Raw genomic sequence first — 103,961 nt, forward strand, 5'->3', positions numbered from 1 at the left:
CATGTTGTCCAAGTCTCCGAAACTCCAAACCCACTGTCTGTTTCTTGAAGAAGTCTCCTCCACAGTTTGAAGTGAAACTGGGTGCCCCCCTTTTGCATGCAATTACGTTATCACGACTTTTGTACTGTTGGGATCGGAATCTTCCCATCTGAAATCATCTTTACCAGGGTGGCAACCTAACCTGTCTTGTTGGTTTTGTTCTTGCTTACAAACTGGGTCACATTCCTTTTCCTTTCCATTGCCTCTTCTGCCAGCTGAAAGGCCCCCACCCATCTCCACCCAGAGCTTCACCTAGTGACTCATTCCTATCCTCAAGTGTCTACTCAGCTTTTGGACCATCCACCACCAATTAACCTGGCCCAGGTCCCCCTCTGCACCACCGAGATATGTGGTACGCAAGATTGGCACCACTTCATCATTTAGGTTTCGGCTCAAATGTCATTTCAGAGAGGCATCCTCTGATTTGGTAGCCATTATTTACCTAGCTAAGGTCATTCTGTCTTCTTTCTTGCCAAAAAATCTAGACTTGGTGACTCATCATTATTTTGAACCAGTGGTGACAATACAAGTCCTCTTACTGATCACTGAATTAGATGTAGATGGATGGCCATTTGTATTCAATGAGGTTTAGTGGGAAGTCTGCTGGGGGATAAGGGACCTCTAGGAAGGCTTTCTCCTGATAAAATGAGGGAGCTACACTGGGGGAAAAATTTTATCTTGCCCCTTTTCATCAATCCTTTTCTCCCTTCTGGCTTTGGCAGCTGTAAGAGGATGTAACATCTGCAGCTATAGCAGTCATCTTGCAACCGCAAGGAAAATGTCAATATATTGAAGATGGGGAAACAGAAAGATTGAAAAAGTCTTGGTCCTTAACGATACCGCTAACTTACTGAACCCACCCTGGGATTGATAACTTCTGGACTTTTTGATAAATAATTAGTGCTCCTAGGTTTGATGTGATCATAAGATTTTCCATTATATGTAGTCAGAGTAGCTCGACTGATAACTCTAGTACCCTCTCCAAAGTAGCGCCCCAGTCATTTTCTATGATATTCCATGTATTTTCTTCATACATATCACCAGTGCAAATTATCACGCTTATTGAAATATTATTGGTTGGTTTTCTTCCCCCTCTAGAAATTAAACACCATGGAGGCAGGAACCTGTCCAATTTTATCACTGCTGTATTTTCAGCACATAGAACAGTGGCTGGTGTCTTGTAAGAGCTTGATAAATGTGTGTTATACAAGTGATTGGATGAATAAACACCTCTGGTAACAACTCTTCGATACTTAACTATCTCTTATGGAAGACTGTGAGCTCCGTTAGATCAGAGACCTAGATTTTAATTATTTTTATCCCCCACCCCCAAACTAACAGACTGCTTGGCATACATTAGTAGATAATTAATAAATATTTGAAGGATGGAGACATATGCTCTCTGGACCCTTCCTTCAATAACCATGCCTCCATTTAGGACACAGCTCTTGAGAATCTCATATTGGACACCTTGGTGAAGGAATTCTGAACTGTCATCTCAGGATAGTTTAGCTTACAAGAGAATTTTATGAGAGTCTTAACCTGGCGAAAGATCCTTGTGATTGGCCTCCTAGACCGAACTTCTGATGAAGTACTTCCGGTAATCAAGAGCTGATCCCCTCAGAAGACAGTGCTTACAGTCACATTGCAATTATATTATTCCCTGAGTGGACTCAAATAGGTGTCTTTGTGACTGACAACTATTGTCTTGTTTTTGAAACCCTAAACTTCTGCATGCAAGCAGCTGAACCTGGCAGGAATGAAATTAGCATATTTCACTGACTCTAAGATGCTATTGATTGAAAGATGCGGTTATTTTATGGACAGCTCAGAAACAACACAGGTAACTAAACTCTGAATCAGTGCCAGGAAACCATGGAATAATACCAGAGGGTATTTCAATTTCAGAAGTGCATCTTAGAATTGGTAAAATACAAAATGTATTTATCACTTTAAAGTAATGTAGGCAGAATTCCACAGCCCCTCCATAGATTGATCAATTTTTCTATGATTCCTCCTGAAACTTAATGATATATATTTGTTCTCTTCAAACCATGGAGGTAACTTCCCCCCAGTCCTCGCGTCCCAACCTCATCTCACATTTTTACAGAGAAAATAAAACTAAGAGATGAGACTCCATCCGCCTCTCACCTGCAAACCCACAAGCCCACCTTCACACAGCCCCAGCTGCTCTTCCTGCCCTCCTGTCATGTTAGAGGAAGCTCCTGTCTCCCTGTCAACACTTGTCTCTTCCCAGGAGCTCTTTCCTGTCTCTTCAGCTCTCCTCCAGGGCGACATTCTGTTAGATTTCCTATTTCCTGCCTCATCAAGCTCTCCCTCTGTGATGGATCATCCCATTAACCTTCACATATAACAAGTCTCTTCTTTCCTAAAAAAACAGAAACTAGTTTCCTGTTCTCCTACTCACTCCGCCCCACCACTTCCTTCTTAGCCAAGCTTCTCCTGAGAACTTTCCACACTGACTGTGTCTCCTTCCTCACACTCAGGTCTCCTTCAGGCCACTGCAGCCAGCCGTACTCAGGCCATCAGTGCTTGCCCTCCACCTTCGTGAGCCTACATGTTAACTCTCTGCTCTCTTCTTGCTTTCTCTCTCGCTGCCGCTGCTGCTAAGTCACTTCAGTCATGTCTGACTCTGTGCGACCCCATAGACGGCAGCCCACCAGGCTCCCCCGTCCCTGGGATTCTCCAGGCAAGAGCACTGGAGTGGGTTCCATTGCCTTCTCCAATGCATGAAAGTGAAAAGTGAAAGTGAAGTCGCTCAGTCGTGTCCAACTCTCCACGACCCCATGAACTGCAGACTCCTCCGTCCATGGGATTTTCCAGGCAAGAGTACTGGAGTGGGTTGCCATTGCCTTCTCCTGCTTGCTCTCTTGGTAGCTCTCAACTCAGGGGACCACTTCTCCCTTGATAGAAACACCATTCTTTTTTCTTCTTTCTTTTTTAGTTTTAAAATTTTGAAAGTATGTTAACGCATTTACAAGAGACTTGGAAAACACAGAACAAATTTACATATAGTTCTACTATATTTTATGCTTTTTTAACTAAATAACTGAAGATTTTTAGTTGGAGTTTCAATATCAAACTCTCAAAAACCAATAGAATGAATATCAAAAAAGTAGAAGAATATAGTTGACCTGAACAGTATCATGAACCAATTCAACACAATTAATATTTACACAACTTTCACACAACAGTAGGATACAAATTCTCTTCAAGTTCCCAGATGGTAAACTAGGAGACACTGGAAAATATCCAGGGACATAAAACAAGGTGCAAAAATTTCATGATCTAAAGGTATTGAAATCATACAGGGTCTGTTCTCTTATCATTGTAGAATTGGTTAGAAATCAGTATCAAAAGATATTTGAAAATAAGCCATGTGTTTTTAAGTGCAATGAAACACCATTATTTTTGTTTTGTAGCTGATTTTTTATTTTGTTTTATTTGAGTATAGTTGACATAATATTGTGTTAGCTTCTGGAGCACAGAAAAGTGCTCCAATTCTTTGACCATTCTCTCCAAATAAGTCCCTTCATCCTTCCACCTACCAATCCTTAATCTTAAATTGTTGCACCTTTCTTCTTTCTCTTGGTTCATTTATTCCACTGTATAATTATCTGCATGCATGCTTGCTGTGTGCTCAGTTGTAAAAGGTTCTTCGTGACCCCATAGACTGTAGCCTGCCAGGCTCCTCTGTCCGTGGAATTTTCCAGGCATGAATACCGGTCTGGGTAGCCATTTCCTACTCCAGGGCATCTTCCCGACTCGGGGATTGAACTCACATCTCTTGCATCTCCTGGATTGGCAGGTGGATTATTTACCTGTGTCACCTAGGAAGTCGCATAATTATCTACATATTTATTTATTTGGAAGTTGTCTGTCTTTCCCTCCTCCTCCAGGAAAACAAGAGCTGGGCACACACAGTAAGTGTTTGGTTGTGAATACATTTGATAGCCACAGTTACTTCAACCATCCTTGAAAGTACAGGGCTTCACATTCATATCAATCCCTGGTCACCTTCTTCTCCCTTCTGGGGGTGGAAGGAGAGGGAAGAAGGAAGGGGGATAAGAGTTGTCACAGGACTGATACTTGAAGTAAAGCTGAGATTTTTGAATTTTTCAAAATGAAAAGAATTCAAGCATTACTAGATCCAAGATTCTTGGAAAGATAGAAATCCTGACAACTAACCCAATACACGAAAGGTAAATTGGTATGGAAAAGTGGCCTCATTTCTGACACGTTACAATAAAACTTTTGTTTCATAGCTTAGAACAACATTTCACTTTTGACAACTGCTCAAAACACCGCTAGAAAAATCCATTGATCAAGCAACTCTAAGTCCATTACACCTTTTATACATAGTAAAGAGTACACCACCGTGATGGCCTTCATAAGTTTCAAAAGGAAGAAGTCAGGGGAGACTATGGAAAGGGTTGTTAGGTCTTTAAAAACACTGGGGAACTGGTAGGGGCTGGGCAGTTTGTGTCCGATGGCTTGGCTAGGTGTTTAAGACCAAGATCTTTGGCAAGTCTCAAAGAGCAAGAGGTTACTACTGATAATAAGCTCTTTTACATAATCCAGAGCTTATCTTCCAGGAATTAACATTTCCTGGAGAGCAAGGTCTCAATCTATTTTTGCATGTTTTCTGAGTTATTTCACACTGGGACAGGAAAGAATTCTCAGTTCCAGTATTGTTTAACACAGGAAAATACACCGAATTCTCAGACATCGTGAAATCTTACTTGTAAATTTCTAAAACCCACCCTCCCAGTTTTCACTTACAAGCCCTCTTCTTTGCCCACCCCTCATCTTTCCTCAACTCCATTATTTAAGTAGTCAATATTCTCATTTCCGATCTTAATCACTAAATGGGCTTTTAGGCTCAAATTTGATTGGCAGGCGACCTTGTTATCCTGCTCTTCTAGTGTTATTCTCTATCCCAGAGTTAGCCAGCTGGCTAATTCTAAGAGTCTCAGTGCTGTAACAGACTGTGATGTTGAATGTCTCCCAGGGGCAAAGTGTTTCCTTTTCATTGTATGCATCTATTTACCTCACGCCACTTCCTTGCTTTCTTTTTTTGAAGGACTGCTCCTTTCAGCTGTGTTCTGGTCTTTGACAAAAATAACTAATAAACAATCTATAATAAGAATAGAAAAGAATTTTATTTGAACCAAACTGAAGACTATAGTCCAGGAGACAGATTCTAGAAGCACTTAAATTGTGTCTCACTTGAATTGTGTTCCAAAAAAGGTGGGGATGGGGAGAGGAGGTATACATAGACAAAAACCCCTCAAAGTTATATAAATAGTTTGTCAAGAATTAGGATTGGAACCAGCTAGGTGCTTGTTAAGTAAGGGTTGTTGGTGTCCAGAATGGTTGCATAGTTTCAAGAGAAGACCTTGAGATCACGAGGATCGCCTGGTGACTCTATTGGTAGAGAATCCGCCTGCAATGCAGGAGACCCGGTTTGATTCCTGGGTTGGCAAGATCCACTGGGGAAGGGAACAGCTACCCACTCCAGTATTCTGGCCTGGACAATTCCATGGACTGTATAGTCCATGAGGTGGTAAAGAGTCAGACACGACTGAGCGACTTTCACTTTCACTTCACCTTGAGGCCACAAGTTTGCAGCTGACAGCGGCTAGCAGACATTGTTTTTGAGAATAGCTTGTGGTGTCCTTGAGTCTGAGACAGTTCAGAAAATTTAAGTTCTCGGTGATGCAGGAATGTGTCTGAAATCATATGCACAATGGCCATGCAGCTCCATTTTGCCTGAACCAGTGAGTCCATTTTGATTTTTCAATGTATTCTCTTCTTGAGTGGTTAAAGTTGATGTATGATGCATGTCTGACAGGCCGTGTGACAGGCTGTTCTACTTAAAATACAAGTCAAATCATGGCTGAGCCAGAATGACTTCCCCATACCTCAATATGTGAATATTTCTTTCGACACGTGTGGCTTAATATTTACTGGTCACTCCAATTCCATTTCACTTCCAGATGCAGACCCCAGCACCCTTATTCAGTGGGATGCTGTTGTTCTGCTGGGGTCCTGTGGGTTTTTGTCTCAGGTGAAAACCTCTAGACACACCTATTTCCTTGCTTTACAGGAGTTGGTGACCTTGCAGGTGGACACCATTGACTGTGGAAGTCTTCTCCAAGCTTAGACAACAGTAACCCTCTAAAGGGGAGAAGCCACCATCTGTTCATGTACGTAGCACCAAGGACAGGAAGGGATAACACTAAATACACATTAGAACAGCTCTTAAAATTCAAGTTCTTAATTTTTTTGTTAAAAAATGGATCCAAAGATGTGATGACATCTACTCAAGTTCCTTGAGATGGAGAATGCAAGCCCAGATTAGAATCCAAATTTCAACTCCTATCTCTTCGTTTAAGACCAGGGTGACAGGGAAGAGTTGGGGAGGAACTACTCAGTCGTGAATAAGAACATTCAAATGCAACCTCTCCTTTGCCCTTTGCCTTGCCTGTAGATACTTGCTCACAAAACTTAATTTTACAAGAAAAAGAAGACAGTTCTTACTAAATTTTGTGCTATTGAAGCCCTCAGAGGGCGGTTTTTCTCATTCTCTGGGACCTTTGTTTCCATTAAGAATCATAATCACTAGTTTTTACTTGCTCTAAATAAGCCCTGAGCCTTTCGCAGCTGATACCAGCCCATGTGGAAGGCTTTGCTTGTCCCCAAAGTGCACTGTGGGGCTTCCCTGGACCCTCAGTGGTAAGGAATCCACTTGCCAATTCAGGAGACGCAGGTTCGATCCCTGGGTGGGTAAGATCCCCTAGAGGAAGAAATGGAAACCCACTCCAGTATTCTTGCCTGGAAAATCCCATGGACAGAGGAGCCTGGCAGGCTACAGTCTGTAGGATCACAAAGAGTTGGACACTACTGAGCTCACACACACACACACACACACACACAAAGCGTACACACAGAAGGTCCACTGCAGGGAGCCCGCCGTTGTGTGACTGGTTGGTGGGAAGAGCTGTGTGATCTCCAATTCCCTCCTCCTACAATGCATGTCCCACAGCTTCAAGTCCCTCAGGTGGTCATATTCTTTCTGGAGTAGCATGGTTCTCTGCTTTGCTCACCCTGTAGCCATGTCATCGATCACAAGATGGACATTTTAACCCCCTTGTGGAGAGAAAAGTCTTTTTTTGCTTAGAATTCGAGCAGAGTCTGGATTTGTCTTTTCAGGCATGGTTATGGCACCAAGGACTCCCCACTGACCACCTGCTCTAGTGTCAGACCCCACCCCTATGTGAATTGTACAAGACCCTAGCGGAGAAGACAGGTGGCAAAATGAGAGAGATTTATGAAGCCCACTGCATAAGCTCACTATTGTGTGAGCTTGTTATTGACGTAAGTGACATGGAAGGATGTGATCTGGTTGATACAGGTACACACTGCAGGGGAAAAAAGGGAGAAATGGAGCAGTTCCCAGAGAACTGAGGGCAGGAAATGGCAAATCAGCTTTGAGGAAGGGCCGAGGACACTGCAGCCACCTGGGGTCAAAGGAACGACCAACAGACCAGGATGGTTTTGTTGCTGCTGTTGGGATGTGATTATTCTGAGAGCAGTATATGTAAGGATGGTGCACTCAGGGACCTTTTCCTTGCTCTTCTCTGAGTAAATGATCACAGGGAAAGTATTTCTTCTTTATTGAGAATATTTGATTAGTTTCAGGTGTACAACATAGTGATTCAATATTTGTATAGATTATACTCCACCTAAAGTTATAAAATATAGGCTATATGCCCTATGCTGTACCATATATCCTCACAGGTTTAAAATTTTTTTTAAACTTTTTAAATTTATTTATTTTAATTGAAGGATAATTGCTTTACAATATTGTGTTGGTTTCTGCCACGTGTCAACATGAACCAGCCATATGCATACGTACATCCCCTCCTTCCTTATGTTTTTAAATATCTATTTACTTATCTACTTACTGCATCAGGTCTTAGTCATGGCATGTGGGATTTTTTTTGTTGCAGCACCCAGACTCAGTTGCTCTGTGGCGTGTGGGATCTTAATTGAACCCACATCCCCTGCATTGCAAAGCAAATTCTTAACCACTGGACCACCAGGGAAGTCCCAAGAGAAAGGCTTTAAATTGTAGCAATGACTGTTTTTTTCTCTAGATCCCTTTTGAATCAGGGAAGTGACAAGGTTTGAGCGACCTGCCAAGTTCACATGGTTACTGCTTTTTAGAGCCAGTTTTCAAAGTCAGATCGATAGGATTCCAAAGCCTCAACTCTTTACAGTTGTCCGTCATGTGGAACTCAGCAAGGAGGAGAGCAGGCTAGGAGACTGCAGTGGCTGTGTCCCCGTTCCGGGGGAATTCAGTTAGTTGGAGAAGTCTATGATATTTACAGCTTCTAGCTGTATTTGTGATTTTAAGCAAGGCGCCCTTGAGAAGCTGAGCTTTATTTGACTGCCATCTAGTGGTCATTTAATCTCTGTAGGGAAGCTAAGCACTGTAGTTTTTGTTTTCTATGTCTTTGCTGAAAAGCCATGAAAATCATTTAAGTTTACAAAAATGTATATATAGAAACAAAGAATGTTTCCCCAAATCTTAACTTACCTGAGACCATGTTACAAGGAGAAGTCTAAACTAGGAATATGAGATCACTAAAAATGAACTTTGTAAGTTATTTTATCTAACTCTCTTACTGATAGGAAAATTTGATACTCAGAGAAATATAAAAGGTAACAAAGAATTTTCTTCACACGTTATGTAGAGCAAGCATATAATCAAGAGCACAGGCTTCAAAATTAGCTGGCCTAGTTTTAGCTCTATACTTCTATGCCTTGGCCAAGTTGCTTAACCTCTCTGAGCCTGTTTCCTCAGATGTAAAAGTGTAAGAGAAAACAACCTCATATGTGAAAGTGTAACATAAGAGGTGGAAAGAATGCACAGAAGAGCTATACAAAAAAGATCTTAATAACCTGGATAACCATGATGGTGTGATCACTCACCTAGAGCCAGACATCCTGGAGTACAAAGTCAACTGGGCCTTAGGAAGCATCACTACAAACAAGGCTAGTGCAGGTGATGGAATTCCAGCTGAGCTATTTAAAATCCTAAAAAATGATGCTGTTAAAGTGCCACACTCAATATGCCAGCAAATTTGGAAAACTCAGCAGTGGCCACACAACTGGAAAAGGTCACTTTTCATTCCAATCCCAAAGAATGTTCAAACTACTACACGGTTGCACTCATTTCACAAGCTAGCTAAGTAATGCTCAAAACCCCTCAAGCTAGGTTTCAATAGTATGTGAACCGAGAACTTCCAGATGTATAAGCTGGATTAAGAAAAAGCAGAGGAACTAGAGACTGAACCGCCAACATCCGCTGGATCATAGAAAAAGCAAGAGAATTCCAGAAAAACATCTGCTTCATTGACTATGCTAAAGCCTTTGACTATGTGGATCACAACAAACTGTGGTAAATTCTTAAAGAAATGAGAATACCAGGCCACCTTACCTGCCTCGTGAGAAACCTGTATGCAGGTCAAGAAGCAACAGTTAGAACCGGATATGGAACAAGAGATTGGTTTCAAATTGGGAAAGGAGTATTTCAAGGCTGTATATTGTCATCCTGCTTATTTAACTTATATGCAGAGTACATCATGCGAAATGCTGGGCTGGATGAAGAAGCATAAACTGGAATCAAGATTGCCAGAAGTATCAATAACCTCAGATATGCAGATGACACCACCCTAATGGCAGAAAGCAAAGGGGAACTAAAGAGCCTCTTGATGAAGGTGAAAGAGGAGAGTGAAAAAGCTGGCTTAAAACCCAACATTCAAGAAACTAAGACCATGGCATCTGATCCCATCACTTCATAGCAAATAAAGGGGAAAAAGTGGAAGTAGTGACAGACTTTATTTTCTTGGGACTCCAAAATCACTGCAGATAGTGACTGAAGCCATGAAATTAAGAGACGCTGTCTCCTTGGAACAAAAGCTTTGGCAAACCTAGACAGCATATTAAAAAGCAGAGACATTATTTTGCTGACAAAGATTCACAGAGTCGAAGCTATGATTTTTCCATATCACATCCAGCTATGTATGGATGTGAGAGTTGGACTTTGAAGAAGGCTGAGCACTGAATTGCTTTTGAACTGTGGTGTTGAAGACTCCTGAGAGTCCCTTGGACTGCAAGATCAAACCAGTCAATCCTAAAGGAAATCAACCCTGAATATTCATTGGAAGGACTGATGCTGAAGCTGAAGCTCCAATATTTTGGCCACCTGATGCAGAGAGCTGACTCATTGAAAAAGACCCCGATGCTGGGAAAGAGTGTAGTCAGGAGAAAGGGTCGACAGAGAATGAGATGGCTCGATGGAAACACTGGACTCAATGGACAGGAGTATGAGCAAACTCCAGGGGATGCCTGGTGTGTTGCAGTCCATGGGGTTGGAGCGTAAAAAACCCCTCTAGTTCTAACCTTTGAACTGTTGCCTGTGCTTAATCATGTTGGCTTTGCACCTTCTGTGACGGAATATTGCCTATAGCCTGAATATACAGGATAGCCTACTCTCAAGGACCTTTATACTTTTCCATTAAAAATTGCAGAACAGAGAATAACACGTCTTGGAGGTTTATAGGCTGATTGCTCACCTTTGAATCCGCCCGACTAGCACAGAGAAGAGCAGCAGGAGATAACTGTACTTTTATCAGTTATCTAGTTTCTAAAAGTAGTAGTTTCTAAATAGTGGTAGTTTCTAAAACACTCCATCATCAAACGTGTTCTTTTCTGGGAGCCCCTAGGTCTCCTGCCTTCAGTCAGTAGGGCTTACAGCGGTTGGCTTCTTTTCAGTTTCACAGCCACTGCCATTTGGCCACAGAGGATTCACATCTAAGATGATCTGATGGACATGTCTTTATTTTGTTCCAAATCTCAAAGCACTTGGGAGATATTTTTACTATAAAATTGTTGTGGTTGTTTATTTGGGAAGGATGTTTTTACCTTAAGTCTCTTTCAATCTATCAAGTCGATTTTTCATTCTTTTATTGTTTTTGGTCAGTTTCAAGGGAGAGGATAAGAGTGAAATATTATTCTATCATGTCAGACTATATTTGCATCCTGTTAACATTTAGCAATATTTCTAAAAATACACATTAAATATTAACAAGTTATTTCCCTTATTAAAGAACTAAGTTACTCAGTGCACTTAAAATACAATTTTACTTTTCCTAGCAGTATTCACACAATTTTCTGGGAATTGACATATAGCTATTAAAAACCACTTATAAACTGATAGGAAAGAACACCACCCAATAGCTGCAAAATGAAAAACCACACCACCTGTGATAAAAAAATTATTAGCTCTATACAAAAAATACTGATATTTATTTCTAAATTTATTTTCCTTTTATGTAAGCATATTCACAATAAAGTTGTAAGTGGTAAAAATAAAAACAATAATTGTTAGGGTTCAGAAAAAACTTTTCACACTCCACCACCACCTAGTCTCTTAAACCTTGAGTAGCAAATAAAGTCAAATAGACCCATTTGAGTTAAGCTGCTGTCAGCTTTTACTTCCTAAAATGGAGCTAAATTTGAAAACTTTTCCTTCAGACAACCATCTGCACAGGTGTTAGACAAGGTAAATGTCCTTTCAAATACTGAAGCTCTATCATCCAAAATCTTACCATCATTTGCACCTGCAAGGCTTAATTTACCCCATGTTTATAAAGCCCAACAAAAAGCAAAAATTATCAAACTAAAAATTTTAAAATGACCTACTACACTTATTTTCCACATTTCTTCATAGTAGTGTCTTAATCCTTTTCTGACTCAGACCTTTCGGATTTCCACGAAGTCTGGAGTCATATATGTGCTCAGCAAGAGTAAGTGGGCATCAAGTCTTCTGGACAGTAGTGCTGCCTTACCTGTGGTTTTGCTGTGTGCACTTTCAGTGACCTGCAGTCAATTGCAGTCCAAAAACCATGAAAATTTCCAGAAATAATTCATAACTTTTAAAGTGCATGTTGTTCGGAATAGCATGACAAATCCTGCACCATCCTGGTCTGGACATTAGTCACTTAGGAGACACAGGGATGCAGCGCTTACATTAACTCACTCTTTGCTTTATTTAATAATGTCCCCAGAGCATAAGAGTAGTGATGCTGGCAATTCAGAAATGACAAACAGTGCTTCCTTTAAGCAAAACAATGACAGCTCTTGAGAACAAGAAAAAAAAAAATCATCTGCTGATGCTGCTAAGATCTATGGCAAAAAAAAAACAATCTTCTATCCGCACAACTGTGAAGAAAACAAATTCCTGCTAGTTTTGCTGTTCCACTTCAAGCTGCAAAAGTTAGGTCCAGCCATGATGTGTGGTAAAGTTCTTAGTTAAAATGAAAAAGACATTATATTTGTAAAATATCTTGAGAGAAACCATACTCATGTAACTTTCATTATATTCTTGTAACTGTTCCATTATTAGTTGTTAATCTCTTAACTGTGCCTCATTTATAAACTAAATTTTATCACAGGTGCATGTGTATAGGAGAAAACATGAAATAATATAAGGTTCAATATTGCTTGTGGCTCTAGGCTTCCTCTGGGGGTCTTAGAATGTACCTGCTGTGGATAAGGGCACATGACTGTATTTTCTCTTATTTACCAGAACATCCAGTTGCGAGTTCAGAAACCCAAAAAGTTTATGTTCAAGTTTATACTTAAGCAACCAAGCAATGGATGGGTAGTTGAGGCTTGGGAAAACTGTACTCAGTTTTAAAATCCTCCTGTATTCTATTCTCATATCTTTATACTCTACTTTGCTCTTTCAAATCAGCTTTTTCCAGATGACAGAAAAATGTAACTGTGGAGAGCTTCCAAGCTGAGACTACCTCTTTGTTTCAAATGTTTAAAAATCTCAATCTCTGAGTCAATAAGAGACTTCAATTTGGGCAAAGCACTCTCAGATCCATTTTGAATAGGAGACAAATGAAAGGAACATTTCCTCCAAAGAAAGGGACGCTGCATTCAAAAACAAGGGGAGAGGATGTACTGTGCCTTTTTCATCTGCCTAATTCACATCATCTCCATCACTGCAAGATGTTTTTGAGAAGAGTAAATTAACCTCTCCCATTTTAAAAATTCTACCCCATGGCAAAGACTCCATAAGGTACTTCATATAAATCATTTCAAATTCTCCCAGTACTGTGAGGTAGGAATTATCTCACAGTTCCAACTGAAATAAAAGACTCACAAACGTTCAAGAAACATCATACAAGTCTAGAACTTTTAATGCCTTTATATCTCCCTGTTAGCACTGTTGTATTTGGATTGCAAAGAGCTGGACACAACTGAGCAACTAAAACTGTTTTATTTGGAAAACTCAAAGTAATATAAAATAATCTTTGTCATACTCTGCAATAAGCATAAGCTGAAGTTAATGAAAAAATAATCAATAAAGACCAACACAACTGGCAATACTATTCTTTATTTTCTTTTTGAAGGAAAAGCATGCTTTTTACAGCACCTGTAAACAAGTCAGTGAAGTATACTGTTCTGAGTTTCCCCATAAATATATATTATTATTTTTTTTTTGGAATGTTAGAATACCACAACACCAACTGCATTACACAACAGTTACTGAAGGCAAGTTAGGCTATAACAAGGGTAAAATTTTATGGCTAAAAATATTCATAGCAGCAACTTTTAAAAAGATGATTTTATTAAATCAAGTCATTGCACTTGGTCGTTTTATTGCTACAGCAATACAAGGCTATTACATTTTAACACTTCTCATTGCTGATTTGAACTGATTGTCTCATTCTGTTCATACATTTCAAGTTTAAATGCAAGCATAAAATGTTTACCAATACATCTAGAGAGCACTTGGGTTGTTGTTGTTTTTTCTGTGATCACAGTAAGAAGCATAAAAAGAGAATCCTCTGTTACACCAGGCCCATTCTCTCTTCCTATCTTCAGACTTAGATTTTGTAGAGAGGTAACAGCTTTATAGTATGACCGAAGCCTAGTGGTCGCATACATACACACAGTACATCTAATATTAAAACATAATTTTGAAAATTAGTAATATGATGTGTTTCAAAGAATAGCAAACCTGAACAACACATTCACTAACAGTCTGGCAATGACAGACGCCAAGCAGTTCACCTCTGCACTGTCATTTATACTCACTCATTATCAAAAAAAAGTGAAAGATTTGTCCCCAAGTAAAAGCTATTATTATTACATGGCATCTTGTGATGTGAACTTTATAGGAATTAATAAAATTCCTATATCAAGAGCAAATACTGGTGAATTGCTAGATTAAAATAATCATTTTTCCCTTTGAATTTGTTGGGTTTTCTTTACTATTTGGTCAAGGGCAGGAAAACAGATATGGTACTTAATTGTTTTTCAATTCTAACTGAGGCAAACAAATACTTTAAATTTAAATGTCTTTCTGCACTCATGACCATCTTGATCTTACGCACTGGTGAGAAAATAACCAACAAAAACTTTAAGAACAAACAGCCTCAAATCCTCTGGAAACTTTCCCTGCCCTATTATTAGGGTGGGGAGGAGTCCCTTCATAAGACTTTACAGTCATCAAACTGAAGGATGATTTCCAAAATACTCTGTTTTTATTTCTACCTAAGGACCTTCATATTAAAAGAAAATTAGATACAATTATTTAAGAAGGAAATCATTCATTTGACAAGTCATTTAAAAACATTAGAAGAGGAATAAACAATTTTGTTCAGTAGTGACCTCATCAGAAGAGCCTAAGGACTTTAAAAAGTTAAAATGTATTCACTCAATATACAATCAGATTTCCCCCAAAGCACTAAAGTTGTGGATCTAACATCAAGTAATTATGTATTGGAGTTTCTATTATTTTCTATTTCATTTTTCTTTTATCGGAGACAACATGACAAAATTTCATTAACACAAGATTTCAGTATTTTAAGACTAAAACTTAAAGGAAAAATATTGGTTTGGGGGTTTGAACAATATAAAATAGAAGCATGATAGATGATACTTAAAATCTGAAAGTCATTTGCTATAACAAAGCTTAAAGTCTAATCATTTTGCAAAAAAATAAAATCAAATTTTTACTTTTAATATAAGCTCACATATGTTGAGACATTTTATCTGTAGATAACATTTTAAAATGCTCAAGTGTTCATAAGTGACTCTGAAGAATCTGGTCTTCACCCATTTTGTGAAAATGCATTTTGAAAATGGCCAACTATATTTGGTTTTAAATAAGCTTTATGATCTACTAGACACTCTTTTTAAAGTTGGTACCTAAATGATAGCCCAAAACATCTCCAGCAGTTAGCTTAGTCTAGCAGGTAAATTACACAATGCAAAACCTGAGGATATACATAATGCTAGCGTGTCAAAGTATGAAACTGCACACTCAAGTTCTCAAAGTTCTGGAGTTTTGTTTTCTACATTTCGGTTATTAAAAATCAGAGGCAGGGGCATGAAGAATTAAATCACAAGATCATGAAATGAGTTAATATTTGAGCCCGTAAAATAAGCAGAGAAGTACAGCGATAAGGCTGGTGTTTGCATATTTATGTGCTGTTGCTTACAGGCACAACTTAAGGGTTAAACCGACATTTTTAGTTCCTTAGACCTCATACGAGCTTAGACTATAGCTCATATTTTCCCCAATATATTTAACAATCTGATACATTTTAACTCAATTCCTTTTATGAATCCTATAGTGCAAGCAATATAAAATATTCCCAAAGTTGAAGGAGTTATTTTGATTATTTCATTAGTTATTACTATATGCATGGGTGAGTAATCTGGTTTGTAGCTAGGAAACTCCTATTTCATCACCCAGAGTACAAACAGCACTGCAAACAAACAGGCACAACAGTGTAATCCTGGGTTAAGAAGCTAAACATAAAAAATATATATATACAAAGTTTATATCCCTTATGTTTTATGGGAAAAGTAGTGGCTACAGTTACTATAAAGCTAAACTGTCCCTCTCAAATGACATATTTTACAGATTATTTGAAAAGATACCACCATATTTATAGCATAGATCTCTTTAAAAATACTACAATTTTGATAAAAAAAAAAACAACTATTGTGAACTTTCTTTCCTTTTTATACAGATTCAGTAGTATTTTCAAGCAAACTAAACAACAAAGTTTGCAATCCCAGCACATAAGAAATAAGGCCTCTTTTTTTTTTTTCGTATTGGCAAAACAAAATATATAAAAAAATTCACCCTCCCACCTACAACTTTTCTATAGATATAATATACTATATTCATATAGTATATGAGTTCATATACTCATATTCTTTATCACAACATCAGCATTTGTTATTTCCGTTGAAGTTCATAGTGTTGCTTCTGAATCCCTGGAACATCCAGAACACTGGGTGCACGTCACCTCAGGAAGATAGGAATGCTTTTTTCAGCTTCTCTATTTCCACCTAAAATACAAGACATAAATTGAGCAACAGATAAAAATCTTTAGTGAGGTATGTTTATTTTATCCTAAGTTGAGAAGATCTGATCATAATTTCAAGCCTCCAGATTTTGGTTTCCAATCTAAAATCCAATTTCCAATGGTGTGATAAATACTTAAAAGGTTCAACAGAAGAAAATGTCCCGATGCAAGTTCCTTAGTGGTAGGTGACAACAACAACAAAAAAGTATCTACAGCTGCTTTTGTAGAGAACAATGTTAAATAATGTGAGTATTTGAAGATCTCTAAGAAAATCTTTAGCCCTGCAAAGAACAAGAGCATCCTTGAAACCAAATTAAGAAATATACTCGGACCTGTAATCACACAAAGTGGGCAGTACAGAATTCCCCCCCGCCCCAAAAGCAGTACCAGTTTAGTTCTATGTTTTTCACTTACTGCTTAGATAATATTGGTAAATCACTTAACCTCACTTGGTCCCAACTTCCTCTACTGTAAACAAGTATGTTCTAGATTAAGTTGCCTTTGAAGCCCAGGAATATATATAAAATTCAGTCAGTGGGTTATAAGTATTTCCACCATTAGGTAGAAGACATTCTTCACTTAACAGAAATTCATGATTTAAGACACTGAGGAAAAAAGTTAGAAAAATTCACAAAATTTTCACAATAACTCTAGGGTTGTTTTTAATTTTGACATAATAGAAATAATGAAGTTGAGGTGAAAAGAGATTAAATACCACACTTGTGATTCTGTGCAAGAACTTGTACAGGTAAAGCCTAAGGCTTTAAAAGCCACAGTTTTTGTACCCTCTTCCCAATTATATCCCCTTCATAGGTCACAGCCTTGTCGTGGAGAAGGGACTTGTGTAACTCAATGAAGCTATGAGCCATGCCACGCAGGGCCACCCAGGACAGATAGGTCACAGTGGAGATATTTTGATCATCTTTGACCATTCAATGCATGTAGAAACATTTAGGGCTTACCTTCTCCTTATAACATCATCCCTCTCTACCATCATCCCTTTCCTCGATAAGGCATACAAATAACGCATGTTATGGCTAACTTTTGACAAATAGTTCATTACCAAATGTTGAGCATTTTGCAACTGTCAGAAAGCATAATTTCGATAAGCTCACCATCTCCTAAGGGATCCTAACCATTCAAGAACAGTTTGCTTATTCCAGGATATTTCCTGGTATTATTCTTTGACTAAGACGATTATTAGCTAAACATGTTAGCAACATTGGATTGAGACAAAATACCCTCAACCTTCAGCTAGAGTTTCTCTTTTAGCATGTTTATGTTCATCGTTCATCACTAGTTTTTTGTATGACTTCGCAGTATAATTTAATACTATCTGATGTTAATGTTAGGGCCTCCCTGGTAGCTCAGTGGTAAAGAATCTGCCTGCCTATCTATGCAGGAGATGTGGGTTCAATCCTTGGGTCCAGAAGATCCCGTGGAGAAGGAAATGGCAACCCACTCCAGTATTCTTGCCTGGGAAATCCCACCAACAGAGGAGCCTGCCGGGCTACAGTCCATGGGGGTCACAAAAGAATCGGACATAACTTAGCAACTGAACAACAACAAATGTTAATGCTATAGTAGCTCAAAGTATTATTTTTAATTTGGAGGAAAATATAGTTTCTCCTGTAAAACTATGATCCTAAAACTCTATTGCCTTTATTAAGTATACTTTTGCAAATACAAGGGTCAAATTTTTCCCATTAAAAAAAAATTTATAACACAGGTCAGTAAGAAGCTAAGTAACAGCTGATTTTCCTGGAAAACAAAAATTAGATGAAATTCTTCAAAATAAGAAACAAATAATTCATTTGACTTCTCATAATTTTTATGACAAATTAAATCATATATATAAATTTAGCATTATTAGTTCCTCTTTCTAACATTAATACCTTATTTCCATATATTAACATTGCTATGTATAAAAATATAAGGAACAAAAGTCAAGAAACATTCAAAAATTTTTTTTCAATGTCTACCATGCTTTACACTGGAAATTTAACATACATTTAGAAGATAATATGTATCTCCTACCATTTATTAGTGTGACAAAAATTTGTCAGCAATCTAATATGTATACAGCACTGTACTAAAAAGCTATGGGCAAAGATGAAACAAAAAAAGATCCCACCTCCAACAGTACAGAAGTGGGCAAAATAAGTATATAACATAAATAGCGATAGAAAATTATTACTTATTCATCTCCTATAAAACTAAACATGAATTTGAAATAAGAAAAACTGCTTTTAATCAGAAGACTGGTGGCCAACTCAATGAATGTCATTGTTTGAGCAGGGCCTTGAGAATCTATAGAACTTGGGCATGAGAAGATGAGACAAAAGAAAAACCCATACAGTAGGAGCAAAAGTTCAGACCAGGGACCTTCCTGGTAGTCCAGTGGTTAAGACTGCATTTCCACTGCACAGAAGTGAGGGTTCACTCCCTGGTCAGGGAACTAAGATCCCACACACCGCACAGCATGGCCAAAAATAATAACAATAATAATCCAGGCAAATCAACTGTAAAGGACAATTGGGGATAAGAGGGAAGTGAGAAAAGAAAGATAAACCAGGATTGGGACATAAAAGACTTCATATACCAAGTCAATAAGCTTGAACTTCATTCAGCAAGTAACAGAAGTTCTCAAAAACACTGAGTGAGGACAGCCAAGATAAGAATGAGAGAAACAAACTGAACGGAAGATGAGAGCACGAGAAATGGACAGACAGAGCGGGGATGGAGAAAAAGGCTCGGGAGGAAAGCCAGGAGACCTGAAAAGTGAGTGGGATTAGAAAAGACAGGGGTCTCACGTCTGCATGACTAGAAGGGAAACAAACTTTCAACACAAACAGAAAATCAGAATCTGAATAGAACGTATTACGGGTAACGGACATGCTACGTGGAACATTCAGGAAGACGACCAGCTGGAAACACAAGAGAGAAGCTGGGTAAAGAAGAACTTGACTTGAGTGGAAGATGCACCACAGCTGATCGCAGTCTCCTGGGCACAGGTGAGCACCGTGGATACACGGAGAGGAGGGCTGAGGACAGCACTGCAGGAGCACCTCACTTAGGTGAGGCGGGATGAGAAGTCGGACAGAAGAATGCAGGGTCACAGAAACCAGAACACACTTTGAAAAGGAGAAATGTGAAGTGCTGGAGAAACTGAAGAGACATAGGAGTTGTCATTAGAAAGCAAAAATGCAAAAGGTTGAGGACTGAATTAAAAGTGAAGAATCAGTGACTGCAAATGTATGCTTTTCTTGTGCTTTTGCTGGTCTTAGAACAAATGAATCACGAATGAAAAGAGAAAACTACAGATCAAGACGGTAGCAAGACCTAAAGGGGGGCTTTTTATTTTTGAATAAAGAGGAAAATTGAGTATTTTCAGGCAAAGAAAGCAGAGTACCAATAAAGGGTACCTGTCAGATAAAAAGAATAAAAATGGAGTTTTGATAATCTGCCAAATACCTTCAGGTATATATCTCAACAAGTAAAGCTAAACCACGTAAGTGACTTCCTCATTCAAGCTGTGAAACTTAATACCTAAGAGCAAAGGTTCTGGAGTCTGGCTGCTTCTGTTAAAAAATGTTAGCTCCATTGCTGACTTAATCATTCTAAACCCTAGTTTCCTCACTCTGAAAATAGGAACAATGATGCTTACAAGTTATTATGTGTCCAGTGAGACAATGCTCAGGAAGTGCTAAGTCTGACATAGGCACAGTTCTGAACTGAAAGTCACAAGGCTACGTCAGAGAGGAGCTCCAGTGTTTTGAACACGTTCCGTGCTCACTGTTCCACAGTGAGAGCAAAAAGAAACAGGTCAGTAAGAAGGCAGGGTGAAACAGGGAGGAGTGCGCGAGGCTTAACTACAAACTGGGGAGAGCCTCTTAAGAAAAGGAGGGAACAGCTGTCATGCAGGAAAAACACTCAAACACAAAAACACAGATGAAGACAGAAGTCAGTGAGGATGGGAAAAAAGGAAGATAAATAAGTGAAACTGTCAGTCTTCAGCAGAGTGAAGATGATGACATGTTAGCTGTAAAGTAAAATTAATTCAGTGAGAAATCAAAGTCAGCAAATCTAAAGCCATTTCATTGCCACTCCCACTACCCCTGCCCCCAAGCAAAAAAAAGGAAAAACAAGTTTAACTGTGAAGAAAACTACAGGTCAAGAAACAGTGCAAAAGATCTAGAACCAGACACTTTTGAGAGACAAGAACGATGTCTACTTTATTCAGGAGTGTATCCCCTGTGCCTCACGCCGACAAGAGAGAACACTCAAAAACATTTGCTGAATGAATGGATGGAATGCGGCAGGGAGTCAGCAAGAGATTAATTAAATGGTGACCCATGGTAGGGAGTGTCCAACCAAAGCAGGATAGCATAATTTGTGGTGGAACCAATCGCCCAGTTGGGTTGGAAAAAACATGTCTAGTTTATGCTGACTACAATCTCAATGCTGGAAGAGATGAATTACCTCTAGATTACTTCTCATTTCCTTCTCTTCTTCCAAATCTTTTCGTAGTTTATCCAGTTCTTTCCTAAAAACAAAGTTATTTATTGCTGTTAAGTCTTTCGATTAATAAATGTATTTGAGTAAGGCAAACAAATCTGTTGGCTGATATCCCAGAACATAAGAAAAATTTTGCAAAGGAAACAACCATGTTGATTAGAAAAACCTCAAATTCTCTAGATGAAACAATTCAAAGTGACAGTTAAAAACACAGCAAAAGGAGGGAAAACCTGAGAGAACAAGTTTTTAAGCGAATACAGGTAATTTTCCATATTCAGTTATCATCCATTTCCAAGACAGGACACAGCTCAAATAAGGTGGTAAAATGAATGTCAAAATATGTCACGGGGCAAAACAAATTATAGTTTTTAATATAATAAACCTGAACTTTACATATATCTTTCTCTTTTTTAAACTTAAATATTACATTAAAATCCAAAATTCAAACCAATAACAAAAAGCTTCAGCCAGCAATTCCTCTCCTATAACTCATGTTTTCATTTTTCTAGGCTTCTGTCTTTTTATGTAGTCATTTTTCCTTCGATTTCATTTTCCAAGAGGAATTCAAGACTTTTAAAATAGTCTTTGGAAAGACTTCTAAAAGATCTGATATATATGCTTTAAACTATAGGTCATTAGTATTTTTATTCATTCTACAGCTTATTTAAGAGCATCCACAGGCAATCTGTACATGTATTTCTTAGTTCTTAACAGCACACTTGGCATAAAAAATGTAAGATGGTCCAACCCATTTATTTTATAAATACCCAACTCAACCCTAGCAAAAAGTGAGCAAAGTCCTCTGAGAAGAAAACCAAATATACATGCAGACACATCTCAGATCCAAAATAAGATGAATCTTATTTGCTAATACTTTTAAGACTAATTAACCCCTGTGTTTGACATTTCTAGCCTCAAATTATATTTTTCAGGTTTATCTATACTATAACATGTATTACTACTTCACTTCTTTTTATGGCTGTAGTCAGGTATCCCACTGTACGGCTGTACCACATGCTGTTTCCTCATTCATCAACTGATGGACATGTAGGTTGTTTGCACTTTTTCGGCTATTATGAATAACACTACATACGATTTTTGTACAAGTTTTTGTTTGAACACCTGTCTTCAATTCTCTTGGACAGCATTATACCTTGGAGAGGAATTGCTGGATCATATGGGAACATGACAGTTAACTTTCTGAGTAACTGTCAGGCTGTTTTCCAGGGTGGCTGTACCATTTTACATGCCCACTCGCAATGCATGAGGATTCCAATTTCCCACATCCTTGCAAACGCTTGTTATGGCTCACAGTTTTTATTAGGCCATCTGAGTGGGCATGAAATGGTATCTCACTGTGGTTGTGATGTGCGTGTGCCAATGGCCAGTGGTGCTGAACGTCTTGTCGTGTGCCTAGTGGCCACTTCTCTGTAATCAAACTGCTGGAACCCAGTCTAATCGAGCTACTACTTCCTGTTTCCATTGGTTTGCCTTTTTCATGATCAGGCTAGGTTTTCTTATTCAAGCTTTACAATTCCTAATTGGAATAATTAGAATTAGTAACTGAGTTTCTAATTATTCTGTTTTCTAATTCAAGCTTTTTGCCAAAAGGAGAAAGACACTATTAAACTTCTTTGAAAACAAACTTGCTCACACCAGAAACGTAAAGACGTAAAGATCTGATATAATTTGGAAGGACTCTTTACACGTGTGTTAAGTAGTACTGAAAGAACACAGGGCCACTTACCCATGGTCCTTTCTCAGTGCTTCCACAACGGACAGCAATTCAACAATCTGAGCTTTAAGTTCATCCAAGGAATTTTCTGCTTCGACCTTAGCTTTGATTTCTGATGGAGTTAGAAAAGTAGCTGTATTTGGTTTAGAAGTACTTGAAGGTGTTGGAAGGTGCACAAGTGGCTGAAAACATAATAAACAGAAAATTTTTATTTTATCTGTATTTCTATTTAACAAGTTCAAAAGATTTTTTTTTTTACCACAAGGAGATAAATAACTGAAGTAATACTTCCAAGATAAATGATAAACTTGAAAATCCAAAAAAGCAGCCTGATGTTCACAACTGGAAAAAACCACTAAATGACCAAAGAATAAACCTGTAATTACTAAGGGTTTTTCTGAGAAATGTCAAAGGTTTCATTTAAGAAAAAAAATCCATCAGATTTATCTTATGGTTGCTGAGTGAAGCATCTAAAAGCAAGAATATAAAGGCATTATTAAGATACTACTTTGATCCTTCATATTAAACAGTTACTGTTTAGAATATCCAAAGAGCACAAATGAAAAGCAACTACAAAGAATGCAAAAAAAAAAAAAAAATGCAGTAAGCCCAAAGAGGCATTAAAATAAATCCATAGCCTGATACCCTTTTCCTATTTCACTTAGGTAACACCAGGTATGTATTGATAAAATTTCGACAGACTGTTGTCAGCTGAGAGAATCAGATTAAGTGTATCTGATAATCTGAATGACAGTCAGAAGCCTTGCAATGAATGTGAGGAACAGGAATAATCTTCTCAAACATAAGATGTGTGCCAGTTGTTGTAATACTATCTTAAATTAAGTGGCAATGGTCTAGAAAGGGCCCTCAACACCATGTAACAGATGGAAGAATCCAAGTGATTCTACCATTCATTCCCGTGTGTATTCAGTGCTTATTATGGTGTCAAGCTCACTGTGATGTAAGGAGTAAAGAACTGTTGGCTTCTGCCCAACAGGGCATGTTTTAATGGGAAATGAAACAAATGTATAGATCTATGCCTTAAGAATTATGAAACATGTAGCATTTGTGCTACTCATTTAAAATAATGTAACCCTCCTAAAAAGAGATCTACAGAGAATAATGCAACTTCAATTTAACAGTAATCATTTTACTTAGTTTTAGTAGGCATTATTTCTTGGCTTAAGAAATAATCCTTCCTGACAGACACTTTTAAACCCCATAATTCTGATGTTCACAAAGAACGATACAAATTATACAAATCTTATGCCACAATGCACCTCACCTTTGGAGAGTAGCAAGAATCCTTCTTGTGTTCAGATGGTTTTAGGTTGGCACTGTCATCTTCTTTTGGTAACTTCAAGGTTTTTTCTGGGCTGTGAGTCGGCTAAATGATTTTTTTTTTTTAATCAAGAAACAGAAAACACCAAAGAAAGAAAAGGTAGTAGGCATCTGGATAATAAACTAAGCAACTTTTATCACTGTTTTCAGCAGCTACTGTTCCAGGTATCCCGTTGTTAACAGGATGTGACATAATTTCATGCTGAATAACACAGTTGCATAACGTAAGCATGGAAAAACAGCTTGTCTATTAACAACAAAAATTTTCTCTACTTACGTCAACTTAAAGAGGTAATACATTAACACTTAAAGTACTACCAGTATCCCAGGTGATGTACAGAAAGAATAAAAAGAAGTTATAGGGGGTGGGGAATGCTCTCCTTTTTTCCTGAAGTGAACATGTACCATGCAATTCTACTGGCTGCTGCTGGACAAGTAGATCACACAGGTCCCCTGTCTCCTTTCGACACTGCTCTATGGTTATGGTCTTAGGACAACTCCATTTCTGATTCTGTAATCTTCCATTCCACATTCTGTGGAAATGAACAGGTCTCTTTCCCCGTATTTCTTAAAATACAACCCTTGGCCACTTACATATAGCTCTTTCTGATTTTTTAAACTTCAGTGGAACTATAAATGCCCCCTCTTTCTTATCTTAGAAGGACTCTGGATTTGCTAAATGGTCTGCGCTTCACAACAGCAAATGTAACTCACAGAATGTCCGCCATTGAAGCGGCCAGGCAGTCTTCTTCCAGGCATCTTCGGTCTATTTGCAGTGAGATGTAGTAAGTTTTCTGAGGAAGCTATGTCATCAAAATTTACAAGATCTGGAGAATAAAAGTAAATATATCTATTAAGCGATAACGGCACATTTTAAAAGGTAAAAAAGAATGTCTCTGTATTTTCAACAAACTATAAAATCAGAAAAAGTACCACTAAGACTCACAAGTTGACCTGTGCTTTTCATATGCATTTGGAAAACAACACTCACCCTCAAACACTAACATCCTCTTTACCTGATACATTTTATATATCAACAATATAAAGTTCATGTCTTCAACAGAGACTTAGACCTCAACAAAGTTCTTACTGAAAGATATAAATCTGTACCATAAGCTGTGTGTGTGTGAGTTGCTCAGTCGTGTCTGACTCTTTGTGACCCTGTGGACTGTAGCCTGGCAGGCTCCTCAGTCCACGGAATTTTCCAGGCAAGTATACTGGAGTGGATTGCCATTTCCTACTCCAGGGGATCTTCCTGACCCAAGGATTGAATCCAGGTCTCCTGCACTGCCAGCAGATTCTTTACGGTCTGAGCGACCAGGGAAGCCAGTAGTATGAAAAAGCCAGTCTTCCTACGTTCTTACTTAGAAAAAAAAAATCTACTTCAACTCAGAATTAATGACAACATATCAAAAAATTAACTCACAGTCATAAATCTAAGGCAGATTCGGACAGCAAGGGAAAAATGCTACATACATCATCCATGTACTTTCCCATCACCAAAGGCTGGCTGACCTTTCATTCAGTATCTTGAGTTTGACAAATCTAGGTTAATTTGCAATTCTGAAACAATGGTATATAATACCTTCCCTTTTGCTAGATGGTCCAGAAAACCTTGCTGAAGGAGCTGATCTTTAATTTTGAATCCCAGATATCTATAAGTGGTATAAGAACCCTAAGGTTAATTCCAGACACTTCCACTATTATTAAAATCTCCCTCTGGCCCAGATTCCAAACAAAGAACATTAATCGCAGCCAATATGCCATCACTCATTTCGGCAGCAGGCATCTTTTGCCTTGTCTTCCAAGTATGGAATCATTCTTCACACTGCCATTGCCTGGAAGTTTAAAATGCTTCCTGTCAAATATTTAGATGCACAAAGTCAGAGAACTGTTATTTCTTAAAAGAGTTCCAAAGATAGTTATCATTACTGCCCTTAAAACTTAATCAATTTTCATATTCTAAATAATTTAGAGATTTTTTTTTAAAGGGATGGAAGACACAAAGGTAAAACAGGAAGAGGTTACTATACTTGGCAATATGCATTCTATAACAACTCTAAGTATTTCCATCTTCATGTTCTGGGGTTGCTTTATGTGTTCTATCTTGGATCTAGTCACTAGGCTAATGTATCACAACAGGCAATCTAATATGCTTGGTTTGATTTCTGTTTTTAACTGTTCAGTAAGTGTCCATAAATAATTATAATATACACCAAAGCATAATAAGAAACACAGTGGCTTTAATGGAAAATGCATTATATAATGTGAGAGATCTTGAGTTTAAATATATAGCTAAATATCTCATTTGTTAATTACTGCATAAACGAAGGAAACAGTATTTTAAAAGGTATTAAAAATATGCTATAGTTTGAAAGGTTAGAAATTGTTTTTTAAACTGATAAATACACATTGACAACCTACAAAAAAATCTTGAAAAGCACAATCGTAATTTTTGCCTATGGAGATTATTTTCAAATGCATATTTAAGCAACATGCAAAAGAAAAAGAAATAAAAACACAAGATGAAGATAAATGAAATTAAAAAGGTAAATGAAAGTAAGATTTACAAAATTATATATCATGCTCATGTAAAATGCCTTCTATATGGTCCAATTTTGGGCCACAACACCAAGACAAGTAATTTTACTATTCTAATACTCTCTGAGGTCCTCCATTTAAGTCACTGGGTTAGTAAAATGAAATAGTGCACATTTCTGACTCATGATATGTTTGAATGCTTTTAATTTTATCTAAAGAGTGGTATCAGTGAATCTATATTTACACATGGCATAAAAGGCATGACAGTCACTTAACTCCTGCCATCACATGGCCCCTCTGCCTGCCATATACACTTTTACACATTGCCAAAGACACTGAATTTTTTTAAATCAAAATGAAATATAAAATTTGGGAAGAAAATAAACTGACTTTCATGGTTGTCAATTAAAAAAAAAACTTTTATCAAAAGAATATTTTAAACTAACTAATCAAGAAAAAATTTCCAATATGAATTTTGTTTTATTTTAAAATGGAAAACCAAAAGGGTTAGAATAGACAGACAAACATGTACACTTTAGTAAAATCACAAAGAAAACTCAATGTGCACCACCTATTTATACTGAATATATTATTTTGATTTCTTTTATAAATTGTCATCTTACCAAAATGGAGAAAGGTAGGATAATTTCCTGACACGTAAGAAGGGAAACATGGCAAACAGGCTAGGAAACAAAATCTGGAAAGAAAAGTCAAGGATAGGAATGTCTAGAAAAAAGACTAAACCAAAAAAATTATTTTACAAAGCAGGAAAAAGGAACAGTCGTAAATGAATAGAACCATTTCATGTTTAGCAGATATTGTAGTTTATCTAAACTTATATTAAGATGTGTATTAGGTTTTAGATTTATTCTTTTGTGTTTCATAAGGAAAAACTATGATTAGTATTAATTTCAACATACATTAAACTAGAAAGAAGTCTTTTTAAAAATTACTCACAACACCACAACAATTTCTAAAAGGATGCTTTAGTGCTAAAACTAGAGGTCAGAGTAAATAAATCAACATATTAACAACTCATTGATACAGTTGCAACTGAAATTAAACCACCTTGTAGTCAAGTTTTAGTCCTCAGCACATGATAGTAGTTACAATAAGACAGGCAGTTCTAATTCTGGTATAATAGGGGAAAAGCCAAATATTATTTTTAAATCTCTCACCATAAAAATACAACTCAACATAACACTTAAAATCTCCCACATAAACTAATGAAAATTCAACTGTGCCTTACGTGATACTCTCTATAATGATACTATCAAGGAAATTATTATTAGAAAATAAAAATTTGTAATTACTGCCCTTATTTTCCAGGTAAATTCTACATTTTGGGATACGGTGTTTCTTTTGGTTTGAATCCTAGCTTAGATGCAAGTTCACTTTTTAAAGCGTCTACTGCTCAACAGGCAGACATCATATTAGAAAAATCTCACCATAAGTTGAATAAATGTTGAGAAATTAAACAAAATAGATCAATTATTAAATAGAACTGAAGCGAAAGAACACCATTCTACTTAACAATGATGACTTTCAGATCAAATAATGTATGTATTTCTAATATTTCTTTTAATGCAAGAAGAATTTATCACAGAAAGATAATCAAACAGAATAAAATACTACACTCTAAGAACACTTCATCAATTGTCCTTTCTCAGTGAAATAGTTGTTTCCACTAAATTTTCTACTTGGAAGTTTAAAACTATTTATAAACCAATTATACTTTCTGGAAAACTTACTATTTTAGAAATATTAAGATCATGTGAACTTTATAATTAACCTGTGGTAGCAATAAGGTTATCCTAAACTAACTTTTGATGAAGTGTTGGAAAAAGAGAGGAAAAAAAAATTAAAACATGCTTTGACAGCTCTGCAATGTATAGTGCTACCTTTTATCATATGAGAATATTTATGAAGAAATTTTTTAACAAACTGAAACAAATTAAGTATTCTAGGAATGTTTTTCTTATATGAACAAAAGTCAGACTCAATATTTATACACATGAACATATATGTTTATATATGGCTTTATATATAAGGAAATCAAACTGGAGAGTAGGGAAAGGAATTTACATCCTTAACAGACAAGAGTAGATACAGCAGAGATATAAGGGATCATTTGATTGTTAGATAAGTGAGAAAACTGAGAAACATGCCAATTACCTACCAACTAGTAATTTAAAACCCACATCTTTTAACAGCAAATTCTACTATATCATCTCACCTCAAATTATTATTTTACAAAATAATTAAATTCTAAGGAGACTTTCATGTATGTTTCAGACTTTCTGGAACTTATGTTAAAGCGCTAGTTTCATGTCATTTAAAAAATTTAAAACTTCACACTGAGCCATGTATGTAAATTAAATCACATCTCAATGCAAGGCCAAATGTGAGGCTGTATCTGGTAAAGAGCACAGTTCTGTGTTTTTTTAAGGTGCCAACATCTCGAAGAAGAGGTACAACAAGTACCAGGTACACTTTATACTACAAGTACTAAGAACATGATATGTTAATTTAAATTAAAAAAAGGAAAGAAGAAGCCTCTGATCTGAGGCTTGAAACATAAGCTACTTGCTGTCAGCAGCAATGCCTTTTACCTTAGCATACTACTTGTGCCCAAAACACTACTGCAAATACACACCTGCTCAGTAAATATTTGCTACTTAAAATGAACTCAATTTCCAAAGTTTATATTTTTTGAACTTCACAGTGCAATACACCAAAGGCAATGTGATAGTGGAAGATACAAAGATTGCAGCTTGGAAGTTAACTGTTCATTTTTTGACCATTTATAAGCCTTAGCACCTCTAAATTACTTATTCATTTCAACAAAAAAGCTAACTAGAAATCAGAACATTTGAAACCCTGTTCCACAAAGCCTCTAATTTTTTTTTTCACAAAGCCTCTAATTTTTAATGAAGAATAAATAATGGTTATGGATATAAGACAAGAAATGGGACCAAAAAACAAAGGAAAAAAATAGAACTTTTCAACCACCAGTAGTCACACAAGTCAAGGAAATAAAGCTTGGTAGTAATCATATACAAATAAGGTACGGGGGGAAAAGTGAAAAATTTGTTTTAATTTACATAAAATTTTTTTGGTAACTTCTAAGACTGTGAGGAAATGAAATAGAGCAAATGTTAAAGAATGATACAAAGTAACAAAAAATACAGGCAGGGGAAAAAAAAAGCTCTAAATATTACACTTTCAGCTACCAAGTGAAAGTGAAATCACTCAGCTGTGTCCAACTCTTTGTGACCCCATGGCCTGTAACCTGGACCAGGCTTCTCCGTCCACGGGATTCTCCAGGCAAGAATACTGGAGTGGGTTGCCATTTCAGCTACCAAAGAGACTTTTTACTAAAATCCAGAACTTCTGTGATAAAAGACTGCAGAAAATTGCAGAAATTCAAAAGATAATAACAATGGATTTTTGATATCCAGAGTTTGTGTTTAATTTTTTCTTTAGTATTGAAAACATATTTCTAGCTACATTTAAAATCAAACAGAAAATAGTAAGAACTAACAGAATTAGATTTTTTACTACTAACTTCAGTTTTTTAAAAATTAAAGGATTTCTTAAAAAAACACAAAGATGATTTTTGTTTTTATTTAACTACCAATAAATAAGAACAATTTTTTATCAAAAACATACTGAATATATTTGAGTGAATGTCTCTAAAATACAATCAACATCTCACTTTCCAGAAATTATTGATAAATATGACTTCATCCAGATCAGGCAGGATCTAAATACATGATGAAAGATCTATAAAACATTCCAATTAAAAAACTATAGGAGGCTATGCTGAAGTCAGAACTTTTATACTCCCAAACTAAAGAGAAGAAAAATACAATCACCTTAAAAATAAGAAAGGAAGCACATTTTACAATACAGTGATAAAAAAAATTTTAGTGTAACTGGCCTTCAAGTTTAAATGTAAAGAAATGTTAACCTGAAGCTAAAAAATACATTAAGACATTAAAAAAAAAAATTAAAGGAAATACCAGAGAACTTTAAGGGGATTTAAAGAATTCTCTTCTGGTTTATGTGATCTTGAACATTTGCTGTAACTGTAACTTACTTTGCTTAGATGCAAAATAGGGAGAAATGGCATCTGCCTCTTAAAGTCAGTGTTAACATAAGAATATATATGAGAAAATGTGTCTAAAATGTTAAAAAAACTAAAGAACAAATGTAAACTGCTACAAAACAACCATTACCACAAAGTATTGACTGTGTGATGCTTTTAACAGTGAGACCTTTATCGAGACTTCTCTGATGCAAAAAGAAAAAGGAAAATGACCTCTCAGTATTTCATTTTATAACTGAGACATATAAAAGACCAGGAGACAAAGAGGATTAATAGGCTAAAAAATTAGTCCTAAAACTGAAGGAGTAATATTTAGCTAAAGAAGTAAACCTTGCTATATAGAGAGATAGAGAGTCATGAAAAGTCTATTTTTCAGAACTAGAAACAACAGTATTTGCAGATTTCAGTGGGAAAAGAAAAATATTCTTCTTAAATATAATCTAGCATGGCACTGAAAGTCTAGTCCATTCATATCTGCCCGTGAGGTGGTATGGTCATTCCACTATGAAGCGATAGAATGATAAATGGCTGATCTTTTAATACCCAATCTCAGTTCTCTGACCAGTGAGAAAGCTTTTGTGAACCATAAATATTCTGTCTATTTATATTCTTTCAGTTTCATTTTCTATTTTTGCTTAAAAGATTTTAAACAAATTTTAATTAATTTCTACTATATCCATACACAAATCTTATTTTCAGTAGTTTCTGAAAACAGTATTTGCACTTTTTTATTTTTTTATGCCATCTTTCCACATGTTAACTTACCTGTTTCTTTAGAGCTTCTAACTGTAAATGAATCTAGGTCTACTGATTTTGGTCTAAGTGGTAACTGTTCAGAATCTAGCTTTGGTTTTGATACTGGCTCAGCTTCAAATTTTGATGAACTGGTAGAAACATCTCCATTAATCCTGAAATGAGAAGAATCAAACACATGCAAAAATCATTTGTATCTGAAGCATGACCATCTTTTAACATTGTGATTTAATGACACTATAGATGTTATAGTGCAATACTGATTTTTCTTTTTCATCTATAAAATTATTTCCATAAACATAAACCTGTACCCTAAGACCAATCATAATAAAATTAGAAATATAAATAAAACAATTTAACATAAGTGTATCTGCCGAGAGTGAACATTAAGATTAATAACATTTACACAGATTACAGTCTATATGAAAAAGATGAAAAGCAAGGACTTTAAAAATAACTTTGGGATTTAAAACGACAGTAGAACCAAAATTATGTCAAAAGCAAGTAAATCAATAAACTAATTTAAAGTTAGATAAAACCTACTTGGTTACAGGAGGTGGTGGAGGAACCGGTTTTTCAGGTCTTTTGGGGTACAATGCTCCAGATCTCAATAAATTATTGGCTTTGGTAGGTGGAACAGGCTTCTTGGGTGGGACTTGTGGAGCAGCTGGTTTAGAAGGTTTCTGTTCCAGCATTGATTTTTCATCTGATTTTTCTATTATTTAAAAATATTTAGAAAGTTACTAACCATCAGAACTATTTTTAAAGCTAATGTCAGACTAGAAAGGTGTGAAACAAAAAGAATACACTATTCGTTTATGTGTACACTGTTTTATCTGTTTTAAAGTTATAACTTAAAACTATTTATGAAGTGTTAGTCACTCAGTCATGTAGGACTCTTTGCGACCCCATGGACTGTAGCCCTTCTATTCCTTTCCCTTCTCCAGGGGATCTTCCCAATTCAAGGATAGAACCTGGGTAGCCTGCATTGCAGGCAGATTCTTTACTGTCTGAGCCACTTTAAACTTAACTGTCATTTTAAAAAACTCTACCCTGGTAGGAAGGGGGACCACTGATAATCTTCTGATTAACAAATAATGCCTGCTTCTCACTGTCTTCCCACCATCCTTTGCTTTTAGAGTTAGTATTCTACTCCAATAAAATCATGTATAATTTAAGCAGAAAACAACATTACCTAGATTTAAATCCAGTCCACTTTCTAAAACTGAAGTATAGAGAACTAAAAATGAGTAGGAACTCTAGTGCCATTTAATTTATATTTATTTAAAAATAATCATGATGACAAAAAAAATTTTTTTGAAAAACTGAGGCTAGATTGATTAGTTGCAGATAAGAAAATGACAGGCTTTTATTTATATTTCTTATCATTATATTAGGAATTTCATTAGTACCATTTTACTTAATAATTTTATGAGATAGTTAAGAAAATATGCTGGGGAATAAAATTAAGAACAATATCACATCATGCTAATAAAAATTTTGTCACCAAAAAGGCATAGTTATATACATAATGACATATGTATAAGTTCCTGTTCCATATTTTATCAGTGGTCACTTGGAAATGCTTTAGAGAAAAATACAGTACTCTGCAAAAAGCAGGAAGTATATCCTTAATTGATTCTACTTTCCTAACATTTTAGAAAAGTTTAGGACAAAAAAAATATATACCCATATTTATCTCACTGAAGTGACCTGAACTGGAATGTGATGTATTTTCAGAAGTCTAAGTACAAAGTTCAAGGAGCTATCGTCACAGGAGCACATCTGAGTAAGCACTGCTCCAGACAAGAACTAAGCCTGAGCCACATTAAGTTCCTTCTCTTCATTCCTCTTTCCAATCACCACCTCAATGCTCCAATCCAAAGGTGTCTTCTAACACGATAGATCACTTCCGAGTATTTTAAGTTTACACCAATGAAATCATAATATGCTGCTGTGTGAAACTCTATTGTATTCATTTGTTGCTATGCTATCTATTCTTGCCTGAAGAATCCCATGGACAGAGGAGCCTGGCGGGCTACAGTCCATGGGGTTGCAGAGTCAGACACGACTGAACGACTAACACACACATGCTATACTGTATCCTGGCACACGAATGTACTTCAATTTATTTATCCATTCAACTACTGATAGACATTTTGTGCTCTTTCCAATTGAGGGTCAATGCAAACGATGCTATGATAAACTTTGAGTCTTTTGGTGTACATATGGAACACACATTTCCTGTGAATATATAATTAGAAATAAAAGTGCTGGACAACAGGGTCAACTTTAGTTCTCAAGGGTAGACATAACGATTTACATTCCCACCTACAATGTATGAGTGTTCTGATAATCTGGATCCTCACCAATGTTTAGTATTGCTAGTCTTTTTTAAAAAGTTTCACTCATGTTGGTGAGAATCTTACTTTGGTTTAAATAAAATTACATTTCCTTGCTGAGTAGTGAATTTGAGTAACTTTTTCCTACTCTGGTAAGAATGAAGCAGACTACTGAAAGCCACGTCCAGGAACGTCTTCCCCCAAAGCAGGAGAAAAGCACATGCTCCTGAGTGTTGGGATCATTACTATCCTGAGGGACAACACGTGTGATGAGCACAGCACCTCTGAGAAAACAGTGAGAATGACGCTGCGAAGCAGGTCTGAGACAACCCATGCTGGGGCTTGGGCAGGGAGGATGTAAACCCCATTCTGATGATCTGGAAAAGTACCCCATGAAATAATGGGGAGTCACCTAAGAGTCAAAGGTCAGATGGTGATCTGTTTCATGTTTTCTAGTAGCTCCATTTTCATCCTTATCAATAAGGCAGGGTTTTTCAAAGGACATGCTCTGTGAAATGGAAATCAAGAGAGAGATAAAAGTAAGGAACACACACTGGAGGAATATGCTGTATCTCCTGTCAGAAGGCTAAGGCTCCTCCAAGTGGCCCTAGCTATGGTTTGAAAAAGCTCTCTCTGTTGACTCTGGAACAAGAAAGAGACATAAACTTATGTTTATTTTTTTAAAGAAATAATGTAATCTATGTCTATAATAGTCAGACCCTCTGAATTGATACTGGCTCTCCCTGAATGCTAGTTAATAGGCTTTAAAGCACTGACCTTATTATTTCTTGCACCAGATTAAAGTCATGCCAGGTTAAGGAGAACATTTTCAAAATATTAAGAATTGCTTTCTTGGTTGTATTTGTATTTTCACTTATTTAAAAATTTCTTACATTTGTACACCTAAACTTTGAAATCAACACTTCATAGTAAGCTTTAAAATTTTTTTCAATGAAGAGTTTTGGTGGTTTTGATAACATTTAGAGATAAGGGGGGAAAGGTCTTTTTTATTTGTTCACATAATTACCACTTCTGGCATTCTTCATTACTCTGTGTACATCCAAATGCCAACACAGGATCATTTTCCTTCTGCCAAAAAAAAACCTCTTTAAACTGTTCCTGTGTAGTACATACAGATCTACTGGCAAAGCATTCTCTCAGATTTTATCTCCAAGTTTTAGTTTTGCCTCCACTGCCTGAAAAGTACTTTTGCTAGGTAGAGAATTCAAAGTTGCCAGCTATTTTCTTTCAGACTTTATGTTTTTCTCTTTATCACTGCTTTTCACAGAACTTATGATGTGCCTTAAGGTGATTTCCCTTCTGTTTTTTCTGCTTGGAGTTCACTGAGCAACTTGGATTTGTGTGCTTCAAATTTCTTCCAAATCTAAAGATTTTCAACCATTATTTCTTCACATATTTTTTTTCTGCCCCTTCTCTCATTTCCTCAGGGACTCCATTCACATATAAGTAAAACCATTTTCTTTCTGCTGCCTGAAAACTGCTTCTAAACAGTAAGCTGGGTTAGGGTTTGCCTCATTGGTTTCAATGATAGCTTCTCTCAGTGATAACAGCCCTATGTTACCACTTGTCCAATGTCTGAAACCACTGTTAAATGTATTTTACCCAGCTTCCTAGTTGTCTAACTCAGGAGGGCAAATTCAGTCCCAGTCACTTCCTCATGACAAAGATTTTGAAAAAATAAATATAATAAAAATGTGTTACCTTCCATTTTGTTTATAAGATCAACTGACTGATTTCAGGAAATATAGAAAGTCACTACCTTATTTTAACAAAACCCTTACCTACTTGATAAAGGGGACTACAAAACAAATAACATAATGAAAATATTTAGTAACAAACCTTATATTTGTGTGTGTGTGTGTGTGTGATGGTTCTATATATCTTTGTATGATGAACTTTTCATGTAGGACAGATATTATAACCAAGTACCAAAATAAACTGATCCAAGATGTGGAACTAACAACAGCTAGCTATATCACAAGACCAATCAAGAAATATCTTTGCATCTAAATTTAAAAATCTCAAATGCAAAAAAGAAAAGGAGGGAGTTGAAGATATAAAAACTTTCCATGGTGAGCCCAGAGGGTGAGAAAGAGATAAAGCTATGAAGGTGTATGACATCCAGAGTCAAGAGTGTGGTTGCTACATTTAGTGAATAAAGTAGAAGATAATACCAAAAATGTAATTTGGGATCATTCGGACCAGGATGTGGAGCAACAGGAACTCTCACTCACTGTTGGTGGGAATGCAAAATGGTGCAGACACTTTGGAAGACACTTTAACGATTTCTTACAAAACTAAACATAAACCATACGAACAAGTGATTACACCTCGTGGTATTCACCCAAGTGAACTGAAAACTTATGGACACACACAAAGGCTGCTCAAGTGTTACAGCAGCATTATTCTTAACTGCCAAAACCTGAAACCAACTTCAGTAGGTGAATGGATAAACTGTGGTACATCCAGACACTGGAACATTAATCAACACTGAAAAGAAATGAGCTATTAAACCATAAAAGGACATCAATAAACCCTAAATGAACATTACAAAGTGTAATGTGTAAAAGCTATGTAGTGTATGATTCCAACTATATGACACTCTGAAAACCACAAAACTAGGGAGAAAATTAAAAGATGGGCAGCTGTCAGGGGTTGGGGGAAGGAAGGGATGAAAAGCACAGAACACAGAGGAATTTTAAAGAGGTGTGGCTATTCTGTATGATAGCATAATTATACATTTACCCAAACTCATAAAATGTACAATGCCAGAGGTGACCCCCAATGTAAACTACGGACTTTGGATGATGCTGGGTCAGCAGAGGCACACTGATCGTAACAAGTGAACCACTGCTGGGTACACCGATAGAAGGGAAGGCCGTGCATGCCTAGGGCAGGGAGGATACGGAACTCTGTGCTTTCTGCTCCACTCTGCTGTGCTTCTGAAACTTCTAAATAAATTAAAAAAAAAAAAAAAAAACTAAAAAATTAATCTGGTAACAATGTGAAATAGAAGCCAGACTAGGGACTGAAATAAGAGAAATCATTAAGTTAAGAGAATACATTAACACTTGAAGCAAGAGACAAGGACAGGAAGTAGAATCAACACTGGCAGTAGATACAAAAGTATTCTGCAACAGTGACAAGTTTTTTGCAAGTATATATAACCTTCTCTACTAGATACAACCACTGCAGATCTTGTGTACAAGAAGAAGCAGGTATTAACAATAACAAAACATTTTTTTTTCCAACAAAATACATATGCTATCTTGGAATACCTTTCCAAGTTTACATGATAAATATACACAGTGAAAATCAAACAATACATCATAAATCACTTCCACATTTTAGGTAAGACCTCACTCTTACACCTAAGAAAAAAATTTTTAATAGATTTCAACTGGGACACTATAAAAATAAGAGTATAACTGTTTAATGTTTAGTTTTCTTACACATTATTAGAAATAACTGATTAAATGCTACAGCCTTACTGAAGTGATGGTATAACTTCTTCATGAATGTAAATTGGTATCAGTTTGAGTAAAATCTTAATTACCTATTGGTCTGGCCAAACTTCCTCCCAGAAAACCCCAAGAATTTCATAATACATAATGAACACCTGTTAAAAATCAGTGTCAGTGACTCAATGTGGAGATACATTTTTCTCTACACGGATAATGAAAAGAATAATTAGTTTTTCTGATACTGGAAATCACCTCACCTTTTTCCTCAGGCTTTGTGGGAAAATACTTCTTCTCGGTACCTCCCAGGTCAGGCTTTGAAACTAAAGGGGGGAATAAAGTTAATATTTTAAAAAAAAAGATAGTTTTAGAGCACAAAGGTAATTATACTACTAAAAAGCAAAAAGTTGAAAAAGTAACGTACGATGAAAACACGGTTTAACAGAATGAACACTATACTGCAATCACTCTGTATCCAATCCTGAACCTGCCACTATCACCATGAGTAAGTGACAGGACTGTGGTCTCAGTTCCTACTCTATCAAGCGAAGGAGTTCACACGTGCTACAACACCACTGCTCAGCAGAACTTTCTGTAATGATGGAAATACTCTGTTTTTGTATGGTCCAATACTGACCACTGAGACCTGAAACGCTGCTACTGCAACTGTGCAATTAACTTTTAATTTTTATTTAATTTTAATTAATTTTAAAAGCCCAGTATGACTAGGGGCTAAAAACTCTCCAATGCCAGCTTCTACAAAAATTACCTTTAAAGTATCCTTGCTCGGAGATAAGGTTAGCAAACACAAAGCTGAAACTATGGAGGAGGGAAGGACTTGTGTTACTCAAAAAAAAAAAAAAGCACAAATCTTTCAAGGAAAAAAAATTGGACTGCACATTTAAAAATCAGAAGTTATGGGTTAGAACTTAAAGAAATAAAGTCAGATTATAAAACATTAACTCTGGAAAACACTTCTAGGTACTCATCATTTATTCAAGTGTTTAAAAAGGAAAAACAAAACTCTTCCAGTTTGCTTAAGAATTAAACACTCTTTGAAGAGTATATAAATAAATCAGTACTTGGGTGTGACACTGAAAAATGGACTGCATCTGAGAACTTATCAGCTAGGTAAATATTTAAGATTTAAGTTTAGTCAATTTTCTTAACTCAAAATGTCATAAAATATCCAAATTATTTTCAAAATCCCAATTTTATACAGTTTATACTTTTAAAAAATACTGATAGCTATTAATACACATGAACAGTCAATTTTCATATATTTTTTAAAATTATATATAGTGTCATAGCATTTAATTTTTGCTAATGAAAAATAAACGATTTACAGAAGACCCAATTTCATCATTTTAGAACTTAAAAATATAAAAAACAGAAAACTGAATAATCTGTTTCTTACTTACTTGGACCCTTAGCAGGTGGTGGTGGTTTCTTTGGTTTCTATTAAAATAATAATTGTGAAAATAGTAAAACACTTACATATTACATATTTACAGTTAAACTCTGATCATAAATAATCTAAGTTACATAAATACCTCTCCTTACCCCAAACCTGCAAGAAATTATAAAATGATAAGATCCAAACAACTCCACAAAAGATCACAGACAAAAAATTTATCCTGTTAGAACAAATGCCTCCTTGATCAAAATTCAAATATTTCAAAAATTATCATGGACTTAGATAAACTTAAAAAATCTTAAGGATGAGCAAAAACATTCTTTCTTATTTCCCCTATTTTAAGATTCCTATACACCATTTTACCTCTCTTCACCTGGCAGGGAAAGAAAGAGACTTTATTTTAAAAGAAGAGGAATACCTAATAAATATATAGAGCTTTTACTTTTGATTATTCAGGACTCTCAAAAAGAACATAAAGGCAAAGGTCTATTTTTCAATTTATTAAAATTCTCTTGGGTTTACAAGCATTCACTCATTTTTGCCTTAAAAAACCTGAAACGCATTTCTAAGTTTGTGAATTTGGTTTTTCCAAATTAAAAATAACTGATAATCAACACTCCATGAACATCTAATAAGAGCCAAAAAAAGAAAGCGGGTTCATTAACAAGAGTATAAATATGAAGTGTGTAAAAATAAAGCACACCTGAAGCCTGTTGAATTAATAATGAATGAAATTTAGCAAAGGAAGAATCTCAGACAGTGTAAGCCTTCACATATTATTCTTTTGTAATTTACTTTAAATAAAAGACTGCAAAGGTTTAGAGATTTCTGCACTGGCTTAAATTAAATATGGCAGACTGCCTTGCTAGGGTTTGCCAGCTCTCTGTGTAAATCTTTTCCTCTTGTTTAAAAATTCATTAATCCCTCCATAGGTGAAAAAAAGGGATCAAATTGTAGAAAAGCGAAAGATCATTGACTCAATCTCACTTTATTCACTGTGAGAAGTGAGATCGATACATTAAATCCTGTAAGGAGGTTAAATAAAGCCTTCTCACTGTCCCAAAAATGCAGTGATAGAGTAACAGTAACCAACAATACCTTAAAATAAAAATTTTCAACAAAATTAAACATGACTTAAGTGCTAACTTGTCTAAATAGTACAGCCAGTCTTTTTTCTTTTAATCATAATAAAGTAATAAAGTCTAAGTTAATTTTAGTCAAAGGAAAAGAAAAACAGGAACAAAACACAGAAGTGATACATTGTTTTGTTGCACCATAATTCAAGTAACTTTTACCTGATTATATAAATCTGAAATTCCTGGAAAAGTACTCAGTAACTATGTAAAAAACTTGTTTAAGAAATATTGGCAATAGTTTTTTTAACTTATCATCATCAATGAAAAAGAAAAGCTTACAGGAAAGTCCTTATCCAGCTCATTTATCTGAACAGCAAAATTGTCTGGAAATACACCTTCTTTACCATTCAATTCACCCTTCCACCAGCCAGTTTCTCCAGTTTCCTAAACCGCAAAATGAAGAATAAAGATAATAGTGGTTATGTCTAGATAAGAAAAAAGTTAGCAACAACATAAGAAAACACTGAATTCCATTAATTTTATAAGGAAAAAATAAAGACCTTAAGCAGACTTTGAGATCCTACTAAAAAAATATATTTCCCCACAACATGAGGGTTAAAAATAATTTCCAGTACATCAATTATAACAATAATAGACAATAAACATTTGCTTAAAAAAAACCTTTCGGATCACTTACTATATGCCAGGTTCTCAGGTCACAGAAATAAACATGATAAAGTCCCAGGTCTTTCATAGCTTACCTTCTAGTGTGAATGCAAGACTACTGAAAAAATATTTCTATGAATAAATTAAGTTATTCACAGAAAAACTTGAGAAGTATCTTACCTTACTTATTAACTGTATTATCTCCCCCTCTTTAAAAGTCAGTTCGTCTTCATTAGTACCTTCATAGGCAAATAGCGTTCTACAGTATTCCTTAGCTAAAATGAAAAACATAAATAAAGTTTATATATAAATTACACTTCTTTCAACAAATACTTATTAAGCCTCCATTTTGTCTAAAGAAATGAACACTAGAAGCTTTTAGATGATTTCAATAATTTTAGCCAATTTACTTCATGTTGAATTAAATAATAAGTTTCATTAATCATTCATTCAAATAGTTACCATGTGCCTACCTGTTCCAGGCACAGTTCTAACTATACTGGATACGTCAATGAACAAAACATCCAAAACTCTTTGACCTCATGGTGTTCACATATAGGAGGATTTAATACTCTGATGAAGTAGTACAATGTAACAAGTGTCTTCAACAAGTCTAATATATTTGAGCATGCTTCACTCAACATAAACATTTCATTCAAAAACTTACCTTTAAAGAAGGTAAACTTCCAAACTCATTCTATGAGGCCACCATCACCCTAATTCCAAAACCAGACAAAGATGCCACAAAAAAAGAAAACTACAGGCCAATATCACTGATGAACATAGATGCAAAAATCCTTAACAAAATTCTAGCAAACAGAATCCAACAACATATTAAAAAAAATCATACATCATGACCAAGTGGGCTTTATCCCAGGAATGCAAGGATTCTTTAATATCTGCAAATCAATGTAATACACCACATTAACAAATTGAAAGATAAAAATCATATGATTATCTCAATAGATGCAGAGAAAGCCTTTGACAAAATTCAACATCCATTTATGATTAAAACTCTCCAGAAAGCAGGAATAGAAGGAACATACCTCAACATAATAAAAGCTATATATGACAAACCCACAGCAAGCATTACCCTCAAAGGTGAAAAATTGAAAGCATTTCCCCTGAAATCAGGAACAAGACAAGGGTGCCCACTCTCACCACTACTATTCAACATAGTGTTGTAAGTTTTGGCCACAGCAATCAGAGCAGAAAAAGAAGTAAAAGGAATCCAGATAGGAAAAGAAGAAGTTAAACTCTTGCTGTTTGCAGATGACATGATCCTCTACATAGAAAACCCTAAAGACTCTACCAGAAAATTACTAGAGCTAATCAACAAACACAGTAAAGTTGCAGGATACAAAGTTAACACACAGAAATCTCTTGCACTCCTATACACTAACAATGAGAAAACAGAAAGAGAAATGAAGGAAACAATACCATTCACCATTGCAACAAAAAGAATAAAATACTTAGGAGTGTATCTACCTAAAGAAACAAAAGACCTATACATAGAAAACTATAAAACACTGATGAAAGAAATCAAAGAGGACACAAACAGATGGAGAAATATACCGTGTTCATGGATTGGAAGAATCAATAGTGTCAAAATGGCTATACTACCCAAAGCAATCTATAGATTCAATGCAATCCCTATCAAACTACCAATGGTATTTTTCACAGAACTAGAACAAATAATTTCACAATTTGTATGGAAATACAAAAAACCTCGAATAGCCAAAGTAATCTTGAGAAAGAAGAATGGAACTGGAGGAATTAACCTGCCTGACTTCAGACTATACTACAAAGCCACAGTCATCAAGACAGTATGGTACCGGCACAAAGACAGAAATATAGATCAATGGAACAGAATAGAAAAGCCCAGAGATAAATCCACGAATCTATGGTCACCTTATCTTCGACAAAGGAAGCAAGGATATACAATGGAAAAAAGACAACCTCTTTAACAAGTGGTGCTGGGAAAACTGGTCAACCACCTGTAAAAGAATGAAACTAGAACACTTTCTAACACCATACACAAAAATAAACTCAAAATGGATTAAAGATCTAAATGTAAGACCAGAAACTATAAAACTCCTAGAGGAGAACATAGGCAAAACACTCTCCGACATAAATCACAGCAGGATCCTCTATGACCCACATCCCAGAATTTTAGAAACAAAAGCAAAAATAAACAAATGGGACCTAATGAAACTTAAGAGCTTTTGCACAACAAAGGAAACTATAAGCAAGGTGAAAAGACAGCCCTCAGATTGGGAGAAAATAATAGCAAACAAAGCAACAGACAAAGGATTAATCTCAAAAATATACAAGCAACTCTTCCAGCTCAACTCCAGAAAAATAAATGACCCAATCAAAAAATGGGCCAAAGAACTAAACAGACATTTCTCCAAGGAAGACATACAGATGGCTAACAAACACATGAAAAGATGCTCAACATCACTCATTATCAGAGAAATGCAAATCAAAACCACAATGAGGTACCATTACACGCCAGTCAGGATGGCTGCTATCCAAAAGTCTACAAGCAATAAATGCTGGAGAGGGTGTGGAGAAAAGGGAACCCTCTTACACTGTTGGTGGGAATGCAGATTAGTACAGCCACTATGGAAAACAGTGTGGAGATTTCTTAAAAAGCTGGAAATAGAACTGCCATATGACCCAGCAATCCCACTTCTGGGCATACACACCGAGGAAACCAGATCTGAAAGAGACACGTGCGCCCCAATGTTCATCGCAGCACTGTTTATAATAGCCAGGACATGGAAGCAACCCAGATGCCCATCAGCAGATGAATGGATGAGGAAGCTGTGGTACATATACACCATGGAATATTACTCAGCCATTAAAAAGAATTCATTTGAATCAGTTCTAATGAGATGGATGAAACTGGAGCCCATTATACAGAGCGAAGTAAGCCAGAAAGATAAAGACCATTACAGTTTACTAACACATATATATGGAATTTAGAAAGATGGTAATGATAACCCTATATGCAAAACAGAAAAAGAGACTCAGATGTATAGAACAGACTTGTGGACTCTGGGAGAAGGCGAGGGTGGGATGTTTCAAGAGAACAGCATCGAAACATGTATATTATCTAGAGTGAAAGAGATCACCAGCCCAGGTTGGGTGCATGAGACAAGTGCTCGGGCCTGGTGCACTGGGAAGACCCAGAGGGATCGGGTGGAGAGGGAGGTGGGAGGGGGACTGGGATGGGGAATACATGTAAATCCATGGCTAATTCATTTCAATGTATGACAAAAACCACTGCAATGATGTAAAGTAATTAGCCTCCAACTAATAAAAATAAATGGAAAAAAAAAAACAACAAAACTTACCTTTAATTTTACCTTCAGTGTCTGTTTTTGTTATCTCCACACTCTGAGTTTTGGATCCCAGTGACTGTGTGATTAAAGGCTAGAACAGAAAGGATAATATCACCTATTTTAAGTTATAACAAAGATAATAATCTTAAACATCATTTCCATAAACAGTTATCGAGCTTTCCCTAACAGTACTTATAGCCAGATTAGTAATACGACTGAAAACTTTGCCATGAAACAGATAAATATCTGAAAAGCTATTTAAATGACAGCCCAGAACTTCCAGTTTTAAAACTCTCTGTCTTAAGGATAACAAACATACTCTGACACCCAAAATGCTGTGATTTATTTTAGAACCTCCAAAACAAATAATAACAGCATTTGAAAATGTACCATGTACCAATCTCTGAACTAATAAGCACTTTACATGCCTTGTAATTTAATCCTCAGAACAATCAGAATAAAGTAGGTACTATCGGTCACACTTTTTATAAGTTAGAAAGCAGTTAAATAACTTGACCACAGTAAAAATAATTTAGCAGTGCAGCCCAGATTTGAATCTTGAAAGTTCGACCCCAGAAGGTGGGCTCTTAAAGGACAGAACTGAACTTCCTTACAATGAGACAAAGAAAAGAAAGTCTTTATACTTACTTCAATGCTGCTATCAGAATGAAAACATTTAGGTAATGTTACAATTGTAACTTTAACTTGTAACTAGTTACCTTGTAACTATATAGTCTAGTGGACAATTTTCCATTGTAATCAACTACAGTAAGCCTTTCATCATGTCTTAGTGTTTCCTTAAGTTCTCTCCTCAGAAGTAACACTACATTTGACCTTAAATTTCATTAGTTAAAAACCTGAGCATACTGCTAACTGGTAATATCATTGTGTATTCTATTTATCTTTTAAAATACTCACTTTAATTTCTCCCTTTTCTCCATTATCTCTTCCAATCTGGGGTTGCCTACAAACACAGCAAATGTGCTCTCTACTTTATCAATTCCTAGGTCAGTGATCAAAGCAAGTTTTGGAAGGCCATCCTATATGGTAATCCTGAGAGTGCTCTCACTTACAACAACTCTTTAGTGAACATTAACAATGGCAAAAGAGGGGCTTCCTTGGTGACTCGGTGTTGAAGGATCCACCTGCCAATGCAGGGGATACGGGTTCAATCCCTGGTCCGGGAAGATCCCACATGCCATGGAGCAACTAAGCCTGTGTGCCGGAACTACTGAGCCCATGTGTTACAACTTGTGAAGCCTGCACTCCTCGAGCCTGTGCTCCACAACAAGAGAAGCCACCGCAATGAGAAGCCTGTGCACCACAGCTAGAGAGCAGCCTCTGTTCACTGCAAGCAGAGAAAAGCCCACACATCAGAGAAGACCTAGCACAGCCAGAAATTTTAAAAAAAAAAAGTTATTTAAAAAAAATGGCAAAGGAATGCTTACCAGTGTAATCAACAATCAGATAAAGTTATTCAACATAACCATATGCTTTAGAGTTAGAAAGGGACCTCAGATCATATAGCCTAATATCCCTCATAATGCAGACACTGCTTCTAGACACTCCTAGCTGTTACAGGACTATATAGCACCATCCCAACAAGAATTCTAATCTGTACCTTTATAACCAAGAATGGTGCTCGCTTCGGCAGCACATATACTAAAATTGGAACGATACAGAGAAGATTAGCATGGCCCCTGTGCAAGGATGACACGCAAATTCGTGAAGCGTTCCATATTAAAAAAAAAAAAAAAAAAAAACAACAAGAATGAATTAGGTCCATAATCCTAATGTCAGACAGTCACACAGCCAGGAAAAGGCAGAAGAGAAAGTGCAAGCTCTCTTTCCCGAACCTAACTTATTATTATATAAGAAAATATGTAACAGGCTGGGAAAGGAAGAAAAAATGTTGAAACTAACCATTTTAGGAGAAAATTTCAGAATATATTTCACCAACCAAAACAGTCTTAATAGTGAAATGCAACTAAAAAACACAAGTAAATACTAAAACACTTTCAAATATTATGAGTTAAATAAGACATAACAAAGGAGAACCAGAAGGGAAACAATACTTTAAAAGTCAAGGGATGAGCCTCCTGAAGTAAGCACTCAAACTAATCTCCAAGGTGTTAACACCAGAAACAACAGACCTGAAATAAACATCCTAAAGACTGTAGCTATTTCCCCCCCAAAGTAAAAACTTAATGATTTATTTTAAAATCTCTTATTAAATGGTACATTCTCTTTATTTCACAATGCCAGTGAAATGCCAGTAAGAAATAAAGTTCTCCATACATCGAGGGCTAGTGATTAGTAGATTTCATCACTACTAACAATCCAGAGAAAAATTAAGCAAGGCCTAATTTAACTAATATCTCACTGTGAATTCACTTTAAAATGGCCCATTTTAGGGCTACTTCAAACTGGAAGGCAAAACATATAATTTTAGCTTTAAAAGGAAAACAAAAATGTATTTTGCCTTTTATATTTTTATACTATAATAACGAAAAACTTTAAAATTTCCACTAAGAAAAGTTTGTGTTAAATTTACCCCCCAATCCAATTTTATAAGAATCAAATGTAAACATTAAAGGAAGTCACTTAAGCTTAGAAAAAGTTTCTCACACTTTTCATTCATAACCTATCACTAGCAATCTCAAAAAAGAAAAGGTAGCAGAGTTGTAAACTAATTGTTACATTTTTAAAAATGCTTAGAGAGAATGAAGGGGGCTAATCTAAGGAAAGCTCATCACTACTACCTTCTCTGGTTTTTTCTCCTCTGTTTCACTACTGGATGTTCTTGTTCTCAGTTTCACAGAGCCTTCTTTAAAAATATCTCCAAATCCAATTCCTCGAATTTTCTTTGGCTGGGTAACTGATCCAGGTGCAGTTTCAGTCCCATTCCCCAGAGAGAGGGGTAAAGGTGAGGTAGGCCCAGTCAAAACAGTATCTGAAAGGATAATTGGTTTTTAAAGAATGACTCCTAAAATCACAAAAACCTTGACATTCCACTTCCATAGTATTTATATCCTATACCTCCTAATAAAAAAAGGTAGAATAAAAATAAAATTGCTGAGTAGTAAAATATCCTAAGCAATTTATACTGATTTTTTTTAATATTTAAAAATAATTTTAGATATTTCTAATTAGTAAAAGGCCAATCAGAAATGCAGGAAATCATAGTATACCAGCTTCTTAAGAAGAGTATGTCAAAATTTACCGCTCCTTTACAAAGATGACACAAGACAAGAGACAGTAAATGTACACAACATGCTCAGTGACATTCAATGTACTGAATGAACAGATATATACATGCTGACTTAATTAAATAATAATATTCATACTTAGAACTTCCCTTTACGCACTTCAACTTTTAAATTTCAGATTTGGGAATGCACTGGATCCATGGGAAATGTCATCAAACCCACATATCACTGCTCATATTTCTCACAGGGGTGAAAGTAAATGAAAAGACAGTTTTACAGGCAAAACACAAGGACACTCTAAACAACAAAGACTAAGAATATTTGACAAAAAAAAAGGGCAGTCACTTTATTATAAAAACTGAAATATAACACTTCTCTAGAGAAGCAAAGCTTTTCCTGAAATTGACTACTAAAAAGATATTAATCTTGAGATTTTTATATAGAAACCACTAAGTAACAGATTATAAATTTACCATATTCCTATTAAAAAATATAAAAAGGGGCTTTCTTATAGCTTTTATTCCACACTTCTTCAATGAAAACAGAGGGCATGAAAATAAATTACTCATAAAGGCTCAGGTAATACTGTCTACCTACTGTCTAGAGTCAGAATTATCTTCTCGGCAATAATAGCCAGAGTTTAAGTGGTCAAACCATGAACACATCCCATATACTTCATTCTATCTATTAAAAGAAGAAGGAGTGTAAGAAGAAACTATGTAAAATAAACGCAGCGGACATGGTATTCCAATACTATAAACAAAACAAAAAAAGAACACATTTTATAATGTACAGTTGCTAATTCCTGTAATTCATCTATCTGAAATAGATGCTATTTTACTGACTAAAGAAGACTGTCAAAACATCAGTTAACACAAAAGATGTTATATTTCATTAGGACACAGGAGTAGTGGACCAATCAATTCTCTAAGACCCAATGGGTAAGATATCAAATGCTTAAATTAAAACTCAAAGGACACCACATCTTCACTAAAGTTCTAAAGACCTTATAAAGTGCTCACTTCTTGGCACTTACATCAATATGCAAAATCTCTCTGCCTGAAAATTCAAGTTTTTAAAAAAAGGGAAATTACAGTGTACTTCAACCACTGACTTACCACCCCATAATCACAAAGCTCCACATTTAGAATGCACTGTTATTGTAAAGGGGTTAAGCAAGCAAGGAAGTACATTTTTAACAGATATGATTCTGCAAGGTTACTAAAATTCAAATAAGGCTCAATAGTGCAAGGAAATGCCCAAACTACTCATAATTATGAAGTAATGAACTACTTCCAAATTTAAATTCAATTTCTTTTGCTACTGATCCCTTATGCACTTTGAATTTCATACAATATTTTAAGAGCTCAGTTTATATGGCATCATAAAGACTATTTCACTATACACTTTAATTCACACTAAATTTTAATGTTAAAAATAAATAACAATAGATACAATATCTATGACACTTTATGCCAATATGTGCCCGAAGTAATTCAGCGGACAGTTTGCAAAGTAGTAATTGTCCCTGCAACATTCCTATGTAGAAATCCTAGCTCCCCAAGTGAAGAGGTGGGGCTTCAGAGAGGTGAATAGGTCATGAGGGCAGAGCCCTCAGGAATGGGATTAGTCCCTTGCAGAGGCTCCAGACAGCTCCCCTGCCTCTTCCAACTTGTGAGGACAGTGAGAAGTCAGCAACTATGCACCAGAGAGGAGCCTTGATCTTGGATTTCCCAGCTTCCAGAACTGTGAGAAATAAATCTCTTGTTTTTATGCTACCTAGACTGCGATATTTTGTTACAGCAGCTCTAATGGACTAAAATAACAGCCTTCGTATCTTGACACTATACTGTCTTTGAAATAAAAAAGCAATACCAACAACCTTAAGGTTGTATGTCTATACCTCATTATCTATGAATCTATGTAACCATTATAAAACTGCCAAATAACACGAGTGTGCAAGTGTGAATCCCTGAACATTTTCACTATATACTTTTCCATAAAGAAAAATATCTACTTATCCCCATGCCAACACTTAATGAATTTAATGTCTCTTAAAAAAAAAAAATCTCTCCTAAATCCCTCAGTAGTTCACAGATGTAATTCCAAGTTTTGGGATAAAGCTTTTTCAATTATACTTTTGAATGGTGAGCAAATTTAGGAGTAATTTATAGGAGAGTCTCTAAATGACAAGAGATCGCAGAATAATTAAATGACATTCTGGCTGCACATGGAAAACAAAATCTACTATGTGAATACAGAAAATCCGAGGAAGATTCTTTTAAACTTCTAATATTTCTTAAGTAGTCAGGCCATTTGCAAACTCTGATCACAACTGTATATAAGTAGACCTTAAGTGGGAAGAAATCAGATAACTTAAGCAGTATCATTTCATAATAAGGGTACTATAAAGTTTACTTTGGGTTGAAGCAGACATCAGAGGGGAAAATAGTAAATTATTTACCTAGAAGGGAATGGCTACCCACTCCAGCGTTCTTGCCTGGAGAATGCCATGGACAGAGGAGCTTGGTGGGCTACAGTCCACGGGGTTGCAAAAAGTCAGACACGACTGAGCGACTAACACTTTCACTTTAAGTCCTTGTCATAAGTTGCTTTTTTAAAAAATAGATAAACTAAAGCTCATAGTTCAAAAAGATGAGAGACTAAAAATATACAAAATAAACAGTAGTCATATACAAAATTTGTTTAAATCCATTCAAATTTTTAAAATAGTCTACCTGAATCTTCCTGGGCTTCATGAGTTTCAACATCATCTGTTACCTCTAATTCTTTCACAAAATTGGAGGGAAACAGTCCCAACTTGTTGTTCAGGGTTCCACTCCACCAGCCTTCTTCTACCTGAAAGAGTTCACAACTCAAAAATAATAATAGTTTCTCTTAAGTTTTCACTTCCCCCACAGAAAAATTGAGAGATAGAAATGAACAGGCACAAAGTTAGTGGTGCAAAATAATCCCTTTAAATCTATAAGAAAAAACAAAGGGAAAAAAAATTTTAAGTAGATTAAATCTATGTGGATTGAATTAATCAATAGCACTTTGCAACCCTTCCACAATGAGATCTTATAATAAACCACAGAACAGAAACAAGCCATCCAATCTGAATTCTGGACCCTTGTAACTGACGAACCTAACAAAACAGTGTTCTCTGCCACAAAATTTGGAATGCTGCAACAGGAGATAAGCCAATCCCTTATCTGCTGTGACTCCATCTCTTGTTTGTAAAATGGGGATAAAAATTCCTATCTCCTTAGGTTGTTCATAAACTTAAAGGAAATAATAATCTTGAAACACTCAGAATGGTGCGTCAGGAATAATGTGAGCTTGATGAACATTGTTATTATTGCCACCTGGTAGAAGTAAACCAGAACTGCCTCTTATATAAACACATGGAATTTAACAAAAACTAGTGAGAAATTACATGTTATCAGACAAAATCAGTTGCAGTGGCAATACTTGATTATCAAAATATATACTCTGAAAATGGCATCTTTAGCTGCTAAAAAAAATATTCCTTTAATGATAAAAGTAGATATATGAAAAGCTATTTTTGAAATATTTAAAAATCTTATTCTAAGATAGTAAAATGAGGCAAAGTGTTTTGAGGTTAATATTTGAATGTGATAATTCAAACAAAACAAAGCTTTTACATTCTGCTTGCATACACCTCTGCTGTGCAACAGGTAATAATCCTTCTATTTTTATGGCTTGTGCCTAAAGTTGAATTAAGAATCAAAGAAAGGTTTATATGCTTAGCTACCTAGATTACATAAATTTTAGCTTAAAAAAGAGCTTATTTTATTTTAAAGTCAAAGACACAAATTCAGTACACAAATATTAGGCATAGCAAGGATGAATAAAGCTTTATTTCTACAATTAAACAACCTTCCTTTAGGTCATTAAAGATCCACTTTAAAATCTGTATCTTAAAATAAAAAAAAAACTAGCAAAATAAATTTAAAAAATTAATATTCTTACAAAGCATTTTTCTAATACCCAGAGCATCAATTCTAATTGCTGCTTTATCTCTAATATGTGTTTTCCTTACCTCTTCACTAATATCAATAATATCTCCCACTTTAAGCTCCAGTTCATCCTCATTTTGTGGAATGTATTCAAAGAGAACTTTACACTGACGCTTCTTGGTCTCTAAAAGAAGTCACATAAAAAAAATTAAGAAAGATCTTTAAAACAAACAAACAGTAGCACCTTTATTTACATACCGTCTTTATTGTCATAGGATTTATATATATGAATAAAAACAGAACATGGAAGCATTCTGAACAGCTAACCATAATCTGTGCCGTCTGGCTTTCCACTTTGCCCCCCACACTATAATCTCTGCCTTCATCCTAAAATAAATTCAAGCCAACTACAAATAAGGTAGGCTCTCAGAAATGAAATCAGATCCAACTGATTATACAAAAGTAAACTTTCTACTGCCAATTTGAAAACTAGAAACACAGGCTTAAGACACTGTTGGCATAAAAGATTTATCACAGACAAGTCCTTCAAACCAGCGATTTTCAGACTGCTTGATCAAAATCTACGAATACTTTAAAGGCACTAAGTCAAGGGTTTCTGTACTTAAAAAAAAAAAGATAAAATGCACAAATCTAAAATGCATTTTATCTTATTTAATAATTCTATTTTCTGAGAGATAAAAACACAAGTGAAGACAAAAATAATTTCACTTTAGCTTTTTAAACAAGCTTTATTTATTCATAAAAGTAATGATCATATACTGTAGGACTTCAAAAGATGTAACTTGATTCTTTTTAATGAATATCAGTATCTTTTTAAATAATTTAAATTTAATAAAGAGTATTAATTAGCACCTCTGCCCCTAAGCATATATATCAATTAACTTCAAGCAACCTAGTGATATTTTAATCAAAAGCTTTGTTTTTGTCTTGTCCATCACACTAGCATAATTCTCCAATTTTGTTTCCAAGACAGTATGCAAAATTATTTGCAAAGGAACTTCTCATTTTTAAAAGGAAAATCCACATTGGATAAAAATATCTAAATAGCCCCTATCACTACCACAAAATGTGAGTCATTTATTTAAAAAAGAAAATATTTTCGTATGATTCCGTATTTTTACACAGCTTACTCTTAAGTTAGAATGACTGCCTATACTGAACTTTTCTATTAGTTGGCAGCACAACTTCAGGAATCTGGAGATTCTTCACATTTCAAGTGGCACATACATGTCTACCCATACATATTGGTCAATAAATATTTCCTGAATTTCTAAAATGTATCAGAACCTTTGCTAAGCACAAAAGAAAATGAAATTTAAGAGTAAAACTGTCAATAAAAGGATGTGTAGCATTCAATTTTTTAACTGTGGTATTTTCTTAACCTAAGTAACCTCCATACAGCTTTTCAGAACTACAAAGAAATTAATGATCAAGTATTTCTTTAAATCAGTATTTTGTAAGTAAAGCTATTAATAAGAAAGCAAATAAAGAAGTATAACGACAAAGGCAGTGACAAATTTTTATGTGCAAGGATTACTCCAAGTCCTTCATAAATTCTTCCCACACAAAACAGCATAAAAACTTGCTAAGACATATTTTATCAAGGAGAAACAGGAACTCCTTCCCACTGTATCAGGCTGCTTTCTTTACAGATTAGAGTGCTTTACCATAACTCACGTACTCTAGTCATGCTGGATCCTTATTCTCTGAAAATACCATGGACTTGTTTATCTTCATGGGTCTTTCAAAGGCTGCAATTCTAACTGCAACACCATACTCTCCAATTTTTATGTGGATGATATGTCCTATCTAAAGAAGAGCTTAATGACACTTTACTTGATGACTCCGGTATAGAACTGCCCTTTGAATCTGAACTGCACATTATGAATGTTTCTAGACATCAAGCAAAGAGCCAACTCATTGGAAAAGATCCTGATGCTGGGAAAGATTGAAAGCAAAAGGAGAAGAGGGCAGCAGAGGATGAGATGGTTAGATAGCATCACCAACTCAATGGACATGAATCTAAGCAAACTCTGGGAAGTAGTGAAAGACGGAAGCCTGGCGTGCTGCAGTTCATGGGGTGGCAAAGAGTCAGACATGACCTAGTGACTGAACAACAACAAGAAGTATGGTTCTTAATAGTATAAAATACTGCAATAACAAGTACAGACATTTATAGAGCATTTCTTATAATATTTACTTAACATGTTAATACTTTGAAAACCCTGTAAAGTAATTATTACTATCATCCCTATGTTAGAGTAACTTGGTATTCTCCTCTGTTAAATTGTGAGTTTTGAATCATTATCCATATCCAGTGTTTATTTGGCAGATTTGACTGTCCACATTAACACTGCTCTTATGGTCTTCATACCCACAGGTATTACAGTATTCATCACATAATGTCAAATAATTTCAGAAAAACCTTTTAGAAATATTTTGTATTCTCAAATGTAGTAATCACAAATGGGAAATATTTCATGGTTCTTTAAAAAAGATCTAAATATCCAGGTCAAACAGAGTTCTTAAGTACTTCTTATATTATTTCTCATTTCTCTTCTTATATTATTTCTCATTTAAGAACACTGTTTTAATTTTTCCCATCAAATGCTAAATGAAGAGCATATCATACTCAGAAGTTGGGAGGCTGAATGCCAAAATTTCAGAGATAGCAACAAAAGATTCCTGATCCACTTTAGTTTCATTTAGTTCTGGAAAATAAATCGTCAAACTTTATTACAGCATTTTCTAATGTAAAAAAAAAATTTATTATCAATTTCTTTCTCCAGTAAGCAAAGGTAATCATCAAAAGTAAAGAAATATCAAGATTGAGCCATTTGCTACACAGCTGAATCTTTAAAATTTTTTTTCTTATCCTCAGCAAGAAAAAAATCATATTAAGCCAATAAGTGAAAATTTTAAGCTATTCAAGATTCTAGCTATACTGCTGAGATACACACTTAAGATCCTCAAAATCTTAAAAAACATTATCATCATCATTATCACGAAGAAAAAAACTCATGTACTTAGGGATGAAGTATCAAGTCTAACAACATATTTTCAACAGATATATAACAAAGCCAATATAACAAAGCAAGCTTAGGCGAAGAATATACCACATTTAGCAGACAATTATTATTTCAACGTCTCTGTAAGACTAAATTTTTTAAAATAAAAAATCACAACGCCTTACCCCATTCATTCGAGAGGTTGCAGCCAGGGAGCAGTCATTTGAATGAGGTTTTATTCCCCTTCTAAGTCAGAATATTTCAGTGTCAAATAGCAGAGCCTGAACTACTAATATGCCCCTTCCTTTTCACATGTATGCTACAAAGATGTATAATCAGTGACCAAAACTTTGATGAGATTCAGAAATTTATCTTCTTCAGTACTGACTCAAAATTGGGAGGCATGTTACCAAACGTTCTCTGAGAATGAAATACTATATGGATTATATTCTGGTCAACCAACTTTTAAAATATCATCATTTCTTTCTGTACAACTACCAATGATTTATCAATATCAATCTCAATGCATCTTTTGCATTCAAAATAACTCGATGGAAAATCACTTCTGTAGCATGAATTCCCACTAATAAGGAATACAACACAGCATGAGTAGATTCATACCTGGTATCAAGGTTTTCCAAATATAAAGTGGAATATCCACTAATATTCCATACTGCACATTATATACAATTGTGATGCTGAAAGACATCAATTCTTTAATTCAAGTAAAAATATTCTACACCATTATCTCTGTGCTCAATTTTACAAGGGTCTCAGCAGTGAGCCCATTTGTACATGTTTTTGCTATGAAAGTATAAATTGGTTCTTTTCTATAATTTTAGCAACTTTTCACAATCAACTTTGTCCTGGAAAATTTTCTGTGCTCAATCTAAAAAATAACTGTCTTACTAAAGAAGATGCTTAATTTACATGCAATAGCAAAAGTTTCAATGGTATCATGACCAGACTTTGCAAAAAAAAAAAAAAAGCCAGCGCTTTTTGGCTTTGGAGAGAAAAATAGCTAACAATTCCAGTCTCCAGATATCTATCACACTGACTATGTGAACTTTTCCTTGTGGTTGCTTAGACAAAATTCACCACACATGCAGATTTGCTGGTCTTGGCAGAGATTTGAACTGAACCTTCACAATACAGTGTTTATCATTATCAACCTTCACAATGGTTTGGGTTTTTTGAATATTAACAGTATTGATTAAAAGGGCATATACTACTATTTAACATTACAATGAACCACTTTTGAATAACTGATCTATTTCATAAACCAAGGAAATGATGCAAACTAACAGTAACAAAAAAAATCTGATTAAAAAAATTAGCTGCTTTTCCTGGAAAAGTAATCTGAAAGCAAAAACAACCTGCATCCTGTTTTAAATGTTACTTAGCACACCAAGTGACTAATTTAGTCTTTGCAGCACATGCACTTAAAAACAAGTTATGGAGGAATCTGAGGAAAAAGCCTAAGCCTCTGGGAACCAACAGGATAATGGTTTCTCCTTCTTACCAGAAAAATTATGAACAGTGTTCTCAAAGAAGGCAGAGTTCGGTGTCCTTTCCTATTAGAAGACAAAATAAATGACGTCCTTTGTCTAGCCTCTACTTAAAAAGAAGTATGTTCCTTTATAGCGCAGTAGAGCTAAAGAAAGTGGTACATTTATCTTACAACAGACAGAGATCACAAGTAACTACTTCATGGGTCTAAAAGTCTCCTTGTGCACAGAAATTCTACGTAGAGATTCAAGTATAGGATGCGGAAATAACTCTGTTATCTATTCCCCAATCTCCAAACAGTTTCAGAGTCCAGGACAAGGAGAACTACTGAAGAGTCCAGCTTCGGGCAGAAGACTGAAGGCAGCACGGGCAGTAGCTAGGTACTGTCTGTACACTGCATTTACAGCGAGAAAAGAAGAGCAGGTAGTACCTTTTAACTGGTCTGTCTCTGTGTCACGAAACCTGTTCATTTCATGAAAACCTGTTTTTATTTTATGAAAATAATCAAGAGTGATATAATCTAGAAAGTAGGGATTTCCCCTGACTTCACAGACAGTAGCGCAGAAAGTAACAGGTTTAAGATATGAGACTATAAAAATCAAAAATAATCTTATACTTATGAAACGTATATAAACAAAATCCCTTTATGTTATAGGCTATCTGGTACACAAGGTAGTGACCGACATCAAACACAAGGGGCCCCAACATCAGAGAGACTGATGTGGGGAGTGGCGGGGGGTTTAAAAACAAAGAACGATCAAAGCTAACTGTGGATAAATACTCATTTATAACTTATTAAATCAAACTGAACATAGTATTCAATCTCTAAAGGGGCCTCAGGTTTACTATGTTAAAACACTATCTGCTCCCAGGCTTGAAGTACTTCTTTGAGGAACAGTCATTCCAAAGACTAAGTTTTTGACAACAGCAATATTACTAGTCTTTCTATTTTTTTAAACCACTTTTTCACCAGCAGTAAAACAAAATTCAAGAGTCTAAATGATCTAAGGTCATAAGACAGATTCAAACTAATGTCTGATTTTAAACGTGGTACTCTCCCTCTCTATTAAACCCTTCTCTTAACATATTTACACCAAATACTTCAAAGGCACTCTGCTAGGCCAACCACCTTGGAAAACTGAATATCCATGTTCAGATGTCTAACCACTAAAGAAAATGTATTATCAAATGTTTGCATCTATACTGCTTAAGGATGAGCAGACATTTTAGCATCCCATTTAATGTTTAATAAATAATATTCAAGTAAATTTAAGACAAAGGATTAACGATCCAACAGAGCCTGTAAGACTAACAAGAAAACAAAGCCTTCCATCTTAATTTACAACTCCTATAGACAGCCCATGCTGGATTACCATATGAAGACTGACATGGGCCCACAACTAGTAACTGAAGAATAAGTAGGAAGTTTCTGTAGTTTCTGCTACAAAAGGTTGATTTTTCTTAATACAACTTCTGAACAGTTAATTATAAAACAAACTTCTATTTTGATTTAAATGAATTAGAAAAAAATTATTTACATACTCTTCTTAATGTTTTTGGTTTGTGGAAGTGGCTGAATTCCTCCAGGTAGAAGTCCATAGGTGCTTATTCGTTGTATGAGATGTGCTACAGCCCCGTGCCTTTCCCGCCTGATGGGCAAACTGTCATCCTTGGATTCTGTCTCTCTCTTAATTTCCTACAAAAGGGGAAATCAGCAAATAGGCAAATTAAGCTGTATTTTATTAAGTTAAATCCTCAAATGCAAAATACCAAAACCAGGTATATTGATTATTGTATAAAACAAAGTATCAACAGTTTTCAACCTTTTTCTCTGCCCACACATATCTAAAGAATATTACACACTTTGGTTACAGCTCCAACAAAATTTTATTTATGGACACTAAAATTTCAATTTCATATAATTTTCACATGTCATTAAATACTGCTCCTCATTTCATTTTTTCCAACTATTTATATAACTGTTAGCTGGCATTCTCAGTTCAGAGACACTATAAAACAGGAGATATTCAGATTTGGCCCATGGGCTGTTGTCCGATAAACCCTATTCTAAGTTACAGGTCTAAGAGAAGATAGGTAAATCTTCATGAAAAGAAGTATGAAGTTTTACTGGAAGACATAAAAGAAGACATAGGAAAGAGAAGTCATGGCATGTTCAGATGTTGAAAACTCATTATCATAAAGATAGCATTTTTCCCCTAAAATTGGTGCAATGCAATTGAATAAATATGTCACAGATTTGGGAGAGCAAGTAAATAAACTAGTTCTAAATTTGTAGAAAAGGACAAATGACCAAGAACAGCCAAAATACTTCAATGAAAAGAAAGTGAGGGGATTTTTTTTTTAATTAAGAAATAAAGAAAAACCATATGATACTATGAATTAGTGTGTACTGGCACAAAAACAGATATAGTGATAAATGAAACAAAATCCATAGACAGAAACATGATTTACAACAGGTAAAAAGGGAGGGGAAAATATTGATCTTAAAATATATGGTGCATGCAGTGTTTCACATTTAGGCAGCAGGGAATGAAACTGGACTCCTGCATCATACATTTAATATTAAAATTAACAGTTTCTGTTCATTAAAAGTAACCAACCACAAGAAAAAAGTAAATCACTAACCAGAAGGTATTTTTCACATATAAAACTAACAAAGAATCTATATCTCCAGGTGTTTATGTCTACTGATTTATGTCTACTGATTTATGTCTACTAATCAGTTGTTACTCTAGCTGGTAGGATTTCATATTATTATGCTTGATGCTTGCTTTTTTGTGTTTTTTTAACAAGGCATATCATTTTGCAAACAGAAAATTTTTTCATTTTGGAATAACTGTTAAGTTGGTGAGAAACTGTGAAAACTATTAAAGTATAAATCATAGAAGACACACAAAATATTTCACCCTGTCGAGACTGCTTCATTTTTACTGGTAATGTATGTAAGGAAAACTACTTCAATTTGCTACTAATAATAAATGACACACCATATGAAAACTTCAGTTTTCATATCACACTAAGTTTTTCAAACTAATAAAAATATGAAATCTATGTAATAACTAGTAGCTACAACCTCAACATGCCAGAGTATTAATTTTGGATTCTCCTGAAGGTCTCATGAGCCACCTACATTTTAAAAAGATAAACATCATCTCTCTGAAAGCTATTGCTGCCTCTCTGGTACAAGAGAACAAGAATTTGGCTTAATATTAAAATCTGATTCCTCTAGGGAAATAATTCCAGTCTGACCCAATGTGAGACAGGAGGCAGATTCAGGAGACGATACCCTGGGTGTAAATCTTCATTCTATCCTGTTCATAGGCTGAATAGATACTTGTGTTATCTTTTAATAAAAATTAACCATAGAAACAGGTAAGATATACAAGACAATGACAATGTCTACCACTTCCAAAAATATAAATTTACAACATATTGCTCAAGATCTAGAAACATTTTGAGGACCTTCAATATTCACTGAGAAATCAAACCTATGAATATTAGATATAATACATCTTCTGAGAATAAAAGACACAAAAAGAGGAGGAAAGCAAACAAAAAGAATATACAATCTACAGTGCCTACAGAAAACTCAGGTTTACAGCCTTCCACATACACAGTGCCAACTAAGCCATTATCAAAAGTATCAAGTGACTTTAGGGTCTAAGCAAAATTACAAATAAGGTAAGGTCCACTTTAGGATTCAACCTGCTCCATCTCTGGAACCTCTTCCTGTTACAATTTACTACCACCAGATACACACACACACACTCTCTCTCTCCAATCTCTCTCCTCTTTCTCTCCCCCTTCTCTCTCCCTCTCTCTCTCTACTCTAGTCCCTCATTCCTGGACACATAGTGCCTCCAAACTATTCTTTGGCTATCATCTTAAATAGCAATTTTATTGAGCACCTATGAAGGGTTAGTAAGGCTTCTACTGTTTCTTCCTTCTGCCCTTTATTTTGATGATGTGAAAGTGCTGCACTCAACATGTCAGCAAATTTGGAAAACTCAGTAGTGGCCATAAGACTGGAAAAGATCAGTTTTCATTCCAATCCCAAATAAAGGCATGCCAATGAATGCGCAAACTACTGTACAACTGCACTCATCTCACATGCTAGTAAAGTAACACTCAAAATTCTCCACGCCAGGCTTCCACAGTACATGAACCGTGAACTTCCAGATATTCAAGCTAGATTTAGAAAAGGCAGAGGAACCAGAGATCAAATTGCCAATATCCGCTATCATCAAAAAAGCAAGACAGTTCCAGAAAAACATCTACTTCTGCTTCATTGACTATGCCAAAGCTTTTGACTGTGTGGATCACAACAAACTGTGGAAAATGCTTCAAGAGACGGGAATACCAGACCACCTTACCTGCCTTCTGAGAAATCTGTATGCAGGTCAAGAAGCAACAGTTAGAACTGGACATGGAACAACAGACTGGTTCCAAATCAGGAAAGGAGTATGTCAAGGCTGTATACTGTCATCCTGCTTATTTAACGTATATGCAGAGTACTCAGAGAAATGCTGGACTGGATGAAGTACATGCTGGAATCAAGATTGCCAGGAGAAATATCAATAACCTCAGATATGCAGATGGCACCATCCTTATGGCAGAAAGTGAAGAGCAGATAAAGAGCCTCCTGATGAGCATGAAAGAGGAGAGTGAAAAAGCTAACCTAAAACTCAACATTCAGAAAACTAAGATCATGGCATCTGGGCCCATCACTTCATGGTAAATAGATAGGGAAACAGTGGAAACAGTGACAGACTTTATTTTTGAGGGCTCCAAAATCACTGCAGATGATGACTGCAGGCATGAAAGAAATTAAAAGACACTTGCTCCTTGAAGAAAAGCTATGACAAACCTAGACAGCATATTAAAAACAGACGTTACTTTGCCAACAAAGGTCCGTCAAGTCAAAGTTATGGTTTTTCCAGTGGTCATATATGGATGTGAGACTTGGACTATATAGAAAGCTGAAGGCTGAAAAATTGATGCTTTTGGGGTGTTGGAGAGAGACTCTTGAGAGTCCCTTGGACTGCAAGGAGATTCAACCAGTCAATCCCAAAGGAAATCAGTCCTGAATATTCACTGGAAGGACTGATGCTGAAGCTGAAACTCCAAAATACTTTGGCCACCTGATGCAAAGAACTGGCTCATTTCAAAAGACCCTGATGCTGGGAAAAATTGAAGGTGGGAGGATAAGGGGACAACAGAGGATGAGATGGTTGGATGGCATCACCGACTCAATGGACATGAGTTTGAGAAAACCCTGGGAGATGGTGATGGACAGGGAGGCCTGGTGTGCTGCAGTCCATGGGGGTCGCAAAGAGTTGGACACAACTGAGCAACTGAACTGAGACTGAGACTCAGCCAGTAAATAAAATATTGACATGTTAACACTGTAACATCTCTTTCCTACAAATTTCACTTCATTTACTGACTTTGAAAATGACTCCAGGAGATGCAGTGAAAGAATGAGCCCTCACTTAAAACAGCATCATGTACTGACAAAGTCAGAAAACTAAACCTCACTGTACAAATAAGGGAAGTCTCCTACACAACAGGTAATGTCAATACAAAACCAGTCAAGAAAAAAATACAGTGTGGATGATTGCCATATAGATAAGAATGTACTACACACTGATTTGCTTGTTTCCATAAGGATAAAAAAGTAGGGTAAGGAGTAGGAAGTAGTAAATTAAAGGAAAAGATGAAAAACATAAGTAAGAAGCAGCTTTAAAAAGGTGGAAAGGATATAGTTACTCTTGATCTGAAGTAAAGAAGAATACTTAATTCCAATCACATTAATCAAAAAAGATAAAAGGTTCATCAATAAAATTCATGAACCACTCCAATCATGTTGAAATATACCTATTTTACAGTTTGATTATCTAATCATGGCCAGTGAACGACCATGATCTGAAAACAGAAAGCAATTACCTCTAGAACATAGAAGCAAAGGTCACAAAGAATAATAAAAACCAGATTAGATGGCAAGAGCTTTCTTTTACTTCTCAGATGAAAGAGACAGATAACTTAACCAACAAATCTCTAAAAAGAGTTACAGCTCTGCTTATGCTAATTAAAATCTGAGGAATACAGTAGTCCCTCCTCATCCACAGGGTCCCAAGACCCCCAGTGGATGCTTGAAAATGCAGAGAACACTGAGTCTTACATATACTATGTTTTTTCCTATGTATACATACCTAAGATAAAGTTTAGTTTATAAATTCAACACAATAAGAGATTAACAACTGATAATAAAACAATTTTAACAATATACTCCAATAAAAAGTTACGTGAATGTGGTTTCTATCTTTCAAAATAACTTACAGATATAATGCCTTTGGCATCTTAACTAAGCACTTATCACATACTGTGGCAGTAACTTTTCCAGTCTGAGGTAAGACAGCAAAACTAGTATGAATTCATTTTTTCTCCTTCACAATTTCACAGACGGAAGATTCATTCTTACCGTAGATCTTAGCAACCTCAGCATATGACTTTCTTGTTTATTAAGCTTTCACACCTTTTCACTCATAGGAAGCACTTTATGATTTCTATTGGCATATCTGAATGGTCAGCATCACTACTCTTGCACTTTAGGGCCATTATTAAATAAAATAAGGGTTACTTGCCCACAAACACTGGGATAATGAGACAACTCATCTGATAATCAAGAGGGCTGCTTCTAAGTGACTAATGGGTAAGAGACACTGGACAAAGGGATGATCCACATCCCAGGCACAATTTAAAACATGAATTATTTCTGGAATTTTCTGTATAAGCATTTTCAGACCACACTTGACTGTGGATAACTGAGGCTTCAAAAAGCAAAACCAAGGATAAGGAGGGGACTACACTTAATTACTTTTAACATTCGAGATTTCCAAGTGTTATACAAAACTAGTACCTTCAACTTTATAGAAGTATAAATCAGAAGATATGGAAGTGGTATTACTAAAGAAAAGAAAAATAAGCAAGATTACATGTTTACTTGATACACATCCACTGTTAAGGGTGACATAAAATCAAACTGTCACTATTTCATTCAAATAATAATTCTTCCTATGGAAATAGTGGAATAAGATTTTAAAACTAAATCAGAATGTGATACTTTAAAAACAAACAAAAAAAATCACTGAAACTCTTTCAAAATATCCATCTCATCATCATCTTATTTCCCATCTTGCTACTTAACTCTTCTTTAACAGCACTTTTAAAAAGATGTGAATAAAGATTTAATGTCTACTTAGCCATTTAACTTATGAAATCTAGAAATAAAATGAAAGCAAACATCTTTGAAGGCAAGGTAAGTTGTCACACTACATAATATTTAAGAAAAAAGCAGGTGCAATGATTTGAATTTTTTTTTCTAAACCAGAAAAAAAAAGTGTTCAGAAATTTAGGTCCAAACGAAGAGTAAACAGCTGAATGATTTTTACTTACTTACCAGCTAAAGTGTGAATAACTTCTGTTTCCTTGTTCCTTATTATACCAGAAAGACTAAAACATATTATTATCAAGCTCTGAGAACTCTTCAAAAGGGACCAAAATCCCACTTTAAATTAAAAAATATAAAGAACAGCAATTCACTTACCGGCTCTGAAACATCTTCTGTGGACATACTCATTTATTTTTTAAAGCACTAAAGTAAAACCAGTGTTACTAACAGACCTTAGAATAACCTGTAGTACCTCCACGCTAAGTACAGTGGTCACAGGAAAGCTGCTTCAAAGCTCGAGCATTAGCATCTCCTACCACAAATACTGTCCTGCTAACACTCTTCAGGTCCAACTAATAAAAATACTTTCTCTTCACCTCTTTTGCATCTTATCCCGTTGGCATTTCTCTGCTTTCTCCGTGCTGCCCCGCGTATCAACACTGGTCACACTGTCAAGTGCGCCTCGAACAGTAATGCCCCTCCCTCTCTCCTGCCCAGCCTCCTCTGACTCACCCCCAGTGAATCAGACCGTGGCCTCTGGCGGCCCGACACTCCTCAGGGAACAGAGTCCACTAAGGCTGAGAAAGTGCATTCGACCAGTCAGCTGCACCACTGGCTCCCGTCATGGTTATCTTAACCTTCAGAAAACGTGAAAGTCGCCCAGTCGTATCCAACTCTGCGACCCCATGAACTATACAGTCCATGGAATTCTCCAGGCCAGAATCCTGGAGACAGTAGCCACTGCTCCCTTCTCCAGGGGATCTTCCCAACCCAGGGATAGAACCCAGGTCTCTTGCATTGCAAGTGGACTCTTTACCGGCTCAGCCACCAGGGAAGTCCTAACCTTCAGAAGCAAGGCATAACTTAAAGGGCATCAAATATGCTTATCACCTTTTACTGAACACTAATCTATTCTTATGCTAAAGGTAATTAATATTACATTTTTCTGAACACTAGCTTTATAACCACAGCTTAAGGGAAAAACAGCTATTCCTACACCACTTCTAAAAGGAGAAACTTCTATATTGTGTGAGTTTTTAGACTGTTAAAAACATGCATTATAATCGCTATTAAAATGCATCACCCCATGGCTAATTCATTTCAATGTATGACAAAAACCACTGCAATGATGTAAAGTAATTAGCCTCCAACTAATAAAAATAAATGGAGAAAAAATAAATAAATAAATAAAATGAATTAAACATTAAAAAAAAAAGAAAAGAAAAAACATGCCAAAATATAAAATAAAATGCATCATCATCTAGATTATCTTGTGGAAAGATGGAATACATATACTTTTCCCTACTTCTCCCACTAAGCAGTTTAAACTCTGAACATTACATAGACATAGAATACAGAATAAAAAAGAAAATTTAATAGCATCAAATGCTAATGAGAACATTAAAGAAGACTCTTTACACCACTAGTCGGAGTTTAAATTAGCATATTTATTTAGTGAGAAACCTGACCGCTGATGCAGCACATTCTTAGCCATGCATGTAATCTACAAAGGGACGGTCACTGCAGCACTGTTTTTAATAGCTAAAAACTAGCAAATAGCTAAATATTCATAAAATATGCTAAAGACATAACATGGAACACTATATGGCTATTACAAATTGAATCCGAAAGGAAATAAGCCCTGAATAATCACTGGAAGCACTGATGCTAAAGCTGAAGTTTCAATACTTTGACCACATGATGTGAAGAGCCAACTCATGGGAAAAGACCCTGATCCTGGGACAGACTGAAGGCAAAAGGAGGCGACAGGAGAATGAGGTGGTTAGACAGCATCACCAATTCAACAGACATGAATTTGAGCAAACTCTAGGAGACAGTAACAGTGTGCTGTAATCCATGAAGTGGCAAAGGGTTGGACACAACTTAGGGACTGAAGAACAAAGGCACTTCTACTATATATGCACTGTGTATATATGCACTCCTAAATACTTGACATTAGGGCAGGGGAGGAATCACACACTGAACAACAATGATTCTGTGAAAACTTCTGAACCAAATACTAAAAATACCAGTGATTAGGCTAAAGGTAGAATTTGGGACAGACAACTCTAAACCTATGCAAGCTTTGGAAACTGACCACTAAAAATGAAAACAAATAACATAATCGGAACCTCAAAAGATGAGCAATAACCTAAGGTTACCCAAGGAGTTATGATGAATAGATTCTTCAGGAGTTATTAAAAATGCATAGAACAATAAAGTAGAAATGGTGGCTAGTGGATACGAAGATAATGCAGGCAGAAGCAGAGGTTAAGCACCAGAAATTAAAAGCCCTTATCATGTTAGGACTATGTAACTTTGAGGAAAATTTCCAGTTATAGAGAATCAAATTAAAAAAAGGAAAAAAAAAGGTTTTAAGAGCCAAAAGAACTCCTGTCTATGCAAGCAGATAGGTGAGTTTTAATTTTTTGATGAAATTAAAACTCTACACTCTATCACAGATCATCTTGTCTAGAAAATAAACAAATACAACTTTGTCCTGACTTCATTCCTCTATTTATCAATCACAGATAAGTGAATTAGCATTATAAAACACATTTTAGCAGATGTGACTATATTATGCATCCACATTAAAAGCTCACTTTAAGTATTTTAAAAGCTGCAATCTGACACAGTAATTATGTAAATGTATAAATCACACAAAATAGTCTTTATTTATGCACAGGTAAATACATGTAAAACTATGTGTTTAGAAGGACACACCCAGCTTCAGAACACAGGCAACTGGGAAAAAGAGAAATGAGAAGAGGGTAATAACAAAAAACTCAATGTTATCTGTCATGTTCTCTTTACTATAAAGTTAACGCTCTGAAGCAAAACATAACAAAGTGACAACATTCTTACATTAAGTTCACAGATCCCTGTCCTACGGTTTTTGTAAAATATTTTCTAAATCATATGTAAAGATGAACTAATACTGCAAAGAGACACTGAAAACAGATGTTAGCCACACAAAAAAAACTCATAGTATCTATAATGTTTCATAACAGGCTACAAAAACGATGTGACCTTTCTATCCATCTTCCAGCCCAATTTAAATGCTGCTCTTCAGTACAGTCATTCAGAACAATAACAGGAACATGAGTTTTCTACAGGAAGCTTCATTCTACCGTTGACACCACAGTTCTGTGTTTACAAAGGACCATGCTAGTGTCCCACTAGAAAGCTTATTTTCCAGTAGACAAAAAAATTACAATTTTTCCTCAAATCTTCTAATACGCATCTGAAATGATAGTCAACTACCTTACTAAACTGTGGACTATCCACTGTTGTTCATCACCTGTGGTAAACTTTTTGATAAAAATTCTGCTTTTAGCCTCTTTAATAAATGGTGCTGGGAAAACTGGACAACTACATGTAACAAATGAAATTAGAACACTTCCTAATACCATACACAAAGATAAACAAAATGGATTAAAGACCTAAATGTAAGACCAGAAACTATAAAACTCTTAGAGGAAAATACAGGCAGAACAGTCGATGACATAAATCAAAGCAAGATCCTCTATGACCTACCTCCTAAAGTAACAGAAATAAAAACAAAAGTAAACATGTGGGACCTGATTAAACTTAAAAGCTTCTGCACAGCAAATAAACTATAAGCAAGGTGAAAAGACAGCCCTCAGAATGAGAGAAAATAATAGCAAATGAAACAACTGGCAAAGGACTAATTTCCAAAATATACAAGCAACTCATACAACTCAACACCAGAGAAGCAAACCACCCAACCAAAACGTGGGAAGAAGACTGTGTAAACACACATTTCTCCGAAGAAGACATACAGATGGCTAACAAACACATGAAAAGATGCTCTTTTTTTGCTCATTATTAGAGAAACACACATCAAAACTACAATGAGATATCACCTCACAGCAGTCAGAATGGCCATCATCAAAAAGTCTACTAACAATAAATGCCAGAGAGGGTATGAAGAAAAGGGAACGCTCTTGCACTGTTAGTGGAAATGTAAATTGATATAGTCACTATGGAGGATGGTATAGAGATTCTTAAAAAAACTAGGAGTAAAACCACCATAAGACCAGCAATCCCACTCCTAGGCATATGCCCTGAGGAAACCAAAGCTGATAAAGACACATGTATCCCATTGTTCACTGCAGCACTATTTACAATAGCTTGAACAAGGAAGCAACCTAGATGTCCATCAATAGATGAATGGATAAAGAAGTTTGGTACGTATACACAGGGAATATTACTCAGCCACAAAAAGGAACACATCTGAGTCAGTTCTAATGACGTGGGTGAACCTAGAACCTATTATACAGGGTGAAGTGAGTCAGAAAGAGAAAGATAAATACTGTATTCTAATGCATATATACAGAATCTAGAGAAATGGTTCTGAAGAATTTATTTACAGGGCAGCAATGGAGAAATAGACACAGAGGAAAGACTTATGGACATGGGGAGAGGGGAGGAGAGGGTGAGATGTATGGAAAAAGTAACATGGAAACTGACATTACCATATGTAAAATAGACAGCCAACAGGAATTTGCTGTATGGCTCAGGAAACAGGGGCTCTGTATCAACCTAGAGGGGTGACATGGGGAGGGAGATGGGAGGGAGGTTCAAACGGGAGGGGATATATGTATACCCATGGCTGATTCATGTTGAGGTTTGACAGAAAACAACAAAATTCTGTAAAGCAATTATCCTTTAATAAAAATAAACAAATAAAAGCCTAAAATAAATTTTTAAAAAAATTCTGCTTTGTAATGATTTTATGTTTATAGTAGAGTTGCCAAGGTACTGCCCAGAGTTCCCACATATCTTCCACTCAGTCCCCTCTAATATTGATACCTGGCATAACCATGTTACACTTGTCAAAACTAAGAAATTAACACTAGTACATTACTATTAACCGAACCACTGACTTTATATCTGTTTCATAGTTTTTCCACTAACATCCTTTTTCTATTCCAGAATCCAATCCAGGACATCACAAAGCATTCATCACCATGTCTCCTTAGTCTCTGCTCAACATCAGTTTCTTAGGCCTTCCTTGTTTTTTTAATGACCTTGAAATTTTTGAAAAGTACTGATCAGATATTTGTAAAATGTTCCTTAATTTGGGCCAGTCTGATGTTTTTTTCTCACAAATGGATTGCAATGATAGGTCTGGGGGAAGAATAAATACCAGAGGCTCATCAGACACATGATATCAACATAATTTATTACTGACGATGTTAGCCTTGATCACTTGGTAAAGGCAGCATTTGCTGAGTTTCTCCACTGTCAAGCTATTTTTCTCTTCCATCTATTCTTTAGTCCAACCCACACTTGAAGGATACTTGGGGGTAGGGACAGTATCTACAAATATTACTTGGAATAATTCTGTAAGATTTATCCTTTCTATTCCATTATTTATATAACAATCTATTTATATCAGCATTTATTTATTTAGACTCATGAATATCTATCTGCTCTTCAAATACGAGGTTATTCTGCTGCTCAACCAATTTTCCACTTGGCACCTATGTTGCCGTGACATGGGCCATCGTTTTGTTTTTTCCAAGTTCTCACTCCTGGCACTACCGGCTGCTCCAGGCTCAGCCTATGAAGACCGTGTTGCAGCCAAAGGATCAGCCACTCCTCCGAGGAGCCTCCTTTCACTGGAAAATGATATTCTGAAACCAACCAGTGAGCACGGGGCGTACTCACTGGTACTGGTGTGTCACTGCTTCCAGGCCCGCAGTGGAAGAAGTGAGGAGCATATACATGCATGTGTACTGACCGGAGTACAAACACACACATACAAAATTATTTCTGTATGTATCTGTATATATTTTAAATTAAACATGAGTTCATGTTGATGTCTCCCAACTCTGGTCCACCCTGTGGTTCATTTTAATCCCAGATTAAGCTTCCCTCCATCTCCGAGCAAACACAAACAGCATCCTTTACTAGCAAGCAGTTCATTAAACGCAAGTTCTACAATTAGCTGTACTGTAAGAGGACAGGAAAATATATTTTAAGATGGGAGTCCCATGACAGGTCATCTCCACTACTATGACCACATGTCCGCACCGGGACTACCTATCAGCACACAATTAAAAAGAGAACCATATTAATACTTCTTACCAAGTTCTTTTTTTTTTTAACCACTGTTCTATCACTGCAATATATTTTTCCTGAAAAGCCACTTTCCACCCTTACCTCCCAAAAAAGAGAGAGAGAATGTTGCAGCTTAGTACATACAGACTACAGACTAAAGACAGGCCATTTTAAAAGGAAGAAAACAAAGATATTATGTGATTTTCCTTATATCATTCTACCCACAAAGGTAGGCTTAATTTGACTGTATTTAAATGCAGTTATTCTACTTCAATTTTGACAGCATCTGCTTTACACTCCATTTTAGATTAGAAGAAAGTCAATTTGTAAAGTAAAAAATAAACAAAAGAGCTCAATTCCTACTACAGCTTTTCTCAGGTCTTTCAAGGGGTAAAATGTAGTTAGTTCACCTTCTCTAAAACCAATTAACAAAGTATGCGTTCATACTAAGTAAAACCACAGCTGAGCAAATATTTACTAAGAATTCACACTGCACAGACATTCTAACAACTACTCTGCAAGCTGGACAAACCAATTGAGAGATAGACTCGAGCCTTCCCAGAAAAGCTCACAGCCACAAATTCGTAAGAAGAGGGATGTGGCTGAATGTAAGAAAACTAATCTAGGAAATAAAGACAACTATAGTAGTGTTAGTTGCTCACTCGTGTCTGACTCTTTGCAACCCCACGATCTATCCACGGAATTCTCCAGGCAAGAATACTGGTGTGGGTTGCCATTCCCTTCTCCAGGGGATCTTCCCAACCCAGGAATTGAACCGGGGTCTCCTGCATTGCAGGCAGATTCTTTACTGTCTGAGATACCAGGGAAGCTCTGGGTTAAGACTATTATAAATGGCATGTAAATATACAGATATCTTTTACTTTTTTTTCACTCCTCTAAACTTCTGAGAACTTTTTTAGTTTGTAATGTATTTAAAAATCTTGATTGTTTTCTGGCAGAAGTGACTAAAACATTATTTAAAAGAGAATGTTTGGTGATAGTTGAAGAGTATCTGTTAACTGCTGCAATGCTGAAACTTAAAAAAAAGAATACAAGATTCTCAAAGGGGCTAGAAAAGCAACAAAACCAGTAAGTATTTTTACTCATACTTGAGTAAAGAGGCAACTATCTCAGATTTCAGTTCAGATTATGTTTTATTAGCGATCCAACCTTGAGTAAACACCATTTAACCTCTCAACCTACATGTCACTGATTTACAATGGGGCTATCGTCAGACCTACTTCCTCCACAAGACTTTCAGGCTTAAATGGAAATGTAGATAGCAAAACTCTTTGCAAATTACAAAGCACTACCTAAATCACAGGTAGACAGGTACACGTATACACACACACACACACATACACACAGGAGTTTTATAATCCCCCAGGACACCAGGCAACAATAACATTCATTACAGTGATACCTGAGTCTCCAGTTTTTTAAATTCCTCAGACTAAAAATTTATCTAAAATATTTTAGTGTTAAAAATATGTGTATGCATTTTGTCAAGATTAAATCCTATGAAGCAACAGCCAGGAATGTAACTGAGCGTGCTTACCTTAACAAAATTGTCAGGGAACATTCCTCTCCTCCCGTTTAGCTCTCCTTCCAGCCATCCTTCCTCCTGTAGTTTTCTCACATTCCTGATGATTTCCCCAACTCGAATAGTTAACTCATCATCATGTATAGCATCATAGTCATACTCCACAATATAGTCAACTAAGGGAAAAAAAAAACAAACATCTGAAAAATTTAACTCATGAAATACTAATCATATTAATAAACTTAAAACTAAGTAACCTATTTAGCAATGATAATATAACAAAGATACCATCAAAGCTTACCTCAGTTTTTAAAATTTGGCTACATCAGCAAATTTCAGCAAACTTCTTTTTTGCCTAAGTATAATGCACAGTACCAGTGTTAAGGAGAAACCTCAACACAACATACGATGGACCTCATCGGTTATTCTGCCAGTCAGCTACACATCCTTTGTGACAAACTCTAAGGTGGTCCCCACGACACCCATCTCTTGATATTCATGTCCTTGTGTAATTCTCTCTCCTTCAGTGTGAACGTGACCTATGACTGACTTCTAATCAACAGAATATGACAAAGATGACGGATTGTACGTGATGACATAAGGCTGTAATATCCTTTGCTAGGAAACTCTGTCACTTCCTGGCTTTGAAGATGCAAGTTGTTTTGTTGAGCTGGCCCATGGAGAGGGCCACACGCAAGGAACTGAGGAAGTCTCATCTCTGGATGAGAGCCCACAAACAACTGAGGCCCTCAGTCCAGCAGCCCACAGGGAACTGAGTGATGCCGACAGCCTCGGGAGCCTGGAAGCAGTTCCTTCCCCAGCTGAGAAGCCAGCCATCATCAACACACTGATTGCTGCCCTGCAGAGGAGGCAGCCATGCCTGGACCGAAGAGACACAAAACCCTGAGATGATAAATGTGACTGTTTTTATCTGCTAAGTTAGTGGCAATATTTTTCACAGAATCCTAGAAAAGGAATACACCCTGAAATGAAGGTTGTTAAGGATTTCAAGGTTATAGGCCAGCACATAAGCACACTATTAACATTTTAACTAGTCATACCTCCATTCATCTTTTCTTCCTCCTATAAGAATGATTAAGGAAAAAGAACACATATACACAACTACACCAAAAAAGGAAAAAGAAAAAGGAAAGGGAGTATGGGCAGACCCTGCTGGCTACCAAACAAACGGCCATCTCCACACCGACTCCTCCTCCTCCTTCCTTTCTCACTGAATCCTGATTTTCTTCAGGTATTTTGGGACCTTTTACAAGTGAAGCTTCTCTCACACTCAGAGGGTTAAACTATTCTAGACCAGTACGTTTCAAATACTAACATGCAATCAGGTCATCTTGTTGACCTTGGGAATCTCGCTTAAGCGCAGACTGAGCAGGTCCCAGGACACCTAACACTTCTGGTCAAGGAGACAAAGGTCTAAAGAGAACTGATTTATAGCGGGGGCTTCCCAGGTGGTTCAGTGGTAAAGGATCCACCTGCCAATGCAGGAGATGCAGGGGACTCAGGGGATGCAGGTTCAATCCCTGGGTCAGAAGATTCCCTAGAGAAGGAAAGAGCAACCCACACCAGTATTCTTCCCTGGGAAGCCCCATGGACAGAGGAGCCTGGTGGGCTAAAGTCCATGGGGCTGCAAAGTGTTGGACATGACTGAGCATGCACACAGATCAGACACAGATCTACGGTAATCTCATTCATATTCTCTCTCTTTCTCTCACAAACACACACACACACACAGACTGGTTTTCAAATACACGTGTGATGGATCGACTCAGACCAATACAATGTAAGTAGGGGTTCTTGAAAGGTTTTATTTGACCTTATAAACAAAACACAAGGAAAGAGTATCCTCCTACAGACTTTGGATATTCTTCATTGAGAATGTAATGGCCAAAACTGCTACAACTAAATGAGACAAGAAAAACAGCAGATATGCTTAGAATACAAGAAAATAAAGATGAAAGTAACCTGGATGTTTACTAGATTGATCCAACTGCTAAGCTAACCAGTCCTATAACTTTTAGATTTCTTGTTATGGGAGCTGTTTTTTTCTTAACTTTTAAGTAAATTCTAGACGAGATTTGTATTTGCAGCTGAAAACATACCAATCTGAGAAGGGAATTAGCAAGAAACTTAAAATTCCTGAAAATGGATCCATAACTGATAAAGCCAGAGCTCAGAAAACTTAAGGAAACTATAACTTAGACATCAAACTGCTCTGCAGAACCCCAGAAAGGCCAGAAATTAAGAAAAGGAGCACTCATGGGAAATACAGAACTGAAAATGAGGAAATTAACATCTCATGGAAGAGCTGAGACCCATTATTAACCACAACAGTTCTGACACAACAATGTTACACTGGCAGGTATTTTTCTTCAAAGGTAAAATACTTAAGGGTTAATCTCAGACACACACACACACACACACACACACACACACACACACACACACACAGTAGTCTGGGGGAACTAGTAAAGCTACTATGGATGAGTGACGGTTTCCTAGAAAAACAACTTCTGATACCCAGAATGTAGAGGTCTCCAGAGCAATGGGTGGTTTCCAACCTACTAACTCTAAAATAAACTAAAAAAATCATACCCATATAAAGAGTTCCCAATTGGCTTTTTGCTTATCATTTACTCATAAATATGAATAGTAGACAACAGTTAACCATGAAAGATGATGATAGACTCAAAAACTACTCCTGGATGAAGCACACACCAACCTCTCCCCTTCCAGAGTAATTCAGGATTAAAGTCATTAGGCAGAGAAAAGCATAGCAGGGGAAGGGAGAGCAAGGAGGGGAAGGAGTCTGAGAAGGTGTGACACAGGGACCAAAGCGACGAGAGAGAAGGTACCCAAAGCTAGGGCAGGGGTGGCAGTGATGCCATCAGAGCAAAGCAGGGTGAGAAGGGTGTCCATCTGTGGCGGTTCCCCGAGTGCACCTATCACAACTCGAAGGTGGGGGGAGGAAGGCATCCCTGCAGAGGCGACGTGATACGGTATGCCAATACCCGATCACAGCGGTGAGGGCTTCCAAGCTGATGGGCAGCTTGGTGAGGAATATCCAAAGCCACACTGTACTGGGGGTGGGGCCAGACCACCACGCAGAGGAGAGGTAACCTAGAGGGAGCTTGGAGGTCACCCAGAACAGGTCTAACAGCCCGTGCAGGAGAAGAGGGTATCCATATACGCGTGGGGATGACTGGTTACATCTAGGGGAACTGATCAAATAAGAAAATAAGTTAAGGACAATGGAAGCCAAGTTTCTCTATGAAAGGAAGGGCGTAACAGACATAACGGGAAAAGACGTCACTTAATCCTATGATATTAAATGGGAATGAAAGTATCACCATGAACTCACGGTTTTCAATACACAGACATTCACATATACATAAAACACAAATGTACCACACATGCATACAAGCTCTATCCACTGAAAGGGCCTGAAACCACCACCTCTCAATGAGCAAACCTAATGCTAAGATCTTATAAAAACCACTTTCTACTGAAAGGAACCAGGAATCCTTGGGAAGATATGCAATTCCAGGGCTTAGGCAGGAAAAGTACAAGATAAACCTGGAACTGGTGTTGTGCTAGAAAGCAAGGAAGTTCTCAAAGAAAGATAAACTGATGTCCAAGGACACAGAGAAGTAATATCGGAACAGATCCTACTGGCCAAGTCAAGACAATCTGAGCATCAAAATCAATGATGAAAAAACTAAACTAAAATAAATGATAGTGTAACAATATACCCCACTGAATAAAGCAAAAAAAACCATGAGTCCACACACATATAAATAAATGTTAATTTCTTACATTTTATAATTGAAGTGTGATTAAGTAGAAGATCCTGATCTGTAGAAAACACTAAAATTTTCCAGAGAAAAGCATCAGTCAGGAAAAAATTCTTTGTATTGTACTTTAAACATTTCTACAACTAAATGTCTAAAAATTTTAAAAGATTTAAACATGCACAAATTTTTACCCTCAAGAGATGTAATAAAGTTCCTAAAATCAGAACAGAATGTTATGAAAAAAGAAACATGAAAATAAAAAGCATTTGGAAATGTATCTTCTAACAAGTTTTATTAATTTATTTTTGCAAAGGTAGAGAGAAACAAAACCAAGAAAATTTTATCAAAACAGGTAAAGAGACATAAAGAAAATATAAAAGAACAGACAAGACACAGATGAAATTCAACATCCAAATAACAGTTCTAGGGAAAAAAAAGAGAAAAGACAATGAAATAATAGAAGAAAATATTCCAAAGCTATAGGAAACAAATCTTCAAGTAGAAAGAGGTCTATGAGAGTCCAGTACAATAAAAAAATTAAAAAGTGACTACTTGGGGGTGGCGGGGGTGAACTCAGAGATTGGAACTGACATACTACACTACTGATACTATATACAGACAGACAGCTAATGAAAACCTACTGCACAGCTCAGGGGACCCTACCCAACGCTCTGCTGTGTTGTGTTTAGTTGTTCAGTCATGTCTGACTCTTTGCAAACCCATGGGCTATAGCCCGCCAGGTTCCTCTGTCCATGGAATTCTCCAAGCAAGAATACTGGAGTGGGTTGCCATGCCCTCCTCCAGGGGATCTTCCTGACCCAGGGATCGACCCAATGCTCTATGGTAACATAAGTAAGAAGGAAATCCAAAAAAGAGAGGCTATGTGTGCATACACACAGCTGATTCACTTTGCTGTATGGCAGAAACCAACACAACACTGTAAATAACTATAATCCAATTTAAAATTAATGCAAACAACATATCCGAGAAATTTCTGAGAAGAAATAAAAAGTTCACACACAAAAGAATGAAAATCATATTTATTAGGAGACTTCTCACTGGCAACACCAGATTCCAAAAGAAGAAAATAAAAAGGCAAAGCCACTTATGTACTGAAGAAAAATGTATCCCATACTCAAGATATAACATTTTCAGACAGACAAGGACAAAGAAAATTAATTCTTACATACGCAACTTGGCCACCTGATGCAAAGAGCCGCCAACTCAATGGAAAAGACCAATGTTGGGAAAGAGACGGCAAGAGGAGAACAGGGCGGCAGAGGATGAGACGGTCAGAGAGCATCACTGACTCAACGGACACGAACTTGAGCGAACTCCAGGAGACAGAGGAGGGCAGGGAGGCTGGCAGGCTCTAACCGCAGGGTCGAAAAGGGTCAGACCCGACTCAGCAACTGAACAACAATACACAGGATATTACATGACATTATCCAACAAAATAAAAACTAAGAGAAGATACAAAATTCAAGAAATAGTGAAGCCAGTCTTAGAGTAAGAAAAGTTCAAAGACAGTAATTGTGCAACAGATCTAAGGAACAGTCTAGATTAAGCAGGAGACGGAAAGTTCTAGGAAGTATTTGGGGGCAAAAAAGAAGTGAGAGTCAGACTGTAAAACTGTATACTATCCTTAAGAATCTGGAATTCAAAGAGACAATAAAACTATAACGAGAAGAAAAACTAAAGAGTAGAACCTTCTGAAAAGGCAAAGAGCTACACAGTGTTGAAAGTATAATCATATAAGTTGGCTGAAAAATAAAAATATTTACATGGTCATAATAACAGAGACTAGTTATTAATTTTAACATTGAAAATCAATCTATAACAAAACAAAAAGACTATATTAACGGTTACAAATATAACAAGATGTAAATATTTACAAGCCTTCACAGTATAGGAAAAAGTAAATATTGGCGAGGTTGATAAAGAGAAGGGTACATCTTCATCACACAAACTTCTCTAAGTCCAGAAATAATGCGTTAGGTGCTGAAAAAGAAATAAAGGTATAACTGTAAAACTCAGAATTCAGAAAGGTATCCAAGAGAGAAATAAAACTGTATCGGGATAAACAAGAGAAGTGAGATTACAAGTAAGCTAAATCTTTACCTATCATATCAGAACCTTCAAAAACACAAGTATCCAATCAGAAACAGCTACATAAACTTGTTACTTAGAAATACAAAAGCCAAAAACTCAAAACTGAAAGATTAGATAGTTCTAAGTTGTTTCCGTCTGGAGAAAGAGAACAGAGGAAGAGAACAGTAAGGCAAGGAAATACTGTTTTTTTCATTGCTGTTTAGTCGATAAGTCATATCCAACTCTTGGTGACCCTGTAAACTGTAGCATGCCAGGCTCCTCTGTTTTTATAGCATGTGCAGGTATTACTTGCATAAGATTTTTTTTTTAAGAAAGTACTAAGTATTAAAAGTGGCTTGTCCAATATTATTGTAAAGAAACTCATGACTCTATGTTTCATAATTTAGAAGTTTACTGAGTCAAAGATAATTTATTTCTCCTAAAGAAAACACCATATGGTAAATAAGGTTAAATTCTTGCACTTTTATTTTAATGTCTGGCCACACCATGCAGCAGCATGTGGGATCTCAGTTCCCCAACTAGGGGCTGAAGCCATGGGTTCATTGGGAGCACAGAGTCTTAACCACTGGACTGCCAGGAAGTCCCTCTTGCCCTTTTAAACATTTTTAATTAGGCTTGTATATCATTCTAGATAACAAAGGTTATAAAACAAAGGTACTGTAACTACTTATTTTTGTAAAAAGGGAAGAAACAAACATGCACAGAAAAATATGAAGAGTTACATTCCAAAATGTTAACAGATGCCTGAAAGGATCTAAGATGCTGTTTATTATCTCTTTTTAATATAATATTTCACCTTTAGTAAAGAATTAAAAAAGTGGGGAAATAGATTGGGATTTGGGGCTTGACACATACTCATTGTTCTACTTAAAACAGATAATCAATGAGCACCTACTGTGTAACAGCAGGAAACTCTGCTTGGTATTCTGTAGCAAAACTAAATGGGAAAAGAATCTGAAAAAGAATAGAATCATGTAGATGTATAACTGAATCATTTTGCTGTTCACCTGAAACTAAAACATTGTTAATCAATTATATTCCAATAAAAAAAATTAATCTCACCCAAAAGAGAGGATAGGATTTGGCCTCATGCTGACCTCTAGGAAGAGATTTTTATTAATTGGGGGATTCTGAAGTTGCTCGGGCACCTTTGTTACCTGAAGACTTTACCAAACAATGTCATGTTGGGGCTTCAAACCCTGCTGCAGCTGTTCTACCTCTGGAAGGGCTAGACATTAAAAAGGTCAGTTACCTGGGCAGTCAACTACATCTTTTCAATAAAACTCTGGACACTAAGACTCAAGTGAGTTTCCCTAGTTGGCAATATTCTTCATGTTGTCATACATCCTCACCAGGACTTAATGGCTTCCATGACATTAAAGAGACTGACATCATATCTGGTACCTTCCTGAAATCTGCCCCAGGCTTCTGTCCCCTTGGCCAACCTTAATCTGTGTCCTTGTACAATCCCCAAGAGTACCATCCCCAATACCACCCCCATACCATTGGGGATAGAATACCATCCCCAAGAGTGTAACAGCTTTCAGTGAATTCTGCAAGCCCTTCCAACCAACTGTCAAATGTGAGGGCAGTTGTGGGAATCCCCAAAGTCTGCAGCTGTCATAAGAGAGCATTCTTAGAAACAGTAACCCATACTTCAGGAATTTTCTACAGTAAACTACACTAGTTGGGTAAAAACAAGTTACTAGAAACACTGATGCTCACTGGACAGTATGTAACAAAGATACTTGCAGAAAAGCTAAAACAGTTTAAATAAAATCTCATTTAATTCACAAGTCTGCTATACCAAGAATCAGCATCCTCCATATTGTAGAAACTCAAAACATTCATTATTTTAAATTTCAAATTAAACAAAACTCTTTCACCACTTAAAACAATTCTATTTGACTGACTAAATTTATTTCTTCACTTTAAATGGTTGCTTAAAGTGACGAAATACATGTTGACTAAAAACATTTGGAAGGAAAAAAATAAAAGGAAGAGGACATGCACATCCTGAAAAACACTCCAGGATTATAAAAGGTATACAGACCCTGTCTACCACGGATGGCTCTTCCCCTCGACCTACTCTCCTACAAAACCAATCATTTAAGATGACACTTTCTGGTTGTGGATTATTCACTGTTCCTTTCAATTGTGACTGCCACTGAAAGAGAATGCAAAACTTAAAGTACTTTGGCTATGGAACAGTTTTTAAAGTGTGAAAAAAGCTATCCAATTTAAGCAGATTTGACATTTTAGGATTTATCTGATCAGTAGGGTAATAAAGATTTTAAAACACAGCAACAAAAGACTCAAAATAAAAGAACACTAGATAATCTACACTAAATCTCACAGGATGGAATATAAAAACCCTGGATGAAATATAAAAATCACCTTCTTAGGAAGATTCAACTACTAAAAATGTAGCAATTTTATCAGATGAAATTGAAGTGAGCACTAGAAATCTACACAGTTTGAGATAGGACCCTAAATAAATGCACCCAAGCACTGTACCCCAGTTCAACGTCATGTGGATGACTCAGGAAACCTCACACCATTCAAATGGTTTAAGACAAAAGAGAAGAAACCAAAACCGTCTCTGGGAGATGCCCTATTATGTCAAGAAATACTTTTTTAAATTTACAACATCCAGACACAAGGAAATATAAGCTGGCTTGTAAAGTGAAAAAAAAAAGACTAAAATAAGTACCTAGGGAAACAAGAAATAATAGAAACATTTCAGTGAATTCCAAACACCAAAGTCATCACATACAGACTTTAAAACGATGGCATTTACCATGTTCAAAGATATAAATTATAGCTTGAAAACCTGACACAAAGCTGAATAGCACAGACGGTGAGAAAATAAACTTGGACCACAAAAGTACTCTAGAATTGAGAAAGACAATAACCAAAAGTAGGAACTCAATGGATAAGTTTTAAAGTATATTAGACAAGGCTGCAGAAAACTAGCTAAAAGGCACACAGGTAAATAGAAACTAACCAAAATTAAGCCAACAAGGACAAAATATAGAAAATAGAGATGAGAATGTAACAGAAACAGAAGATATAGTAAACCAATCTAACATATTTAACTGGCATCCCAGAGGAAGAAAATAAAAACTATCTGAAAAGTTAATAGCTATGAACTCACCAAACTGATAAAAGAGATCAAACCATAGTCAAGAAGTCTAAGCAATTCCAAATGGAATAAACAAAAAGAAACCCGCAACTCAACAAAGTAAATCTGCCAAATAGCACAGAGGAAAAAGAAAAAAAATCTCAGAAGAGACAAATTGTTAAAAGGTTACCAAGGAAGCAACACTTAAAATGGGCTTCTCAAAAAAAAAAAAAAAAAAAAAAAAAATGGGCTTCTCAAGAGCAACAATAGAAGCCAGAAAGCAGCAGTTTCATATTTCCAAAATGCAGAAAGAAAATAACTGCAAATCATAAAGTGTGAACCAGAGGGAAAAAAATCCTTCAAAACACAAGAACAGACAAGCAAAAATGGAGTGTGCCACCCTGAAAGAAACCTTGAAGATGCTCTCTGAGCACATCAGGAAAAGAGGAACACAGCCAACATCCAGAGATTCACTAAGAAAAGGAAAAGACTGGTAAACACATAAGCAGATAAACACCGAGTAAAACAAAAAACTGACTCAAAATGGACTGCAAACTTAAAACCTGAAACCATCAAACTCCTCACAGAAAACATAGGCTGTAAGCTCCCTGTCATCAGTCCTGGGGATGATTTTTTGGATATGACATCAAAAAGCAAAGGCAACAAAAGGAGAACTAAACAAAGTGGAACTACATCAAACTAAAAGCTTCTGCACAGAAACGAACTCATCAGTAACGTGAAAAGACAACCTACAGAACGGGAGAAAATATTTGCAAGTTATGTGTATTAAAAGGGATTAATAAGAACTCATACAGCTTAAAAGCAAAAACACAAAAACAAAAATCAAACAAAAAAAATCTGATTTAAAAATGAACACAGAATCGGAACATTCTTCCAAAGAAGCCATATATATAGTCAACAGACACCAGAAAAGGTACTCAACATCACTACTCATCAGAGGAATGAAAATAAAAACTTTCTGGGGATGTAATGCACAGCATAGTGACTTTATACTGCATATTTCAAAGTTGCTAAGAGAGTAAACCTTTTACAAGTTCTCATCACAAGAGAAAAAATTTTGTAACTATGTATGGTGACAGATCTTAGCTAGACTTACTGTGGTGATCATTTTTCAAAACATATAAATATCAAATCATTATGTTGTACACCTAAAATACACTGTTATATGACAGTTATACCCCAACAAAAAGCCTAAATAAGAAGCAGAAAAAGGAGGAAGAAGACTGATGAGGAAGTTTAAAATATAGGAAGATTAAAATAATAACAGCTGTATAAATCAGGAGTTAAAGTAGCCTAAGACTCTTGCATGATACAAAAGGAGAGTAAAGGCAATAATTAACATTAGATATTTAAAAGATAAACATGCATGTGATAATCACTAAAATAATACAGTATAAAAACCAGATCTCCACACCCCCTTCCCAAAAAAAAAAAAAAAAAAAAAAACAACTTGGCTCGCGATTTCAGTTCCAACACAAAAGCAGCTCAAAACTGTCACACTCACCCTTACAACAAGAAAAAATTTAAACAAGCTGAACAATCAATGACTTTTCTTGGACCCGTCAGAGAAGTGAGGACACGGTGCAAACCACCATCTCAAGATACAGAGACACGGGCAGATCCAGAGTCACAGTTAAGATTACAAGACCATCCCAAGTAGAAACCACTCGAGTCATCAGTTGGTATGAACACAGTATCAGGTTCCCAGGGCTGTCATAAAAACGAGCACAAACTAGATGACTTCAAACAATAGAACTTTTAAATTTCATTCATGGTTACAGCTTTGATGGCCAGAATACAAAATCAAGGTATCACCAGGGTTGGATCTTTCTGAAGACTGATGAAGAACTGCTCCAAGCTTCTCTCTTGGCTTTTAGGGGCTGCCAGCAATCTCTGGCATTTCTTGGCTGGCATAATTCCAATCTCCGTTTCCATGGCCCTCCCCTTCTGTGTCTCTGTCTCAAATCTCCTTCTCCTTACTCTTAACAAGGATACCAGTCACTGGATTTATGGCCAACCCTAAATCTAGGATATCATCTTAAGATCCATAGTTACATTTACAAAAACTATACTTCCAAATAGACGTAACATTTCGGGGCCAAAAAGTCAATCTACTACAAAAATTTAAAACACAAACTTCAATGAATTTCTGGAGGCTGAGTGCGGATCAGCCTAAGAGCAGAAAACTCCTGGGGACGACAGTATCAGCAGGCCCCCATCTTTTATGGGTTTTACTTCCAGGAACCCCATCAGTGAACAGTCTATAAAGATCTCCTTGTGGTTCTGGCAAGAAGGAAAGGAAAAGCAGTCACTGTGAAATAACCACTAACGCAAACAAAGACCTGCTCTCCAGGAAAAAGACTTCACCAGGTCCTGATTCCACCACTGGAAAGGGTTGTAAGGGCATTTCTCTGATTCCAGTCCCCTCTTACCTTTTGGTCTCACAGGCAGAAGTGGGGAGAAAACAAAGACATCACAGACCCAGGACAAAGACCCACTAAAAGTTTAAGGTTTGATTTTAAGGTTATAGGATGCTTCCTCTCCCAGCACCTTACAACTACATTGATGGGGCTCCATTACAACAAGAGCTAATCACCACTGAAAGAGTTTACATGATGCAGATTCTACCTGAGAAGGAGTGTTAGGGAAAGCCAAGAGGGAGACACAAACAAGGACACTAAAGGAATCTGATGCCTCTGGCACCTACAGGTAGAATGAATGTTAAAGAGCACACTCCTTGACAGATTACTATCAGACCTCACACAAAAGACCTATTAATCTCAGCTCCTTTTATCTAATACAGCATGTCCAACTTTCAACAAAAAATTACACATCATTCACTTAGAAGGCAAAAAAAAACACAAAGACAAAGACAGAGTCAAAGCCAGACTCAAGTATAACAAGTTTTTTGAAATCAGAGAATTTTAAATATGTTAAGGGTGATAATGAAGAAAAAAAAAAAAAAGAAGGTAAGCAAAGATGAGTAAGGTAAGCAGATAAAGACCCTAAGATAAGCAAACAAAAGGAAATGCTAGAAATCAAAAAACACTGTAATAGAAATAAAGGATGCCACTGGTGGGTTCATCTACCAACTAGACACCAACAAGAACCGAGTGTCAAGATGCTTGAAGACAGATCAACAGAAACTTCTTGAACTAAAATACAATATTCTTTTTACAAAACAGAACATCCAAGTTCTGTTTCATCCAACAATTTCAAAAGATATAACATATGCATACCTGGAATATAAGAAAAGGAAGAACGAAGAAACAAGACAAAAGAAATAAATGAAGTAATAATGGTGGAGAAGTTTCCAAAATTAGTAACCTATGCCAATACCAAACCATACATCCAGGAAGCTCAAAGGACAAAAAGAAAGAGGAAAAGCCTACACTTAAGTATACCATATTCAAATCAAAGACAGCGAAAGCCGTAAGAAAAAAACACCTTAACAACAGAAGAACAAGAAAAAGCATCACAGCAGGCTACTCTCAGCAACACTCAAGCAAGAAAGGAGTGGAGTAAACTATTTAAAGTGTTGAAAGAAAAAAACTACCAACTTAGAATTCTATATTCAGTGAAATTATCCTTCAAAAGAAAAGGATAAAGACTTTCTCACACAAACAAAAATAACAGACCTGCCATGAAAATGTTAACAGAAGTTCTTCAAATAGAAGGAAATTATACAGGTCAAAAACTTGAATATACAAAAAAGAGTAAAGGCAAAGGAATAAGTGAAGTAAAACAAAATCTTTTATTTTTCTTATTCTTAAAAAGATTAGTTTAAATTGGTAACAGTAACAAGGTATTGGGTGATTTTTAGCATATAGATAAATGAATGACAGCAATATCATAAAGAACACAGGAGTGGGGAATACTCTGGTACCTGCATTTGACATGAAGTGGGACAGTGTTATTTAAAGGTGAACTTAGATTAGTAGTAAATATATACTGTAAACTCTAGGACAACTACACTAAGAAATTTTTTTAAGTATAAAAGGACAATAAATTTGAATAATATAAAATGTTCAACTGAAACCAGAGAAACAGAAAAACAGGGAAAAAACAATGAAATCAAAATTGGTTATTTGAAAAGATCAATAAAATTGACAAATCTCTAAGAAGAATGATTAAAGGAAAAAAAGAGAAGACCTAGATTACCAATATTAAGAATTAAAAGGAGTATCACCAGAGACTTCACATTAATTTTTAAAATAATAAAAGAAAACTATAAACAAGACACACATGAAGAATACCGCAAAGATTTAGTAGTTTGAGAGAGTCTGGATAACTATTTTTAAACTGAATCTGTAGTTAAAAGCCTTCCAAAAAAAGAAATCCCAAGAGCCAGATGGCTTCCCTGGCAAAATTTAAAGAAGAAATCTCCCAATTCTACACCATGAGATACTGCTACACATCTACTAGAATGGCTAACATAAAAAAAAATACCACAAAGACATGACGCAATTGACACTCTAATATACTGTTGGTGCCAATACAAAAAAAAAAACCAAAAGGTAAACACACTCAGGAAGAATTTGGAAGTTTCACATAAATAGACATTTACCATATGACTCCAAACTATACCTACTCTGAAGAAGCAAAACTTATGTTGACATAAAAACCTATACACAAATGGTTTTAACAACTCTGTTCTTAACTGCCACACACTAGAAAAATCCCAAATACCCTTCAATAGACAAATGGACTAAAAAAAACTGATACAGTCATCCAGTGAAATACCACTCATACAAAGTGCCTCTGCTGGTGCTGGAAATGCTCCCAAGAAACACAGTAAAGTTGTGACGCCAAAAAAAGTTGAATTATTTGACATGCACCAGACTGAGATCTACAGCTACGATTGACCACCATTTCAAGATAAACGAATCCAGGGTAAGGGCTATTATTAAATTAAAAAAAAAAAGGAAATCTGTGAAGCTGTCACTCACTGCAACTGTCCCAGTTTAGTGAAAACTCTGCACTTTTTACTTATATTGAAAATGCAACTTTTAATTCAGGATTGCTATAAGAAAGGCATACCGACAGACTCTAGTACGATTCAAGAAAAACAGCAAAGTCATTACATGAAAACTTAAAGAAGAAGGTGAAGAATGTGAAGCTGGGAGAATTTAATGCCAGCAAAGGATAGTTTGATAATTTCAGAAAGAGGTTTGGCTTTAAAAATGTCAACATAATTGGAGAAACAGCTTCTGCTGACCAAGAGACATCAGCAGAGTTCTCAGATGCAGTAAGAAAATCACTAAGGAGAAAGGATATCTGTCTGAAAAGGTTTTTACTGCAGACAAAGGTGCCCTACTCTAGGGGGAAAAAAGTCACAAAGGATATTTATTAGTTAGAAAAAAGAGAGAGAGGGAGGAAGAGAGAGAAGCGAACAGCAGGATTTAAGAGAGGAAGAGACTGGCTGACGCTACCGTTCTCTGCAAACGCAGCTGCGTTTATGGTCCCTCCTCTATAAAGCCACTAATTCCTGAGCCTTGAGGGAAAAGATCAACATCAGCTGCCAATCTCTTGGTTATAAAACAAGAAGGACTGGATGAGAATCCAATGCAGAAAAAGGACTGGTTCCACTGACACATTCCCTAAATCAGGAAGTATTTGGCCAGTGAAGAACTACTTTTCAAAGTTCATCTGTTATTGGACAATGTCCCCTGGCCATTGTTATTGAACAACGACCCCTTGAGTTCAATAATGAAGGCATTAGCTACCTATTTGCCCTCATACACAACGTCTCTAATTCAGCCTCTAGATCAGGGGGTCAAAGGACCTTTAAGGCTCATCATACATTAGGCTACAGAATAGGCTGGCAATACTTATAGAGGAGGGCCATGACAGAGAGATCAGGAAGGTCTGGAAGGATTACACCCACTGAAGATGCCACTGCTGTAATTTTTTAAAAAGCCATGAAAGCCATCAATCCTGAAACAAAAAATTCCCAGTGGAGAAAACTATGTCCAGATGTTGTACTTAACAGCATTTACAACAGAGCCAGTCAAGGAAGCCATGAAAGAGAACAGATATGGCACACACAAAAAAGTGGAGGGTGAAGGGTTTCAAGACAAGGATCTTGTAGAAATTCAAGAGCTAACAGACAATATGCAACAGGAATTAATAGGAATGCTTCCAAAGCAGACAATGAGAAAGACGACATAGAAACAGCAGTGCCAGAAAACAAACTGACATGAGATAATCTCACAGAAGGGTGCTGATTATTCAAGACAGCTTTTGACTTCTTTTATGAGGTGGATCCTTCTATGATACAGGCACTGAAACGAAACCAAGCTCTGAAAGGATTGGTAACTACAGAAATGGTTTTAGAAAAATGAAAAAGCAAAAAAAGTCAGACAAAAATTTTATCTCCGTAATGTTATACCAAGCAGGCCTGCCTCTCAGTACAATGAAGTCCTCATTAAATTACTGTTCATTTTTGTCATCTTGCAGAATAACACTGAGTTGCCTTTCATATATTTTAGCCACTTAAAACCTTTATTTGCAAGTACAACTTTCAACAATCCATATTTTTTCCAGTAAAATTAACTTAATTCATTAAAAATCAGCGTGTCAGAGCTACTTTTATATACATGTTAAAGTAGCATTCTATTTTTAGTTTTTCTCAGATAATCATACTATATTTTAAAAAAACACTAGTATCTCATTTATTAGAGCTAAGTGAACCAGATCTTTCTGAAGTCAGTAAACTCCAAAATAAATTCATTCTGGATATTTGGGTATATTTTTTTGCCAATATACGAATAGCCCTTCTAACATCTAATATTGAAAATATGTATATTTGATTGATTCCACCAAGTGATCTCAAATGGCACTAGCACATTTATGGTTAACCCATCCAGCAATCCATTTCCAAAGCATCTCAAAAGATTGAATACCTCAAAGAAGCCTATCAGGATGAGCAATGAAAAATAAACCGGAGCCACAAGAGATTACAGAACACACAAAGAGATCTGCCAATTCAACACTCTAAAAAGAGATGCTGCAGAGTTGGGTCAGACTCGGCAGTCCAGTGGGATGTGAGGACTTACGAAACTAGGCTTGTTCTTGGATATGCTATAAAGTTCCACGTCTAAAAATCTCAATGAAATGGATAAATTTCTATTTTAAAGAAAAACTAATTACTCAAGAAATGTTTATAAATCAACAGATCAAGAATCCAGGAATAAAATCAGAAAGTGGTCTTAAAAAATGACCTCAGAAAAAGTTACTTAAAAAAAAAAGTTTGTTTTAAAGGTTTTTTTCAAAACTTCTATAGAACACAAAATAAGTCTACAAAACTTCACTCTTTAAAAATAATCAGTATTTGAAATAATCTGAATGTTATTCAGACCAAAGACTGCACCCAGTAATGTACTCTCTCAAATAGATATGGTTCTAAATAAAATATCAACAAAGGGAATTCAAATGCATAATTAGATAATTGGCTATTACAACTAAGCAAGGTCTACCATGGGATAGGTTTAACCTTAGCAAATCTAATTTGTCATATAAATAGATGTAATATGAAAAACCACATGATCCACAGATTCTAAAATAAGCATTCAATAAAAATTAGCCTTTGTGTATCAGTCTTTCTGAACCTGATCCCCCTGGCCCTGGTAAAAAGTCCACAGTGTGAGGTCTTAACCTCAAGCTTTGCCCCAGAAAATATAGGTTTGGGGCTAAAACAGCAATTCAGTGTCTCTCAGGACAACTAGATTTAGAATATATAAATTCAGAACTAATTTATATTAGGGTAACGGTTCTCAACCAAGATAATTCTGTCCCATGGGGGTCACTTTGGAATGTCTGGAGACATTTTTGGTGGTTAAAACTCAGGGAATTCGACTGGCATCTACTGGGTAGAGGCTAGGGATGCTGGTAAGCACCCATCAAAACACAGGACAGCCTCTCAGCAAGTAGTTTCTGGCCCAAAATGTCAACACAAAACTGCCATAAAACTCTGTATAAGGGTAACACACTACATACAGATTTTCATCTCATACCATACCCCACAGTTCTAATTGAGTAAAAGAACTCCTCACACACGCTCAAACACACACACACTCAAACAAAAGGAAGTGGACAGGCAGGAGAGAAGAAAATGGAAGCAAATATCAAAATTATAGAGAAAGAAGAAATTTCTAAACTAAAGCAAACAAACTGAAAACTGGGAAGACTAATAATTGAAAGTATTTGTAAGAACCAAAAAGACAACTATGAAAACCTAGAATGAAAATGAAGTAAAAGAAAGTGAAGTATTTAAAAATTACACTAAACCACTCTAAGAATTTAATCTTCAAAAAAAATTTTTTATATAACAACTTGGTTACAAGAAGAAATGGGGGGAGTAGTTCTGGTGGAATATGTTTTAAACACTTAATTTAAAAATATTAATCTTTTTAAAACAATAATATCTCAAAACCAAGCTTAAAACTCTTTAAAAAATCCCTAATTTTTTAAAAGATCATGCACAAAAATATTAAAGACAGTAACAATAGAAGTTTTGACTGTTCTACACTAATAATTCCATATTTTTTTGATAATGAAATACCACCTAATGAAGAAATACCATTAACAATTCACACAAACTCCAAATAGGTTTGAGTAGTACGAGCATTCACTAGGGAATGTTTACTTTGGTTTGGATAAACACAATACAGATAAATAGCACAATGGCATCATCTAATTGGGTATGTCAAATTAACCTTATTTACATTATAACACCTACAGAATTATAGGACCTAACTTTATTTATATTATAGAAACTATTATAGTATAACCTTTACTATAGAAAAGTCAAAATATAGAAAGTTACACAAAAATGAACATAAACATACTTCCCTATAAGCTTTATTGCCAAAGAAGTAGCTGCATGATAAAAAAAAACACTTTAACAGTCCCACCTCTTATTTCCTATTTATTTTTAGTATTTTTAGTTATTTTCAGGGTTAAAATTTTTTTTTTTTTTACCATAAACCAAACATCTTTACCAGAAATTTATTTCCAGGACTATCTTCATCATAAATGGAGAAATGACAAAACTACTGTTCTACTCTATGTGACGTCATGAACTGCAGCATGACAGGCTTCCCTGTCCTTCACTATCTCCCGGAGTTTGTTCAAACTCACGTCCTTTGAATCAGTGATGCCATCCAACGTCTCATTCTCTGTCATCCCCTTCCCCTGTTGCCCTCAATCTTTCCCAGCATCAGAGTCTTATCCAATGAGTCAGCTCTTCGCATCAGGTGGCCAAAGTATTGGAGCTTCAGCTTCAGCATTAGTCCTTCCAATGAATATTCAGCGTTCATTTCCTTTAGGATTGACTGGTTTGATCTCCTTGCTATCCAACGGACTCTCAAGTCTTCTCAGCATCACAATTCAAAAGCATCAATTCCCCAGCACTCAGCCTTCTTTATGGTCCAATTCTCACATCTGTACATGACTACTGGAAAAACCATAGATTTAACTATATGGATATTTGGTAGCAAAGTGATGTCTCTGCTTTTTAATATGCTGTCTAGGTTTGTCTTAGTTTTTCTTCCAAGGAGCAAATGTCTTTTAATTTCATGGCTGCAATCACTGTCCACAGTGATTCTGGAGCCCAAGAAAGTAAAGTCTGTCACTGTTTCCATTGTTTCCCCATCTATTTGCCATGAAGTGATGGGATTGGATGCCATGATCTTAGCTTTCTGAATGCTAAGTTTTAAGCCAGCTTTTTCACTCTCCTCTTTCACCCTCATCAAGAGGCTTTTAGTTCCTCTTCACTTTCCACCATCAGAGTGGTATCATCTGCATATCTGAAGTTGTTGATATTTCTCCTGGCAACCTTCATTCTACCTTGTGATTCATCTAGTCTAGCATTTTGCGACCTTTTAACTATATGCATAATATTAGAATTTCTATAATTTACTTCCTCAAGCTTGTTAAATACAGAACTGACAATCAGCATTTCTTAGAGCAGAGATAAGTAAATGCAGCCATTCTTAAGATACCAGACACAAAGCTCACCTCTCCTTTCTGTATTTCACATAGAGTGTGAAAACTATGCAAAGTACCATATACTTTTACCACACAGTAAAAGAGAAGAAAAGAAAATGTGGTATAAAGAAGCTTTTACATAGCATTACATTCCTTTCAGTTTAGTTCAGTTCAGTGCAGTTGCTCAGTCGTGTCTGACTCTGTGACCCCATGAATCGCAACACGCCAGGCCTCCCCGTCCATCACCAACTCCCGGAGTCTACTCAACCCCATGCCCATCGAGTTGGTGATACCATCCAGCCATCTCATCCTCTGTCGTCCCCTTCTCCTCCTGCCCCCAATCCCTCCCAGTATCAGGGTCTTTTCCAATGAGTCAACTCTTCTCATGAGGTGGCCAAAGTACTGGAGTTTCAGCATCAGCATTACTAAATCAGATCAATAGGTGACAGACACCCAAAAATCAACCTGAAGCAAAGTTTAAAAACAAAACAGGATTTCAATCTCACAAAAATTAATTAAGAATTAGCCCAAAACAAATTATCATGTGCATGTGATGTCTCCTCCCAAAATAAAAAATCCTAAAAACAACAAATCTACAAAATCTATCTAAAAAGCAAGTAAGCTGGAAAATTCAATTAAATATTCCTCAGATTTTTAATCCACTATTAACTCTGAAAAAACACTAGAAATTAATTGTAAGCACATCTGAAGCCAGATTTTTTAAAATACCAACAAATTTTTATCAAGAAATTTTATAGAACTCACCCCCTCAAAAAAAAAAAATCCTATGATTCCCCTATTATTGACAGATAAATGAATAAAAGACCAAGGTGTAACACAGTTAAAATATAAGTCTTTTAAGAGAAAATAGTAACCCAAGTACATGAACAATGTGTAATATTAATTCACAATTTTTAGGTAATAAATATTTAAATTTGTTCATTTTAAAATCACATTGGGGGTTTCCATGAGAATATACACTTGTTATTTAATCACAATAAATTATCAGTTATTAAATATCTAATAAAAAACTAACTGGTAAAGGCCAAAAATGGTTTATTTACATTAACAAATGGAGAAGGAAATGGCAACCCACACCAGTACTCTTGCCTGGAAAATTCCATAGACTGAGGAGCCTGGTAGGCTACAGTCCATGGGGGTCGCAAAGAGTCGGACACAACTGAGCGACTTCACTTTCGCTTTCTAATAGTTCAATTCCTTACATAACTATTTATAATTGCATAAAACTTATAAAATATTTTCATATATACTCTCACTAGATTCACAAAAGCCTTTAAGATGTACGTTCTAAAACTGCATCATCTAGCCAGTAACCACTAGCCACAGGTAATATGAAGCATTTGAATCATGGCTAGTCCAAACTGAGATAAATATGTAATACATACTAGATTCCAAAGACAGAAAAAAAAGTACACAAATTAATGACTTTATATTGAACATGTTGAAAAACAACATATCCAAAACATTTAATTTCACCTTTCCTGTATTTTTTAACATAGCTACTAGAAAAATTTCAATTATATATGTAATTTATCAATTTAGTATCCTCAAAGAACATATATATCTGCTTCATAATACCCATTTAAGATGATATAATTTTATAGTTCAACAACATTGGTCAATTATTTTAAACAAACTTTTTGAAGCAAATTAAGCAAATAAACAGGATAAATTGGAGAATCATAAAGACATGTCTTTCAACTGCAAAATAAGCAATTTCCCCTTTATTTAGTAGAAATATGTAACCTTATTCTAACATTCATGGAGTAAGCAAGCTACAGATCCACCTGACAAGATGTTTAACATGCTAGATTACTGATTCTCTACGAAAGGGACTTAAGAGTCTCAGTGAGTCAAACAGGAAAGATTGAAGAGTTCACAGCTGACCGCTGAACAACACAGGGGGGGTTAGGGGTGCCAATCTTCCTCACAGGTGAAAATTCAAATATAATTTATAGTCAGCTCTTTGGACCAGCAGTTCTGCATTCACAAATTCAACAACCGCAGTTCCTGTAGTACTGTGATATTTACCACTGAAAAAATCTACATATAAGTGGACCTGGGAAGTTCAAACCAAAGGTCAACTGTTTTTTTAAAAAGAAAGTGAGACCTCATCCACTCCAATTACTCCAAATTAAAACACTATTGAATCACAAACTTGGTGAACACACAGCAAGCTCCCAATTTTCTGCAAGTTACTGAGTGTTAAATTTTTTTAATAGTATAAAATAAGTTATGAGGTCTCTGGCATACATAAGCTCCAGGCAAGTAAGATTATTACATATAAAAGGCAGTAATAATACAGGAATTTTTCTTTAGGCTTTAAACTGTGAGGTTCTAATCATAAGTTCAGTTGGGTTGCATAGAATATAAGAAATTTAGGCAATTTTTGTGGGAAAGAAGTCACCTAGAAATTTAAAATATAGCCTTTACATTTTCATGACATTTCATTCTGAAAATTCATTGACAGATTTGTTTTCATCATGTAAGGTAACTTTTTTACTACTTCAAAAAAGTGTGCTTGATAAAAATGGTCTATTTAAGAGGTAAGAAAAAAAATGGAGTCTTCATCTTAAATACGAGGAAGACATGCACATGTGGCACACTCCAAAGCAGCAAGGCAAAATACTTATCGGTACAATCTGCTTCAGCAGAGCAGGAGTTTTAATTAAAGTCTAATTTAAAAAAAACTCTGATAGTAAAACACATTCTAACTATTAATTCTAACGACAATTAGAAAGAAAATGTAGAAGAGTATACATTTGAAAGCATGTTAGTTGCTCAGCCATGACCGACTCTTTGTGCAACCCACGGAGTGTGGTCCGCCAGCCTCCTCTGCCCACGGATTCTCCAGCCAAGAATACTGGAGTGGGCTGCCACGCCCTCCTCAAAGGGATCTTCCTGACCCAGGGATGCAATCTGGGTCTCCTGCATTGCAGGCAGATACTTTACCATCTGAGCCACAAGGGAAGCCCATACATTTGAAAGACCAACTTTAAATATGTTTCCTAAATCACTACACGCTGCTTCGACCAAGACTGAAGTGAAGTGAAAGTGAAGTCGCTCAGTTGTGTCTGACTCTTCGCAACCCCGTGGACTGTAGCCCACCAGGCTCCTCCGTTCATGGGATTCTCCAGGCAAGAATACTGGACTGGGTTACCAATTCCTTATCCAGGGGATCTTCCTGACCCAGGGATCGAACCCCGGGTCTCCCGCATTGGAGGCAGACGCTTTAACCTCTGAGCCAGATGATCTCAATTTTACAAACATATATTAAATTCTATACTTAAAAACCAAAGCAAACAACTTGGCACTTGATTATTATAATAATCATGATAAATACATATACTCTAAGAATAGAACTCTGATAATTAACAAAGTCAGCCTAGATGTTAAGTAAATTTTGACCTCCTTAGTACCAGGGGCACTGACAGACACTAAGAAGGTCAGTACAGTTTTAGTACTTCAGGTAAAAGGATCTTGAAGTAATCAGTTCAAATGAAGGTGTGCTTCACTCTAAAGGTTCAGTACCAGGAGGAGAGAAAAAAATATCTTGGCTACTGTCAAGGACTCACAACGTCATTGGTCAAATGAACAGAAATGAACAAATCCTATTTGCCTTTCAATGCAGGAATCTATGGGCTTCCTGGTGGCTCAGATGGTAAAGTGTCTGTCTGCAATGCTGAAGACCCAGGTTTGAGCCCTGTGTCGGGAAGATCCCCTGGAGAAGGAAATGGCAACCCACTCCAGTACTCTTGCCTGGAAAATCCCATGGACAGAGGAGCCTGGTAGGCTACAGTCCATGGGGTTGCAGGAATCTATATCCTGATCTTCCTTATACTTCTATTGTATTTTGACATTTCTGATACTTTCTTAATGTACTAAATTCCCTTTCTAAATGGATTTCTGATAATCCATGAGCTAAGTTTTATTCCTATTATTATAAGTCTTATTCCTTTCACAACACTCAGCCATCCCAACCCACTGATGACACTCATCCTATCACAACACTCAGCTATCCCAACCCACTGATAACACTCATCAACAACAGGAGGGAAGGAGACATGGGAGAATCTACATCAGAATCTCCTGTGTGAAATTTTTAAAATCCAAATGATTTCAGTAATACGCCCAACTTCTAACACTGCTGTAAACCACTAGATATGTATGTGTCCTAATATTCCTAGCACTGAACATGCCATTAATCACATTCCTCACATTAAGACAAATACTTCTGGATTTATCTCTCACTAAAAGCTCTTTTCTTTGACAAAATGTGACCTTGGGACAGAACCTTTCTCTTAATGTTGGTGGTAACTGTTACTGTTACCACACTTAAAGTATTTTTCCACTGGGAACTCCTAGTGATTAGATGTCACAGTCACTCCTTAAGAATTACCTGGACACTGGATCATCAAAAAGAACCAGAGCTATGTGGCATTCAGGATCCTATGTTAGTCATCGCAGCTTTGAAACTTAGATGAGAAATAAAATGTGATCATGAAGGCAAGTGGCGTAAGTAAACAAAATTTTAAAGATTAAAAACACAAGTCTACTGGAGGCAATGGAAAGGAATGATGTAGTATAACAAGATTCCAGGAAAGAGTCCATAAAACTGCCATATCTGACACTAGATCAACATTTTAAGCTAGGTATCATTTTAGAATAATGAATACTTAAACAGTAGAGTTACTTATAAGAGTATAAGCTTCTTTAAATACAAACAACCAAAAAACATGCTTTCAGTTGAAATGAATCAAAGAATAGAATATTCAGGCAACTTAGGTCTTAGAAACTATCAAACAAAACCCAAGAAACAGAAAAGACGTAATGTCATTTAGTCCAAAAGAAGAAACATTTAGACCTTAGAAAGAAAATACCTAACTCACCTGGGACTAAAACCAAGTGACTATAACTGAAAAATGAAAGTCTTGGGTCAGAGAAGCCTTAGTAGGATTATGAAGGGAATTCTATGCGCTTACTAGTAGTGATAAAAGACTGTGAACTAGTCTAAACATCTATCCAACATAAGCAAACCTAAAAGAAAGCTGTGGATAATATGGAGTGGGGGAATATGAGGCAGGGCTGAAAAGGGCAAATATACTCTACTAAAAAACAAAGCAAAACCAAGAAAGGTTGCTCTAATAACTAGCCTAATATCACTTCAGTGAAATTGTTCAGGAATAAACAATTAGTACTTTCAAGTTTCTTATGGTTTACTCTATCATTGGCAGCTAAAACTATTTAACACTGTTAAGGATTGTGCACTTGTTTCTCAAACAGAAGGGTATGCTGAAATTCTGTAATCTGCTTTGTCTTGGGTGAGAAAGGAGAGAACAGGTGAAAAAAGCAGCCAAAAAAAAAAAAAAAAAGAGCAGATGTATCAAATCCCTGAGACCAAGTAAACAGAGGAAGTGCTAAACTGTGAGCAAAAAACATCCTCAAGCACTGAGACAGAAAATCTCCTTTCACCCCAGTTACCCAGGACAACTTAGAACACACACAGACTCAGCTACTCATGTAGTGCCAAGCAGAAAATAAGTAAGATCAACAGTTTAAGAGTTCAGTTACCTTGTCAATATTACTGCCTGTCATCCTAAACAATCCAATAACCAAGCTCACTTTTGTTCCCAGGAACAAATACCTTACCTTGTATCTCTCATAAGAAATCTGGATCTTGTCTGGTTTTGTTTCTCCCTTACTAGGTCTCTAAAGCCTACTGCTAAAACCCATTTCCTCCCTTTTCCACGATACCAGTCTGAACCTCTCCAGGGTGCCTGCTGCTCACCACCATGCCAAGCTGGCCAACTCCGCCTGTCTGTGCACCAGCTTTTGCTATACTGTATCCCTCATGCTGAGAGGCTAATTATAGGTGTACATGGACCTTCATCCAGATTTCCCAGGCCAGTGTTCTGGACTCTCCATTGAGAAAGAACTAATTCCGCTTGAGGTAAACCTGCCTAATAGTTGGATATCAAAGTTTACAATTAACGAGGTCACAGATCCATCATAATGATTACTAATTCACCTAAATTTCAATCACATCATATTGGGTTTTATTCCCCTTTCTTTTCTGAACTTTCAGAATCTTTCACAAAAGCTTTCAGATCTTTCACAACTTGCACCAGTTTACAGCTTCTGAAGCTGTCCTGGTCTCACCCAAATCAAGAATCTTCACACCTCTTTCTTTGCCTATCTTCAACCTAACCCTTCAACCCTAACGTGACAACCTTCAACCCTAACGTGACACCACTTTTAAAACACATTAGAAAACGGTATCATACTTAAAAAATATTTCATAGAGGATATTCCATGACACAGAAGAGGAGGAAAAAAAAATCAGATTGGATTACTTACAAATAAAAATTTGAAGACATTTTCGATTCACAATATGGAATGAACCAAAAGCACTTCACGTTTTATCTTTCTTACCTTAAATGTCCCAAAATTTAAATCATCTTATTAAGTTAATAAGACATCGTCTTACTTGGCTAACCCCTCATTTAGAGAGATACATGGCAAACTTCAAGCTGGTTTTTATGGAAAAATATATTATGAATGTGTATTTTTCACCCTAAATGTGATTTTATGGAATTATATCTATCCAAATTTGAAGCACTTAAGACAAATCTGATTACAAGTACTTACTAAAGAATACAACTGATTATTTATGATGATTCAACTTTGAAACAAAATTCCCTAATATTCCACTTTCGTGTTCTGGATTAGTTTAATTGAAGTAAATCCTGAAATTAAAAGGTGAGCCACTAGCAGGTATTTCTAGTTGCCCTTACTTATCTGGGTGAATCAAGATTTTCACCAAACACTGAGCCAAAGAAATAAATCACTGTATTATAGAAATGCACATATTATCTCTAAACCAACTGTGTATTTCTATCCATTAACTGCCTCATAATTTAAACATGTTGACTTGTTATATGTCATATGTGAAAAGTTCATAACTTTATTTAACATTAAGAAAAATCGAGTCCTTAAAATCGACTTATTTTTTCAAAACCAAGAGGTTACATATAGTAACACTTTGTGCCAATTACTTTCTGTCTTATTACACTCCAAAATGCAGATGTGTACTTTTGGAATAAGAAATATAAGTACTGTCTTTCCATCTCACTAACACTCTCCCCAAATTCTTTCCCACAGAATACCTCAAATTTCCTTATAAGCATTCTTCCACATTTAACCAAATGCAGAAACTAAAAACAGTGCTTACATTTAAAATAAAATTCAAATAAGTCTCTATGAGCACTCATCCCACTTACTTTTTCCTAATCTACTAATCTTACTACCAACACTGGACTTTCTTACAGTATACCGAATGTTGAAAGTTACCTATTTCTGCATTGGTACAAAATCATTTCATCCCACTGGTCTTTAAAGATAATAATATGCTTCAAAAAAGGTCAAACATTTTGCATTATTTTTTCAAGTTGGTGCAAGAATTGGGGAAATTTACTGGAAAATTTTTATTTTTTCATTTATTTATTTTATTCATTTCATTTATCTCATTATTTGAAAATGAAAATAACAGCAAACAACACTGGCACTGTTCTAAGCACTTTACAAGTATTAACTCATTCAATCTTCCTAATAACCTGAGGTTGATAGTTTTATCCCATTTATAGATTAAGAAACTGAACTCAATCACAACAGCTTGTAGACAGAAGAGCCAGGATTTGACTTTAAACTGTCCCAGTTCACAGCCCATGCTTTTAACTCTAGCTGTACCACCTAAATGTCAAGAACCATCACTTAATAGGTACCCAAGTTATTTCAAAGTGAAGAAATTAAAGATTTTTCATTTTGTGATAAATTAGATAAAATACCATGTAAATATTTTAAGCTATCATCTTTTCTTTTTTTTTTTTTCCTGGCCATGCTGCAGGGCTTGTGGGATTTTCATTCCCTGACCAGGGATTGAAACCAGGGCCCCTGGCAGTAAGGCTCAGATCCCTAACCACTGGACCACCAGGGAATCCCTTAAGCTGTCATCTTAAGCCGTAAGAAGTAAAGACTTATGACAGCAAAATGAAACACCTTAGATTTATATTAAAGAAAAAACTCCTTAAATGATTTTGATAGTTTTATTATGAAATATGTGACCAATAAATTTAAAGTATACATTCATATGACAATATCTGACAAATACCTTTCAAAAATTAACTGCACATGCCCCCAAGTAACCATACTTTAAAATACATTCTGGGCAGTCCAGCAGAGTACGCAAGCATCACTCTGTACTAAGATAACATGGCAGAACTCACCTAAGCAGAACACAGCAAAGTCAGAGTGAAGGCCTCTGGACAACCAAAACAGACACTCCAAAGTGCAAGGATGGACACTCACTATTCTCAAAAGATCTCACACACTAAATAAGGGTCATTTTTTCCCTTCGCAGAACTACAAATTTGATTTCTGTAGGAAAAAAAACGGTGTAGAAAAACTGGCGATGAGAGGGTGAAGGGGGACACTGATCACAATAACAAGCATATCAAACAGCAAAGCACGAAAAATATTTACTAACTTCAAAATGCAAAGAAATCTGATCAGGAGTCCTATATACAATTCAACAGATCCTCAAGGAACCACAGTAACAAGGTCACAAATGATGACCCTAGGTCATCAAAAGATTTAGTTATACTCTGCATCCTATTTAAAACAGAAAAGAATTACACATTTAATTTTAGTATGATCTGCATTCAAAGTGGTTTTATAATTTGAAGCTTAAAGGATAAACGTTCAATTACCCAGTAAGCTCAACTAATCAATTAGAAAGAAATTCATTGGAAAGTCCCAAGTAACAAAGGTTTTACTGTTTCTAAGTTTAAGAGCACTTTGTGCACAAAAGGTACCTGAAAGCAAAAGGGAGACAGATCATAAAAGTATAAAGTCTAGGAAAACACAGCAGAGCTACTGCGACTGTCTATAAACACCATGCTTAAAGCATTTCCCACAAAACAATGTGTGGGCAGTAGGTGCCACATCAGCAGCACTGTGTGTTTATCCTGCTTCTAAATCATTTGTTAGTCTCATGAATTATTAATTTCAGTTAATAGTTTGTTGAGATGAAGCAGTACCAACTCTTTCCTGAACTGCAAAAAGTGACAGCGTCCTTCTGATTACAGAACCAACACTGGGATTACTCTTACAGAGCATGCATGTGCCTTATGGTGACATAGTTTGATTTTTTTTAAAGTTCTCTTTTAAATTGCTTTTCACTTTCAAAGGATTGAGGGAGATAGCGCCTAGCCCACATCGAACTTTTGTTATCAAAAGAATTGTTACACTACTCAACAAAACTCCCTTTCACCAGTCTGCAACACATTCCTTCTCTAGGTCCAAACAAAACTTTAAAGCACACTGTAAATAACATATAAGGCCTTGTACTTTTCTCCCCTTCTAGCGAGGAAGTCTAACTCCAAACAGGAAACTGCTTCTCAAAGGGTTCAACGGAGAAATCCTACTAAACTCCAATCCAGTTCTCAGGAACAAATTTAATATTTAAGTGCCAACACACTTGCCTGGGTAGAAACGGAGCAAATACTCAAGCTTTCCTGCCCTTGAGATACCCCTTGAAAGTTTCAGGCTGGGGGGGGGGGGGGGGTGGAAAATGTCTTTTCCAACCAACAAACAAACAATGCTTTAGAAGGCCAATCTCTAAAAAGGTTCGCAGAAGATACAGAAGTTGAAAGTGCTACTCAGTCAAGTTTTTCGATCATCCTTCCCCCATCCCAGCAGGATCTGGGACGAAAGGGACTGGGTAAAGAGGGAAGTTCGGTGCTAAGTCGAGCTGGGCTGGGGGCAGTGATCGGACCGCCCCCACCCCCATCCCCTCACCTTTCCCGAAACCAGGAAAAGAGGTGGAAAGAAAAGCGCCAGACGGGAAAAGCACCCTGGGGCCCCGCAACCAGTTTCTCCGCGAGATGAGCCAGGTGGAAGGCAGAGCGAGGAGGGGACACAGGGAGCGGGCCGTGTGGCAGCGCAGGGATCGACCCCCACCCCCTCCCCCGCCCCCTCCCCGCCGAGATCGAGAAAGGGAACCTCCTCCCCGAATCCGGAAGGTCGGAGCGGGTGGCGAGGAGCGCACTCGGGTCCCTTACCCATGCTGGGGGCTCCGGCGGGGAGCAGCCCGGCGCCCGCTGCTCCTCCTCCTCCCGCTGCTCGCGCGGCCGCTCCGGCGGCAGGAGGCGGGCCCTCCGCTCGGCTCTAGCCCGGCAGAGCTCAGGCGGGACGCGGAGCCTCCATCCGCCCGCGGCGCTCCCCGGCCAGTCCGGTCCCCACGGCCCGCAAGGAACAGGCGGCGGCTGCGGCTCCTCACTCGCGGCGGCCGGAGGGCCCTCCCCCGCCCGCCCAGCCGGCGGTTTTCCCACCCCCGGTCGCTCCTGCCACGGGGCGGGACCTGCCGGTTCGTTCTGGCCGCCGGCTCCGACGCAGAGCGCCAGCCCAGCCCCGGAGCCCGCCCCTGGCAGCTCCGTAGGCGCCCGCCGTCCTCGAACGCGACGCCAAAGAGTGAGGTGGAGACCGGGACAGAGGCCGGGAAGGTGCCGGGAGCTGGGCCGTGAGGAGGAAAATCTCGCGAGAATCCCCAGGCCTCCCTGGCCCGCCCCCGTTGCGTTCCGGCTCACCGCCGCGCTGGGGCTGCTGCCAGGTGCGGTGACGTCGCGGCTGGGGCTCTCACGCCGCCCGCGTCCAGGTGCGCGGAGCGGATGAGGGAGATGAGCGGCGTAACTGCGGTCACTTCTCTGCCTTGAGGCTCGAAGCAGCTGGGACGGGCGTTTTGTGTGGTTTGTCGCCTCCGATGGATTCAAAGAGTTTTTGCTGATAGGCAAAGTGAGCCTGGGCTGCCCCACTTTGCACTGTTGTTTTTTGCAGTACGGCAGGCTTTGGGGGACCTGAACGAGACCGCGAGAGAGACGTGCAAGAGTAGAGAAAGAGAGAACCCGCTTTCTTTCCACCTTTAGAGACCCAGCTGCAAACAGGACCTGCGGCTTACCTTGCAAAGTTCTGTATGAATTAGAAGCATTTCTTCATCGGAAAAAAAAAAAATCATAGGTACAGAATAAATTCTTTTACAGGATTCAACTAATGGATTCCTTTAGTTTCTGTCTGCTGAAGGCAACTTTCTAAATCCCCTTTTCTCTTTTGAAAATATAAATTGCTACCTGATGGGGAGCAGGGCGGGATAGTCATAATTTGAAATATTGGCTGGTATTTATTTTTTCTAGCCTCAATATGAAGAAGAGCATAGGATTATTGTAATCAGACGTTAAAACGGAGCAGAACCGTATGGTCCTTGGCCTCCACCCCCACCCCCGAAACCGTGTCCTCTGTCTACCTTTTGCCTGGGGAAAACTTTAGTCAAAGAATAAGTTTAATCAGAGAAGTGAGAAACGCGGAAACAGAAGAAAACAGCCAAAGGAGACTAAATAATAATGTAGTCATTAGGCATAGTCAAGGACCTTTAATTCTTCCTCAAGGGCTATAGAAAATATTCTGAGCTATACTCTGTGAGCCATGTTATAGATACTAGAACATCAGGCGGAGAAGTGAATTGCATGATAACCAGAATGTGTGTGTGTGTGTGTGTATATATGTATATATATGTATATATATATATATATATATACATTCAGCCAACTTTTTTCTCCTACTGTTGAAGCAAACCCAATCCTCAGACAGCAACATTTTGAATGCCAACTCTTGTCTACTGACTTTGAAAGCAGTTGTGTTACTTTAAGTCTCACAATCATCCAGGCAAATCTGGATTTCTGAAACTCAGCACAACCATTCATTTTTTATGGGACTTTGGATAAATTAACCGTGCTGGATTTCAGTTTCTTGAGTCTGTTGAAAGAAATCTTTACAGTGCAAAGCACAGTCTCTGGCTGATAGTGGCAACCTCATAAATATCCATTTCCACTTATCTCCTATAGGCCTGCATTTGACATCCTTTAATCTTTTACTTCTAAATAGACTGCATAGCATACCTTTAGAACAAAAAGTGTCAGTTATGGTCAGAGACCAGTAAGGAAAAAGGAAAAGAAATTAATATGCACATCTAAAAAAGATGTACATATTGGTTGTGTTGTACTGAAACCATGAAACAGAGTGTGACTTTCTTCAATCAACAAATATTTATTGAGTATTGTGTTCACCCTCCCCTTGCAAGAAAACAAATAAACAAACCTGAAGTCCAGCCCTTATCCTCAAAGATTTTGCAGTGTAACCAGGAAGAGAGACATGAACACATAGTTGACAGTATGAGGTGTGTGTGTAGCTATGGGCAAGGCAAGCTTCCCAGGTGGCTCAGGGATAAAGAATCTGCCTACAATGCAGGAGAGTTGGGTTCAGTCCCTGGGTGGGGAAGATCCCCTGGAGAAGGAAATGGTAACCCAATCAGTATTCTTGCCTGGGAAATCCCATTGACAGAGGAGCCTAGCAGGGTACAGATCATGGGGTCTCAAGAGGATCTAACAGGACTTAGTGACTAGACAACAACGGTAAAGGCAAACTTCAGGAGGAGGGTATAAGTGGAGCTAAGGCTTGGAGGATGGCAGTAATCACAACCTGAAGGAGTCCTAGAAGTAAGGGGTGAAAGTGGAAACACAAGGGAAATATCCTGAAATCTGTCTGACTCCTGCAAGGCATAAGAAGTTCAGTTCAGTTCAGTCGCTCAGTCGTGTCCAGCTCTTTGCGACCACACAGACTGTAGCACAACAGGCCTCCCTGTCCATCACGAAATCCTGGAGTTTACTCAGACTCATGTCCATTGAGTCAGTGATACCATTCAACCATCTCATCCTCTGTCGTCCCCTTTCCCTCCTGCCCTCAATCTTACCCAGCATGAGGGGCTTTTCCAGTGAGTCAGTTCTTCACATCAGGTGGCCAAAGTATTGGAGTTTCAGTTTCAGTATCAGTCCATCCAATGAATATTCAGGACTGATCTCCTTTAGGATGGACTGGTTGGATCTCCTTGCAGTCCAAGGGACTCTCAAGAGTCTTCTCTAACACCACAGTTCAAAAGCATCAATTCTTCAGTGCTCAGCTTTCTTTATAGTCCAACTCTCACATGCATACATGACTACTGGAAAAACTGTAGCCTTGACTAGATGGACCTTTTTTGGCAAAGTAATGTCTCTGTTTCTTAATATGCTGTCTAGGTTGGTCGTAACTTTTCTTCCAAGGAGTAAGCATCTTTTAGTTTTATGGCTGCAGTCACCATCTGCAGTGATATTGGAGCCCCCCAAAATATAGTCTGTCACTGTTTCCACTGTTTCCCCATCTATTTGCCATAAAGTGATGGGACCCAATGCCATGATCTTAGTTTTCTGAATGTTGAGTTTTATGCAACCCATAAGAAAGCAAGCCATTTAAACTGTGAATGAATGAGACTGATGAGAGTCAAAAAGAGGATTCATAGAAGAAAACAAAGAAAAATATAAGATATTATAGGAAGAGAACTGAATACCTTAGTCTCCAGGATCCTAGATATTTTAAGAAGAAAGACCAATGAACAGAAATGAAGAGAAGGTCAGGAAAACAAAATAGAAGGAGGGGAAAAAGAACACTGGATTTGACAATAAGGTTACCTTTGAAACTGTTAACTTAAGAATATACATAACAGAATACATAATATATATAGCTGCATATATTCAGCACATATAGAACAGAAAAGTTAGAAGTCAGTTAAAGGTTTCAGACTAAATATAAGTGAAAAAGAAGTGAGGCCATAAGATGAACATATTTTCTTAACCATAAGTCAGGTCGCATAATCTGATAAGGTAAAAAAATCTACGATCAGTTCTACCCTAGAAATCTCAAGATCTGTATGATTTCCATCAGAAACCACATATTTTAGAAGCCAGTTCTACCCTAGAAATCTCAAGATTTGTAGTATTTCCATCAGAAACCATATATTTTAGAAGTTTGAAAATTGAAATAAGCAAAATCACTTTGTAAATTCAGAAGGCAAAATCTGTTTGAGGTCATGTTGACATACTGGATCATAAAAGAAATTGGAAGGATAAGGGAGTAGGACCATAAGGAAGAATGAGAAAACTGAAGTAAAGCTAAGAACCATCCCAGAATTAATGCTATCTCTTTTCCTTTTTTAATAATATCTTGTTTTTCTTGGTTTGGCAGCTCTGGGTCTTTGCTGTGGCATA

The 103,961-nt window shown here is 36.5% G+C and overlaps 1 protein-coding gene and 1 non-coding gene across 2 annotated transcripts; one reads left to right on the plus strand and one right to left on the minus strand.

Annotated features, from left to right (window-relative positions):
* Nucleotides 1-13,524: 13,524 nt before the first annotated feature.
* On the minus strand, nucleotides 13,525-99,979 carry CD2AP (CD2 associated protein). The gene is made up of 18 exons (XM_020912295.2): nucleotides 99,897-99,979; nucleotides 70,714-70,874; nucleotides 57,137-57,290; nucleotides 51,140-51,240; nucleotides 49,812-49,932; nucleotides 46,627-46,817; nucleotides 43,877-43,955; nucleotides 40,695-40,789; nucleotides 40,188-40,292; nucleotides 38,777-38,813; nucleotides 37,616-37,678; nucleotides 32,075-32,246; nucleotides 31,544-31,686; nucleotides 24,841-24,953; nucleotides 24,071-24,172; nucleotides 22,798-22,967; nucleotides 21,015-21,078; nucleotides 13,525-16,515 (listed from the first exon to the last, which is right to left on the minus strand). Exons 1-18 carry the CDS (start codon nucleotides 99,898-99,900, stop codon nucleotides 16,474-16,476), a joined length of 1,917 nt encoding a protein of 638 aa, XP_020767954.2. The 5' UTR covers nucleotides 99,901-99,979; the 3' UTR covers nucleotides 13,525-16,473.
* LOC139031641 (U6 spliceosomal RNA) lies at nucleotides 45,503-45,609 on the plus strand. Its single transcript, XR_011484146.1, has one exon. It is a non-coding gene; the product is annotated as a U6 spliceosomal RNA (small nuclear RNA).
* Nucleotides 99,980-103,961: the final 3,982 nt, after the last annotated feature.

The sequence above is a fragment of the Odocoileus virginianus genome, chromosome 27 (genome assembly GCF_023699985.2).
Source record: "Odocoileus virginianus isolate 20LAN1187 ecotype Illinois chromosome 27, Ovbor_1.2, whole genome shotgun sequence".
Lineage (NCBI taxonomy): Eukaryota > Metazoa > Chordata > Mammalia > Artiodactyla > Cervidae > Odocoileus > Odocoileus virginianus.

Bases quoted from the DNA above. Each gene is read 5' to 3' on its own strand.
- CD2AP (XM_020912295.2), bottom strand. The intron at 51,241-57,136 runs GTATGTAAATAA...GACTTCTTTTAG, and splicing joins AACCAAAAACATTAAGAAGA to AGACCAAGAAGCGTCAGTGT. The intron at 38,814-40,187 runs GTAAGCTTTTCT...TTATTTTAATAG, and splicing joins AGCTGGATAAGGACTTTCCT to AAACCAAAGAAACCACCACC.